General features: G+C 49.4%; 8 protein-coding genes, 2 non-coding genes and 1 pseudogene across 18 annotated transcripts; 7 read left to right on the forward strand and 4 right to left on the reverse strand.

Moving 5' to 3' along the window:
* Positions 1-351: 351 nt before the first annotated feature.
* On the reverse strand, positions 352-40299 carry COL5A3 (collagen type V alpha 3 chain). 3 transcript variants are annotated; one of them, XM_066272693.1, is made up of 67 exons: positions 40067-40299; positions 35711-35869; positions 35438-35627; positions 35202-35358; positions 34311-34415; positions 33834-33983; positions 31774-31887; positions 31550-31678; positions 30317-30364; positions 30203-30244; positions 29479-29541; positions 28899-28973; positions 28736-28819; positions 28492-28548; positions 28349-28402; positions 28097-28150; positions 26927-26980; positions 26792-26845; positions 26559-26612; positions 26149-26193; positions 25995-26048; positions 25773-25817; positions 25601-25654; positions 25421-25465; positions 23822-23875; positions 23676-23720; positions 23482-23535; positions 21777-21821; positions 21622-21675; positions 21369-21476; positions 20882-20935; positions 17972-18025; positions 16682-16726; positions 16424-16477; positions 16258-16302; positions 15844-15897; positions 15693-15746; positions 15553-15606; positions 15312-15419; positions 15054-15143; positions 14732-14785; positions 13767-13874; positions 13558-13665; positions 13422-13475; positions 12850-12903; positions 12290-12397; positions 12162-12215; positions 11909-11962; positions 11745-11798; positions 11556-11609; positions 10922-11029; positions 10167-10220; positions 9796-9849; positions 9084-9137; positions 8719-8772; positions 8419-8526; positions 8204-8257; positions 7301-7354; positions 7030-7137; positions 6747-6800; positions 6629-6664; positions 6152-6205; positions 5366-5582; positions 5174-5286; positions 3619-3687; positions 1408-1647; positions 352-1308 (listed from the first exon to the last, which is right to left on the reverse strand). In XM_066272693.1, the coding sequence occupies exons 1-67, from the start codon at positions 40152-40154 to the stop codon at positions 1162-1164; spliced, it is 5226 nt and encodes a 1741-aa protein (XP_066128790.1). In that variant the 5' UTR covers positions 40155-40299; the 3' UTR covers positions 352-1161. The 3 variants fall into 3 exon arrangements, with proteins under 3 accessions (XP_066128790.1, XP_066128781.1, XP_066128799.1); XM_066272684.1 differs by having other exon boundaries at positions 35711-35872; XM_066272702.1 differs by lacking the exons at positions 352-1308; positions 1408-1647; positions 3619-3687 and adding an exon at positions 4454-4663 and having other exon boundaries at positions 35711-35872.
* A 1978-nt stretch (positions 40300-42277) lies between these two features.
* On the forward strand, positions 42278-49457 carry RDH8 (retinol dehydrogenase 8). 2 transcript variants are annotated; one of them, XM_066253341.1, is made up of 6 exons: positions 42278-42397; positions 45627-45788; positions 46393-46572; positions 47745-47838; positions 48135-48318; positions 48685-49457. In XM_066253341.1, the coding sequence occupies exons 1-6, from the start codon at positions 42295-42297 to the stop codon at positions 48898-48900; spliced, it is 939 nt and encodes a 312-aa protein (XP_066109438.1). In that variant the 5' UTR covers positions 42278-42294; the 3' UTR covers positions 48901-49457. The 2 variants fall into 2 exon arrangements, with proteins under 2 accessions (XP_066109438.1, XP_066109439.1); XM_066253342.1 differs by lacking the exon at positions 46393-46572.
* An 8046-nt stretch (positions 49458-57503) lies between these two features.
* LOC136333493 (complement C3-like) lies at positions 57504-85004 on the forward strand. Of its 2 annotated transcripts, XM_066272713.1 has the most exons (41): positions 57504-57636; positions 57776-57983; positions 58454-58628; positions 58796-58866; positions 58962-59050; positions 59130-59212; positions 59449-59536; positions 60748-60850; positions 60948-61068; positions 61332-61447; positions 62094-62234; positions 62316-62525; positions 62731-62940; positions 63593-63754; positions 64016-64145; positions 65043-65123; positions 66692-66889; positions 67076-67187; positions 67487-67575; positions 67673-67812; positions 68213-68419; positions 69070-69121; positions 69295-69381; positions 69498-69701; positions 70467-70542; positions 70755-70923; positions 75070-75165; positions 75311-75464; positions 76308-76480; positions 76652-76810; positions 78122-78181; positions 79086-79176; positions 80524-80569; positions 81595-81682; positions 81982-82068; positions 82292-82397; positions 83145-83234; positions 83515-83598; positions 83682-83771; positions 83912-84047; positions 84455-85004. In XM_066272713.1, the coding sequence occupies exons 1-41, from the start codon at positions 57566-57568 to the stop codon at positions 84585-84587; spliced, it is 4986 nt and encodes a 1661-aa protein (XP_066128810.1). In that variant the 5' UTR covers positions 57504-57565; the 3' UTR covers positions 84588-85004. The 2 variants fall into 2 exon arrangements, 1 of the variants encoding a protein (XP_066128810.1); XR_010731046.1 differs by lacking the exons at positions 80524-80569; positions 82292-82397; positions 83145-83234; ... (2 more) ...; positions 83912-84047; positions 84455-85004.
* LOC136320173 (17S U2 SnRNP complex component HTATSF1 pseudogene) lies at positions 72227-74753 on the reverse strand (annotated as a pseudogene).
* A 17993-nt stretch (positions 85005-102997) lies between the features above and the next one.
* Positions 102998-107413, forward strand: SHFL (shiftless antiviral inhibitor of ribosomal frameshifting). Of its 3 annotated transcripts, none has more exons than XM_066272751.1 (8): positions 102998-103330; positions 103805-103928; positions 104111-104160; positions 105510-105548; positions 105730-105879; positions 106333-106436; positions 106663-106709; positions 107186-107413. In XM_066272751.1, exons 1-8 carry the CDS (start codon positions 103310-103312, stop codon positions 107407-107409), a joined length of 759 nt encoding a protein of 252 aa, XP_066128848.1. In that variant the 5' UTR covers positions 102998-103309; the 3' UTR covers positions 107410-107413. The 3 variants fall into 3 exon arrangements, with proteins under 3 accessions (XP_066128848.1, XP_066128840.1, XP_066128858.1); XM_066272743.1 differs by having other exon boundaries at positions 103000-103330; positions 106555-106709; XM_066272761.1 differs by lacking the exon at positions 102998-103330 and adding an exon at positions 105252-105340 and having other exon boundaries at positions 103844-103928; positions 106555-106709.
* Positions 107414-107690: 277 nt separating this feature from the next.
* Positions 107691-112973, reverse strand: ANGPTL6 (angiopoietin like 6). The gene is made up of 6 exons (XM_066272731.1): positions 112882-112973; positions 110298-110880; positions 109452-109626; positions 108736-108923; positions 108386-108656; positions 107691-107885 (listed from the first exon to the last, which is right to left on the reverse strand). The coding sequence occupies exons 2-6, from the start codon at positions 110871-110873 to the stop codon at positions 107695-107697; spliced, it is 1401 nt and encodes a 466-aa protein (XP_066128828.1). The 5' UTR covers positions 110874-110880; positions 112882-112973; the 3' UTR covers positions 107691-107694.
* Positions 112974-116639: 3666 nt separating this feature from the next.
* PPAN (peter pan homolog) lies at positions 116640-120261 on the forward strand. 3 transcript variants are annotated; one of them, XM_066253344.1, is made up of 12 exons: positions 116640-116726; positions 116814-116984; positions 117462-117563; positions 117751-117801; positions 117906-118076; positions 118619-118695; positions 118879-118986; positions 119093-119216; positions 119295-119373; positions 119484-119613; positions 119681-119844; positions 119924-120261. In XM_066253344.1, exons 1-12 carry the CDS (start codon positions 116709-116711, stop codon positions 120100-120102), a joined length of 1374 nt encoding a protein of 457 aa, XP_066109441.1. In that variant the 5' UTR covers positions 116640-116708; the 3' UTR covers positions 120103-120261. The 3 variants fall into 3 exon arrangements, with proteins under 3 accessions (XP_066109441.1, XP_066109442.1, XP_066109440.1); XM_066253345.1 differs by having other exon boundaries at positions 118882-118986; XM_066253343.1 differs by having other exon boundaries at positions 119093-119373.
* On the forward strand, positions 117603-117689 carry LOC136321312 (small nucleolar RNA SNORD105). The gene has a single exon (XR_010728576.1). It is a non-coding gene; the product is annotated as a small nucleolar RNA SNORD105 (small nucleolar RNA).
* On the forward strand, positions 118727-118806 carry LOC136321342 (small nucleolar RNA U105B). Its single transcript, XR_010728603.1, has one exon. It is a non-coding gene; the product is annotated as a small nucleolar RNA U105B (small nucleolar RNA).
* A 347-nt stretch (positions 120262-120608) lies between the features above and the next one.
* On the forward strand, positions 120609-122825 carry P2RY11 (purinergic receptor P2Y11). The gene is given in 10 exon segments (XM_066252654.1): positions 120609-120627; positions 121910-122140; positions 122143-122224; positions 122226-122269; positions 122272-122339; positions 122341-122465; positions 122467-122552; positions 122555-122600; positions 122602-122658; positions 122660-122825. Coding segments are annotated over 10 exon segments (924 nt in total).
* Positions 122826-123543: 718 nt separating this feature from the next.
* EIF3G (eukaryotic translation initiation factor 3 subunit G) lies at positions 123544-128070 on the reverse strand. The gene is made up of 11 exons (XM_066272777.1): positions 128007-128070; positions 127827-127873; positions 127250-127333; positions 127071-127159; positions 126610-126669; positions 125706-125810; positions 125422-125611; positions 124421-124528; positions 124157-124293; positions 123973-124079; positions 123544-123668 (listed from the first exon to the last, which is right to left on the reverse strand). The coding sequence occupies exons 1-11, from the start codon at positions 128024-128026 to the stop codon at positions 123653-123655; spliced, it is 963 nt and encodes a 320-aa protein (XP_066128874.1). The 5' UTR covers positions 128027-128070; the 3' UTR covers positions 123544-123652.
* Positions 128071-137859: the final 9789 nt, after the last annotated feature.

Genomic DNA, 137859 nt, shown 5'->3' on the forward strand with positions numbered 1-137859 from the left:
TACTAAGATATAATTGACATATATATAACTTATAAGATATGTCTAAATGTAAAATGTGTTGATTTTGATCCACTATGTATTACAAAAAGACTTGCGAACACCAGTATTACATCACATAATTATTATTTCCTTTTTGTGGTGAGAACAGTTAAGGTCTACTCTCTTAGAGATCTGGTTATTTTCAACTTTTCCTGAGTTAATAAACCGCCCATCACCTCCAGTGAGTCCCATTATAATTGGGTTCCCTCACCCTCTCAATCCACCTCCGTCAAATGACACAATTAAGATAAGTGGTGGCAATACCTCAGGTAAGAAAGATACAGCAACACCAAAATGAAGACACAGACAGGACACAGTTTACTGGTTTATTCTCAGACTTGAGAAGTCAATTATGCCCTGGGGTGGGGGGCTCATGCTAGAATCTCTTCCATCATGTCCCAGTCTTCTGTAAGGAGGAAGCAGATTAAATATACAACAGAGGGGATTTTTCCCTTTTAATACAGACCCAGGTATAAATAAGGCAGCACCATTAGGATCCTGATTTACCCCGCATCTTGGTCCCCAAACCATCTGGCATAGTGAGGTGCATGAGGGGGATATGAGTGGGCCAGTATTCAGAGCTGGGCTGAGGCAAGCCAAAGGCACACACAGCTCAGTCCAGGAAAGTCCTACCTCCCTCTGTAGTTTGACTTCAGTTCCTTCACTCCAAACCCACCTAAAAATAGGAATGAGTGAAGGGGGTCCTAGCCTAGGATCAGGAGACATCCAGTGCTTAACTATTGGGAAGGGTAGCACCAAAGGGTGTTGGGGGCATTGACTGAGGAGGGGGATGCAGGTGTGAAGGGACATTCGCCAGCTCTGAGTTAGAAGTCCATTGCATGGGGGGCCAGGGTGGGGAGTTGTGGGCTGAAAGGGCCTAGCAGGGAGAAAGAGCCAGACTACAGTCATTCCAGCAGGGGTGCGGTGGGAGGAGGCTAGACACATGCACCAGGGAAGTCCAGTCCCCAGCTCCGTGGAATGGAGAAGGAAATTGACCATGATGAGCAGACTTTCCCCTGGCTCCACAGTCTCAGGAGATGATAAATATGGTGGCTTCAAAGCCTCAGCACCAAATGTGCCCCATCTGGGGCTCCCTTATGGTCCCACCCACCCCCAAGACTCTCAGCTGCTAAAGCAGACAGGGCCCAGTTCAAACCCAAACTTCTGGTTTGTCTGGCCAAAGTCGGTGGCTGCCACGTCCCACAGGGGCAGAAACCCCACTCGGGAAGAGCTGAACTGCAAGAGGGTCTTCGCCTGTCCCTTCCGGAGCTGACCACAAAAAGACACAGATGGTAAGTTGTGGCGGGGTGGGGCGGCAGCTGAGGTTTCCCCTCCCTGCTCTGGTCAGTCCCTGACCCGCTTCCTTACCCGGCAGCCATCATAGGGGACAGTGATGGCAGCTGCTGCTGTCTGGTTGAAGGACAGCTCCTCTCCATTGGTCCCGAGGAAGCGAAGGGAACGGCCATGGTCGCCAGCAGCTTCATCCAGCCAGGCAGCCGAGTTCTGGCAGGAGTAGGTGAAGCTCTGGCGCGCTGTGGCACTCAGCAACTTCAGGAAGGTCAACTGTACCCTATTCACCGGGGACCCATCAGCATCCACATAGGAGAACTGGGGGTGGGAAAAAGCAGATGAGGGACCTCATTGGCCAAGTTCTCTTTGTGAGTCCTGAGGCATGTGTGGTACTGAGCACTTAAGGTGGTTGATGAGAGAGAGGAATCTTTTTTAAAAAACTGTATTTGTTTAATTTTCACTTTTTATTTTAATTCTTTAATTCAAATATTTAATTTAAATCATAACTCTTAGCTTTGGAACCAATTGAGTATGTGTATGTGAACCTACTTTTCCAACTATAGGTTTTATGAAATCTAAGTATAGCTCAAGCATTTTCAATAAAATTTTCAATGAATTTCCAGATTACAATGTCCTTCCTACAAATGTAATATGTGTACCAGACTCTGAAGAACTTGGATGAAAAATATGTAAAATGCCTCCATATCTTTATATTGATATGCCAATATTTTGAATATATTGAGTTAAATAAAGTATATTATTATGCTTAACCAGGTGGTGGCACAGTGGATAGAGCATCAGCCTGGAACGCTGAGAAACTAGGTTCGAAACCCCGAGGTTGCCAGTTTGAGCACAGGCTCACCAGCTTGAGCAAGGGGTCGCTGGCTTGAGCCCAAAGGTCGCTGGCTTGAGCCCAGGGTCACGCTGGCTTGAGCAAAGGGTCATTGGCTCGGCTGGAGCCCCCAGGCCAAGGAATATATGAGAAAGCAATCAACGAACAACTAAGGTGCTGCCACTATGAGTTGATGTTTCTCGTATCTCTCCCTTCCTGTCTGTCTGTTCTTATCTGTTACCCCCGCCCTCTCTTTAACTAAAAGAAAATAAAAAATAAAGCATATTATGAGCATATTACTGGTGGAGACAACGCATTCAGTCACGCATCCTTCGGCTTCCTTCTTTCCTGTCAGCTCTATATTCCCCGATTGATATTTTCTGGAATCACCTACCACATAGACTACTTGCAATTGAATCTATGTCTCAGGGTCTGTTTGGGGGAGATCCAAACCAAGAGACCCCCTTACATTATATTATAGCTTTATTTGTTTCCTTGGTCTGTTTTCCTGGTTATATTCCCAGGAGAATATCAACTTCCTAAAGTCAAAAACCATGTTTAATTTGCTGCTATGTGCCCACTGCTTAGCATACTTTACACAAGTGAATCCCAAGCTGAACCCAGGATTCCCCGCCCCTTACACCTGATCTCATTTACATATCTCAAAATCTCACCAGACACTAGTTCCCATGCCCAGAGCTTCAGCATCACACCTGTCCTCTCCCTCCCCTCCATCTCATCATTACTAGGTCCTATTAACCTGCCCTCTTTAATAACTGTTCCAAGTCATGCCTTTCTCTCTATCCCCAAAGCACCAGCTCCAGTCTGGACCCCCTCCTCACTCTCCTGAATCAACACATCTGTCCCTTACTGGTAGTCCAGCCTTCAGTCTTACAACCACCACCACCAGCCTCAGAAGCATTTTTTATTTGATGTAGGCCCCTCTCTCACTTAAACACATCCCATGGCTCCCTACTGCCCACAGGTCTTTCTGGGGAGATGGGCCTAACCTTCATCTACTTCCCCAGCCTCTTCTGTAACCACATTCTACTCATACTCTCTAAAGCAGACCAAGTGACTTTTTCTTCTTTAAATTCACCAGACCCCTTCTTGACTCTGGGCCTTAGCACATGCTGTTCCCTCTGTCTGCAACACTTTTTCTTGTCCTCCTGAACTTGCTAAGGCAACTCAGTCTTTAGGCCTCAGCTGAGGCCTGTGACTTCTACCAGGAAGCTCTCAGGTCCTTCCAGCACTGCCTCTGAATCTCCACCAAGCCCAAGGCTTCCCCATCACACACCTGATGCTGACCTGCTCACCCCTTTCCCAGCCTGCAGGTCACCAGATAGGCACAGGTAAGTCTGTCCTGTTCCTCTCATCCCTCAGATCCCCTTCCAACTCCCCACACTGGTTCCTACAACTTTTCATACCATCTGCCACTTCAGCTTTGGGCCACTCACCTTCTTCCCTCGACGGAATGTGCTATACCAGCTTCCCGGCTTCTCCCTGGACCAGGAGGCCAGTTTCACCTGGGGAAGGGAGGGTCAGTAGCAGGTGCCCAACATGCCCTTTCTGCAGTTACCTCCCATCAGTGAAGGCTGCAGGTTGGAAAGATCCGGGACTCAGGGGCTGTTGTCTGGCCATGGGTGTGAACTTGGCTGATGTACAAGCTCCCTGGGCCTGCCCTCTGAGACAGCCCTCAGCTGATGACTGACAAGGTTGGTAGAAAACATCCCAGCTTCCTCTCTGTCCAGGTGGGACAACTTCCAGGTGCTTACTCCACACTGTCCCCCAAAGCCCTCAGTGGAACTGAACCTTGGGTGCTCAGGGATGACATTTTAACAATATTAGCTGCCTCGCTCAATCCCTCTCATACCCCTCCCCGCTCCTGGTGCCTCCTGGCTCACCTCCTAAGTAAATGACTTGCCCAAAATCTAAGGGATCAGATTTTTTCAGCTTACAAATTTCCTTACTCCACTCCCCACTTCTTCCTGAGCAGGGGGAAGGTGAGCTGGTGAAAGATGGGCCTCAGATGTCAGCAACTGTTTAGAGATCAAGTCCAGCCCCTCATACATAGGGGGTTCAAATGCCCACTAAACCAGGGCTCTGAGCAATCAAAAAATAATAATACACCAGCAGAGGAACAGCATTATGCATTTTTGCAGGCCCTGTGCTGCTGTGTTTTACCTGGAGTGGAGATATTAGCACATAGTCAATGTTTAATTGTATTTCCTGCTATGTGCACTGGTACTGAGATTGAACGACCACCCTCTGGGGCAGATAACTTGCTTGAACCCCATTTTACAGATTAAAACACTGAGGTGACAGGCCCGGATTCCAATCTAGGTGGTCCAGAGCTGGTGCTGCTTGCCCACTGCCTTCCAGGGCTAAGCCTGGTTCTTGGTGTGCAAGGCTGTTGGGTTCAGGGCTCCCCTCAGGATTTCTGGGGGGCCAGGTGATCTCACCTCTCAGCCTGCAGCCTGGAGGACAGGGAGCCCATTGTGCCTATAAGACAGCAGGTCAGGAGAGGGGGTAGCTGGGTGGTTAAGGGCTGGGATCCTGGAGCCAGACTACCATAGATAATCTCATCACCTCTCTGTGCCTCAGTTTCCCTGTCTGGGGATGACACAACCAACATATCTGCTGATTAGGGCTCAGTAAGGTTAATGTACCTAAGTGGTTAGAAACAGCCCTGCACTTTCTTGTAAGCACTACTTAAAGGTTCACTACCATTCGTGATTTCTTTTTCTTTTTTTTTTTTGAACCATTCGTGATTTCTTAACTAGCTTTTCTTGCCCATCTTCCTCATAGAAGGTAAGCGCCATAAAAGCAGAGATTTTTTTATTCTCTGCTGTAGCTCCAGCACTTGGCATACACTAGATGCTCAATAAATGTTGGTTAAAGGAAGGATAAATTCCCAGACAAAGCCTGGTGCTGTTGGGGGCGGGAGGGGGAGGATAGGATGGTATCCGGAGCCACGTGCCTCCTCCCACCAACTCCCCCCAGAGCACTCACAGTCTCAAACTTTTTGTCGGGGTAGAGGCAGGTCTCTCCTCCTGCCGTGAAGTTGCAGAAAACCCTGAGAGCGTCTCGCGCGCAGCCCTGGTTAGGGTCAATCCAGTATTCCCCTGCCGCAGAGCCAGGTGGGGCGGGTGAGGGGGCGGGGCCGACGTCTCCCCGCCCCCCGGGGGAGGGGCAGGACCTTACCGTCTGGCAGGTGCGGATAGTTGCGTTGTAGTTCGCCGCACACAAGACCCGGGCGCTGGACAGTGCCGGGAGGGCGCCGCAGCTGCTCCAGCTCCAAGCTCAGCGACGTTAGAGAGGCTAGTACTTCCTCCAGGCCGCCCTCCGGGGCCTCCAGCAGCCCCGGGCCTGGGACAGAGCGTCGGCGCCGGCGCAACCCGTGCAGCTCTGCGCGGGGACCCTGAGCAGAGGTGGGGATATAGAGCGGAGACCAGGGAGGAAGAGACAGAGAGGAGAGCAGAAATGGTAGAGAGACGGGAATGGAAGAGATAAGAACGGTGAGGGAGAGATACAGATAGGAAAACGGACAGGAACGGGGAGATGGAGATAGAGACACACACAGGAAGGAGAGTGACAGAGACTCAGAGACAGGCAGAGAAAGAAGTACAGAGAATAAAACAGAAAGAACCACAAGGTTAGGCAAAAAAAAAAAAAAAGCAGAAAGAGAGTAGGAGAAGAGAAAACAAAATAGTTGAACAAGTATTTGAGACAAAGACAGAGAAAGGCCAGGAGAGACAGAGAAGTGGAGAGAGAGACAGGGAGGAAGAGACAGGGTGGGGAAGACAGAGTGCAGAGAAGACCCGGTTGGCACCCCATGGATGTCACCCTGATCTCCCCTCACACAGCCCAGATCCCTCTTGAGCTTTCAAGACACCTGCATCCCCTGAACATCTGGCATGCACCCCACTTGGTTCTGAGCACTAGGGGACCCACTGGAGACATTCTAACCCAAGTCCCTGGGGAACTTACCGGGGGCCCTGGAGGCCCTGGGGGTCCAGTGTCTCCACGAGGGCCAAGGGATCCCTGTAAGGAGAAATCACTTGGGGATGAACTCTCTGTGGAGACCCCTTCCTGCCAACACATGCCCACATGCACACACACCCAGAGCCCTGGGGGAGGGACATGCAATTTTCAGCACCAAGCATAAAGCACACATTTTCTTTCCATATTTTAACTCTGAAATCAGCATTTTAATGTCCTTGTCAAGTCATAGTCTACTTGTCAGAATTTTCCTTCATAGTAGTTTATAAAATAATGGTGCATCTTACAACTGATGGCATCTTAGATTTGATGAAATACAATGGTAGGTGTTGAATAAATATTTGTTGAATGCATGATTGAGTGACTAAATAAATGAGTGAATGCAAAGGCATGGAAGGTTCTGGTACAGAAGATGGTGGGTGGGGAGCTTAAATGTGGAAGCCCAAGGAAACAGAGAATACTCACTGGTGAGCCCTTTGAGCCCTTCTGTCCCAGGGGGCCCTATAGGGTAGAAACAGACAGAGGTAGAGTCCTAGCTGACTCACCATGGTGACCCCCACCTCATAGACACCCTCATACTCACCGCCACACCTGGGGGCCCAGGGTGGCCCATGGAGCCACTGGGACCACGGGGACCCTGGAGAAAGGCCATCAAGGTCATCATTGACAGAGTTCATCTCTATGGTCCAGAAAAGCCTCCAGTCCCCTCTAGACACAGCTTCCAGCCTTCAAGTCCCAATAGAGCCCTCATTTTCCCCAGACACAATCCCTAGTATTCCAGACCCAGGCTCCCCTAGCCCCCAGAGTCCACAAACAGGCCCTCCTTTGAACACGTTCATCCTACTTGGGGCAGGACACACACTCACAGGTTCTCCCTTGGGGCCAGCAGGGCCCTGCACGCCTGGAAACCCCTGGTCACCTTTCTCACCGGCCTCCCCAGGGGGGCCAATGAGGCCAATTAATCCAATGTGGCCCTGGAAGAGAAGAGAGGCATGTGTGGGGAAAGTAGGGGAGGTGCTGGGAGATTTTTCCCCTCGAGCCCTGGGGTAATGCATTTGGGAGCAGAGGAGACCCCAATCTCCCAACCCTCTGGCCAAGGAGGAAATGGAGAGAAATAATAGAAGGAGGTATCCTTACTTTTTCCCCCTTGAGGCCAGCATCTCCCTTCAGCCCTGGGAGGCCAGGGGGGCCCTGGAAGAAGAGGAAGAGTCCATTAGTGAGACTCAAACATAAAATTTCACGGTCCATGTGGGTAATTGAGGAGTGGTCAAATGGGGAACTTTATCAATTTCAGAGGGGATTTACCAGGGACATGATCATTCTCTTCTTTCTCTCTCTTTTCGACCCATGCAGGGATGGATGGTCAGGAGAGAGGAGGAATGACAAGGGATAATGAAGGGGTTAGCTGGAGGATGGCTGATATGAATGACCAGTGGTGAAGATGTGTGGTGGTCAGTATATATCACTGGTAGTCAACCTGGTCCCTACCGCCCACTAGGGGACGTTCCAGCTTTCATGGTGGGCTGTAGCAGAGCAACCAAAGTATAAATAAAAAGATAGATTTAACTATAGTAAGTTGTTTTATAAAGATTTATTCTGCGAAACTTAGCGAAAATCCGACATAAAGTACTTGGTAAGTAATTATTATTATATGCTTTAACTTGCTGTAACTCTGCTTTATAAATTTTATAAAGTAAAGTTACTTCCCTACTTTATAAATCACTATTACTGCGGAACTGGTGGGCAGTTAGAAAATTTTACTACTAATAGAGATACAAAAGTGGGCGGTAGGTATAAAAAGGTTGACTACCCCTGGTATAGTATAGATCATAAGATGGTCAGTTAGACTATCAAGATGGAGGGCCAGTACAGACCACCAAGATAAGTGTTCAGAATAGACAGTATACTTGGTCAGGGTAGACCTTCAGATAGTCAGTGGGGAGGTCAGCCTGACCATCAGCACCCGTGGTCCCTAGATGGTCACTGGCTACCAAGTGTAGTTCTTAGTGCCAGAGCCTCAGGGACAAAGAAGTTTCTCACCAGGGGGCCAGGAGGGCCCATCTGTCCAGGAGGTCCTAGGAGGCCTGGTTCACCCTGGGATGAAACAGAACATGGGGGGATTGCACCCTGCCAGAATCCAGTGTACATGCCCCTCCCCCTCTCAGGGTCAGCCCCCCCGCCACAATTGCAGTGCGAAATTATAAAGTGTGATTCTACATCCCCCCCTAGCCCATTCCTCTTCCAGCCCCACTCACCAGAGGGCCAGGGATCCCTCGAAGACCCTCAGGCCCAACACGCCCAGGGGGCCCTTGAGCCCCCACAGGGCCAGTCCTCCCTACAAGCCCGTCAGGACCTGGCTCTCCCTAAAATGTACAGGGACAAGGGAGAGGACAGAGAGAGTCAGGGCACACCTGCCTGACCCTCTAATCAAGAAGCTTCAGGAAAGGGGAGGAAATGGGGGCACATGTGAGGTCACAGGGCTCCTCTCCATTCTAATGGCCAGCTATTGGCTGAGGAGTCAGGGCAGGGACCCCCCCTGGGCAAAGGGCACTTACCTTAGCACCTTTCTCCCCTTCTCTGCCTTCTCGACCCATGCGGCCAGAAAGACCCTGAGAAGAAACAGTTAGAGGGGGCCCTTTGGGAATAACTGGATGTTGTATGAATGAGTGAGGGCCTAGTAGGCATAAGTGGGGCCTGAGGGGGTGAGTGGGGCCTGAAGGGGTGAGTGGGACCTTGTGGGGGGTGAGTGGGACCTTGTGGGGGTGAGTGGGGGCCTGAGGGTGTGGAGGGACCTGTGGAGTGAGGAGGGACCTATGAGGATGAGAAGGGACCCATCAGGGGCCTGTGGGGGTAAGTGGTGGCCTGTCAGGGTGAGTGGGTCAAGGTTGGAGCCAGGACAGGAGGGCAGGTCATCACTCACCCTCTTGCCCGGAGGCCCGGGGGGGCCGGGTTCCCCAGAAGCACCCGGTGGACCCTGTGGAGATTATAACAGCGCCAGGATAGAATTCACTAATGTTGGTTGACCTTGACTATGTTTCAGGATTCCTTTGACACAAACCTTCACTCAACACCAATCATCTCCTCCCTGCTCCCTCAAGCTTCTCACATTCATGGTCAGGCCCCAGAGAAGCAAAGTGTGGGAGACAGGCTGTAAACTGACAAAGTCCTTATAGCCTAAGGCTTAGTTTAAGACTAAGCTCTTCTTTACACTCTTCTAAGACTAAGATCTTCCCCACACCCTTGACTGTTGCATGGTGGGGAGGGAGGGTGCACTCTTATGAGGAATCCCATTTATGCCTCAGATGTGTGACTTTGTATCAGAGACTTCCTTATTTGCATACAGTTCTGCACTATATAATAAAGCAAAGGGGCTTTGCTTTTGCTCTTGCAAGCTAAAGGCATTGCAGAGACCTCCGGATCCCATCCTTTTTCTCTCTGAGTTTATTTCTTCATTCCACACCATTCTCACTCAGTACCTGGACAATTACTGCTACGCTGGTCCACGGCAGCAAAGCAGGCATACCTACAGGGGCCCTGGGTACCTCCTTAACCCACTCCGTTGGCAACTCCAATTCACCTCCTCATCAGACCCAACCCCCTCCCAGCACCACATTCTCTGCTTCTTCACTCACCGGTCCTCCGACATCACCAGGGTCTCCTTTCTCCCCTGAGAAACCGTCTAGACCCTGCAGGGGTAGGGGAAGAGTTGGGAGGGGTCATGGGGGCACATGAGAGTTTGGGGCTGAGGTTTGGAGGCTAATGAAGGTTATTTGTTCTAGCGACCTTGCCTAGGCCTATGGGGGTGAGGAGAGCAGGATACCAGGTCTATGAGGTGAAGGAGGACCTGTGAGTGTGAGTGGGGAACTGTAGTGTGGGAGGGCTATGGGTGTGAGTGGGGGCCTGCAGGGATAAGTAGGTTCTGTGGGGATGAGCGAGAACCTGTGGGGGTGAGAAATAGGGAATATGATATGGGCTTGGTGGGGGAAGGAGGGCTCAAACCCACCGAAACTCCAGGGTCTCCAGGGGGTCCTAGATCTCCTGGGAGCCCTGTGGGGCCCTGAAACACAAAATGATTAATAATCACATCTTGAAATTATTGCACGTTCGTTTGTTTGTTCATTCACTCATTCATTCGTTCATTCATTCATTCGACAGATAAATGATACCCAGGCAGTTCTGGTTGTTGAGGAACCATGGTGAATAAGACACAAAATTTCCACCCTGGTAGAGAGAACATTCTAATGTTTAATGTATGCAGGTGCTCAGCTGAGAGCTTTACATGCATTGTCTCATGTGGTCCTCCCAGAAGCCTCCCTGCTCAGGACTCACAGACAGAACTGATCCAGAGGGAAGCAGCAGGTGTTGAGGTAGTGAGATCCAAATGGTGTTCCCATAGACCTGAAGCTCCTCATTGCCCTGCAACCCCCAACTGAGCCCCATGGCTATGGCAGGAGGGTCTCAGCCTCTGCCTGATGGCAAACCCACATCAGTGCCAATCTCAACCTTGTCCTTCCCAACATTAGAATGATTCCTTGTGGAAGCAAGTTTCACCCCCCCACACACACACAATGACATATAACCACCATATTTTCATGTTGACTGATTGCTCATCCCATCATTCACTCATTTAACCATGTTCTGGGTTGCTCGTAGAATCAGCACAATGGAGGACAGGACAATTGACTGGAAGTTGGAAGCAGGCTGGACTAGAATGAGTGCCTCTCCCATATCTCTGCCTTCACTTCCTCCAGGACTTACCATGTTCCCTTTGGCTCCATCCTCCCCAGGGGGGCCCTTCTTGCCTGGGGGTCCTGCAGCCCCAGATGGGCCTGTGTCCCCTTTTTCACCAACTTCTCCTTTGGGCCCCTTTGCAGAAATGGAAGTCAGAAGTGCCTGGACTCTCCAGGGGTCAAGGTTAGCATACCCGGACTTAGAAATCTGGGTGGTCTGGGACTTTCCTAGGATCAGGGATCAGAGTAGTCTAAACTCCCCAAGGGTAAGGAGTCAAAGGGATCTTGGACTTATAAGAATCAGTTATCAAGATGGTCTAGTTGCCTAGGGGTCATGAGCAAGTTTGGCCTAACCCATGTGCCACCCTTAAGTGAATCAGAAAAGGAGCCCCTGTGGGCAGCTCATCCCCAAGGCAGGGATCATGTTAGATCTGAGCTCCCATCTACCCCTCCAGTCCCACACTCTTGTGTAGTGCACAACCTGGAGAACTGTATGTAGCACTGACACCTTCTAAGGTTCTGTCATCAAGATAACCCAGGACACCCAAAGATTCTGGGTCAGTGGGTGACTTAGGACTGTCCATTGATCCAGGTAGCCTAAGATGCCCAGAGGCCAGGGGTTCCCTGAGATGGGTATACGGGCACAGGACACAGTCACTCACAGGGATGCCGGGGGCTCCTGGGAGTCCTGGGTCCCCAGCCTCCCCTGGCTCACCCTGCAGGAGGCAAAGTGAGAGCAGGGAGAGGTTTGGTCCTGGCAGACAAGGAGAGGTTCCCCAGAACAGCCACCCCCAATTGAGACTGGTTGTGCCTCCACCACCCTGTGCAGGTTGTTGTCCTCTCTCTCTCACCTTCTCACCCACAGCGCCCAGTTGACCAACTCCTCCAGGCAGCCCTGGAGGGCCCTGAAGAGACAGCAAAGGAGAGAGGTGGGACTGTGGGATGCCAACCTCTCATTCTTGAGAAATATATGTCCCCACCTCTGAGGCCTTTCCCCCAACCCCAGAGTCCTCACCTCTGATCCACTAGGGCCAGGGGGACCCCGAGGACCTGGAGCTCCATGGGGACCCTGTGGAACAGTCAGAATAACATCAAGTGACCCCATGGCCCCCCAAAGGACTTCAGTACCCACAAACAGCACCCTTGATGCTTGTGACCTGCAATATTCTGAAATGACAATGTGTCTTGTGATAGCACCCCACACTGATCTAATGGTCAGCCTTGCCCCACTACTCCTCCCCCCCCCATCTTCTCCCCATTGTCCGTACCATGGACCCCACATCTCCAACTTCTCCTTTTTCTCCAGGAGGGCCTGGCAGTCCCTGTGGAACAAAGAAACAAGATTGGGGCATAGGATGGAGGAACAGAGGCTGTACCCCCAAACTCAGACACCCACCTGTGGGCCAGGAGGACCAATCACCCCCATGAAGCCTCTCACTCCATCATCTCCTTTTTGCCCAAAGAGGCCTGGGGGTCCTCGGCGTCCCTGAGCCCCATCTGCTCCCTGGGAGGAGAGGGCCAGGCGAAGTTAGGGTCCAGATCAATGGATGGAAATAGGCTCAGGGTCAAAGTTAGGATTGAGGTTGATGGTTGGAGCCAGGGCTGAGGTAAAGTTTGGAGTGGGTCAGGGGTGGGTTTAGAGTTGGGGGTGTTGGTTAAAGGCCAGAGTTTGGGAAAGAAGTCAAAGGTTGAGTCAAAGTTTGAGATGAGATTGGGTGCTGAGTCAGGTTCAGATTAAGATCAAGGTCATGAACAAGGTTCAGATGGGGTTGAGATGGGATTTAGGGTTGGGTTTGAGATTTGGATTGAGACAGATTCTGGGATCCATTCATACTGGGTGTCAGCATGGAGGAGCAGATTAGGATTGGAAGTGAGTCTGGGCCTGAGTCCAGGTATAGGACACTGTCCCATCCCAGAAGGGTTCGAGGAGATGGTCATAAAGCTGAGAGCACCTACCGGGGAACCTGGGTATCCCACAGGACCCCGTATCCCTGTTGGTCCAGGTGGGCCCTGAAGGAGGAAACAGAGTTTTTCAAACCCCTCAAGTTCAAGATTAGGGGGTGGCATAGAGCTGTCAATCACTGTCCCCTGCCCACTGCCACAATCAGGAAGCTGCAGCTGCACCCACACCCCAACCCTGTCTTCCTAACCTACAACTGATAAGATCAGGCGTAGACATCTGTCCTAAGCTTGCCCATCAGCACCCAGGGACAGATGCTGGGAGCTGTGACTGCAGTCCTGAAGGGAAGCTCAGAGCCATGCAGAGTCGCAGCCTGAGACAACGATACACCACCAAGTAAAAGGGAGAAGACAGCAGCTGCCTTAGCACCTCCGCATCCTGGGGGGCGGGGGCAGCGACTATGTTGGCCCCTTTATTTCAGGCAGTTTGAATGGCTTCTGTTACTTGCAGGTGTCAAGATTGGGCTCAGGAAGGCAGGAATCTCTGCGAGCTTTCCCTCACCTGCCCGTCCTCCACATCCCTCTGCCCTCCCTGAGGACCCACCGTCCCCCAGAGAGGCCCCCCTTACCGCATCACCCTTGCTGCCTTTGCTCCCCTTGTGACCAGGCGTGCCCACTTCCCCCTGCAGAGGAAACAGGGTGAGAGAGGGCTCCGCCCCCCCACCCTCGGCCTTCACCAGTTTCTCCCTCTCCATGAGCTCTCACCTTGTCCCCTTCCTCGCCAGAAGTCCCGACAGCTCCAGGGGGGCCCGGAGGCCCCAGGGGCCCTCGGATCCCATCTTGGCCAGTGGGGCCAGGGGAGCCGCGTTCACCCTGGTCAGAGAGTAGAAGAAGGGACATCAGAGGCTAGGGCAGGAGTGGGGTTCTGCTAGTGGAGGGTCTGGTATGTGGAATGGTGTAGGAAGAGCACCTACCGGGGACCCCTTCTCGCCTGCAGGGCCAACAGGACCTTGGCCTCCACTTTGGCCAGGAAGCCCAATGCCTCCTGCTGGGCCTATAGGACCACGTTCCCCAGGGGAGCCCTAAAAACAGGGGTGATGGGTAAAAAAGAATAGCAATAGTAGTAGTTCTCATTTCTGGAGGGTTTTCAAGCGGCCAGGCCCTGACTTTAGGTGATCACCAACAGGTATCCAATCAGTTCCCCAAACAGCATTTGAGGGCTCGGTGAACAAGCCAGGGCAAGTGCTTTCTCTAACTAGCCCTCAGGGCTCCCTCCTCACTCAAAACAAACAAAATAAAAAGTCCTCCCTCCCTGCCCTCACGTCCTCCTACTTTCACCCTCACTCACTCCCCTCCAGCCACATGATCTCCTTGCTGTTTCCTCCAGTGAGCCAGGCATGGCCCAGCCTCAGAGCCTTTGCACATGTTGTCCCTCTGCCTGCAATGCTGCTCCCACAGACATCTACCCAGTTCCTTCCTTACCTCCTCAGATCTCAACTCAAATGCCACCTTCTCAAGAGGCCTCTCCTGACCAGCCTATTTCAACTGCTTGTCCCCTGCTCCCCTCTCTACAGCACTTTGTTTGGGGACATACATCAGTGCTGACCTCCCACCTCCCCAACTACAACATAACCCCCAGACAAAAGGAGGTTTTATATGTTTTTGTCTGGGACACAAGTAAGCATGTCTCAGACAGATCATCTCATCAAGTTATATGATCAGTTATGAGATAGGCTTTGTTACAGATGAGGAAACCGAGGCTCACAGAGTGACATGAGTGCCCAGCCAGTGAGTGACAGAGTTGGATGTGACACAGGCCTGTTTGACTCTCAAAATAATGGGCTTAATAATGACAATGCTCAGCTCCCCAGACACCCCAAGATCCCTCCACTGTACTCACCCCCCCACACACGCAAATAGGGTTGTACTTTCTACTTACATTGGCCCCAATGGGGCCTGGGGGGCCCTTGTCACCCTTCAAACCAGTAGGTCCCTGAAAGAGGAGATGATTCACAGTCACGAAACCCCAACAAGTGTCCCCAGGTCCAGTCTTCACTTTGGGGAGCTCGCAGCTCCCACCACCTTCCAGGCACTAAAGTTCAAGAGTTGGTCTCCTCCAGGTCATTCCTTGTTATTCCTTTACTTTCACGGTTGGCCCCACCCAGAATATAGTCACTATGTCCCTGCTCTGAGCCCCCCATTTTCTTTTCTGCTTCACAGCCCAGCCAGGTACATACAAGAAGGCTCCAAAGGATACTCACCGGGTTGCCTGGGGCTCCTTGGGGGCCGGGGACACCCCTAGGTCCAGGTGGTCCTTCCTTCCCATGGGGTCCGAGAGGCCCCAGGTCCCCCTGAAGGAGTGCAGAGGAGGAAGGTCAGGTCCCAGGCAGGGTGGTCTCTCCCTCATCTGTGAGTCTGGGACCCTCCCTTAAGGGGCTAATTCTGAGCCTTCAGGAAGCACAGGCTCATTGAAGGACTTTGAGGCCACTCCGCCGAGATGTCCCAAGGCAGGGTCTCACCTTGGTCCCCTCTCTGCCTTCCAGTCCTGGAAGACCTTGTTCACCTGGAGGTCCAGGAGGGCCTGGGGACCCCCTCTCACCTAGCGGTCCTGCTTCTCCTGTCTTTCCCTGGAGAGGAAGGGGAACAAGGCTCACTTTGAATGGAGGTGGTCTGGGGTGGGAGGTCAATCTGAGATCCACTTCCCCTACAAATATCCCCCAATTGGTATAAAACTGGGGGAACTGTAGATTCCACTCTAACCTGAGGACCCACGACACCAGCTGGACCAGGTGGGCCTGTTTGACCTTGAAAGCCCTGGAGAGGAAAATAAAAAAGAGGTGTCACACAGGAGGGCGGGAAATAAAGAGCCAAATGGGGTTAGAGGTCAAGGGGTCACTCACCAATTCTCCTCTCTGTCCAGGATGCCCAGGTTGCCCATCTTTCCCCTGGGGGCCCTGAAGGTCAAGGCGGGAGAGAGTCAAGGCACAAATAAGGAGCCTCTTCACTCCCCAGCTCCCCTCCCACCCCCCCAATTGGGGTGAGCTCACTCACAGGGGGACCTTTTGGCCCAGAGAATCCAGGGGGCCCTTGTAGGCCTGGGAGGCCCTGAAATGCAACCAGAAGTCGTTATTCATCCCTCCTGCCTGGCGCCCACACCCCACATAATGACAAGAGCTAGCACATATTGAGCATCTTCTGCTTGTTAAGTACAGTGCCCAATACAGAAGTCATTTCAATCACCCCTGCAGCCCTTGGGATGGAGACTATGGTTATTTCCATCTGGTGGGGGGGAAACTGAGAACCAGAGAGGTTAAATGACTTGCCCAAGGTCACACAGGAGGTAAGTGCCTGAGGTAGGATTTGAACTCATGGCTTTGACTTCAGAAGCTGTGCTCTTTAAACTGCATTATAACGTCTCCCTCCCTCCTGGATTTGCCTCCTACCCAGAAACACACACACACTCACCTTTTCTCCAGGGATCCCAGGGGCCCCATCCTGGCCTACATCACCCTAGGATAGAGTGAATGAGATTCAGGTCACAGAACAAACTCAACTAGGAAGGACCAGAGGGACTTGCTGAGCTTGGGCAGAGCGCCTGCCTGGGGGGCCTGATCACCCACCCACCCCATACCTTGGGGCCTGGTTGTCCTGTGGCACCTGGTTGCCCCCTCTCTCCACGGGAGCCCTGAATAGAAAAGAAACAAAGATTAAACTGAGAGGGTGGGGGAGTCGAGGAGATGAGATCAAGTCCTCTGGGTCCCCTCCCCCCTGACTCTCCCTCTTGTCCCACCAGGGACACTGACATAACCCAAATCTTTTTCCTTGCTCCCCCCTCCTTCGATGCTGCCCCCCAGAACCCTGTGGGTGGGGAAGCTCCCCATTTTCTTACTGGTGGTCCCCGCTCTCCTTCCAGACCTGGCTGCCCTGCCTTCCCCTGGAAAATAGATCAGATGAGGGGAAATAACAGAGTTATGGTACAAACAATAACAAACACACAAAGCACCTCATCACAGACCTAGAAAGGTCTGCCCATTCATTCACAAGCCTTTTATTCACATGCACACACATATACACACAACCAGGCAAATCACAGACATGTATGCTTGCATCTAAAGCAGTGGTAGTCAACCTGGTCCCTACCGCCCACTAGGGGGCGTTCCAGCTTTCATGGTGAGCAGTAGCAGAGCAACCAAAGTATAAATAAAAAGATAGATTTAACTATAGTAAGTTGTTTTATAAAAATTTATTCTGCCAAACTTAGCAAAAATTCGACATAAAGTACTTGGTAAGTAATTATTATATACTTTAACTTGCTGTAACTCTGCTTTATAAATTTTATAAAGTAAAGTTACTTCCCCACTTTATAAATCACCGTTACTGTGGAACCAGTGGACGGTTAGAAAATTTTACTACTAACGGAGATACAAAAGTGGGCGGTAGGTATAAAAAGGTTGACTATCCCTGGTCTAGAGGTTCCACACATGCAAGCAGGTTTGCAGACGTGGACACCTGTTTATCATAGCTGCACAGTACACACATATGACAGCAGGCCATCATGACATGCACTGAGTGAGCTCCATGTGGAGCTCGTAATGCAATGTGTTCCTTGAACACATGTGCACACCAAACTCATCCCTGCATGGATTTATGTGAGGATGCAGTCCTGATAAACATAGCACATACATGCCCTCATGTACATGCAGACTCATGATCAGTTGACACGGCAACAGTGCACACAGAGCACAGTAGTGCACACACGTATACACCATCACTCAGCGTACACAGACATACACATGCATGTGAGTATCACATCTTTTCACACACATGTACATGCCCCTCAGACACATTTATGTCCATAGTCGCACAATTTATATGCAGCCTCATGCCCCATTCACCATCACAAGCTCACAGGCTGCAGCACACAGACACCCTCTAATCTGCACTGAGACACATGTGACACACATGCACACCTGTACACATAGGTACATGTGCCATAATGCCAGGCGGGGTCATAATGCTGGGGGCAATACATGTGCCTTGCATTGCACGTGGGAAGAAGTGTGTACACAAGTGCTTGCAGGCATCGACACAAACACCCAGGGGCCCACTCACCATCATGCACAGCCACAATGTGCCCCAGGTAAGCCTTCCCTTCCCCCCACCTTCCATCACAACTTACCCGCCTCCCTTTCTCTCCTAATGGTCCCACAGGACCAGCAAGGCCACTAGATCCCTGTGTAGAGAGAATCGGAGAGAAGAAACAGGGGGAGAGTGTGGGTGGTGGCCAACATAGGCTCCTCACCCCATTCAACTACCCATCCTTTCAGGCCTTTCTAGGCCACTGATTCCAGAAGCTTCTTTGGTGCCTCCAGCCCCAGCCTCCTCCAGAGCAGCCCTCTGTCCTCTTCTCCCCTCACTCTCTCCCCTTCCTCACTCCACTCCAGCCACACTGGCCTCCTGAATATTACTCAGAGGACACCAACAATCTGCTGCCCTGAGGCCTTTGCACTGGCTGCTCCCATTGCCTCAGATGCTCTCCTCCTCTCAGGCCATACAGAGCTAGCTACTCCTCATCACTGAGAGTTCATTCAGACACCTGGCTTTCTGCCACCTCCCTGACCACAACATCCTCTGAGTCACCCTCTGTCTATCACATTGTCCTATTGTGTTTTCCCCATAATATTGGTATTGAAATGACCTTATTGGCCTTGGCTGGTCAGTGGTACAGCATCAAACCAGTGTGGAAGTCCTGGGTTTGATCCCCAGTGAGAGCACACAGGAAGAGACCATCTGCTTCTCCACCCCACCCCTTCTATCTCTCTTTCTCTCCCACAGCCATGGCTCCAATGGTTTGAGAAAAGTTGGCCCTGGACACTGAGGTTGGCTCCATGGCCTCAGCCTCAGGTGCTAAAATAGCTTGGTTGCTGAGCAATGTAGCTGCGGCCCAGCCGGGCAGAGCATTGCCTGATAGGGGCTTGCCGGGTGGATCCCAGTCGAGGCGCATGCCATGTGGGAGTCTGTCTCTGCCTCCCCACCTCTCACTTAATAAAACAAAAAAGAAAGAAAGAAACAGCCTCATTTACTTGCTTACTTATTCACTATCTGTTTTCCCCCATTAGGATATAGTGCTCTGGTCTTATTCCCCACTGCCTGGCATGTAATGGGAGCTTCCTCGATGTCTGTTAACTGACCCACTCCAGGCCATCCTGTCCTGCCTACCTTGAAAGCATCCTCCCTCCACCTGGAGAAAGACATCGTGGGATCTGATAGCCCCTCCCACCCCTCACTGTTTTGAATCCAAGATCCATCACTGTGTGGTCTTGGAAAAATGGCAGCTTAACCCCTCTGAGAATCAGTATCCTTGTTTGTAGTAAGCAATATCTCTGTCACAAGGTTTTGATGAGGCTCAAATAAGGATAAAGTGCAGAAAGTGTTTTACACAATCCTTGGCACATAGTAAGTACTCAAAAGATGTTGGCTGTCGTTGTTATTCATGATTATTGCTATCTCCTCTGAACTGAATAGTTCCCCCTTCAAAATTCACATGCTGAAGCTCTAACACCCAGTGCAATGGTATTTGGAGCTGAAGCCTTTGGGAGATAATTAATTCATATCAGTGGAGCCCTCATGAATGGGATCATTGCACTTAAAATAAGAGGAGATTAGATCTCTCTCTCTCTCTCTCCCTACCCTCACCATGTGAGGATACAGAAAGATGACCTCTACAAACAAGAAAGAGCCTTCACCAGAATCTGATCTCAGACTGGCACCCTCCAGAATTGTGAGAAATAAATTTCTTGTTGTTTAAACTGCCCAGTCTAAGGTATTCCTGTTCTAGCAGCCTGAGATAAACAAGACACGGATCTCAACCTAACAGACACACCGTGCCTCCCATGATGCAGTGCTTGGTGCCCAGGACACACCAACTGGTCCTGGTCCAGTGGCTTTGCTCTAACTTCCATGAACTTCTCCCACAGACTGAGTTCTATTCTTAGCTATGGTGCCTTGAGTTTATTCCCAAACCCAATTATATCAGCTGCCTTTGCTATTGGACCCATGTGACTTCATGAAAGTTTATAAAAACTGATGCAATGTATAAAGGAAAAGAAAGATGTCTATCAAGTCTAAGTTAAGTGGGGGAAAGACTCCATATAAAGGGAAGGAAATCACTAAAAAGCAACCGCTATCAAATTAGGCATGCTCAGGATAACTGTGCCAGGCTGAGAGGAGGAAGCATAGAACTCTGGATGAATTCTGCACTAAGATTTCTTCCCAGTAGGTCTTTCAGCTTCTGCTCCACTTTAGAGAAACAAAAAACTGTAAATCATTAGTGATGTAATATGGGTGTAGTTTTGGCAAGAAGACATCTCTCATCAGTAGCCTCATCCATCAAAACACTGGCAAGCAATGTACCTTTTTATATAAGTACACTTTATTGTAACTTATTACTAATTCAAGATATGTAAGATATGCATTTTTTATGATTCTCTTCCTTACTGAATTTGTTTGAACCAATTTCAATCACACCAAATAAGAAAGGTCCTACAATTTTAACATCATAAAAATCATCATTATTATAATCAAGTGGATAAAATAGATATTACTGGTATCTCCATGGGACAACTGAAAAAATGGGCTCAAGAGACTTGCTCAGGGTCCCTTAGCAAGTAAGGGGTGACTTGCCCAAAGTTATATAGTGCCTAATGGGTGGGTATTTGGGCCTAAGTCAATCTGTTGCCAAAACTCATATCTTTTTTTTTTTAACTTTATTTATTTATTCATTTTAGAGAGGAGAGAGAGAGAGAGAGAGAGAGAGAGAGAGAGAGAGAAAGAGAGAGAGAGAGAAGGCAGGAGCAGAAAGCATCAACTCCCATATGTGCCTTGACCAGGCAAGCCCAGGGTTTTGAACCAGCGACCTCAGCGTTCCAGGTCGAAGCTCTATCCACTGCACTACCACAGGTCAGTCCAAAACTCTTATCTTATGCTGTTTATCAGTGACCCATGTGGTAGATAGCTCACCCTCCAGACCCCAGATGTTAACCAGTCTCTGAAACTTGCCTTGCCCATCTTCAGCCCCCTAGCTTCTTACCTTAGAGCCTGGACGTCCTGGGTAACCTGGGAGACCTGGCACCCCAAGTTTGCCCTGCAGAGAAATTACGGAAAGAAAGTCAGAAGTTGCAACCTGGAGACCAGAGGAGTAGGACAGGGTGGCCAAGGCATGGTAGAGGGAGCAGCAGCGTGAGACTCAGGCAAGCAGGATTTCAGGTCTTGGCTCCTGCCTGGTAAGGGCCTTGGGCAGCTCATTTAACCATTCCAAATCTCAGTTTCCTTATCTATAAAATGGGGATTAAAATGCCCATTGCATGTGGTGGTTATGGGAATAAAAATCAGACAATGTGCATGGAATTGCTCTGTAATGCTAAGCTGAGGACTTAAGGGAGATGATGAGGAGGGTAGCAGCCTCCTGAATTGGAGAGAAAAGGGCAGAGGGCAGAAGGCAAAAGGCCAGGAAACAGCGTGGCCACAGGATGGGAAGCCGGAGGGTAGACTGGGGAGGGTAAGCGAGGTCCATTCACCTTTTCCCCAGCCGAGCCTGGGGGCCCCTCCTCACCAGGCAGCCCCTCCTGCCCTTTCAGCCCTTCAGGACCATCCTCTCCTCGGGAACCTGGGGGCCCGGGGGGGCCCTGGAATAGAAAGGAGATGCCCTGATATCAGTCCCTTTGTCACTCTTGCTCTTTTCAGCCCCCTGTCTTAGCCCCAACTCACCCCCTCCCTGTCTTCCCCAAGTCCCCCAAATCCACAAGACCCCTTATCTGGGGATCACCTTACCCAATCGCCTTTAAGCCCCCCATCACCCTTGAAGCCTGGGAAGCCATCCTCTCCCTGAATAGGAGAGATTACAGAAGTCAGAGGTCAGGCTTTCAGGGAAGGGACATGAGCAGAGCCCCATTATTAGGGCCCCCCAAGAATCCTCTTCCTCTCACCTTCTCGCCTTTCTCCCCCTGAAGGCCCCGGTTGCCAGAGGTACCCTAAAAAAACAAAGAAGCTCTCAGGTCCCTCCCCTGCTTAAGAAGGGCCCCAAACTCAGGCCACTGCCCCAAAACAGCCAGGACAGTCCCAAGAGAATAGTGGACTGGAGCAGGGTCAGGGCAACCACAGAGGAAATACTCTTTTCCAAAGCCCACTAGTGTGTGCAAAAATGCCTCCCTCCCATCTGTTCTTCCTGGCAGCCTCCCAAGGTCATCTGCATGGGGATGTTCAGGGAAGGCCAAATTTCCCAGTAAATAATTCCCATCTACCAGGGACACTGTGTCCACATTTCCTTCTGGCAGGAGAAGGAGGATGAACATTCCAGGCCCCAGCCTCACTCTGAAGGCAAAGGAATGTTCCCCATTGTACTGGCTACAATGTGACTCTGTGCCTGGCAACAAAGCAAGTCTATGCTTGCCTGCAGCCAGATTGCTCAGTGCAGCCCAGATGCCGCTCAGCTTTGGCCCCAAGGAAAGCTCCACTTGGCTACAGTGTCACTGAGCTCAGAAACTCCAATGAAGTGACACTAGAATGCCATCTAACTGTGTGTTCTGACGATAGTGTGACTGCCTCGAGCCACAGGGAGGAGACACAGTGTAACTGAGCTTAGTGACTACAATAAAATTGCACTTGGATACAGCCTACTATGTGTTTTGAGGACAGCAATTCGGTGGACCGTGATGTAACTGAGCTTGGCAAGAGCGCTTCTCTGGTCCTGGCTGCAAGGTAACTAGACTTAGCTATAACAAAGGTTTCAACTAAATATAACTATGCCTGACTACAGTGTGACTCTGCATTTGGCCACCCACTGGACTCTGGCCTCCCCCCTGGTTATAGTGTAACTAAACTTCCTCCAATGCAAAAATGTAGAGAGCTGACTCTTGGCTACCACCAAACTCTGTTCTTAGACCACAGGTATGTACCTGTACTTGTCTACAATGTAACTGGACTGAGCTACCAAATAGAGACCTGTATCCCCATGTCTCTGCCCTTGGGCAATAGCGTGCCTCTATTTAGTCACGATGTGGCTCTCAGCCTGTCCCCACATTGTTATGCTTATGGTCACGTGACTCTGGGATTAAGTTTTAAAACAACCCTCTGTTTGGCCCTGGATGGGTGACTCAATGGATAGAACATCGTCTCAGTGTGTCAAGGTCACGGATTTGATTCCCAAGTCAGGGCACATAAGAGAAGCAACCAATAAGTGTACAACTAAATGGAACTGAGTGGAACGAGTTGATACTTCTCTCTCTCTCTCTCTCTCTCTCCTTTTCCTTCCTCCCCCTTCTTCTTCTTCTCTCTCTCTCTCTCAAATCAGTGGGGGAAAATTTTTTTAACCTTCTGCTTGACTACAATGTGCTGATCTGGACTTGGACATGGCATATGTGCTTACAGTGAAATAGGTTCAGCCTCAAATGGACTTAACTGTTCTCAACTACAAGCTGACACTACATTGTAATACTGTCCCTCAGCTGTTCAGCTCCAAAGTAACACACACACTTCCATACATTGCCACTCAGACCCAAACCCCACTCCTACTAGACTTTGCCTGGCAAACGGATTCTTCTCGTCACACACACAGGTGTTTCTGTTGGAGCAGGCTTCCTGAAGCCAAGGCTGACAAATCACCCCTACCTGCAAGCTCCAAGTGTCACCTACCTTGACGCCCCGAGGTCCAGGATATCCCCTAGAGCCCGCCGACCCTGGTGGACCCTGAGATGAGATAAAATTAGCGCCATCCTGTTCTTGCCCTCTCCATGTTCTCAGTGTCCTCGTCTCTCTCCTCATTAGCCTGACTGCTGGCCCTGGATACCAACCCTCAACCCCACCCAGCCTCTCTCCAGATCACTTACCTGGGCCCCTTTCTCTCCCGTGGGGCCCTCATGGCCTGGGTGACCCTGGGGGGAAATATTCTAAGTTGTCAGAGACCTACATTTACCACCCAAATTCCCAAGCCTCTCCTTTCCTCTTCCTCCTTCTTCCAGCATCTAATTCTTACCGGAGGGCCATCAGATCCTGTGAGGCCTGCAATTCCTGGGTGGCCAGGGGGACCCTGAAAGATAATGAATGGTAGGAGGAAACAGAACATCCCAGAGCCAGGGATTCCACCAGGAACAGCCCTACTCACACATGCAGCTACATCAAGGTTCCAGAATGAATAGAGTCCAGGGACCAGGAATTCTAACTTCCTGTGTGACCCTGACTGAGCCCCCTCCCCTCTCTGAGCCGCAGACATCCTCTACCTCTGGTAGGGTTAAGACAAGGGATGGAAAAACAGTGTGAGAGACATGTTGAGGTGGAAGATCCCTAGCCACACCCTTTTCTTTAGAAGTACTTCACACAGTTTCATCTGAAGAAGGATGGGCCCCTATGTCTTGCAAAAAGAGGCAGGCAACTTGGTCCAGCTAAGCCAATCAGATTCTCTCTTGAAATTCACCCAATAGAAACTGGGATCAGCTGGATTAGGGTAAAGAAACTATAGCCCCAGCTGGGTAGCTCAGTTGGTTAGAGCATCACCCCATACACCAAGGTCGTGGGTTTGATCCCCAGTGAGGTCACATACAAAGAGTCAACCAATAAATGCATTAATAAGTGGAACAACAAGTCAGTGCTTCTTTCTCTTTCTCTCTCTAAAATCAATCAATAAAAAATATTTTTAAAAAACTATAACTTCATGAGGAGCTGTGGACTGAAATGGTAACAGAGCAGCTCAAGATCATGTAGAAATGAAGGTGGATCTGACTAGGTGGTGGTGCAGTGGATAGAGCACTGGACTGGGATGCAGAGGACCCAAGTTCAAAACTCCAATGTCGCCAGCTTGAACGCAGCCTCATCCAGCTTGAGCACGGGCTCACCAGCAAGAGTGCAGTGTTGCTGGCTTGTGTGTGGGATCATAGACATGACCTCATGGTCGCTGGCTTGTGCCCAAAGGTCACTGGCTTGAGCCCAAAGGTCACTGGCTTGAGCCCAAAGGTCGTTGGTTGAAGCCTAAGGTCGCTGGCTTGAGCAAGAGGTCCCTCGCTCTGCTGTAGCCCCTTTACCCTGATCAAGGCACATATGAGCATATGAGAAAGAATCACTGAACAACTAAGGAGCCACAGTGAAGAACTGATGCTTCTCATCTCTCTCCCTTCCTGTCTGTCTGTCCCTCTCTCTGTCTTTCTCTCTGTCACCAAAAAAAGAAAAAGAAAGAAAGAAACGAAGGTGGGGTGAGAACACACTAATATACACATAGAAAGAAGCCTGTCTGTCTGGGGGAGGCAGAAACATGTGCAGAGGAACAAAGCTGACACCATAGGATCCCAGGGAAAGGGCTTTCTTGACCCATGAGTCTTGGTAAGATTTTCTATGACTGGCTTCTGAGGGTTCCCCTGTATCTTGACAATATCCCCTCATGTGATCTAACTTTGGTGGCTTTCAATTTCTCACAACCTACCCTTACTCAACAATGACACTTTAACTCTGGGCTTGTTTAAGGAATGTTGCCATTTATCATTATCCAGAACTAACAAAAGAGACCATAGTGGGAAGTTTTTCCTGCAACAGAAATGAAACAAGATATGGTTGGGGGTGGGCAGCAGATAGAGCTGTCACTCACCTTCTCCCCAGGAATGCCAATGAGCCCCTGGGGGCCAGGGAGTCCCTGGGGACATAAGGAAAAGAGAACAGATGAAGGCATGAGAAGGGGGTGGTAGGTGTTGCAGTGGGAAGGCTGGGAGGGGTCTGTGACCTTGGCTGACCACAACCACCCTATATTATTGCAAAAGATAGCTCAAACCTGGGACCCAGGATTTCCCTGCTGTCCTGGGGGGCCTGGTTCTCCTGGAGGTCCCTGGGGAGAAAGTGAGGGTTTCATGAAACTGGAAGCGATCATGGTGTCAAGGTGTCAGTGAGGTTGACATGGGGCCAGAGTGTCAGACAGCGTTAGGGTCAGGGGGTAGAACACATACCACATTTCCTTTGGCACCTGGAGCACCATCAATTCCAAATGCACCCTGGGAAAGGAGAAGCCATGAGACTGGGCAGATGCATGGCTGACACATGCGCAAGAGCCCATGCCTGAGACACGGTGAAGCGCAGTGGAAAGGTGAGTGCACAGAGAGGAAACCAGGCAACAGAAGTGGCCATGCAGAGAAGACAGGCATGGATGCGGAAGACAATGACATTCTCACCGGGCTTCCTGGGGGCCCAGGGGAGCCTCTAGGGCCAAGCAGTCCTCGGGGACCCTGCAAAGAAGTGGGAATATGATTCCCTCATCACTGTTCTGAGTCCCCATAAATCCTGACTTCTGTCCCTTGCACCAGGCAAGGGGTCCCTGATACTCACCGGCTCCCCAGCCTGGCCAGTGGGCCCCGGAGGTCCCTGTGCTCCCTGTGGGAAAGCATCACCATTTGGGAAGGGGGGAAGGTAGGACCCTCGGAGAACCACCTTCTCTTATCTGGACAGCCCCTTCCAGGGGACCCCAGAGCCAGAGCATGTGCCAGGATCCAGCTGACTGAGCACATGTGATTGGATGCAGGCTTGTGACCCCAAACCTGGATGTGCCATCCTGAGTCTCACCTCCCAACTCCATTGTCAGCCCACAACTCTCAGCCTACCTTTTTGAGCCTCACAGAGGCCTCCTGCCCCCCAGTGCAGACCCTGGTTCCTCATCATGTCCCCTGAATACTCTCCTCCTCTCTGACTCATTCTGGTTTTCCCACCCAAACCATCCCCTCGCTCTCTTTCAAACATACCTTCTTACCATCTTCTCCTGGGGGACCAGGTTGCCCCATATGACCAAAGTCACCCTGGGATGAGGAACAAAACATGGAAAGGTGGGAGTGAAGATCAGCAACCCAGGAAAAAAGACAGCACATAAAGGGTGAGGACTCAGACACAGGAATGGAGGCTCTGATGTTGGGGTAGGAAAGGGCTCGTGCATATTGAGAGAAGGTTTGGGCATGTGGGAAGCACCTTGCACACTCACCCTTTGGCCCATCTCACCAGGTAGTCCTGGAAGGCCATCAAAGCCCCTATCACCCTATACAAAAGACACCATCTGAACTTCGAATCCTTGACCCTGACATTTCCTCCAAGTTCCAGCCCTGACCTCATCACCTACCTTAGGTCCTGTGTCTCCTGGGAGGCCCCGAGCCCCATCTGCTCCAGACCGACCCTGTGAGGGAAGTGACATCATCAAGATACCTACTACCATTTATTAAGCATTTTCCTGAGACAGAATCCTATGATGGGAGCTTCTGAGTATATTAATTTAACCTTCCAAATATATATATATCAAACCCACCCATTACTCTTTATAACCATTGCCCTTTCTGGCCCTGGCCAGTTGGCTCAGTGGTAGAGCATCAGCCCAACATGTGGATATCCTGGGTTTGATTCCTGGTCAGGCACAGAGGAGAAGCAACCATCTGCTTCCCCTTTTCCCATTTCCCCTTTTCTCTCTCTCTCTTTGTCTCCCACAGCCATGGCTTGATTGGAGCAAGTTGGCCCCGGGTGCTGAGGACAGCTCCATGGCCTCTGCCTCAGGCACTAAGAAGAGCTCTGCTGCTGAGCAATGGAGCAATGTCCCAGATAGGTAAATCATCGCCCCCTAGTGGGTTTGCCAGGTGGATTCTGGTGGAGGTGCATGCGGGAGTCAGTCTCTCTCTCTGCCTTCCCTCCTCTCACTAAATAAAAATAAATAAGTAAATAAATAAAAAAAACATTGCCTCTTCTCTAGTCCAAGTCACTATCATCACAAAAATTAAGAACGTTCATCTCCAGGCTCCGACTGAATAGCTCAGTTAGTTAGAGTGTTGTCCTGATACATCAAAGTTGTGGATTCAATCCCCAGTCAGGGCACATACAAGAATCAACCAATGAATGCATAAGTGGAACAACAAATCAATGTTTCTCTCTCCCTCTTTCTCTAAAATCAATTAAAAAAAAAAAGAATGAAGAACCCTCATCTTCAGTCTTCACTAATCACCCTGCTGTGTGTCTCCCATGGGATTATCGTGTCTGCCATTTCCCTAATGTCCCAGACTTCTTTTCTGTACATGTTCCACTGGAATGCCTGGCTCCTGTCCATCCAGTTCTACCTCAGATCTCAGCTCAAGCCTCATGTCCTCGGGCAAGATCTTTGGTTACATACTCAGTGGAGCTGCTATTCTTGGTCTTCTACTCTTATCCCACCAAGGACACCAACAGAAACTGGGAGCACAAAGCTGAAGTTCATGTTGGATGTTAAGTGACAGATGAGAGATGACCTGAGGATCTAGCAGTCACTCACCATCTTGCCCTGCTGGCCAGGGGGTCCAACAGGTCCCTGAAGGCCTCGGGGACCCTAAAAGAGGAAAAAAAAGAAAAATGGAAAAAATAATAAGGAAAAAGGACTTATTTTAAATCGTTTCCTATGAAGGGCAGTAATTGCAAGAGTATCTTCAGCCCCTTTGTCATTTTCCCCAACTAGCACTTTATCCTGCGGCTCTGAAGATGCCTTCGCATCCTTCTGCATTCCTGTTCCCACCCCTACCAATCTCACCTGTGGCCCCATTTCTCCCATCTCTCCTTTCAGACCTGGATACCCAGGGAGACCCTTGGAAGAAGAAATGGAATAATGCAATTAGAGTAATTTCCCCCTCTCCACTGATGTATCTCCCTCCTCCATGCAGCTTCCATACTCACCACGGGGCCTGGGCGCCCAGTGAGCCCTACTGGGCCAGGCGGTCCTTTCATAGAGAGCTGGAAAGATAGAGGGCAACAGAGCATCAGTCACCCACAAGACTCCAACACCTTCCCCCTGCCAAAGGGATCTTAAGGAGACAAATATCTACTTGTCTCCTGACTAGCCCTTCATTAACCACATCTCTGCCATTCCCTTAATGTCCTCCCATTATCCCACACCAGCCCCCTATTGTCCTCCACACACCTGAGCCTGTTGCAGTATTGCCTGCGCCTGGGCCTGCTGGAAGGAGACTGGGGGTCCTTTGAGGGAGCCACTTGCAAACTGGAACTAGTGGGCAACTGGTAGTGAGGGGAGCCCCGAGGAAAGGCTGCACCCCCAAGGCTGTGCCACCCTATCTCCTTCTTACCGGCATCATGATCACTGTGCCTGGTAGGCCCCGGACTCCATCAATTCCAGGGATTCCTGGGAGGCCAGCAGGGCCCTAAGAAAGGGAGAGACAGAAAGAGGCAGAAGAGGACAGAGAGATAGGGGTGAGAGATAGAGATCGAGGAGGAAAGGGGTGAAGGCAGAGAGGAGAGAGAAACAGAGACAGAGAAAGATGGAGATGGGGAGAAAGAGAAAGAGTAGGCAAGAGAAAGACAGATGTAGGGAGGGGAAAGGAGTCATAAAAAGTCAGTGACAGAAACAGAGAAAGACAGACAGAAGAGAAAGAAACAGAGACATCGGGAGAGAAACAGAGATAAAAGACACTCAGAGATAGAGACAGAAAGAGGGCGTAAATAGGAGACAGGCCCCCAGAGACAGAAGAGGAGCCAGAGCAAGAGTGACAATTCACAGATGGGGAGAGAGAAGCAGGAGGGGTCAGCACCAGCTCCAGGATAGTATCCCCAGTCCCAGCTTCTGAGACTCATTTTCAGACATCCATGTGCCCAACCTCAGCTCCATAGCCTGAAACCAGAGGGATATACCCCGGGGGAGTCTCTTACCGGTAGACCAGGATCCCCAGAGAATCCTGGGGGTCCAGGAGGGCCTGAAGGGCCAACCACCCCCTGTTGAGGACAGAGGAACAGAGGTCATGAGAAGTAGAAAGTTTGAACCAGGCTGACTTGGAACCCACCCACCACTGATCCTGGCCCCATGCTGACTTTCCCACCCCATCACTGAGCCATTCCTGGTCCCCTGACACTACACTCACCCACATCAATCCCTTTAACACCCCAATCTCTATTTTGACATTCTTTGAGCCTCAACTGTTCAATAGTCTTTGAATAACCTGCCAATATTACAGTATTTCCCTATGTATAAGACGCTCCCATGTATAAGACGCACCTTAATTTGGGGGCCCGAAATTTGAAAAAAAAAAAGTGTATTACATAAAGTTATTGAACTCAAGTTTTATTCATCATAAAATTGAAACAATTCCTCATCACTGTCAAAACTCCCATCCATTAGCTTGTCTTCATCTGCGTCTGATGACGAATCACTGTCTTCATATATTGCCTCGTCCTCAGTTCCATCTATGGCATTTGAAATGCCACACTTCTACAACCACTGTATAAGATGCACCCAGTTTTTAGAACCCAAATTTTCCCCAAAAATGTGTGTCTTATACATGGAGAAATACAGTACATCCCAACTCTTCAACCCCAGGGCTAGAACACCCCAACTGGAAGAGAAAGACAGGAAAAGGGAAATGCAGCCATGACTTACTCGGGGTCCTGGAGCTCCTGGAGGTCCCTCAAACTGCTGTCCCTGAAGGAGAAATGAGTGTGACCCTCATTCTAGCCCAGATCCCACCACTTCCTCCCAGCCCACGCCCCTCACCTGTTCAACCACTGCGGGTTCTCCTTTTGCTCCCTTCTCTCCAGCGCCCTGGGACAGGGAGTGGAGAGAGAAGAGATGTGAGCCCTGGAACTCAAAGAACTCCCAGTTAACCAACCTCACACTCAACACACACGCGCGCGCACACACACACACACGTGCATGCACATGTACAGAGTCCACCTTCTGAGCTGCCTCTGCTGTCCTTTCTTCAACCAACATGTTTTGAGCAGCTCCTCTCTGGCTGCAGCCTGGCCATGCTGTGTCAAGGTGAAGTGTGTGAACTCTAGAATCTCTCAAGGGATCCTAATCCTGGGGCTCTCTCTCACTAGCTGAGAGATGTTCAGTAACTTATTCAACTTCTATGGCCTTCCCTGCAAAGTCGGTGGGCGAATGATGACTGTATATATCCCAAGAAAATATGAATAAGTTTTTAAAAATGCTTGGCACAAAAAAGGCTCTCAAGATAAGTTAGAATTATTCACCTCCACCCCTGTCCAACACCTGGTCCCCCTTCTCTGCCTGCATGATTGTCCTAGGCAGTTTCATCTCAATGCTATCTTGGCTAAAGATAGTGTCTCTCTGTTGTTCAATCCCAAGTCTTTATCTCCAGCCTAGAACATCTCTCTTGAATTCCAGAATCTTCTAACCAACCACCTACTTGACATCTCCATTTAGATGCCAAACAGGTTGCCGATAGCACATCCAAAATGAGATCCTTGACACCTTGCACCTGCTCCTCCCTCAGGCTTCCCTATCTCACTTAGTGGTCCCATCAGGAATTTATCCAGTCATCCTTACATCTCTCTTCACCTCCAGCAGCAAGGCCAAAATGGAGCATGGCCCAAATCTGTCTAGTTTTTTTTCTATCCCACCTCCACTGCCCTTCTTTAGGAAACCACCCTCTGTTGATGAAACTGTTGGTTTCCCTGCTGCCTCTCTGGCTCCCCCTATAGTCCATATGCTGTTCAGCAGCCAGAGGAGCTTTTAAAACTGAATTAGATCATGTTCCATCTCCAGCAGTTGGTTAGACTAAAAATCGAATGAATCACCCTACCCACAGAGACATCTATTAGCACAATGCCTGTCACATTAGCACAGTGTCTGTTGGTAAATATTTGTCAACTGCACTGGAATGGTGGGAGGGCATTCTAGGCAAGATAAAAAGAAGACAAGAGAGAGAATAGGTGGCCATGTGTGGCTCCCCATGTACCTAACCTAGCCACCCAGACTTACAGGAAAGATCTGGAACTGAGCCCGCAATGACTGTTGTGCTGCCCGGAAGTCAGGGCCCATAGTGGGGCCACCTCCTTCCTCAGCCTTCTGGGTCCCAAGTTCAGTTCCACCGTCAGGGTCCAATCCCCCCTGAGGACATCAGGACAAACCAAAAAACTCCTCATTATCTGCCACCACCACTTCCCTGGGGCCTTTCCTTTCAGCCTCATTCACTTCCCACTGACCTTTAGGATGGTGATGTTGTGGCCAATAGTCACAGTGGCGGCGATGACCAAAGGTGTGGGGGCCGGAGTCACAGTTACAGCTGGAGTCTCTGTCTTGGGGATGTCAGTAGAGGTCTGGAGAAGGGATGGGGAGTATCAGGTTTAGGGTCAGGCCAAATAAGAAAGAAAGGAGACAAAGGAAGAAATAGGCCCTGTTCCTCCCAGCACTCAGTCTTAGGAAGAAGACATAGGAGGATTCCCAGAAAACATAAGAGGGCTGTGGGGTAGGAGGTTGGCCATTGGAGGCAAAGGTGTGCTGACGGGACCAGAATAGCCAGCAGGGGGAGCACTCATGTATGGAGGAAGAGTAGGACTGAGCCAGGTCTGGGAAGCCTGGAAGCAGAGCTGGGCTGGCTACAGAGCCCAATGGTCAGGTTCAAGGTCCAGCACTCAGAGCCAAACTCCTGAAAGCGTATCTCACAGTCCTCTGCCAAGGCAAGCTTAGCAGTAGCCAGCCAAGCCACAGTCAGTGAGGGAGTGGCAGCTCCTCCTGGCCTGGACAGCTACAGGGGAACTGGGCCAAGAGCATGAAGAAGACAGTGGGGCTCCCTAGCCAGTGGCTCGGTAGATAAAGAAAGCATCATTCTGGTGCACTGAGGTCACGGGTTGAATCCCCGGTCAGGACCCATAAGAGAATCAATCAATGAGTGCACAACTAAATGCTACAACTAAAGTGGGACCATGAGTTGACATCTCTCTCTCTCTCTCTCTCTCTCTCTCTCTCTCTCTTTCTCTCATCAGTGGAAATTTTTAAAAGGAGACATTGGGAGCCCAGGTAAGCGCTGAGACAGAGAAAGGAGCTGGGGATAGGGGAAGAGGCAGGTTGCCTCTGGTGTCCCTGCTCTAGGCCTGAAGTAATCATTTCTTTCTCCCTGTTAATACTTAGAGAAGATGTAATAACCAGTGACCCTACCCTAATTAAGGACCCCAGCCAATGGCCTTCACCTGGGATACAGAGACCCACCAACTAATGACCCCTATCAATGACCCCTGATTGATGATCTCTACTAAGAGACTTAACCAATGATCCTCAACAAATAACCTATATAACCAGTGACCTATCAGTGGCCTGATAATTAATGACTCCCATCAATGGTTACAACCAGTTATTCTTCTATTAAGTGTCCACCCCAATCAATGACCCCAACCAGTGACAACCCTGCAATAAGCACTAAGTGACCTCCCAACTAATAAGCCCCATCAATGATCCTAATCAATTATTCCTCAACCAGTGATTCTCCAACAATGAGTATCCATAAGTGAGCCCAACTAGTGCTCCCCAAACACTAACCTCCTACTCCAAACAGTGATTTCACTAACCAATGACCCACCCAGGACTTCCCAGTAATAACCCATTGGGAACTCCCAAACTAATTATTTAATCAACGATCCCCTGAAAGTCACTCCTCCAACTAATGTCTTCTGATCAGTGATCCCCCATGGATGATCTCTTTGAGTAGTAACCCAAAGCAATGGCCCCCACCCATTATCCCTAAAGTAGTGACACTAATAACACCAACAGTAGCCTCCATCAATGTCCTCCAACAGTGATCTCAAGTAGGAGCTCAAGTAATATCTCCTTACAGAACCAGCAATCTCTATTATCAAGGAAGTCAAATAGTGTCCCCAATTTCAATTAATGACCCCCCAATCAGTAACTTTTACCAGTGGCCCCAGCCAGTCAACCCCAAGCAATGACACACTAACTAATAAAGCCATCATTCACCCCAGCTGTCCTTAAACAGTTACCCTCATCAAGAGCCCTCTAATAATAAGGTACCCATGTGGGTGTGCCCTCTCCCTCCAGTCTCCTGGAACCTGGGGGCAGAGATGGAAGAGCTTATAAGACAGGAGTAGCCCTCCTTCCCTGTCCCCATGTCATCAATCAGTTAAGACAAATAAAAGTCAGGGATTGCAGACTAGAAGCAAAGATTTTCAATGAGGTGCCAGTTGCCAGTAGAAGTCAGAGACTAGAAGTTGGGCAGTCAAAGATCAGAAGTCAGAGGTTGCAGGTCCTTTACCTGGTTCTTCAGGGAGCCAAGAAATGGAGCTAGGGTCAAGGTCTCCTTGTTCTTCTTCCTGCCCTTCCCCTTACGGCCTTTCCCTTTTTTCTTCCCCTTTCCCTTCTTCTTTCGTTGAGGGGGAGGGATTTCCGGCTCACCCTGTGGGACCTGGGAAGAGGACCCCAGTCAGGCCCAGAAGCAATCAGTGGAAACCTCATCACTCAGGTCTCCTGGGACTATGTTAGCACATGTCCCATTGATCCTGTGCTTTTAAGCCATGGCTCGCTCAGCCTTGTGATCCCAGGTAAAGGTCAATTATATGATCTGAAGCTAAGGGTCACCTAGTTATGTGACCTGAAGTCAAGATCATTCATGCCTGGGATCTGTTTGAGGGCAGGTCCACTTAGCCCCATGGATGCGGCAAAGAAGCACTCATTTCTGAGACCTGGAGGCAGGAATGACAGCCTTTGACCTCAGGACAAGCTTGTCACTCACCCCTGTGGCTGTGTGGTCCAAGTGATCACAGCCAGGAAGGTACTTCTCACAGGCTTGGAAGGCAGCCTGAGGGTCTGAGCTTATCAGCAGCTCCTGAATATCTCCCTGGGGAGAGGGTGGGAAACAGGGAAGAGGGCCACAGGCTGACTCTGACCCCCATTTCAAGCACAAAGGCTTGCTGCTTCTCCATCCAGAGCACCATAAGGATAGGGAGAGGGTGGTCCCACCATAGCCCCTGTGACCACTCTGCCCCTCACAGCTTAGAGAAGAAAAATTCTATCAGGGTCACAACAAATTACAACCACAAATCACACCCCACAACACCCACTCCATTAGAGGCACAATCGTTCCTTCACTCTCAAACACATGGTAACATCTACTACATGCCAAGTGCCCTTCAAGGTGCTGGGGAGAAGGAGGATAACAAAATGGATGAGAGTGCCAGCCTCCTAAAGGTGACACACACATCACATTACAAACAACACAGTCACCACACCAAAAACACCCCTGTCACACAGCCACACAACTGTGTGCCTTGCTGACACCCAACATTATAACCACCTTGCACACAGTCACACACCATCACAATGAGCGCCATCACATATCACAATTTCATCCTCCCACCACAAGCCAAGGACGTGCCATCACAAATTATTACCTCGTAGCACTAGAAATTCACATCTGCACAGGGCAAAGAGGTACAATGACACACGATGTTCCTTTCCCTCAGCTTCTTGACAGTGAGTGGAAGCTGGGCACGCCCTCTCCCACCTCCTCTCCAGATCAGACTGGATAAAACTTCTGCTCACCCTTTGCCTCAGTTTCCCTATCACTGACCCTTTAACCTTACTTCAAAAGTCTCTTCAGTTTTCTCTATCACTGATCCCTTACCTCAAAAGTCTCCTCCCTGAGGTCCTGGGTCCCCAGCACAGTGAGTCCAGCTGTACTGATGAAGTGAGGCCCGTGGCCCAACACAGGGGGCTGAGGTTCACAGTCAGCCACCAGGGTCACCATGCCACCATCCACACTGACTGCCACATGGTGCCACCTGCAGGGAGAAGGCTTAGTGGGGAGGGGGCTGCTTCTCACCTCACCACTCCCTGGAAAGTCACCCTCCCCATACTCACCTGCCATCCATGAGGTTGACCTGCTGGGGGAGGGGTCTAAAGGAGTCACCGAGGAGGCCCAGCGCTGGCCCCAGTGCCAGGCCCAGCTGCCGGGCACCACCCTCATCATAAATGGATAGAAGGACAGATTGGTTGGCTGGCTGGGCGCGAAGAGTGATCAGCACGGAAAAGTTCTCAGGAAAGTGTCCATCTGATGGGAGGGTCAGAGATAAAGGGATAGCTCAGATGTCCACGCTCCCAGGATAACCCCCAGCCCCTCCCACACTGACTTACCTGGAAAGAGGTCCCATGTGGGGATACTTAGCATGCTGGCCTTGCCCACCCTAAATGCCCGGTTGCCCTCTGGGACCCTCTGGGGGCAGAGGCCAGGCCCGTCATGGACCGTGGCCTGGCTCTCCCGCACACCGAGTGCCTTCAGCACATCCACAGGGTCTGCTGCAGAAAGAAGTAGGGGGAGCAGTTAAATAAGCCCAGGACTCCACATGCGTGGCTCTTATTTGGGGATTCAACACCTCCTACTGTGTTTATGTGTCAGAGCAAGAGAGCAGGTCTGGGACCCTCATCCCTCAACACCCCACAGCTGTTCCAGTCTCATTGGCCTGTTGACTCCTGTTTGGTTGTGTGTGTGTGGTTTGTTTGTTTTTTTCTCCCTTGGTTTTGGTGAGAGAAAAAAGCACTGACCTAGTTCTCGGATGAATCAAAACTTCCTGGCCTGAGCCCCAGAGCCAGACTGTCCCCCTCTCCGCACTCCCGCGCACCAGCTCCCTGGGGCTGCTTCCCAGGCCTGAAACCTCCTTTCCAGGGGAAACCCGCTTGGAGAGGAGGGGCTCCTGTGTGCTCTTTCCCCACCTCCTCCCTCTGACCTCCTCTTCTGACCATTACCTCCTGTGAACTGTTCCCTCTGACCATCACCTTTCCTGACTGCTTCCTCTGACCTCCTCCTTGACCACCATCACCCCTGGCCTCTCCCTTGTGACTACTGCCACTTCAAGTCTCCCCCCTCTGACTACTCTTTCTCTGGCCATCCCTTCTGACCTCTGCCTTCTGCCTTCTGATTCCCTCCTCTGGCCTTCTCCCTCTGACTGCACCCTGACCTCCTCCCTGTGCCTATCCCTGTTTGCCCCACCTGGCCTGGGATCTCCCCATGTTATCTCCTTTTTTGGTTTCCTTATCACCACCTCTCTGTCTCTTTCTCTGATAACCTCTTGACCTCTTCCCTCTGAGCTGCTCCCTCTGACCCCAGCAAAGGAAGGAACTGGTCTGGCCCAACCAGATCCTAACCCAAGCAGTCCTACCAGCCCCACCCACACAGCCCAGCCTCACCAGCACTAAGTGGAACCACATGGCTTGGGTAGAGGTGGGTGGGGGCTACCCCTGGGCCCAAAGCCCCTGCCTGAGCTCTCCTCCTCCTCCCCCAGCAGACATCCCACTAACCCCCTGACCCAGCCTCTTGGCAGGAGTCAGATTCTACTGAATCTGCCCATGACCTCACCCTGGGGGCGGCTAGGCTGACCTCACCATTTGGAGTCAGGGTAGGGGGCCAGATCTGGGGAGGATAAAAGCTTGGATGAGGGACCCCATCTCAGCTCTCCCTGGATCAGACTCTTCATTCTCCATGCTCTATAGAGCCTGTTTCAGCCTCAACTCCTCTTGCCCCCAACTTTTATTCTTTCTTTCCTTTCTTCTCTCTCCTGCCCCACCCTCTTCCTGTCCCACTTTCTGTCTCCGTCTTTCCAGGTCTCTCTCTGGGTTCAGCTCTGATTCAGTCTCTCTCTCTTTCTCTCTCTCTCTCTCTCTCTCTCTCTGTCACTTGGTATTTTTTGTTTGTTTGTTTGTTTGTTTTTTGTATTTTTTTCTGAAGCTGGAAACGGGGAGAGACAGTCAGACAGACTCCCGCATGCGCCCGACTGGGATCCACCCGGCACGCCCACCAGGGGCGATGCTCTGCCCACCAGGGGGCGATGCTCTGCCCCTCCGGGCCATCCTTGCTCCAATGGAGCCTTGGCTGCGGGAGGGGAAGAGAGAGACAGAGAGGAAGGAGGGGGTGGGGGTGGAGAAGCAAATGGGGGCTTCTCCTATGTGCCCTGGCCGGGAATCGGACCCGGGTCCCCCACATGCCAGGTCGACGCTCTACCGCTGAGCCAACCGGCCAGGGCTGGTATTTTATTTGTTTTATCTCTCTCTGAATGTCTCTATCTCAGTGCCTCCCTATCTCTCTGCATCTCTGCATATGGACTACTCTTCCCATCTCTCTCTCTCTCTCTCTATCTCTATCTCTATCTCTATCTCTATCTCTATCTCTATCTCCATCTGCCTACCCCCAACCCTGCCACTGTCACTAGCCCCATCTCTAATTGTCTGTTCTGTGGCTGAGCTGTCATTAAAAGATATTTGGGTTATAGACCCCTGGGGCTAAGTTCTAGGCTCCCAGGCTCTGCTAACCAGAAGAGTCACTCCCTCAAAGAATGACCATCCCAGCTGCCCTCTCTCCAGGCTGAGATCCAGGGGAGGGCTGAAATATATGGCCTCACCCACTATAGTTCTCTCAGGCTCTCCCCTTATCCAGACCCCAGTCTCTATGCAGTGGGGAAAAAAATCTCTCAACCAACTCCTCATTCATGTTGAAAAAGTCCTTCCCAACATCTAACCCAAATGTCTCTTGCTTCAATCTTGTGTCCCTGCTTAAATGACCTTTCAAAAACTGACTGCCTTTCTTTTCATGGCTGGTTTTGTGACAAGGAGACACACAAGAGGCATTGAGTCTTGCCTGTAGGGTCGGGGTGGGGGGTTTGTCAAGGACCCAGCCCACCTTTCCCCCACAGATTCTCCCCTGTGATAGCCAGGGCCATAGGGAGATGCTGGGTGGGGTCTAAGATGTGGAGGGAGGCAGGAAGACACCAGGCTGGGGCATGACTGAGATAATCTCAGAAGTGTAGAGAATATAGGTGTGAGTGTTCTTTGCAAATGTCTTTATGTGCTACTGTGCATGTGTATATTACAGTATGAACTGTGGTGTGTAAATGTGTGTGAGTATTTGGCCTATGATGGAAAGATTGGGTTCAGTCCTTTGACTTGTGGCTGTGTCCATGTGAATCCGGGTCCTGGCAGTGAGGTAATGCAGGTGAGTCTGTGACTGTAATACTTTAGACTCACAATGGGGAAATTTGGTAATATGTGAAAGTGTGGCCAAGTAAACCAGTGGGTGACTGGCTCTGGATGTTGACCGTGTTGTATGGATGCCAGTGGAAGCATATGTGAGCACTTGAAAGTGTAGGAGGGTGACAAATGCTGTGACCCTGTGGCGAGTGGCTGGTGGGGCTTTCTGGGCGTGGGCATCGGGGTTTCACATTCCTGGTGTCCCTGGGACTTATATTCTGAATTGCCTGAGATTGAACTGTGTAGATGTGTGAGCGTGGGAATGGTGTGTAATTCTAAGATTATCCACGTGAGCAGGCACCTCCTCAGACTTCAGGGAAAGTGTGTGTGTGTGTGTGTGTGTGTGTGTGTGTGTGTGTGTGTGTTGGGGGCTGAGTTTACTTTAGTGAGTGATTTCCAAGAGGGACTGGCCTAGGATCTCTCAGACCAGGGAAGCTTTCTCGATCACCACTTGGGTACTATAATCTTCCCAAATCCCTGGTGCCCCGCATCCTGAACCCTGCGGGGCAGGCGCGGCACTCAGCCAGATGCGCGCAGCTGGGCGTGCGTCAGAGCTGACTCACCCATCCGGAGGCCCTTGGGACCCTTGGTGGGGGGGGCTCCTGAGAAATTCCTCGGGAAAAACACTCCAGGCTCGCTCAGCCGTGAGGGGAGGGGGGACAACTTCCAATCCTGCCCCCGCCGTGCTCCGCCCCGCCCCGCGCCGCGCCCCGCGCCGCGCCCCGCCTAGCCCCTCACCGCGGCCCTCCCGAGGCCCTGTCCATGGTGCTGATCCCAGCTCTGGGGAGCGCGGGAAGGGGGGAGGGGCAGGGGGTTAGGGGAAGAGGTGGGCGCTCGCCAATTATGGGCACAGGAGGAAGAGGGAGAGTAGGATGAAGCCGTTTGGGGAGATGCAAAGGGAAGTCTGGATCTCCGATTCCCTCTCCCACACTCTCCCCACTCACCATCACCTTCAGAACCATTCACTCATGTTTTCATGGGCAATCATTTATACCCATGAAAATCACCACCGCACCCCTCATAAAGTCACCCAGAGACACACAATCATAAGGCATAACACATACGATTATTCTCAAAACCCGCCCCCTCCCACACACACAGACATATTTGCACATGCACAACTGACAGTCACATACTCGCCCGGGAATCAGCCTGTCACCCATAACCAGACATCATCAACTCCCACACTGAAGCACACACACAATTTCACTCCAACTGGCCAAATACACATTGTTACACACACACACACACACACACACACACACACACCTTTAATTGCATTCATTCCTATGCACCCAGCAGTAAAACATGGTCACACGTTCCCCAGCTGTCACACCCACAAATCGCCGGAGCCAGACACTCGCACACGGTAGCCACGCGCAACGCCCACGCCTCCCTTTCCGACTCCACCCGGTCTTTAGGGGCCTCACTGGATCCTGCATTCCAGGCCTTATGTCCTCCCTTACGGCTCACCCGCCTGTGTCCAGGGCAGAAGTTGCAGAGAGGCCAGGAGCAGGCAAAGGCCCGCCTGAAGCTGGCCTAAGCCCCAGCGGCTCCCCATCCCTGCGGGGCCCACACTCAAGGTGGGGTCCAGCGGGCAGCTTCGGGAAGTGGCGACTGCACGGACTCGGTGCACGCACTCGCGGCGGCCAGCTCCACTCGGGATCCACAGGAGTCTGTCCTAGACCCCGCCCTGGCCTCGCCCTGCGCTCCAGTGTCTGCCGGGCCGGACTCTCAGGAAGGGGGGGCTGGCTGACAGCTGGTGGGGGGAGTTAAAAAAGTTTGTGCTGAGCGCTGATTGGCCAGCTAGGGGTGGAGCTGTGGGCCGGCGCCGGGCCCTTCTTGCCCCACCCCACCCTAGAGGAGGAGGGTCACTCTCACTCAGTCTTAGAATTCAGGGTCCCAGGCTTATCCCAAAACCTTTCCTCCTAACAGGGCCCCTCACAGGCGATCTTAACCTCATTCAAACTTTAGCCTCTGACCAGGCCCTGGTATTGAGGGTGCAACTTTATAACAAATTCTTTCTGTGTCACTAAGGGCCCCTAAATGGTACCTTAGCTTCACACCAAACCCTAGCCCCCTTGCTTACCCCAATCACTTAACCCCAGAGAAGAAGTACTGCCTCATCCTCACACCTTCTTCTCAGGTCCCTAAATAACGGATCCTCTCCCCACCTCAAATCTCACTCTAGATTACAAAATAAAGTTCCAGACTTGTCCCAAACCTTCATCTACCCACCCAAATTCCAGAACTGGATGTCCCAACCCCATCCCCAATCCTCACCACAGATTCCTAAGCACTGGTCTTGATTTCCTCCAAACTTTTCATCTTCAAGTAAAGGGTCTCACCTCCATCCCTAGCTCTTCTCTTCCCCACTCAGGTCTCCAAATGAGTGTCCTAGCCTCAATCCCAAATCTTCACACATACCCCCATTAAATGGGGGTGTCTGGCTCTACCCCTAACCAGGTCATTGCCACAGAAAGGAGTAGTTTCCTGCTGTTTCTGGGGTGAGGCAGAGCCCCCTCGCCCTACTGGGACCCCCCAGTGTGAAGAGGCCCCAGGGGGTCAGATGGGGCTGTCTGTGCAATTGAACAAGAGCAGACATATGGGATCTGATGACGCTTCCGCACAGAAGAACCCGAGGGGCGTATCCTGGGCCCTGAACTCCCCCCTCACCACCAAGACAGAGAAGTCAGCAGTGCCTCCTTCCCAGCCTCTGACTCTTCACACAAAGAGCCTCTGTATCCCTGGAGAGGAGGGGGTGGGGCCCCATCTGGCCTGAGGGGGAGATGGAGGCTCCCAGGATGGGAGCTGCTCATCCTCCCTCCCCAGGGACATCTAAAGCTAAAAGACTCTTATAAAGTTTCTGTCCTGCCTTGCCTTGCTGGAAAGTTCCTGATATATCTAACCCTATCTTCTGACATTCTTGTGCACGTTTGGAAGAACTCTTTGGGACCACACTCTCTGTCACCTTCTATCTCTCTTTCCCTCCAATCAGAGATTCTGTGCCCAGAATAGAGACAGCAAGGGAATCACCCTGCTAATTCTCTCGACTCCCTGAAACTCCCCCAACCCTAAATACTTCACATTCATAATAAAAAGCTCTCAGTGCCTGACCAGGCAGTGGTGCAGTGGATAGAGCATCAGACTGGGATGCAGAGGACCCAGGTTCAAGACCCCGAGGTCTCCAGCTTGAGCTCAGGCTCATCTGGTTTGAGCAAAAAGCCCACTAGCTTGAACCCAAGGTCCCTGGCTCCAGCAAGGGGTTACTCAGTCTGCTGAAGGCCCACGGTCAAGGTACATATGAGAAAGCAATCAATGAACAACTAAGGTGTTGCAACGTGCAATGAAAAACTAATGATTGATGCTTCTCATCTCTCTCTGTTCCTGTCTGTCTGTCCCTGTCTATCCCTCTCTCTGACTCACTCTCTGTCTCTGTAAAAAATAAATAAATAAAATTTTTAAAAAAAGCTCTCAGTTATGAGTGTAGCAGAGAGGATAAGACATTTCTGACAAATAAAGGAATAGGGATTTATTGGGCCTAAGGAATTCCCTAGCTTCCTGGCCTAGATTGGTTCAAAATCAGGGGCTCAGGAGGTCCCTTCACCCTGCAGAGGATCAGTTTTGAGGATGTGTAGGAAGATGGGTAGCAATAGCCAGGTGCTGGCCAGCAGAGGTCATACCTCCAGGGAGGGATCAACATGGCCGACCTTCCCCGGACAGTACTGATCTCAGGCTGTTCGTCTGGAATTGGCCTGGAGCTTGCCGTTCAGCTGGCTCGTGACTCCAGGCAGCGCTACCAGGGTAAGGGGCTCAGGGCAGGGCTGGGAGGGGTAGGGGTGGGCATGGCTTCCAGGACCCTCTGCTCCCACCACACTATTGCCACTAGCATTTCCCTCCAGTGCATTGTGGGCTTGGAGAGGACCCAGGACAAGTGGAGACCTTTTCCCACCTCTCCTTGTGAATCCTCCCCTCATCTAGTGAATATTTCATGAGCACCTACTGGGTGCCAGACTCTGTTCTAGGTGCTGTGAACAAAACAGACCCAAATCTCTGTCCTGATTAATAGTATAATAAGGGAGGGCAAGGAGGACAGACAATGAACAGATTTAAATTTTTATCATATGTCTAGTGCTAATAAGTGCTAAGAAGCAAAATAAAGCAAAGGGAACATGGAAGGATGGGCAATAGTGTTAGAAGGGCTGGTCTGCTTCTGACCAGGTAGCTCAGTGGATAAAGCACCATGCCAGCACATCGTGGTTGCCAGTTCCATCCTTGCTCAGGGTGGTCAGGGCACATATGAGAAGCAAACAATAAGTATGCAACTAAATGGAACAACTAAGTAGAACAAGAGTTGATGCTTCTCTCTTCCTCCTTTCCATTTTCTCTATCTCTTTCTCCCCCTCTCCCCCCTTCTCCTCTCTCTCTCTCTAAAAATCTGTCTCTCTCTCTCTCTCTCTCTCTTAATCAATGGGGGGGGGAAAATGTTTTAGAAGGATGGTCTGGGAGGTTTCATTCAGGCATTCCCTAGGACTCCCCTCCTCCACCCCTCCTCGGATTACTGCTCCAAGATAAGCCTCTTAAGTGAATCTGACCTTGGGGTTCAAGTGGTATTCTAGGCCTGGGGACTTGGCTTCCTGCAATTCTGGAGCAATCCCTAATCTTCACCCCACTCATGGAGACTTCTGACCCAGAGCAGGCTGCAGTCAAAGTGGCCAAAGGGCTGTTACTTAAGAGGAGGCTTCAGGGAGTGAGGTCATTGTCCTAGTTGGAAGAGCTGCTTCTTCCAGCCCTCTACCCTCTGTCTTAGACATCACAGCTTTGGGTGTGAGAGTCTGAATGCCAGTGTGAAAGAAAGTCACTGTGCTCTATGTGTCCCTGTGGCAGGCAGATGAGTATATAAAGCTGCTAAAGGATGATGTTTATTGAGTGCTTACACTGTGCCAGGCTAAGTGTTTTTCATATACAGTAGCTATTTCATCCTTATATCACACCTAGGAGATGGCTGCTATCATTTGCTTTGCCTGAGAAATGAGGGAACGGAGGCACAGACTGCCAAAGATTCTTGCCCAAGGTTTCCCAGCTGGAAAGTGGCAGAGCCAGGATCTGAACCCCGACAGCCTAGACCTTGTGTTCACCCTTGTCACTATGTTGTGTACAGATGCTGTGGCCCCATTCATCTGTGCAGCACCCATGAATCACATAGGCCCACAATCAATATGCACTTGTCCCCTAGGAGTATGTATGGGTGATTGTGGGTACACGCATGGAGGGAGTGGTACTAACATATACACAGGCGTGTGAGATCAGCATTCTGATCAATTTTGGTTCAAATCTCAGTTCTAACACTAGCTAAGTAGGGGTGGGACAGAGAGGGAATGTCATTTTGTTGAACTTTAGTTTGTTCATCTGCATTATGGAGAGAACTACTTACCTGTTCTGGTTACCATTGTTAAACAACAAATCACCCTCAAAATTTATGTTGTAAAAAACTATAATCATTTATCTCACAGTTCACAAAGGCCATGAATCCAGAAGGGCTCAGCTGGGTGGTTCTGATTCAGTATCAAAGGCTACAATAAGCATAGAAGAGGCTGAAACATGTCAGGTTTTGGACAAGCATCTCTCCCTTTCGGTAATCTCAGGGCTCCTCTACTTAGTCTCTTTACCTGGGCTAACTTGAGTTTCCTCCCAACATGGTGGCCTCAGGATAGCTGGGCTGTTATGGGGTGGCTGAAAGCATCAAGAGTGAGTATTCAACCTGACCTGTGGTGGCGCAGTGGGATAAAGCATCGACCTGGAACACTGAGGTTGCCAGTTCGAAACCCTGGGCTTGCCTGGTCAAGGCACATATGGGAGTTGATGCTTCCTGCTCCTCCCCCTTCTCTCTCTCTCTGTCTAAAAATCAATAAATAAAATATTTTTAAAAAATATTAAGAAAAAAAGAGTGAGTATTCAGCCTGACCAGGTGATGTGCAGTGGATAGAGCACTGACCTGGGATGCTGAGGTCCCAGATTCAAAACTCCAACGTCTCCAGCTTGAGCACAGGCTCACCAGCTTGAGCACGGTGTCACCAGCTTGAGTGTGGGATCATGATCCCATGGTTGCTGGCTTGAACCCAAGGTTTCTGGCTTGAGCAAGGGTCACTGGCTTGGTTGGAGCTTCTAGTCAAGGCACGTGTGAGAAGCAATCAGTGAACAACTCCAGTGCTGCAACTATGAGTTGAAGCTTCCCATCTCTCCCTTTCTCTCTGGAAAAAAAAAAAAAAAGAGTGAGTTTTTAGCAAACAAGGCAGAAACTGCAGCACCTTTTCTGGCCCAGTTTTAGAAGTCACACAACATCATTTTCACCATATTTTATTGGTTCAGAGCCAATCACAAGATTCAAGGAGATGGGAAAGAGACTCATATCTTAATGGGGGAGTAGCAAGGTTCTAGAAGAGCGTATGCAATGAAAGATATGGCCATCTTTGGAAAATAAGTCATAGACTCAATATAAGGTTCTTGTGAGGATTAGAGATAGTGCTTACAACAGTGTTTAGCACAGTGTCTGGCACATGGTAGGTGTTCAAAAGTTGGAACTTATGTTGATGATGTATTGTGTCTATTCATACTTGTATGTGTATGTAGCACATATATTGACCCAAGGTATATATGCATTTCTTTTTATATTTATTTTATTGTCTGACCTAATAGACTATAAATTTCATGAAAGCACAGATTTTATCCTATTTAATGCAATAGCCTCAGCACCTAGAATAGGACATGGTATGTAGTACATGCTCAACAAACACATTGCATGGATGGATGGATGGATGAATGGATGGATGGATGGATGGATGGATGGATGGATGGATAAACATGTAAAGATATATATACAAGTGTGCATTTGTGTATATGTGGTGAATGGAGGTACGTAAACCTGTGGGTTTCTGTACCTCTGCGACTGCTTACGCAAGATCACAGAAAAGTACAAGTCCATACATATGGGAAAGGAGTCAGTGGCTGCTCCAACTCTGTTCTCTGTCCCCAGTGGTGGCCACCATGAGAGATCTTGGAAAGAAGGGGACATTGGAGGCAGCTGCTGGGGACACTCTGGGTCAGACCCTTACTGTGGCTCAGCTGGACGTATGCAGTGATGACTCAGTGGCCCAGTGTCTCAGCTGCATCCAGGGAGGAGAAGTGGACGTGCTGGGTGAGACTGGGAAGCCCCTGGGGTCACTCGGCCTAAGCACAAATCCTCATCACAGTAAGGCCCCAGTGTCTGGGCACCAGCATTCTTGTTTCACTAGCATCCTCTCACCCCGAACAGAAGGTGTATACCAGTTGGCTAAGAGCCAAGGTGCCAATTAGTTTACTAGGGATACAAGAAATAAATTGAAGCCTGAAGTCAGGGAAATCTTACTGAAGAAAATTCCTCACATATGGAGAAAATCATATGTGGTTGAGAAAATTACTTTGATGAGTCATTTGGGGAAGGGAAAATGATGAAGAAGCAACCCATGGTTTCTTAACAACTTTCTAAGGAGGGTGGGTGTGGCTGTTTTGATGCAATTTGGGGTCAGAGCTGAATTGCTCATGCATTGTTCCTGGCAGCCTTCCCTCTTCCCAGGGTTCAGAGTCTCCGATAACAAATGTTGAATTATATGTAAAGATCATCAAGGCTCCACATTTGTCCATCCAATAAAACCTGAACTGGCCCTGGATTTGGGGGGGGGGGGGTTTAGAGAATGTCCCTGGAAGAGTGACACTAAAAGGGTTGGGGGGACTTCAAAGTAACCTCAGCACCTCCACCTTAGTGAATAATGCTGGAGTGGGCCTGGTGGGGCCTCTGGAGGGGTTCAGCCTAACTACCATGCAGAGTGTCTTTGATACCAACTTTTTCGGAGCTGTCCGTCTGGTCAAAGCTGTGCTTCCTGGCATGAAGAGAAGGCGACAGGGCCACATTGTGGTGGTCAGCAGTGTCATGGGGCTACAGGGTAAGCTCTGGGGACCCCTCCCTTGGGAATTCCCCCAATGTCTGACCCTCTCCCAATGTCCATCTCCAGCTAGAAGGATGGCAAATAGGTTTTAGCTCATATTCCAAATGACCTGTGTTGAGAAGGATTTTGAAACTCAAAAGGAAAATTCTGGGGTAGATGAACTATGTCTGCCATGGTGCAGGAATAGACTGTGGTGATAAAGATGCTGCCAGTGGCCATTCACATCCCAGCATCAACCCCACTTCTGAACAAGTCCAAAAATCTCTCTCATCAATGCCCTCCCCCCAAAATCAGAACTCCTTCTTCTGAGATTTCTCCTTGATAAACACTTGCCACCAGCCATCAAAAATGTCTAGATTTGGGATTCTGAAATTCCTTAGCAAAGAGAGCAGTGATGGACTAGTGGTGTCTGCTATGGGCCTACTGTGGAAGTCACCTACTTGCTATCCATGCTCTTGGTTCTGTCCTCCTTGAACCCCTCTAGACTTGCTTCCTCCCTCTGGCCATTTCCTCAGATCTGTCGCCTTCCCCAGCTGCCCCCTAAGTAATCCACCTTATTTATTATCTTGCAACAGGGAAATTGTGTTTACTTAGCTCATCCCTTTGGTCCCTTATCCAGCCACATTTATTGCTCAACAAGACTGACAAGGGCCTGACCTGTGCTGGCGCAGTGGATAAAGCATTGACCTGGAATGCTGAGGTTGCCCGTTTGAAACCTGCACTTGTCTGGTCAAGGCACATATGGGAGTTGATGCTTCCAGCTCCTCCCCCCCTTTCTCTCTCTCTCTCTCTCCTCTCTAAAATGAATAAAAAAAAAAAAAAGACTGACAAGGACCCCGCTACACAGGACTTGCCCTCAGGGCCCTGGGGATCCCAGGCCCAAGTGGCCCAGGGGTTTAGAGAATGGAGAAAAGTAGGGGAATTTCCTGGGCTGAGGGGAGATGGAACACTGCTGGGAAGAAGTGGCACCTGGACCTCAAGACAACTTCATCCTGAGCCTATAGGCTCCCATCACACTAAACCATACACCCATCACGTTGGTCCCAGATAGCTCCTCATTTCCATCCTCCAACCCTCTTTGCTCTGTCTGCTAAAGACCACCTCCCTCTGGACCCACAAAACCCATTATGCAGATCCCCAAGGGGTCAACCTTTCTTTAATCCTCTCAGGTGTCATGTTCAACGATGTCTATGCAGCCTCCAAGTTTGCCCTGGAAGGATTCTTCGAGAGTCTGGCTATTCAGTTGCTGCAGTTTAACATCTTGTGAGGGGGGCACTGGGGCAGTGAGGGGGCTATGGAGGCAGGGAGGGGGAGTGGAGGTGGTGATGGGGCAGACAAGTAAATGGGGACAATGGAGAAGATGGGGGTACAGGAAAGAATGAAATAATGATGGGAGAAATGGGGGTGAACAGGAAAGAGGGACAGTAATGACCAAAATGGGGCCGTGAGTTTGTTGGCATGCTAGTGTCCTCTCACCCTGAACAGAAGCGATATACCAGCTGGCTAAGAGCCCAAGGTGCCAGTTTTTTAGAGATACATGCCCAGGTCCTTGTTCCCAGTGTCTCCCTGGTAGAACCGGGCCCAGTGGCCACCGACTTCGAAGGAAAGCTCCTGGAGCAAGTTTCCATGGCCGAGTTCCCAGGCACTGACCCTGACACCCTGCACTACTTCCGGGACCTCTATCTCCCAGCTTCCAGGGAACTCTTTCACTCTGTGGGGCAGAGTCCACAGGATGTGGCCCAGGTGAGTGGGGGGACCCAGAGCCCCAGGACATGGCTTAGATCAGGGGTCGGGAACCTATGGCTCGTGAGCCGGATGTGGCTCTTTTGATGGCTGCATCTGGCTCGCAGACAAATCTTTAATAAAAATAATAATAACATTAAGAAATATAAAACATTCTCATGTATTACAATCCATTCATTTTCTACCTCTCATGTTCAGGGTAGGTACACAGGTCATTGTATGGCTCTCACAGAATTACATTTTAAAATATGTGGGGTTCATGGCTCTCTCAGCCAAAAAGGTTCCCGACCCCTGGCTTAGATCTACGGGGAGTCCCTCCTACAGAACTCTAGTCGCTGGGTCCCAGCTCAGGACTCCAACCCACAGGTTATTGTCAAGGTCATCAGCTCGGCCAGACCACCACTGCGCCGACAGACCAACGCCCGCTACTCCGCGCTGACGGCGCTCAAAACCACGGACCCCTCCGGCAGCCTGTACGTGCGGACTGCCCACAGCCTGCTCTTCCGCTGGCCACGCCTCCTCAGCCTCGGTCTCCGCTGTTTGGCCTGCGGCTGCTTCCGCTCTCGGGTATCGCCCCGGTGAGCCTCGCCCAGCACAATCCACTCCTGAGCAGCCATACTTCTTCCCGGCCACACCCAGATCAGAGGACATACAGGCCATTCATTCATTCATTCATTGGGGGCAAATTCTGCCTTACCCGCCCTGTACCTGGCCGTGGCTCAACCTCAAGGCACAGACCCCTCTGTGATCAGGCCTGGGGTAGTGAGAAGGGAACTATGGCCCTGGGCTGAGGAGTCCAGAGCAGGGAGCTGGTGCTGTCTGGGAAGGCAAGAGAGGCTTCCGGGAGGAAGGGGCATTGTCCATGGATATTGAAGGGTCAAACAGACTGTCTCTCAGGACTTCTTTATTTTGGGCCTGGGAATACAGAAATGATCCAAACACCGCCATCACCCTCCCCATACACACACATGCATAGAGCAGAGTTGACTAGGAAGTCTCCAGACTTTTCTAGTTACACACTCCATTAGCAAAATGTGTTTGTGCACACATAGCAATGTACATATATTTTCCACAAAATATAGATTTGTAACCACTAACAGTTGCTATATTAAGTATTTAATAAAGCTCAATTTCTTATATCTAAATAAAAAAATTTTAAAGCAATAGTGTCCACCTCACACCCATTACAATGGCTACTATCAACAACAACAACAAAAAACAGAAAATAACAAGTGTTGGCAAAGATGTAGAGAAATTGGAACCCTCGTGTATTGTTGGTGAGAATGTAGTGTCACCTCTATGGAAAACAGTACGGCAGTTCCTTGAAAAATTAAGCAGAATTCTGATACAACCCAGCAATTTCATTTCTGGATATTATCCAAAAGAATTGCAAACGGGGTCTCGGAGGGATATTTGCACATCCATGTTCATAGCAGCATGATTCAAAACAGCAACTCAAGTGTCCATCAATGGATGAATGGATAAACAAAACGTGGCCCATCCATGCAATGAAATGTTATTTAAACTTAAAAAGAAAGGAAATTCTGACATATAGTATGCCATGGATGAACTTGAGAACATTATGCTGAATGAAATAAGCCATACACAAAAAAGCAAATACTGTATGATTCTATTTATTTGAGGTTCCTAGAGTAGACAAATTCATAGAGACATAAGTAGATGGTGGATGCCGGGGGGGGGGGGATACTAAAGGGAGGGGGGATGGTGAGTTAATATTTAATAGGGAAAGAATTTTAATTTTGCAAGATGAAGAGTTCTGGAGATGAATGCTGGTGACACACACTAATCTGAATGTACTGAACACTAATGAGCTGTACACTTACAAATGTTAAGATGGTAAATTTTGTGTCATGTATATGTTACCACAATTAAAATTATTTTATTTTATTTTTTTTGTTTTTAATTTTTATTTTTTTTATTTTTTTATTTATATTCATTTTAGAGAGGAGAGAAAGAGGAGAGAGGGAGACAGGGGAGAGGAGCTGGAAGCATCAACTCCCATATGTGCCTTGACCAGGCAAGCTCAGGTTTTGAACCGGCAACCTCAGCATTTTGAGGTCGACGCTTTATCCACTGCGCCACCACAGGTCAGGCCAATTAAAATTATTTTAAAAGTAACAGAGGGCCTGACCAGGTGGTGGCACAGTGGCTAGAGCATCAGACTGGGACTCAGAAGACCCAGGTTCGAAACCCCGAGGTCACCGGCTTGAACGCAGGTTCATCCATCTTGAGGAGGGGCTCACCAGCTTGAGCGCAGGGTGGCTGGCTTGCGCATGGGATCATAGACATGACCCTGTGATCACTGGCTTGAGCCCAAAGGTCACTGGCTTGAAACTCAAGGACACTGGCTTGAGCCCAAGGTCACCAGCTTGAGCAAAGGGTCACTCGCTCTGCTGGAGCCTCCCGTCAAAGTACATATGAGAAAGCAATCAATGAACAACTAAGGAGCCACAACAAAGAATTGATGCTTCTCATCTCTCTCCCTTTCTGCCTGTCTGTCCCTATCTGTCCCTCTCTCTGTCTGTCACAAAAAATAACAGAGGTCCCACCTGAGCCCCCAAAACATTGTCCCCAAGTTTTTCAGCCCTCCTCTGGAGAATTCGGAAGCAAATGGACTCTGGGTATAAATACTGCCTCTATCTCTTTTTCACTGGATGACTGGGCAGGTGATTTCCCTGGTCTCGCCTTCTATAAAACAGGGTTAGGAACAGCAGTGCTGAAACAACAGGAAAAGTGCCCTGCACAGTTACACTTCAGTCGGAGTTTTTGTTGTGGTTCAAGTTCAACCACTACCCTGGAATGCCAGTCTCCCAGGCAAAGTGGTTTTTTTATTCATGTTTGCTCTGCAGCCTCAGAAAGTGGACACACTCGGAACCTTTCCAGTCATAAATGCAGAAATCAAGGTTGTAAGGAGCAGAGGGGAGGGCTAGGAGTTGAGTCTAGGGCCGTCCAACTCAGTTTACACTGGTCTTCAGTGGTCTCTAGTGGCCTAAGAAAGGGGAGATTGAATCTGGGGCCCTCGTAAGAGATTTCTCTCTGAAAGATAATGAGGGCTATTTAGTATGTTTTGTCAAATTAAGTCCTCCCCTCCCCTCCTCTTAGTGGATTTTAAAAACAATGTTGGAATACCAGCAAAAGAATAGATGAAATTAGATAATGGTTATGGTTGTGCAAACTTGTGAATATACCAAAACCCACTGAATTATGCATTTTAAAATGGCAAATTTTATGGTATGTGAATTATACCTCAATTCAGAAATTAAATTAGTTTTTTAAAAGAATACATGAAGTGCATTGTTGGGCAGATAAAATGTATTATGCTCACTTTGTTAAAAATGGCGCTGCCCATGTGAGGCCGTAGCCCAGGTGATATTAATGTGTGTTGAGAATCCTTGTAGCCTGGGGCTTGGTTTTGGGATTAAGCCTTTCCTACCCTTTTTGATGTGGGGTGGCACAATCCAATCATGCCTCAGAGAAGTGACTTTGTATTAGAGACTTCCCTATTTTGTATACTGAATTAGAGGTTGTGAAGCTACAGTATAAAATGGGGGCAGAACGAAAGTTTGCTCTCTTGGTTCCTGAGATTATCATTAGAGGAGAGAGCAGAGCAGAGAGCAGAAAGAGGCCATGTGGCCAGGAGAAGCAGCCAAGATGGCGGAGTATTGAGTGAGAGGCCAGTTTGTGCAGTTTGACGCTGGAGAAGGAAGGAGATGGGGAACAGAGGAGAATAAGGCTGGTGAGCTAGAAACCTTTGATTCTAGGAAACTCGAATAAGTCAGTAGCTTTGTGAGCACTGAATGTGAGTGGGTTTCGGAGCCCAGTGTGTGTTTTTACTTGCCCACCGGGTGCAAGCTAGAATTAAAGACTATGGCCCACCAGTTTGTGGCTCCGTTGTTTCTTTACTGACTGTCTGAATCCAATGCGAACCTGCATGGGCCGGGCTGCTGTGATGGTGGCCCTGGCCACTGGCTTTACATGCATATATGCAGGAAGTCTTTGGATTTCCCCAGGAGGCTCACCCCAGGATTACATCAACCAATTTCTTCCACCTTGGGCTTCCGGTTATGTTGGGTTCTGCCAATGGGAGGTTTCAGTGGAAAATTGGAAGTGGGATGAGAAAGACCAGAGTATTTATTCCCCAAGCGCCCTCCATTCAGGGTTTCTGTGGATTCATAGAATTTCCACATCTAAGGCTCAGCTCCAGTTTCTGAGAACCACTCTCTTCTCCCTTTGCCCCTGGCTAAAGATGGTGATGAGATCCCACGGTTGCCTTCAAGATGGCACTGCTCTTCCTCCATAGGACTCCCTACCACTGCCCTTTCTTCACAATTGTCCCTGTCTTCATCCCTCCCCTATTTGCCCACTTGAGGGTGCTATCTCTTCCCATCCAAGATCCTGACTGATGTAATATATGTATATTAGATCGCAGAAGAGCAAAGGGCACTCAGTACAGCAGCACCTGACTCCACCAATAGACCATTATCAATATTTGCTGTCTGCCTTACCCAAAAGGTCTCTGACTCTCCCACATTTTATGTTTAACATTTCCTTGCTTTCCAAAACATTCCTTTAACTAAATTATGTTGAAAGACAAGTTGCTCTCTTTGTCAAGAAGGAAAAGCCATCATAATCATCATAAGTGAAGCCACACTTGATATTTATTTGTGGGTGAGGCATACAGTATTCCAAACCCCATTCTCATAGGCTTTCTCTGTGCAAAAAAAATACTAGACCTTCTCTCCCAGCTTCCCTTGCAGCTAGAGGGTGAGCATATGACCCCGATTCTACTCAGCAGATTTAGAATTTTTCTCAGCACAGGATTTAGAATTGAGAGCTGGCCACCCAGAGAATGCAGGATCAGCAAGGGCACGTGGCAGAAGGGGAAAGAGCATTGCATTGCCAGGCGTGGCAGCAAAAGCTGGAACTGCTGGCTGGTTTCAGGGGGATGATTTAAGCTGTGGCCTTAGCCGCTGCCTGCACCCCTACTTTGTTCCTTCTCATTTTCCAAGGCTGGTGATTGCATGAGCCCCCAGGATCCACCCAATAAATTCCTTTGCAACTTAAATCACCCTGAGTCAGTTTCTGATGCATTTAAGGAAGAATCATCACCAATCCAGATGGCAACTATAAAAATAAATGCAGTGGAGGGGGGTTCTTATTAAATCTAGCTGGATGCTATTGCTATTTTATTGTTTACCATGGAAACCAACAGAAACTGGCATTAAAAAGGTGTTATGGTCATGCTTACCTTTGCCTCTTTCTTTCAACACTCAAGCCCAAATCCCCTCACTTCCTCGTCTTAACAAAGACAAGTTCATCCCACGAGGGGCTCAGCCATGTCCGCAGAAATTACAATAGTATGTGGCACATGATAGACACCCAAATACCTAACAAATGAATGAATGGGTAGGTAAACTAATGCATTAAAATGAGACTCTCCTTGACCTAATAAGAAGGATTTAGAGATCTTTTCCTACCCTCTAAACCAGCATGCTCCACCTTTCTCCCAGGTCTTTGCACAGGCTGTTCCCTCCCCTAGAAACAAAACTGTCTTTTTCCTCCCACCTCTAACCCTTCACCTGGTCACTTTTACTTCACTAAAACTTTCAGGTCTCAGCCAAAATACTACTTCCTTTGGGAAGCCCTCCTTGATTCCCCAGCCTCATTGGGTTAGGAGGTTCCTCTGGGCCTTCCCAACTGCTTATTTATAGGTGGCTCTCCTTGATTGGGCTGTGAGCTCAGTGGGGGCAGATACCATTGTAACACCAGGGTGCTTTCTCAGACCCAGTAATCAACCCTGAATGTGACTGCTGAATTTTTTTTTCTCCCCAGTTTAGCAACCAACTTCTTGGGAAAATTTTCACTGCCAGCCAAGCCCTCCTTACCTCAGGGAGGAATGCAATGCCTTTAGGGTTCAGGGAGCAAGGCCATATCCTGAAGCCTTGGGGAAAACAAGAGGTGATCAGAAGGCCTCGGGAACAAAGAAATGTCCTAGGAGCCTGAGCTGGGACTGGAAGTGACTAAGCTGGGCACCTCCTGGCCCACCATCCAACCCAAGCAGCTCTTTATACCTTCTACCTGAGCAAGAAAGAGCACTTCTCTGGGCCTGTTTCCTCATCTGTAAAATAGAGGCGTTGCTGGAAAGTCCCTACTAAGTGCCAGAACTTAGTAGCTGTTTCAGAAATGACAACCACATTCTTTGCCTCCTGGGTCCAGCCCGCCCTTTCCCGGGAAGCCTCTGCTGGAAGCCCTGGAGGCGGAGGAGGAGGGAAAAACAGAGGCCACACATCCCTGCAAGGACGTTCCTCCCGCCCGGCCTCTTCGCTGCAAACTGGGGTTCCAGGGAAAAGAAGGCTGGCCGAATCTCAGCCTCAGCGGCAGCTTCGGGCAAGCGGCCAACGTCCCCACTCTCCACCACCCGCATTCCAGCGGGAGGGGGCGAAGCAGTTGCTCGGCGTCGGACCGGAGGCTAGCTGGCGCCCTCTCGTGGCCAAGCGACAGACTGGATTTGAGCTTTAACGACTGGAGCGGACAAGGTGGAGCCCATAGCTACTTTCCCACTTCTTACCCTCTTTTCGCTCCCTCTTTTTAATTAAGCCCGGGTTCAAGAGCTCAGTTCCATCATTTAACGACTGTGTGACCCTGGAAAAGTCATTTAACCCCTGTGCCTCAGTTTCCTAGCTGCACAAATTGAGGTAAGACACCTCACCTTCCAGTGCCTTGTTTTTTTCATCAGCAAAATGGGTCCATTTAAGTTGCTGAAAGGATTAAAAGAAACAGTCCCAGTGAAGGCAGCTACAGTAAATATCACTCCACAAAGGCCAGGGGTTTTGTCCTGTTTACTACTGTGTTCCCAGAGCCTACAACAAGGCCACGTACACAGTAGGAGCCCAATGCACAGTCACTGAGCTTATTCTTCTTTTGGGGGACCTGAGGTTGGGTGGAGTAGAGGAGATAGATGTGTGAGGTGGAAGTTTCTGCTATCACTCATTCATTTGTTCATTGGATGGCAAGGACCCATCCCTGAGGGACACCTCCATTCACCCACCCCATCTCCATTTGCTTTCAAAGTGTTTCCTGTCTCATCTGCTATTCATCAGCACCCAAGGGCAGTTTTTCCCTTCCTGGGACCAACCCCAAGTCAAACAGAAACTCAGGAAGCCACAGGTTTGAGCATGCTTCATGAAGGCTCAGATGTGCCCACCAGACAAGGATTCCCACTCGGAAGACATAGAGGGAGCCCACCCTCTATGTGGAGAAAGAGGTGGGAGGGACTGAGGACCAAACCTCTGCACCACTGGCCTTTGGACAACACCCTCTCCTGGACACTTGGGAGCCCCTGCGACAGAAGAGGGGCGACAAGGACACCTCATGTGAGACAAGGATGTGAAGGGGATAGCTCATCACAACCAAGGTATAGCTGAATGAATCAATGAAGATTCCCTGAGAGTGGTAGAACATGCAACTCTAAATGAACACCAAAGTTGTAGAACAGTGGTTCTCAACCTTTCTAATGCTGTGACCCCGCAATACAGTTCCTCATGTTGCGGTGACCCCAAACCAAAAAATAATTTTGGTGGCTACTTCATAACTGTAATTTTGCTACAGTTATGATTCGGAATGTAAATACCTGATATGCATTATGTATTTTCCGATGGCTTTAGGCGACCCCGCTGGGGTCGCGACCCACAGGTTGAGAACCGCTGTTCTAGAACCTTCTAAATTACCTGCTTCACCAATCCAGGGCTTAATTTGATTCTGTTGATTCTTTGCTACATAAGAAATTGTTTACCTAGACTTAAGTGTATTACCCAACCTCCTGGCTCATCTGCATGCCACAGGGCAAGCAGCTCGCCCTCTTGGAGCCTCCATTTCTTCCTCTTTACCATGGGTGCTAACTCTTACTTCAGCGTGGCTGTGAGACTTCTGTGATTGTACACAGAACATGTGAAACAGAGTCTGGCACATAGTAGGTGCTCAATAAATGCCCGAGGAATAAATGACTAGATTCTACATGTGCCCCTTGTTTCTGGCACACTTGGATTTCCAGTGCTCTACAAAGATAGTCTGGGAAATCAGCATAACACTGTACCTAATTCATGCAAGGCTTGAGGTTTAAGAAGAAAGTGCACTTGAGGTCTTCAGTAAGTTCTCAGTCACAATGCTTTCCACACGGGTAGAGATTTTGTCTGTGGTGGTCACTGCTATATCCCTAGCCTGCGAAAGAGGGCTGGGCTTCTAGTAAATAATTAATGAATTTTTGTTGGATAAATATATATTATCATTGTTTGGGGAGATCTGAGGCCCTCCAATAGGCAAGACCCCACTCCCCAAGCTAGCAGTATTGACTTCACAGAAGAAGAAAAAACCAGACAAACTTGTCTGCAATCCTGCCTACTTCAGACACCATGAAGTGGGCTCAGCATCTTTAATGGGCACATTAACAGCCAGAGAGAATTATTTCAGAACAGAGAACGCTTTCTTCCAGGAATGCTTCAAGCATGATGTGGTTTCGCCCCTGGCTGATTATGTATAATTGCCTTTGGAAAAGGAGCCCAGAGAGTTGGACATGATTTAGGCACAATGGACAATGGCTACAGTTTACAGTTTACTCCTGCAAGAAAGGAGAAACCAATGCAGTGCATGCTAAGCGCAGAAGGATCAGAAGCAAAAGGCTCTGACCCATGCATTCCTCAGAAGGTTCTGTTATGGTGGATCCTGGGGCCAGACAGCTAAATGCCATATGACTGCTCAGGCCTGTGATTGCGAAATGAATATGTTGTGCCTGCTCTGCTTCCATAAGCTCTCAACAATTTCACTAGGGCAGAGGTGTGGACAATCCTGTGTCCTCCTGCCCCTTCCAGCCAATCTTCACCAAGCCCTGAGTCCAGTGCTCTGATTCACATGGCCTAGGCTTCTTGCTGGATGAAGGGAGGGCTTCGGGATAAGACTCCATGGCTCATGGAAAGGATAAGCCCCCTGCCACTCTGGCCCCCAAGTGGGGAGCTGAAACAATTCTCAATACAACGTCCCCAGCCCCCCAATGGAAGCTTGGCTGTGAAGGGAGGAGCAGCACGCTCTGCTCCCATTGGGCTTATGGGGATTCTTCCCTATGTCTGTTTAGATATTAACTCAGTCAGACAAGCCAAGGCAAACAGACCAGAGCCAGGGTGAACAAGAGGACAAGCATCCGTGGCCAGCGGCCCCACATCACCTTCCTACTGCAATGGACGTGCCCTGGTCCCTGGGGTGGATTCTGCTCCTCTTGGGGATCCCCCTCACCCATGCTGAGCCACTGTAAGTCTGAGAAACTGAGGGGAATCTGCTGAGAGCTTACACATCTGTCGCCTTCATGACTCCCTGCCTAGACCCCACCTGTCTCTGTTGTCGCCTCCCCCCTGGAGTTTCCTTGTGCCCTGTGTTTGTCTACTGGTAGGTATATCTTGGTGACCCCTCGAGTTCTGCGGGTTGGCAGTCCTGAGAACATCCATGTACAGGCTCACTCGAACTCCAGGCAGCCCCTTACTGAGACCCTCGAGGTGACCCTCAACGTGTGGGACTTCCCCATGAAGAAGATAATTGTGGCTGACAGCCGGCTCATTCTTTCACCGGAAAACCACTTTATGAGCCAGGCATCTGTGATGGTAGGTGACAGGCCAAGATGGGTGGCCAAAAAGGGAGGCTCTCAGCCAGCAGCAAGGGTGCAGAGGGGCAGACTCTGGAGGGACTTCCCACAAAAGACACTAGGGAATAGAGTCAGGGTTTGTATATACTTAGTGCTTCTCTTATGTTCTGTCCATTTTAAAATCCAAAATCACCCAAAATCTGGGCTTCAAGAAGGGCCATGATTAACCTAAATGATGCTTCTCTGTGAATTAATAAAAGATGCCCTCTGCTGGTAGCTCAGAAATCTGAGCCTTTACTGGATCACATCTCCACTTGGCTGAATGTCCTTGTGCAGGAGCGAACTGCATAGCAACACAAGGCGACCCTGCTCCCAAAGGCAGAGCCAGAGGGCTCCATTCAATTGCTTCTCCCAAGATCTGGCCCAGGGCTTTGCTCCCAGGGATAGAGACCTCAGCAGGGTCTGAGGAGTGTGGCCATCTCTCCCCAGATTCCCGAGAGCCTGGTATACCCCCCACAACCAGGGCAGCAGTATGTTACCATCCGGGTAAGCTGGTCATCCACTTCCAGTTCCTCATTCATGGAGAAGATTGTGCTGGTGGCTCCCCATGCTGGCTACATCTTCATTCAGACGGACAAGACCATCTACACCCCTGACCACTTGGGTACAGCCTCTGGGCACTTGGCCTTGGGCAGGTGTTGACTGTCACTCTCGGCCTCTTCCAATGCCCAATATATTCCACCTGCCAAGGCCTCCCCACTGCCCAAGATCATAATAATTGCATCCCTTCTTCAAACTCTATCCAACATTCAGTCTTCCCTCCTTCTCCAGTTCAATACCGGGTGTTCACTGTGAACCACAAGATGGATCCTGTAGGCAGGACATTCACTCTGGACATCAAGGTGGCCTCTTTTATTGAGAGGGTGGATCCCAGACACAGGTTATATCATGTGCTCAAGGCCTGGGAACATGAACCACCTTCCCCTTGTCATCACAGAACCCGGAAGGAATCACTGTGATCAGACAGGATCTGTTGGCCAAGGACGGTTTCTTCGCGAGCTCCTTCCACCTCCCAGAGCTCATCAGGTGCCCTGCTGGGAGCCCTAGAGACGGAGCGAAGGAGGGTATTCTCAGTCTCCATCTCTCCTAACTTTCTTTGCCTCAGTCTTGGGACCTGGAGCATCGAAGCCAGTTACCAAAGTGCGGCCAAGCAGAAGTTCAAAGCAGCATTTGATGTGAAGGAGTATGGTGAGCAGGGTGTGAGGGGGAGGGAGAGGTGAGGCATGCCAGAAACAGGGCTGGAGATGCAAAGGAGGCCTTGTGGCACACCTACTGTGTGCCAGGGCCTGAGCTCGGTGCTGGAGCACAGGACCGCATGTTCTAGTCCTTGGGGGTTGCCAGTCACCAGGGAAAGAGCAGGACAGGGAGAGGGTGAGGGTAGATGGTCACTTGCTGAGGGTACCCACTGCCTTTACTCCACCCAGTGCTCCCATCTTTTCAAGTCCAGCTGATCCCAGACAAGACGTTTTTCTACCTCCATGATGAAGCTCTGGGTGTGAACATCCAGGCCCGGTGAGTCCCCCTGTGCTTAGCCTGGCCAGAGGACCAAAAACACCAAGAAACCGAAGGGTAGAGAGAGGCAAGCCACTTCTATAACACTTCAGATATATAAAGGCACTCTCTGAAACCCATGAGATATATATATATATATATATATATATATATATATATATATATATTTTTTTTTTTTTTTTTTTTTTTTTTTTTACAGGGACAGAGAGAGAGAGGGATAGATAGGGACAGACAGACAGGAATGGAGAGAGATGAGAAGCATCAATCGTCAGTTTTTCCTTGCAACACCTTAGTTGTTTATTGATTGCTTTCTCATATGTGCCTTGACCGCGGGCCTTCAGCAGACCAAGTAACCCCTTGCTCGAGCCAGCGACCTTGGGTCCAAGCTGGTGAGCCTTGCTCAAACCAGATGAACTTGCGCTCAAGCTGGCAACCTCAGGGTCTCGAACCTGGGTCCTCCACATCCCAGTCTGATGCTCTATCTCAGGGGTAGTCAACCTTTTTATACCTACCGCCCACTTTTGTATCTCTATTAGTAGTAAAATTTTCTAACTGCCCACCAGTTCCACAGTAATGGTGATTTATAAAGTAGGGAAGTAACTTTATAAAATTTATAAAGCAGAGTTTCAGCAAGTTAAAGCATATAATAATAATTACTTACCAAGTACTTTATGTCAAATTTTCGCTGTTTGGCAGAATAAATCTTTATAAAACAACTTACTACAGTTAAATCTATCTTTTTATTTATACTTTGGTTGCTCTGGTACCGCCCACCATGAAAGCTGGAATGCCCCCTAGTGGGCAGTAGGGGCCAGGTTGACTACCACTGCTCTATCCACTGTGCCACCACTTGATCAGGCTGTACAGATCATTCTTGAAGCTTATCGTGCTGCACAGGCCACCTCTGCCATCCCATGGGTTGTTCAGACTTCTGTTTGGCTTCGTATGGCTGTATGAGCTACCTCTACCATCTCATGAGGTTGCACAAGCCACATTTACAACCCAACAAGGCTTTATGTGACATATTTGTCACCTTACAGGATTTGGGGGGGTCTGCAATGAAACCATCTAAGTTTCTAGAGGCCACCTCTGCCCCTCCCAAAGTTCCACAGCCATCGTTACAGCCCTGTGAGATCGTACAGGTCATCTCTGCAGCCACATGAGGCTGTGTGGGCACTTCAGAGCCAGTGGAGCAGTGCTTTCTCTCCCAGGTATATATTCAACAAGCCGGTAGATGGACACGCCCTGGCCATCTTCGGAGTGCAGCAGGATTCTCGTCGGATCTCTATTCAAAGCTCCCTGCAGAGGGTGGAGGTGACCAAGTCTGGACCCTTCCCCAGGCTCCTCTCACCCAACCCTCGTTCACTCCTCCAAGAAACCATCTCCTCTCCTCTCTCCTGCCCAAAAGCAGATCTCTAACGGCCAAGGTCAGGTCTCCCTCCAGAAAAACACACTGATGGCTGCAATCCAAGGCACAGAAGAAGACTTCCTAGGGGCCTCAATCTTTGTCAACGTCACCGTGTTCTCCTCAGGTGCCACCCTCACCCAAGCCCATGGCTGAGGTCAGGACACTGCTCTTTCTCAACCCAGACATTCCACCCACGTGACCTCAGTCTCCCTCTTGCCTAAGTTCCTTCATCAGAGAAATGGGGAAATGTCAGAAGGGCTGGAAAGAGCTGAAATTGTTACTGTTTTTCCTTGTCATCACAAAGATGACCCTCTTATACCAACCACTCTGTCACTCCCCCAAGAAATTAACCTCCTCCACAGGCCTCATGGCCCCTTGTCTCTGCAGGGGGAGAGATGGTCCAGGCTGAGACCTCAGGGGTGAAGATCGTCCGGATCCCGTACAACATCAAGTTCATCAGGACACCCCAGTATTTCAAACCGGGGATGCCCTTCCATTTTAGGGTCAGGGTCTAGGTTTACCCCACCCAAAGACTCAGGGGCCCCACCCTCAAACAGCCTTCCCCCCAGGAAATAAAAACCCTCATTGGACTCACATACCCTGACAACTCATCTTTCTGAGAGTTGAGTCCATCATGTTCCCCAGATCAATTCCAAGATTTCCTCAAGTCTTAACCCAGGTCTTCCCAAAGCACAGTGATGTTCCAGAATTACTCTGGGCGTTTAGGAGTCACAGTTAGGCTGGAACATGGTGCTTAGGGATTTATCTTGGGTCTACGTTTGCACGGTAAGCATACTGTTTTCTCATACATTCATTTGGGGTGACTTTGAGATGTCTGATGAGCATTACTTGACTATGAATCCTACTCTGAGTTTTGCCCAAGCCCTCCATGTCTCCTCCTACATTCTCCACCCGATTCTACCTTACCCCTACTGCATGGGCACACCAACGCCCAGGGCCACCTCAGACGGTTGTGTACTGCAGTACACTAGGGGGCGCCATTCATGAATGGTATCCCTGGTGTTGTTCAGTGCTCAGCTTGCACAACTGTACGAGGCAGTCTTATCCAGATTGCATTCCCAGTTACTACCCTCTCACTCCAGGCCACTCTCAGGCCTGTCCTTTATCTCACCCCACATTCCACCCTAGGTCTTCGTCTCAAATCCTGATGGGTCCCCAGCTTCCAGAGTCTTCATTCGCTACCAAAACCAGAAAGTGTTCACCTCACCCAATGGGGTGGCCACTCTGACCATCAACACAGATGCAGACCTGGAGCAGCTCCCTATCCTGGTACCAATCCTATGGGGCAGAAAGAGTGGGGTTGTATAAGCCGAAAGGCTTGAGAAGTTAGTTGCCCATCAATCTCCCCAGGTGAGAACTGATGAAGATCTTCGGCCAGAAGATCAGGCATCAGTCAATATGACAGCTTGGCCTTACTCAACTCAAGATGGGTCAGGGAACTTCCTACACATTGAGGTCAAGATGTTAGACACAGAAGTTGGCAGCAACATCCAGCTGAGCCTCAACACAAGACATCGAAATCCTGCAACCAAGGAGCAGATCACTCACTTCACTATCCTGGTGAGAGACTGACACCAGGACTTGAGCCAAGGAGTTCTTCTACTGGGACAATCTTGGCTAGATGAGTTGGAGGAACTGTGAACCATGGTGTGAAGGTGGGGACCATCTGGGGTGGGCTCAGGCCAAGGAACTGAAGCCAAGAGACTGAGGACCTCCCTGGTGGGTTGGTCCTACTCTCCTCATCTTTGGCCTCCCTTGTTCCAAGGTCCTGAGTAAGGGTCAGATCGTGTTTGCCAAGAATCAGTTAAAAAGTCTTGGGAGTGTCTACACATCAACCATTATTGATGTGACTTCAGAGATGCTGCCCTCCTTCCGCATCCTGGCCTTCTATTTACTGCCCAGAGGCATTGGCCAGGACCCTGAACTGGTAGCTGATTCCATATGGATCGATGTAAATGACAGATGCATGGGAACGGTGAGCCAAACTCCTTGAAATTGTACACTGGGCCCTGGACAGTTAGCTCAGTGGTAGAATGTCATCCTGGCATGTGGATGTCCCAAGGTCAACTCCTGGCCAGGGCACACAGGAGAAGCGACCACCTGCTTCTTCACCATATCCTCCTTCCTTTCTCTCTATCTCTCTCTTCCCCTCTCACAGCCATGGCTCGGTTGGAGCAAATTGGTATCAGCTGCTAAAATAATAGCTCGGTTATGGAGCAACAAGGCAACAGCCCCAGATGGGCAGAGCATCACCCCATAAGGGGCTTGTCAGGTGGATCCCAATCAGGACACATGTGGGAGTCTGTCTCTCTGCCTCCCTACTTCTCACTCAAGAAAAATTTAAAAAAAAAAGAAAGAAAGAAATTGTACATTGCATTATAAAGTTCAGGAGAAGGTCTGTCCAAGCCTAGGGGCAGGTGAGTGTAAGAGGAAGCGACGCAGCTTTAAAAGCTCAACTTAAGGAGTAGAGACAATGCGAATAAATGTGTGGAGTTGGGATTGGTCTGGTGGAGTTCCCTAATGCTCTGTCAGAGCTGTAGGGAGCATGAACCTGAAAGTGGACTTGGGGAAGCCCCTTGGTAACCTCTGAGCCTCCTTTTCTGACATATTTCTTTTTCCTGGCTCAGCTGAAGGTTGGCTTAAAAAATGAAGAACTCTCGGATTCTTTGGAGCCCCACAGCCAGGTGGAAATAAAGGTGACAGGTGATGCCAAGGCCACAGTGGGTCTTATGGCCGTGGACAAGGCTGTCTATGTCTTGAACAGCAAACACAAGCTCACACAGAAGAAGGTGAGAACATGTGGATTTGGGGTCAAAAGGTTGCCTGGACATTCTAGTGGGACCTTCATCTTTTCAACTGTAAAATTGGCTACATCGACGGTTACAAGGATTCAAGTAGCTAGCGCACAGCAGAGATCGGCAGGTGGTAAGGTCTCAATAAAGGGAAGATAGTGTGAGCATTATTACCTGAGCCAGCAATTACAGTGCACCATTGCACCTCCCCTGGAGGGTCACACAGGCTCCAACTCCAGGTTCCTCTCTTGACCCCAGGTCTGGAATGTGGTGGAGGAGCACGACATTGGCTGCACAGCAGGCAGTGGGAAAGACAGACTTGCTGTGTTCAAGGATGCTGGATTGGACCTGAAGATAAGCACAGGGATGGAAACCCTGGCAAGCTCAGGTACAGGTAGTGGGACAGGAAGGGGAAAGCCGGGAGCAGGGGCGGAGGCAGTGCGTCTAGTGGTTAAGCACATGATGCTTGGCATCAAACAGATGAGCTAATATTCAGGATCTTGACATTTACCATGGGGCAGTCATATTTCTTCTCTGAGTCTCAGTTTCTCTGTCCATAAAAATAGGGATAATAATACAAGCAGCTCACTCTGTGTTAGTTAAGATATAGGTTTGACCATGTGTATCAGAGATAAAATTAACAGTAGCTTAAATAAGATAGCAGTTTGTTTCTCACTCAGTAACAATGCAGAGATCATTCTGGGACTGAGGCTCTTTCTAGCTTGCTGTTCTGCCATATTCCAAGATGGCACCTCATCAGGACCTCATTCCAGGCAGCTGGATGAAGGGAAGAAGAAAGGAGAGGACACTTCTCTCACATCTTCTTGACCAGACCTCGGTCACATGGCCCTGCCTAGGTGCAAGGGAAGCTGAGAAATGTACTCTTCACTCTGAGTGATATATAAAGATGGAGGTTTGGTTGCCACAGATGAGGGGAGGAAAATGAATATTGGGGACAGCTAGGAATGTATTTTTTCAGCTATAAATAGTGATATTAATAACAATTTCTATTTACTGCAAGCTAGATCCAGTGTTAAATACTTTCATATGTGTGATCCCACTGATAGAACTGTGATTATACTCATTTTACATAGCTGGTGAGTGTAACACCCAGAGAGGCTGTGACTTGGTGCAGACCACATAGATTTAAGTGCTGAATCTTGAATATGAAGTACCCATAGAATAAAATGAGGTGATGCACATAAGCCCCGGGCAGACAGTAAGCACCCAATAAATGTCATCCAGGGCATTGAGAATGATCTTGACAATTGTCCTCATTCTCCAGATTGGCACTGCCCCCAGAGCTCACCTCCCAGCCAGCGCCGCCGCCGCTCCCTGAAAAGCCTGGAGACCAAGAGGAATGCAGGTCAGAGCTAAAGCTGGATGCACCTCTCCTTCCTCCCTACTATATTCATCAAAGCTTAAAACAGAAAACCAGGATCATTCTAGGTGCTTCCAGCAGGGAGGGAGGGATTGAATCATAGGAGTTTGGGGCTTTCAAAATTACTTGACGGGCTCTAGTAGTGGAAGTCTGAAGGTTGCTTCTTGGGACTCAGAATCATCCCCACTGCAGTTCTCGCAATGCATGAAATCTCAGGAAACTTCTGCCAAGAATTTCTCATGAGGCTGGTGGATAGATAGTGGAACATGGAGTTTTTCTCACTAAAAAAACAACACAGAGCCTGACCAGGTGGAGGCGCAGTGGGTAAAGCATCAACCTGGGACACTGAGAACCCAGGTTCTAAACCCCCAAGGTCGTGGGCTTGAGCGAGGACTCATCCAGCTTGAGCATCAGATCATAGACATGACCCCATGTTCACTGGCTTGAGCCCAAAGGTCGCTGGCTTAAGAAGGGGGTTGTTGGCTCAGCTGGAGCCCCCCTCCCTCGTCAAGGCATGTATGAGAAAGCAATCAATGAACAACTAAGGTGCCACAACTATGAGTTGGTGCTTCTCATCTTTCTCCCACCAGGGAAATGATCTCTGCTTCTCTTTCATAAGGCATGTGGCAGAACTAGCACTCCAGCACCAAGAACATCTGGGAAATGTTTTTCGATGTGAGGCTTCTGTGATGTAGGAGGGAATGTAGACAAAGGTAGAAATAGGGTACTGAATGCCAATGAATAATATATAGCTCTGAGCCTGGAGTTCAAGGAAGATGGGAAGCACCACTGGTTGGTGTTAGAAACATGCATTTTATGAATATTAGATTTTTCATTTTCTTTGACAATGCTGAGGACTTGATGAATCCAAATAAAGGGAAGTAAGTAAAATCTAATAAAAATCGAGGTAAAACAGTAACTCTAATTTCAATATAAAAAATCATGCTAACCATTTGAAGAAAGTTTATAATATGAATGATTGTTTTATTTATGATGATGATCAGATATATTATTTAACTATAAATATTCTAATCATGTTATATGGTGGGTAATAAGATTTCTTAATTGCTATAATTTTATCTTTAGGTGCATTCCTTCGGTTTGTTAATTTAGAAGCATACAATTTGACATCATGCTTTACAGCAAGCTTTATGTTTTCAAAAATACATGATAAAAACTGGGAGTCAAAGTCTCATTTTTCATAAACAAACATGGCATTACCAATCTGTGTCAAAAAATAAGAAAGACAAGGAGGAGGAGGGAGGGGAAGGGATGCAATAGTAACATGGATTCTAGTCCCAGTTGTGTCACTTGTGAGCTATGTGACCCTAGGCCAGTGACTTGACCTCTCTGTCACTCAGCTTCTGATCAGAACTCACCATATGGGTTCAATGTGAAGTTGTAGGAGGAAAACACAGGCAAAATGTTAGGACCAGCATCTGCCAGAGTTACGGGTAAATAGAGGCCAAGTATACACGACATTGAGATGGATGGCTCCCAGCTCCCTCAGATCCTGCTCAGTCCCTCCTCATCCCTCTAAATCTGGCCCACAGTGAGCAAGTTCAAGACAGAGCTGGAGCGAAAGTGCTGCGCAGCTGGCCTCCGGGAGAACCCAGTGGGGCTGTCGTGTGAAGAGAGGACCCGCCATGTCCGTCATGGGCCAGCTTGTGTCACCGCTTTCTTGAACTGCTGCCACCTGTCTGAGGCCCTGACTCGGGAGGCCCAGGAGGATCAGCTGCTTCTGGGGACAAGTGAGGGGGTCACAACAAGAAGCATAGCGTTGGGAACCTCCACCAAAGGGCAGGGAGTGCCATGGGACAGGTCAAGGAGAGATCTGGGCCCTGGGGAAATGGGGTGGGAAGGCCTTTTGAAGAGCCTGTTCTGCTGACCAAGGGAGAGATGCAAAGGAGATCTCAACCCACATCTGCTCCCCACAGCGGATGATGATGAGGACTTTGAAGACATCTTCCTGGAAGACCTGCCTGTCCGGACCTTGTTTCCTGAAAGTTGGCTCTGGAGGAAAATTACTCTGCCAAAAAGTGAACTGGGGTAAGAACACCACTCCCCACACCAGCATCTGGTCCCTGGCCCTTCCATGAATCAGTAGATATCCATTATGGCCAATACCACCAGTGGTGACATTGAGTTCTCAGCATAGTCCCATGATAGGAACCTCCCTGGGTAGGAATACAGATCCCAGTGGTTCCCCTGAAATGATGACTCTCTAACAATGATGTCTTTTGTGGGACAACCCACTGACCCCCTCCTTAGTGATCATAACCCCTGGACAGAGGCACTGTCCAGGCAGCACCAACTCACTGATGCCCCCACCACCCTGCCACTTCCAGGACCATCTCCCACTTCGACATTCTTGTGAACATGCCAGATTCCATGACCACTTGGCAGTTTGTGGCCATCAGCCTCAAGGCTGGACAAGGTGACCCCCCACAAGCCCAATGCTGAGAGAACAGAAAGACATCCAGCCCCAGGAGAGTGGGCTTCTGCTCAGCTTCAACATGATCTCCTGGCTCTAGGTCTCTGCATCTCAAAACCCTTTGAGCTGACAATTAGGAAACCATTCTTTGTGGACCTTAAGCTGCCCTTCTCCGTGGTCAGGAATGAGCAAGTCCAGATCCAGGCTGTGCTGTACAATTTCAGGACCCGCCCGGCCAAGGTGAAGCCTCCAGCCCTCCCCTTCCTGCCAAATACCTGATGGTGTGTTTTATAAAGGGGTGGAGTGTGTCATTATTTGAAAGGGCCAGCAAAGTGGTGGCCTTTTTCAAAAACTTCTAAGGTACTTTCTTATTTAAACCTTGCAATAACCCCAGCAGATGGGTGACACTATTATTCTTTAGAGATGAAGATCTGAGGCACAGAGAGGTTAAAGGGTTTTCTGAGATCACACAGCACAGACATGGCAGCAGGGGTGTGAAGCCAGCAGGGTCTTTGTTAGTAATCACCATGCTGTGCTGTCACCTACTCAAGATTTTCAGGGCAACGACAAGGGGGGGCTGTGACTACAGGTTCCTGGGCTACCCGTACATCAGGACCCCCAACTATCTACCCTGCCCCAGGTTCGTGTGGAGTTCCCCCACAAGGAGCCACTGTGCAGCGCATCAAAGCCAGGAGCCCCATCCCGTCAGGTGGTGGTCCTGCCCCCCACCTCCACCAAGATGGTGCCTTTTATACTTCTCCCACTTGAGATAGGCAAAGTGGATGTGGAGGTCAAGGTTGTGGGCTTTGGGGTTCAAGACCACGTGAAGAAGACACTCGTGGTCCAGGTAATAGATGCCTTGCCTTGCTGTCCAGTAAATAGTGGCACTTCCCCTGTGTGATCTTGGGAGGTTGGGTGGGCCCAGGATCAATAAAAAGGCCTCCCAGATGAGAGTAAAATGAGAATTGATTTCAAAATTCAATCAAAGAACCCTCACTTCACAACTTTGGAGTCAGACCTGGGTTTAAATCTTGTCTCTGCTGTGTGACCTTGGGCAACTCACTTAAATTCTCTGAGCCACCATTTTCTCTTTGACAGAATGTAGATAATTATCATATCCACAAATAATCAGAGCTGTGAAAATTACACATGACCCATGTGTGACTCATCAATAACACTCTATTTTCTTAACAAACATATGTTTAGCTCTTACAGTATAGTGTATTAAGAAAATTAGCTCATTGAATCTTCAGAACAACCCTAGGAGGTAGAAAATATTATTTTCCCCCTTTTATGGATGAGAAAATTGAGGCAGAGAGAGGTTAAGTAATTTGACCAAGATCACACAGCTAGAAAGCAGAAGAGATGGGATTTGAACCCAGATATTAGGGCTCCAGAGTCTGTGCTCTCACTAGCTAAGCAATGCCTCCTCTTGTTGTTATTGTGATTGTCACTATTGCTATTGTTTTTAACTTGCTTCCTCATTGCCTCCCATAGGCAGGGGGAAAAATAGAAAAAATATCCCATAGCATTGTCCTGAACCCTCAAGGTATGTGGGGTCTGCAGGGGGCATGTGGGGTCCTAAGGACATGCCAGGGAAGAGGGAGGGGTTAAAATGAGGGGCTCAGGGCAAATTGGCAGCCCAAGATCCTTCTGGGCTCTGTGCCTTCTGACACCCCCAACCCCAGTACCAGCTTGTTATAGAAGGTTGTGTCTGCTCAGGTCAGACCCAGATGGAGCTGGTTCCAAGAACAGAACTCTTGAACAAGGTGCCCAACACAGAGGCAGAAGTGTTTGTCAGTGTCCAAGGTGCTTAGGGTACAGCTGGCTCCTGGGGGCAGGGGGGAGGGGTAACTGGCTCCTCCAGGGCACAGCAGCAGGAGGGGTTAGTAGTGACCCCTATGGTGACCCTGCCCACCTGACAGGTGACATCCTTGGTGAAACGATCCTGGGCAGCCTGACTTCCAAAGAAACACATGAGCTGCTGAGGCTCCCGACGGGCTGCCCCGAGCAGACACTGAGCCGCTTGACACCTGCGATCATCCTGACCCGCTATTTGGATGCCACGGGCCAGTGGGGCAAGGTCGGGGTGGAACACAGGGCCCAAGTGATGAAGAACATTGTCAGTGGTGAGAGCAGGTCCTCTCCTATGCCCTCGATGATGGGATTTTCCAGGAAAGCGTGGCCTCCTTCCCAGTTACACCTGAGAGCTGACATTTTCCCAGGGGACATCCAAACCTCCACCTAACAACCAGAGATGAATGCTTCTAATTTGGACACTGGCTCCCTCCTCCCAGTTACTCTCAGACACCAGTGCTCCATTCAGGTGCTCCCAACAGCATTCCCCAGGTAACACCCAGACACTGTCACTCCAGATGTTACATTCAAACAGTAAGCCCTCAGGGAACCTTCAGATAACACCCAAATAGTAATGCTCAGAATACACCTGAGAGGTGTCCCCAAAGACTACACCTAGGAGTGACCTCCCTCATGCTACACAGACATGCTGACACCCTTTGTTTGCAGCAAAAAAAAAAAAACCCAAGAAAATGCCCAGATAGTGGTCCCTCAGGGTGACCCCTTTCCTGGGTTTCACCTCCCATAATCTGTCTGAGCAGCGATTTCCGGTCTCACCCTTCCCCTGAAGGGTGGTTTCCCAGGGTTCTCCTGGATAAAGCTGCCATGCTCCTGCCTGGCTGTGACCTGCATTTCCATCCAGGCCCTGCAGCTCTCACTGTATACAGATTGAACAGTCCCTCCTCCAGGTTGTATCTGAGTGGAATGCATTCCCAACTCACACCCACACCTTCCCCCTCCGGAGTATGGCTAATAACTTCCCAGCCACACTCCAACATCAACTCTCCCCACAAGACTTCCCCGACTTGTTTCCTCAGGATACACCCGGATGCTGACCCACAGGAGCGCAGATGGCACCTACCACATCCATAAGGGGAAATCAGGAAGCACCTGGTAAGAACTGCCCTGGAGGAAGCTCATGGGGCCAACCTGGGACTTGATGACCCCAGGAGTATCCACGTTGTGGGGTCTTGGGCCAGGCAGCCTGCAGTCAGTCTGAAGCAGTGTGGTCCATGTAGATTCTTGCATAGTGTAGGTGCCCCTGTCTTAGATCCCCTTTGGGTGCTGTTCCCAGTAATAACACACACCCCTCGCCCTCCTGACAGGCTCACAAGCTACGTGTTCCGAGTTTTCACCCTGGCCTACTCCATCATGACCAGCGGTGTGATTGACCTGCACTCTCTCTGTGACATTGCCAAGTGGATCATCACCCAGAGGCAGGCAGAGGACGGGCAGTTCTTGGAGAAGGGCCCCATAGTCATGGCATCTATGCAGGTGCTCACCCTCCCCCCCTGAGTTTTTTAAACAAAAGCCAGGGCTCTGCCACAGCAAAAGGGAAGTTCAGGCCCCCAGCCTGGTAGAATGAGAACAGGAAACAGCCAAGGCCCAGCCCCTAGCATCATCTCCCCTTGCTCTGGACCACACTGAACTTGTTTATGATGTGACGGAGGCTGGGTACATCTGGGACCCCTTCTCTCCCTCATCCTCACTTCAAGCAGTCAGTCATCCATCCTGGCCCTCCACCCACTGGGCCTGAGTCCTCCCTCTGCTCCAGCCAACACACCCAACCCTACAAAGTGTCCCTCCACAAACAGTTTTCAAGCAGACTGGGAGGTCTTTCCTGCTCAAACACCTTCCATGGCTCAAGTTGCCCACAACAGTATCTCTCTACTGAGACATCCATCTCTTCTGTATCTCTTCCCAAGCCTCCTCCTTCCTACTCCCAGCTTCCAGGTCCCTCTAATTCAGAGTCTTTGCTTATGCTACCTTCTCTGCATGGAATACCCACACCTCATCCCTTTCTTCTTCTTCACCCAGACAAATTGTTTTCTGATTAGATTTAGCTCAGGCATTACCTCCTCCAGGAAGTCTCCCCTAAATACCAGTATTGTGCTTGTCTCCATCATTGCATCTATCACATTATTCATTTGTCTGCTCAACAATTTAACAAACATGGGCAGAGCATCGTAGAGGGCTTGCCGGGTGGATCTTGGTGGGGGTGCATGTGGGAATCTATCTCTCTGCCTTCCCCCTTCACATAATAAAAGAAAAGAAAAGAACACTAGTCCAAAGAAAATAAAAAGAATACAATAAAGAAAAAGAACCCTTGTCATTAGGTATAAGGCCCACCCTGATTCAGTATGACCTCTTCTTAACTAATTGTGCCTGCAAAGACTATTTCTAAATAAGATCACATTTGGAAGTTCTGGGTGGACATGAATCTTGTAGGAGCACCATTTAACTTGATACAGGGGTTGAAGGTAGAAGTTAGGAAACTAAAGAGGATAAACTCTAAGTCAGTCATTTACTGACAATGAGGAGTGACCCTTAGTTTTCTTATCAGTAAAATGGAACTGCTTCAAGAATGCTGTGAGATAGGGTCATGAACTTGGCACAGCACTATCTATGGCTGTTGGTTCTTTTTTTTCTGCATATATATTTTTATTTTGAGTATCACAAACTTCAATTAGAATATTTTTAAAATGTTCTGCATGCATGTAACAAATCTGACAAAAAACGAGTATCCAGTTTACTTACATTATACTATGAAGTTTTAACTGAATAGCCAATTAACATATTGAAAATATTAAGTACAGTAACAACAAAAATGTCAATGCATTAATCTGAGTGTCCTACCACTATGCACGTGATCATGTAACACTACTAATAATTACCCTGGAACATAGGCAAAACGTAGACAGGAATTTCCCTCAAAAATAAGTTTGAAGGATTAAATATCATCATCATCACCATCATCACTACTAAAGATGAAGCTGCTGCCTGTGGACAGGCCTCCTTCTTCCTGAACATTCCCCAAACCACCCACAGTCCCTTTCTCATTAGAATCATCCAACAACTTCTCACAGGATTCTTCATCAAATACCTTCTCATTGGAATCCTCCTCTTCGAACACGTTTTCATCTATACCTTCTTTATCCTCTTTTGCATCTACTTCTTTTTCATCTGAATATTCAAACACCTTTTCATCTGCATCATCTTCGTCCTCCCTTTCGTCATCTTCAAGTCCCTTTTCATCTGCATCTTCGTTCTCTTTTTCGTCAGACTCATCGTCAAAAGCTTTTTCATATGTATCTACCTCTCTTTCCTTTCCATCTGTTTCATCGTTAAACTCTCTCTCAGAGCCTTCCTTGTCAAAGGCTCTTTCAGAGCTGTCATCTTCAAATTCTGATTTTTCAGAGTCATTTTCTTCTAACTCTTTTCTGAGATTGTTTTTCCTTAAACTCCCTGTCAGAGCCATTCTCATCAAACTCTTTTTTCAGGCCATTTCCTTCAAATTCTTTTTCCAACCCCTCTTCAAATAGCTTTGCAGAGCAGTCTTCTTCAGATTCTCTTTCCGACTTAGCTTCAGGCTCCTTTTGGGGGCCGTTCTCTCCTCCAGACTCCTTGGGGGCCACCTTCTCCAGACTTCTGTTCAAGGCCATTCTCTTCAAAATCAGTTTTGAGTCGCCTCTTTTTGGATTCTCTTCCCGGGCCCTTCACTTTAGACTCTGTTTTAGGACTACCCTCTTCAAACTCTTCTTTGGGACTGCCTTCCCCTGACTCTCTTGCAAGGTGCTTTTCATGCTCTCTTTTGAGCCAGCTTTCCTCAGACTTTCTTTCAAGGCAGCCTTCTTTAGCCTCTTTTTTGGAGCCACTTACTTTAGCATCTTCTTCAAATCCTCCCCCATCTTCCGTTTTCTCAAACTTCATTTCATCTATAGGTTCTTCAAACATCATTTCCGTTGCGGCTTCTTGAGCATTCGTTTTAGATGTGCTGGGGTGCTCTGAAAAATGCCTTACTCTGGAGGGCCCTGCCCTTTCTGAAGCACAGAGAGACTGTGAATGCTGAAGACCTTTGCTGGCCTCAGGAGCATTGAGGAAAGCCTCCCATCCTTTCAGCCTTTCCTCCCTTTCTCTTGTGGTCTCCTCCACCTGGTAATCTGTAGTTCCATCCCACACTTGGGCAGTGATCTGTCGGCCACCAAACCACCGTCCATCAAGGGTCTGAATACAATAACCAGCTTCCTCTGGATCCCGGAAGGACACAGAGGCCACACCATCGGGGTGTCTATCAAAGAGAAGAAGCTTCTTAATTTGTCCGAACTTGGAACACTCTACTCGAAGATCTTCTCTGATCTCATTCAGCACCAACAGATCATCCTCAAAATCCATAGGATGAAACATATTTTTGATGATGACAACTCTCTCGTGGCGCATGCAAGATGGTTCATCCCTTCTCTCAGGTCTCCAATCCAACTGCTTTTGTTGCAGAGACAGCTTTTTCTTGTAGTCCTTGCACTTCTTCTTCCTAGAGGCATCATATGTCCCCTTCAGTTGAAACTTTGCTACCTCCACATGTAATCTGTAGCCTCTAATTTCATCTTCATCCAAAAGTTTTAATGCAAGGGCCACAGATTCCCTCTTCAAGTAACAGCAAAGCCCATCTCCTTTAAGATTTCCTTGATTATCATTGTAAAGCTTGACCTCAAATTCTTCTGTTTGAGGATCTCTCATAATAATGCCAAACTTGGACATGAGCTGTATAAATTCATCCACTGTGATGTTTGGAGGCAAACCAGACACATATACATTTGTATTTCGGTCTTCATCCACATGAAGCCATCCTGCTTCAGGCTTTCTTTTTTCTCCCCTCTCTTTGGAATCAGTGGGTTTCGGGGGGGGGGGTTCTTTGTGGAGATTCCTCATCAGGTCTAGCATTAACATCTTGTACATCGGTGGTAGAGCTGGATGCACCATCATTAGAAAAGCCATAATTGGCCTGATATGTAGCAATAAAATCTTCAGTGATCTTGGGGAACCAAGACTTCTTGTCCAGGTCCCACTCATAGGGGGTGTCATCTGGCTGCTGCCCAAAAGAATCGGTTTCTTTACCGGGATCTTTCTGGGTGTCTCCGTCCTTGGTGTCTCCGAACAATTCTGGCATTCGCAACTGCTCATCAAAGTCCTCGTTCGCATCCAAGCTGTTGCCGCTCATGGTGCCGGCTCAGCCGCGGGGACCGTCCAGGAGAGCCGGGAGGCCGAGACTAGGCTGACTCGCTCCGCCGGGCCTTGGCGCCTCGGCGGAATCCAGGGCGCGGTGTAAGCGCGCGCGAGCCACCGCCACCTCCTACGGGGTCTGAGGCGACTGTAGCTCCCAAGGCAACGCCAGGAAGTCTGTTGGTTCTTGTTAGTAAGCAAATCCCACCCACACAGGCAAATTTCAAGATGGTTTCTCCCTCTTCCTCTCTCTCTCTCCCTCTCCCTCTCTCTCTATGTCTTTCTCTCTCCCTCCATCCTGCTTTCAGCATCATCCAGCCTAGAGCTGAGCACCTGGGAGCTTTTTAAGGTCAGGCAGGAGGGGTTGGGGAAGGTGCCTCCAAGGTGCTAATGGGGCCGTGGTGTGTGGTTCTGCATCCACAGGGTGGCTACCGAGGCTCTGAGGCAGATGTATCCCTCACAGCTCTTGTTCTGATCTCTCTTGATGAGGGGAAGGAGTTGTGCAGCCAGGAGATACCGGTAGGACCCAAAGAGGAGGGCTGGATCTTCAGGGTGCCATATCCCCCACACCCAGGGATCTCCGCTATCCTCATAGCCCTCTTCTAACTCCAAGACCCCTTTCCTTTGATCGCCTCCCTTTAGCTTCCTCTCTCTGACTCTCTAGAATTTGATTGCCAGCATGGAGAGAGCTCGTGGCTTCCTGGAGAGACGCCTCCCTGACATTCAGACAACCTTCGCTATAGCCATAGCCTCCTATGCTCTGGCCCGCACCAAGAGCCCCCATGCCAATGACCACCTGGACAGCTTTGCCAGCCGTAGTGAGTATGGGGTCACTTCTTCAGCAGTTGTGTACTCACCACAGTCGTGGGGGTGGGGAGAGGGAGATTGTGTGATCTCAAATCCAGCAATGTGTGATTCATCATTTAGCATTCACTGAACACCTATAGTGTGCCAGTTCCTGAGCTCAGACCCTGAGCAACCAAGGTGAACAAGACAGATAGGGTCACTGCCCTCACATTTCCCACCATCCTTGGGGGAGTAAGGCAGAAGACAAACAAGTAGAGAATTACAAATTGAGATAAGTGCTGATATGAGACATACAAAGTGGATGGGAGAAATGAGAAGGGGAGATTGTGGGGGCTGGGGTGGCCTCTGTGAAAAGGGGACCCCTTTGGCTGGCATGAAAGATGGAAAAACATACCTCTGTGAAAGGCCGATAGCATTACAAATTAAGGGAGTGGCATGTGCAAATGCCCTGAAGTGGGAAAGTGTTTGGCATGGTCAAAGATGGAAAGTTTATTAAATGTAGGAAATTCAAAGAGGTCTGCCTCCCATGACCTGTTCTCTCTTATCTGCAAGGGTCCTTATCCCATCCTCTCCCATTCCTCAGTTCCAGAGGAGTGGAGTTAGGAGAACTCCCTTTCAGTGGAACTAGAAAGACCGGGGAAAGCTTCTTTGAAACTCAGTTTTCCCATTTCTAAATAGTCTATCTCCTAAAGTTGTTCTGAAAGCACAATGTCTATATGCCTCCTCAAAGAGTGTCATGTAAAGTGCTCAATAAAATAGCAGATGAGAAAAGCTGGGCCAGATGACATCAGGAGAAGGCAGGTTTAGATAGGTGGGCCCAGATCTTGGTGACAAGGTGGGCATGCATCTTCTAGACAAAAACTACTGGCCAGTGAAGGACAAAGACTGGAAATCCCTGTACACCACTGAGGCCACGGCCTATGCGCTGATGCAGAAGCTGGAGCTGGGTCTGCATAATGAGACGCACGCCATCGCCAAGTGGCTGCTGGAGAAGCGGGAGCAGGGAGGTGGCTTCAAGTCCACCCAGGTGACCCGGGCCTCAGAATGGTGGGAGCTGGACTGGAGGTGAGGGTGGACGCTAGCCAAGATGCTGCCGCTGACGGCCCACCGAAAGCTGTCCGCGGTGCTGACTCGACGCCCCCGGTTCTCCTGGGGCGCTGTCTGTGGTGCTGATCCGAGACCCCATCTCAACTCCCAGACCACGGTTGTGGCCATCGAGGCCCTCACCCGCTTTCGCGAAGCTGTCCCCTTCGAGGATGTCCGGGATCTCCGCGTCCAAATCAGCGCTCCCCAGAAATCCTTGGATGTGGAATGGGTCATCAATCAGAACAATGCTTACCAGCCCCGATCAGCAAAAGTAAGACACTCAGGGGCAGATGGGAAGTCCACACAGAGGCGACATTGGGAATGAGGCCAAGAATCATATCCCTGCCAATTTCCTTCTCCAAAACTATCTCACACAATTGGATGGATGGATATATATATATATATCCTACAAACATTTTCTAAGCACCTACTGTGTGCCAAGCATTCTCCTGAGCACCTGAGCATTGGGGATACACTATGAAAGATCTGTGGTCCCTGCTTTCATGGAACTTACAGTCTAGAAAGAAAGTAAGGCAACACATATATTTTATTTTAAGCTTTTCTAAAAACAGGAGAAAGAAATAAGTGTGTAAAAGAAAAAATAACCTGGTGTTAGGCAATATTTACCTTCAATCATTTGACACATATTTTTAAAAGATTTTATTTATTAATTTTACAAATAGAGGAAGGGAGTAGTGGGGTAACAAGCAACATCAACTCATAGTTGCTTCACTGTAGTTGTTCATTGATTGCTTGTTGTATGTGCCTTGACTGGGCAATCCCAGGGTTTCAAATTGGTGACTCACTGTTCCAGTTTGATGCTCTATCTACTGTGCCACCATGGGACAGGCTGTTACATTTTTACTGAGCACTTCCTGTGTGCCAGGCATTGTTTAAAGTGCTGGAAATATGACCATGAATAAGACAAAAAAAATTACTGTCCCTGTAGGATTTTATATTTTGATGAAGAAGACAGATTATAAAGAGATGTGAATAAGTAAAATATGTCATGTCTTAAATGGTGACAAGAGCTATTGGGGGGAAATTAAGAAGGAAGGGGGATGAAGACATCAAAGAGTTGACATTTTAGACAAGATGGTCAGGAAAGGTGTCTCCAAGAAGATGAGATTTGAGCAAAGACCTTAAGGAAAGAATGGAGTGAGCCTTGTGGGTATCTAGACAGAGGATACAGTAAGTGCAAGGGCCACGAGGCATGAGTGTTCTAAGAATAGCAATGAGGTTTAAGCAGGGGTGTGATTGAATGTGAATTTGTAAAATTTTGCTCTGGCTCATGAGTGAAGAATATATGAGGGAAACAAGAGTGGATGCAGAGATGCCAGAAAGAAGGGTGTTGGGTCTTCATGCGTGGGACCTTCAGAGACACTGCAAAGAGGATAGATTGGAGAGATGTACATTAGGACACAGCCTGAGTCAGCAGTTGTAATTGATTTATGACACAATAGACACCACAAATGCTCTATCAAGAAGGAAAAGTAAAACCATCTTTCCTCCCCCTTCATTGCATTTAAGCCATGTTTTGCTGCTTCCTTTGCCCTCAAATCTTCCTCTCCTTTCTTTTCAGTTTTCTGCTCAAGACAACCTAGAGATCAAAGCCAGTGGCAGTGGGAAAGGCACCATCTCGGTAGGTCAGGGGTCCCATCCTTGGGATCCTTAGATGGAGCTCAAAGTGCCCCTACTTGATGGAAACAGAGGCAAGTCTAAACTCCAAGACAAGATCAAAATCAGCCAAAAAAATTAGCTACTACTTAAGGCACTACTATTTGCTATGAACCAAGCTAAAGATACTTCAAAACATTCCTGGGAAAGTTGGTAAAAATATGGACTCTGTGAAACAAGTGGGGAAATGGAAAGGTTTTTCACTTGCTGAGTCAAGAGTCAAAGAAGGTAGAAGTCAGAGGTTACTGGACCCCTCTGCCCCTTCTGTGCTGAGTCTCTGAAGGGGTGTCTCCTTCCTTTGCCCCACCCAGAGAAGATTCTCCCACCAGGGTACCTCCCAATCCCTGGTGGCTAACTCCTGTCTTCTCTCCATTGCCTGAGCCAACAGCTCCACTACATCTTCCGGCCCCATATCCTGGGCCAGGAGCACAGTCCTCTTGTGTACTAAATTTAAGGCAGCCAGTTCTCCTGTTTCTGGCAATGGGGTCATGGTTAAATTTTTGCCATTGTGTGACTTTGGGCATGTCACACTTCTCTTTGAATCTCAATTATATTTAATTGTATTAAAATTAAATACAATTTAATATTCAGTCACACTAGCCACATTTCAATACTCAATAGCCACATGCAGCTAGTGGTTACCATATGGACAGGACAGAGAGAGAACATTGCCATCATTGCAGAAGATTCTATTATACAGAGCTGGGTTAGACTCTATAGGGTTTTTTGGCTGCTGCACTCAGGGGTTGAGGGGCACAGGCTTGGCTGTGAATTCCCCATGGAGGTAGAGAGTGGGACAGGCAAGGACTGGACCGAGGAGGGAAGGGAATGGGTGCGGATGAGCTCTGATATCTTCCCTGCCCTGGCAGATCCTGACCATGTACCACAGGTCCCCAGAGTCCTGGGAGGACACATGCAACCAATACCAGTTGAATGCTACTCTTCACAGTGCCCCTAAAGGTAAGCCTGAACCTGAGCATGCCCAGCCCTTTATATTTTTTATTTTTTATTTTATCTATGGTTCAATAAACACATTTATTGCTTTAGTCAGCCATTTGACAAATATTTATTGAGCATATACTATGTGTCATGCCTTGTTTTCTGATCCTGGGAACATAGGCATAAACAAGAAAAATATCCTTTTTCCTGGAACCATAGGAAGAGACAACTAATGATACAACAATAAAAATATATCATTCTCCTACTATTATTTATTCTGTGATATAAATAAATCTACATTATAAAAATAAATATATAACTCCTCACAAAAATTAGGGGATATTTTATAATATCACTTCACATTCATTTTGAAATACCCCCTAATTTTTGTGAGCAGTATATATAGTAAAATAACTGTTTATGATAAGTACCACACAAAATAAAGCACAAAAATTCACACAGACTTGGAGGAGGTCTAAGAGAAGCTCTCAGAGGAGGTAGCATTTGAGCTGAGACTATAAGAAGTTTGAGAGAGAGCCATGAAGGATTTTCAGAAAAAATGTTCCAGGCAGGCAGAACAGCAGGTGCAAAGGCCTTGAAACAAGAATGAGCTCACCTGGTTTGAGAAACAGTGAGGAGATCAGTGTGGCTACAGAGAAGCAAGGGGTAGAGTTTCGTAGAAAATGTTGGACTGGTGTTGGAGGCAGGTGGTGCAGAGACTTGTGGGCCACTGGGAGGACTTCATTTTTGGTCAGAGTGTATGGGACCCATAGAGACTTCTGAGCAGAGGAGGGAGGTACCCCAGCACGGGTTTATGTGGGCTCCCTCTGATGGCTGTGGGCGAAATAGACTGTAGAGAGCAAGGGTGGAGACTAAGGAGGAGGTGACTGCACTGGTCCAACAGTAGATGATGGGGCTAGATCAGGGTGGAGGCAGTGGGTATGGACAAAATTTAGAGTTCCCAGTGTGGGGGACCAAGAAGGAGACAAGAGAAACACTGCCATTGGGAGCTCACTGTAGGAACAGGAGGACAAGTCTCATCAGGCCAACTTTTAGGGACTAAAAGTGACCAAGGTTTCGTTTGGACCCCATTTCTTGAAATAATAATAATAATAATTGTACCATAAATGTAATAATAATAAAGCACTGATCAGATACTATGTGAAGTGCTTTACTTGTATGAATTCATTTAATCCTTACAACAACCCAGTCAGGTTGGGAATATTAGGATCCCATTTATAGAAACCAAAGCACAGAAAGGTTAAGCCACTTGCCTTAAGTCACACAGCAGAGTCAGGTTTTGAACCCAGAAAGCTAGCTTTAAGGGCTATGTTATTCAATCTCTAAATTTCTGCCTTGTCTCTGCAGAAAATAAAAAGGGGGAAGAGACCTTCCAACTCCGGATGGAAACAAGGTCAGGGCACCAGGATCTTGGATGGGGCAGGAGGAAAGCCTCACATCCTGGTATCCAGATTCCTTAGCAGCTCTTTGTGTACTGAGTGGAGGGTGGGAACCAGCTAAGCCGAACTTTCCATGCCTGCCCCTCATCTCACCCCCCATCCTGCCCTTCCCTGTCTGTCCCTCACTCTGCCCCCTACCCTGGCCTCTCATGTTTGTCTATCACCAAGCCCCCATCTTGCTACATCCTAGGATAGTAGGTTCTACCACAGTGAACAGGCCCCAGATGCCCAGAGCTGGCTCCAAGCCCCATGGTTCTTCCTCATCTTCATCCTTCATCATCTCTAGACACCCCAGCCCTCAACCAGTCCTTCTCTGTCTCCCAAATGCCCTCTCTCAAGTCTACCCCAGAAAAAAAGAAAAGGTGCATTAAGCACCTACTGGGTGTCAGGCTTTGTTCTAGGAGCTGGAGGGCACAGATGTGTGCAAGGTTGCTCCTTCCTGCCTGGTGAAACTCCCAGCTTATCAGGGGAGACAAACAACCAAATAATCACTCAGAATTAATGTAAAGTGACAACTGTGATGAAATGTGGCAAAGGAAAGCTCCAAGAAGCTACAGGAGAGCAAATGAGAGAATGCTCTGATGTGTGGACCAGAAAAGGCTTACCAGAGGGAATGATGCATCAGCTAAGATTGCAAAGATGAAAGGATATTTTTGGGGAAAGAGGAAGAAGAAGCAAGGATTCCAGGCTGAAAGACAAGCATGTGCAAAGGTCCAGTGACAAGAAAGAGATGGACATTTAAGCTCTGGGGTGTGAGAAGGTGAAATGGGAGGGCAAGACAAGGCATTTGGTAAAGGTTGTTAAGCAAGGAGGTGACATATCAGATTCCTATATGTTAAAGTTGTGTGTTTTTGAGGGCAGAGGAGTGAGAGGGACACCACGGAGGAGCCTTCTGCACTGCTGCAGGCTAAAGATAATGGCAGTGGGAGCATGGGGGGAGAGGCAGGAGAAAGAGAAATTGGAGTTGTGAAATTCCCAGGTTCCAGGGTGATCGAGAGGCCACAATGACCATCATAGAGGTGTCCTTGCTCACTGGCTTCTACCCCAACCATGATGACCTCAAACAGGTAATGTAGGCCCCACCTGCACACTGCTGAGCAGGATGGGGTGCCCTGGCAATACTCCGTACTCCCAGTGTGAGCACAGGGCAGAATCTACCCCTTGTCAGTGTCCCGTGGTCACTACTGGTTGTCTCCCTGCCTAAAATAGCCAAATCTTTGCCCTGATTGTGCCTTAGTTTCCCCAACACTGAAGTTAATTGGACAAAGACTGGGAATTTTGAGAAGTACTCCACACTGGCTGGAGCTCCTAGGGCTGTGGGCCTTGGGGATCTCTGCCAACTTGCAATCCTCACCCTCTGCCCCAGCTCACGAGCGACGTGGAGATGTATGCTTTCCAATATGAAACTAAGACAAAATCCAGCGACAGCACCATTGTCCTCTACCTGGAGAAGGTAAGGCCAGGTGTTCACCAGAGACTTGTGGGCAGCCCACTGGGCAGAGAACTCGTGGTTAGCAATATTTTCCTGGGTGGTGTTGCCAGAGAGCCATGCCATCTGAGGTCAGCACCTCAGTAGTCAAAGCCACGTGTATTGTCAGTGGTTATGACCAGGGTCCTGTGGTCAGTGCCCCGTGGTCAGCGGCCCTGGTCAGCTCAGACAGGACTTCCTCCTTTAGCTCTCCCACAAGGAAAACACGGTGCTGGGCTTCCGGGTGCACAGGATGCTGCAGGCGGAGTTCCTACAGGCCGCCCAGGTCACAGTCTATGACTACTATGAGCCTTGTAAGCAGGGGCATCTGGGGATGGAGGCATGTCTTGCGAGGGGAAGAGGACTGAGAAGGACAGGGTCAAGAGGGAAGGTCGAGCCTGACCAGGCGGTGGCGCAGTTGATAGAGCCGCCCGACGCGGAGGACCCAGGTTCGAGACCCCAAGGTCACCAGCTTGAGCGCGGGCTCATCGGGTTTGAGCAAGGCTCACCAGTTTGAGCTCAAGGTCACTGGCTCGAGCAAGGGGTTACTCGGTCTGCTGTAGCTCCCCAGTCAAGGCACATATGAAAAAGCAATCAATGAACAACTAAGGAACTGCAACGAAGAATTGATGTTTCTCATCTCTCTCCGTTCCTGTCTGTCTGTCCCTCTCTCTGACTCTCTCAGTCTCTGCCACACACACACAAAAAAAAAAAAAAGAGAGAGAGAGGGAGAGTGAGGAGCGGGGCAAGGAACGGGGAACTAGGGTGTGGTTGAGAGAGGCCTGGACATTGGTCGTGGAGAGCAAGAAGGATCATGGAAGAAACCTAAGGGTGTGGTGGCAGAAGGCATGGCCTTCCTGGATGGTCAGATTGGTGGGGGGCCTGGAAGGTGTTTGGGCGGAGCCTGGAAGGGACTGGGTGTGGCCTGCTAGGAATGGGGTGGTTGGGTTCTGCCCTGCGGAAACTGAGGGAGACGAATGTGCTGGGGGTGGAACCGGCGGGCGCCCCTAGCCCAGGAACTCAGACCCAAGCCAAACCCAGGCTCGCGCCCCTTCTCGCAGCCCGGAGGTGCAGCTCCTTCTACAACTTGCCCACAGAGCGATCTGACCTGCGGAAGATCTGCCACAAAGATGTCTGCAGATGTGCCGAGGGTGAGGTTGTGAGGACGCGCGGGCCGGGGCTGCCAGACTAAGGTCTGGGAGCCCTTTGTCACCTCCTGAGTGCTGGCTGGGCTGAGTGTAGGCAGAGAGGGAGAGACAGCGAGTTAAGGAAAATAGAGACAAAAAGAGACAGAAAAGAAGACCCAGAGACAGAGACTGACACACATAAACTAGAAAGGCCAGACCCAGGGACCTGGGGCCGATGGGGGTCTGATGGAAGGAAGCCCCCTCCCCCAGTGCAGCCAGAGCAGCTGTCCCCCTCACCCTCCAGAACGGTGCCCCACACTGAAGGACAGCAGCCGGCTGAGGCAGGAGGAGCTCCAGCTGGCGGCCTGTGAGGCAGGCGTGGACTTCGGTGAGTTTGGAGTATGGCGGGAGACAGGGAGGCCTACCTGCCGGCCAGATGCCAACACAAGTCCTCCTGCCCCCATTCCCCAGTTTACAAGGCCAGGTTGGAGTCTGTGGAGGCCTCTGCCTCCAACCCCTACATCTACTACAACATGCAGCTCCAAGCCATCATCAAGAGGGGTATGTCCCAGGAGGCAGTGGAGAAGGTGTGGGTCCCTGATCTGTGGCAGAGGAGGTGGTGTGGGCCCCTACTCTGGGTTCCCATTGTTGGGGAGGGCCTGGACTGTGCACACTCATACACTGGGCCTCCTCTCCTCCAGGCACGGACGCTGCCATACAGCTCACCATGAAGAAATTCATCACTCACACCACCTGCCACAACTCCCTGGAGCTGCAAGAAAAAGAGACATACCTCATCATGGGCCAGGCATCAGACCTGTGGAGAGTCACATCTGAGTGCGTGGGGACCTCCTGCTGCCCTGGGGACTCGGTTTTGGGACCCCTTCCCTACCACAGCCCAGTTCCTGGTGTCACAGTCTCTACTGCACCTGCCAGCGAGAGTCTTGGGTTTCAGAGCTGCCTATATGGAGGAGCAGGCTATGCGCTGCACCACTCTAAGGAGCACCATTCACACAGACGCTGTAGATGCAGATGTAGATTCAGTTTCCCAACGGGGTAGTAAAGAGTCAGCCTTTTTCAATCCCCAGGTGAATGAACTAAAGGCTTAGATGGCCCTGAGGAGTGAACCTTAAAGGCTGAGGCTCTGGGAGGCGCCAAGCAGGGCAGAGGTGCAAAGCAAGGAGGTCTCCGTGCCTCTGGAGGCTCCAGGCTCTTCTCACCCTCTTGCTGTCTCTCACCAACAGTTACGTCTACGTCCTGGGCAAGGAGACGTTCCTCATGCATTGGCCGGCGAGTGGGGACGTGGAAAAGAAGGAATTGCTGGGCCAGCTGGAGGGATTTTCAGAATACGTGAGCACCCATGGCTGCAAGTCCTGAGACCCGGAGGCCCAAATAGGCCTGGGCTGCTGGGCTTAACTCCAGATCACGAGCAGGAAATATCATATCCAAGCTCCAGACATTTGTTCCTGCTCAGCGGGGGCCCTGCACAGCCTGCCCAGCACTGCCTGCGCCTGCCTCCTCCCTCTCTCCTCCTCCATTCTAATTACACTGGCCTCCTTCAGGTCTTTTCAACGCCCAGTTAGACTCCCACCTCAAGACCTTTGCATTCACTGTCCTCTCTACCCTTCCTCCAGGTGTCTGCATGGCTTGAACCCTTCCCTTATTTGGAGGAGGTGTTAAATGTCACCTTCTCAAGGATACTTGCTTTAACAACATATCTAAAATAGAATTGACCAGTGTCACCTTGATAAATTTAATTTAAAAGTCATAAATAAATAAAAGTAAAGTACAATAGACCTTCTCCCATCACTCTCTCTTCCTTTACCCTGCTTTATTCCCTCAAGAGCAGGTATAGATATATTGTATATGATATCTATTGGTTTGGTTGTTAAATGAGCATTTCCCCTTCCCAACAATGCCAGCTCCTTAAGAACAGAGCTGTATCTGTCTTGCTCACTGTGATATTCCCAGTTCCTACAGCAGGGTCTGATATACATTAGGTGCTCCAGAAATTATTGTGAATGAATGCATGAATAAATTGATGAATACATTTGGTACCCACCCTGCACCTGGTCCTGATGGAAGCTTGTCGAGAACCCGGGAGCAGGAAAGGATGAATGAGTTTTATCAAGCTGGACTGGGGTGGGAGTGGGGGATCTGCCAAGCCAAGGCAGTGGCTCGTGTGGATCCAAGGACACACAGCCAGGGGTGCTGGAGGGGCTGCGAGACATCCAGGATGGCTTGACTTGGGGTGTAAAGGAGGGACTGAGGTAAAGAGGAGGAAGAGAAAGATGGGGCCAGGGAGGCTACTAGGCAGGCTGACTTCATAAAAAGCTTTGAATACCAGGCTAAAAGGCTTGGTCATTATCAGAAGAAGTGGGGAGCCATGAAAGGTGTTTGATCAGCAAAGGAACTGACCAGTCCTGAGGTAGAAGGACCAGCTGGTGGGTGGGTGGAAACTGAGTTGAGGGCAGAAAACCAGAGGAGGAGGCTCGAGCTGTGGGGCTCACCTCTCTGTGCTTTGGTTTCTTCATCTCTAACCTTATTTCCTTCAGAGCCTTGTGAGTGCCCAGCGTACAGTAAGTGTTCAATAAACATGCACTAGCCTGATTATCAATAAGCTGGACAAAAGGCCATGGGGAGGGAGTGGAGTTGCTAGAATGCACACAACAGCCAGAAGAAAATCAGGTCACAACAACCCCTGTTTAGAACCTTCTTAGCCTCCTGTTGCTCTAATACTCCAGCCCTCAAGGCCCTGCACTGTGGCCCTGTCACCTCCCTGCCCCATGTTCCCCCACTCACCACTTCACTCCACTCCACTCCAGCCACACTGGCCTTCTCCATGGTCCCAAGAATCTCCAAACTGTTTTTTGCCTCTAGGCCTTTGCACAAGCTGTTCTCTCCACACCCAGAACACTTTTCCCATAACTGCTTTCTCTTATCCTTCAAATCTCTGCTCAGAGAGACCTTCATGGAGCCATCCTGGCTGGATGAAATAAGACCCTTCCCTGAAGTGATCTCTGCCTGCAACCCGCTTTTTTCCTTCAGGACAAATGTTACAGTGCATGATGATACGATAGGTTCTTTGCCTACCTTTGCAGGCCAGAAGGGGTGGCAAGAAATATTCAACCAAAATTACTCTATAAAATCTGTCATTTCGAATTGAAGAGAGATGAAGATCTTTCCAGACAAGAAAAAGCCAAAGGAGTTCATCACCACCAAAACAGAAAACCAGGGAAGCTGTCTGCCTTTGTTACAAATATAATTGCAGCAGCTCATTCAGGGCCTGGCACATAGTATGTGCTCATTTTACTGAATGAGTGATTGAATAAATAAAAGTGTGAAAGAGAAATTGAGAAATAAGGAAGGGAAAAGGGATAAAAAGAGGGAGAGAGAAAAAAAAGAAAGAGAAATGGAGGGAAGAAAGAAAGGAGGGAGGGAGGGAGGTTCATGACCTGTTTTCATACAGCCCTCAGTCAAAAAATGCTTTTTACATTTTTTAAAGAAGAAAGCAAGAAAATGTGAAACAAAGACTGTATGCGACCTGAAAATGTAAAACATTTATTATCTGGTTCTTTATGGGGGGAAAATGCCTTCCTCAGAGTTACTGCATAGTTATCTATTGCTATAAAACAAATTACCCTAAAACAGGTTTAAAGCAATAATATTCATTTTGTTATTGTTCACAGTTTCTATGAGTTATGAATCCACAAGAGCAGCTTAGCTGCATAATTTGTGCTCAAGGAATCTCTCATGAGGTAATGATCAAAATGTCAGCTGGGGCTGTTGTCATCTGAAGACATAACTGGGGCTACAGGGGCCACCTTCATAGGAGCCCACTCACGTGGCTGGCAGGTTGGTGGTGGTTGTTAGGGTGAAGACTCAGTTCCTTGCCATGAGGGCCTCTCCACAGGGCTGCTTGAGTGTCCTCACAATATGGCACCTGGCTGTCCCCAGAGTAAGTGATCCAAGATTACTAGCTTCACAAATCACATATCATCTCCTCAAAACTATTGGTCACATGAGCCAGCTTTATTCAGTAGGCAAGGACTACAGAGAGCATGACTACCAGGAGTCAGGGATCACTGGGGCCATCTAGGAGGTTGCCAACCACAAATAATGACAGAGCTTGAGATATGAACCCAAGTCATCTGGCCCTTCAGTCTATGCACTTACCACCATATGCAGATGTCCCTCATTGGCAAAGAAGAAGGACACACTTTTTTTAAAGATTTTATTTACTGATTTTACAGAAGGGGGGGTGGAGCAAAAAGTATCAACTCATAGTTGCTTTACTTTAGTTGTTCACTGATTGCTTATCATATGTGCCTTGACATATGTGCAAGCCCAGGGTTTTGAACCAGTGACTTCAGCATTCCAGGTCGACAATCCTGCCACTATTCCACCACAGGTCAGACTATTGTTCTTTTTTTATATTTTATTTTCTTCTTCTTTTTTTTGTGAGAGAAGAGGAGAGATAGTGAGACAGACTCCCACATGCACCCTGACTGGGATCCACCTAGAAACCCCATCTGGGGCCAATGCTCGAATCAACCAAACTACCCTCAGCACCCGGGGATGACATTTGAACCAATTGAGCCACTGGCTGCAAGTGGGGAAGAGGGAGAGAAGAAGGAGCAGGAGGGGGAGAGAAGCAGATAGTCACTTCTCTTGTGTGCCCTGACCGGGAATCAAACCCAGGACTTCCCAACGCAGGGCCAACACTTTATCCACTGAGCCAACTAGCCAGGGCCTTTTCTCCTTCTTTTTAAAGACCCTTTAACATTTTATGTAATACTGGTTTGATGGTGATGAACTCCTTTAGCTTTTTTTTGTCTGAGAAACTCTCTATACATCCTTCGATTCTAAATCATTACTTTGCTGGGTAGAGTAATCTTGGTTGTAGGTGCTTGCTTTTCATCACTTTGAATATTTCTTTCCACTTCCTATTGGCCTAAAAATTTTCCGTTATGAAATCAGTTGACAGTCCTTTTTTTTTTTTTTTTACAGGGACAGAGAGAGAGTCAGAGAGAGGGTTGGATAGGGACAGACAGACAGGAACGGAGAGAAATGAGAAGCTCAATCATTAGTTTTTTGTTGTGACACCTTAATTGTTCATTGACTGCTTTCTCATATGTGCCTTGACCACAGGCCTTCAGCAGACCGAGTAACCCCTTGCTCAAGCCAGCGACCTTGGGTCCAAGCTGGTGAGCATTTTGCTCAAGCCAGATGAGCCCACGCTCAAGCTGGCGACCTCGGGGTCTTGAACCTGGGTCCTCCGCATCCCAGTCCGACGCTCTATCCACTCTGCCACCGCCTGGTCAGACTCAGTTGACAGTCTTATGGGAGCTCCCTTGTAGGTAACTAAATGCTTTTCTATTGCTACTTTTAAGATTCTCTCTTTGTGTTTAATCTTTTGCATTTTAATTATGATGTGTCTTGGTGTGGGTTTCCTTGGGTTCATCTTGTTTGGCACTCTGTGCTTCCTGGACTTGTATGCCTATTTCCTTCACTGGTTAGGAAAGTTTTGTCATTACAGGGGGTCCTCAGGTTACGACAGTCCTGACATATCGAGTTTACACACTCACTTCCATAAAAACTTTAAAAACTTGAGATGTGCCTGACCTGTGGTGGCGCAGTGGATAACGCATTGACCTGGAAATGCTGAGGTCGCTGGTTCGAAACCCTGGGCTTGCCTGGTCAAGACACATATGGGAGTTGATGCTTCCAGCTCCTCCCCCCTTCTCTCTCTCTCTCTCCCTCCTCTCTAAAAACGAATAAAGAAAAAAAGATTAAAAAAAAAAAACTTGAGATGTGAGTGTTTCAGCTTATGCTGTTAGCATTGTACAGCAATGACAGATTTGGTAAAGTCTACAGAGCTGTCATGGATGCCTTGCAATGCTATAAGCAGATTTTGGAAGAGAAGTCATCAACCTTCCAGACTAGCCTGGCACAATTTTTTAAGAAAGTAGAGAGGCCTGAAACAGATCCTGTACCCTCTACACTAGCTGAGAACTCTCCTAAATGACAAAAGACACAAGCCTACAGATTCAAGAAATTCAGTAAATTTTAAGCAGAGTAAATCCAAAGAAATCTATACCTGCTCAGTGATAGAGCATTGGCCCAGTGTGTGGAAGTCCCAGGTTCAATTCCTGGTCAGGGCACACAGGAGAAGCTACCATCTGCTTCTACACCCCTCCTTTCTCTCTCTCTCTTCCCCTTCCATAGCCATGGCTTGAATGTCAAGCAAATTGGCCCTGGGTGCTGAGGATGGCTCTATGGCCTGCCTCAGGTGCTGAAATAGCTCAGTTGCTGAGCAACGAAGCAGCAGCCTCAGATGGGCAGGGCATAGCCCTGTAGGGGGCTTGCCGGGTGGATCCTGGTCGGGGTGCATGCAGGAGTCTGTCTCTCTGCCTCCCTGCCTCCCCACCTCTCACTTAATAAAAGAACTCCATGCCTGTGCACCTCATAATCAAACTGCTGAAGCTTCTCTCCCCACTCCCCAGAGCCGCTCAGGCTGCATCATGCTCCCTCCCAGCTCCAGGTTCCTCCTAAGCCAGGGCCATTGTCATTCCTTCCAGCCACCATGATGAGATGTTCTCTGTCATCTACAAGATCCAGGAGATCACAGACAGGTGCCTGAAGGTAGAGGAGAATATGGTCAGTAGGACAGAGAGTAACACTGATGACTCACTCATTAGTGGAAATGCCTCCACCCTGAGGGTGAAGATACCAAATGCACAATAATCACTTGTGTTGATATTGTCATGAACCATCATCGACAGAAAACCAGCTTCACCAAAGAAGCCTACAGAGAGTACTTCAATGATTACATGAAATCAGCCTGAGTGGTGGTGGTGCAGTGGATTGAGCACTGACCTGGGAGGCTGAGAACCCAGATTTGAAACCCCGAGGTCACCAACTTGAACACTGGTTCATCCAGCTTGAGTGCGGGCTCACCAGCTTGAGCCCGAGGTTGCTGGCTTTAGCAAGGGATCACTGGCTTGGCTGGAGCTCCCAGATCAAGGCATATATGGGAAGCAATCAATAAACAACTAAAGTAAAGCAACTAAGAGTTGATGCTTTTCATCTCTGTCCTCCACTTCTCTCTCTCCCTTATTGTCTCTCTCTATCTTAAAAAAGAAAAAATAATAAAAGCAAAGGAGATAAGCCAAAAATAAATAATAAAATAGTGGACCTAAATTCAACTGTACCAGTCAAGCCTTGAGATGATAGCAGTCCTCGCTGACACTTTGCTAAGCTGTGCACAGATTTTTCTGGTCTACAGGAACCACAAGAAAATAAAAGCTTGTTGCTTTCAGCTGCTAAATTTTGGGATAATTTGTTACTCAGCAGTAGATAATACAGAGGCCACCTTTGGAAAATACAGTCTGCCATCATCCAGCACCTCTGTGTTGTTTGAGATCTCTCAGGGAGCCTGTATCAGTCTTTACTCTCATCGGAGACCTGATTTCTCTGCCTATCTCAAGCATGGCAAAATTACACCAGTCAGCAAATGGCCCGTAGGGAGTAAAAGGGAGGATTTAATCCTAAGACTGACTCACTCCAGGTCTTGGATGTTTGATCATATTGACATGCACCTTGCTTCTCAAAAAGGAGATATGTGTTAAGAATGACAGCCAGACCTGACCAGGTGGTAGCGCAGTGGAGTGTCGGACTGGGATACCGAGGACCCAGGTTCGAGACCCCGAGGTTGCCAGTTTGAGCGTGGGCTCATCTGGTTTGACAAAGCTTACCAGCTTGAACCCAAGGTCGCTGGCTTGAGCAAGGGGTTACTCGGTCTGCTGAAGGCTCACTGTCAAGGCACATATGAGAAAGCAATCAATGAACAACTAAGGTGTCACAATGAAAAACTGATGATTGATGCTTCTCATGTCTCTCCGTTCCTGTCTGTCTGTCCCTATTTATCCCTCTCTCTGACTCTCTCTCTGTCTCTGTAAAAAAAAAAAAAAAAAAAAAAAAGAATGACAGCCAGGCAGTGGTAGTCAACCTGGTCCCTACCGCCCACAAGTGGGCATTCCAGCTTTCATGGTGGGCGGTAGCAGAGCAACCAAAGTAAAAATAAAAAGATAGATTTAACTATAATAAGTTGTTTTATAAAGATTTATTCTGCCAAACTTAGTGAAAATCCAACATAAAGTACTTGAATTTTATGTAATAATAATTACATAAAGTAATTATTATTATATGCTTTAACTTGCTGTAACTCTGCTTTATAAATTTTATAAAGTAAAGTTACTTCCGTACTTTATAAATCACCATTACTGTGGAACTGGTGGACGGTTAGAAAATTTTACTACTAACAGATACAAAAGTGGGCAGTAGGTATAAAAAGGTTGACTACCCCTGGGTTAGAGCATTGTTCCCATACGTCAAGGTTGCAGATTCAATCCCAAGTCATGGTACATGCAAGAATCAACCAATGAGTGCATTAATAAGTAGAACAACAAATCAGTCTCTCCCCCGCCCATGTCTATCTCTCTAAGTAATTTTTTAAAAGAATGATAACTATTCTTTCTTTGTATGCTGTTTACACATCTGCCACTGCCCCTACTGTCTCACAGCCAGTCTCAATAAATCTTCACATTACTCTCTCCTCCACTAGAATGTCAGCTACGTGATGGAAGGGATTTTTGTCTGTTTTCCTCACTATGAGAGTAATTATGAAGGAAAGAATGTTTCATGTTGTGACCACTGACCACTGCCAAACCTTCATCTAGATTCAGTATAGAGATTGCTTCACGTGAATCCCCTCGGAAACTGTCTGACCCCTCCCCTTGGCCCCAGACACACTGGACCCTGAAACAGACCCTGGCCCTGCCCTGGGAAAGTATGTAAAGCATTTTCTTTTTATATTTTCCCCTTATCTGGTACAAGTCATGCTCTAGGACCAATATCCATCCTGCCCTTTCCTATAGAATTCCTTAGCACTGGCCACATGACATGGAGGGTACCACACTTCTCTCATGGAGGTTCCCTTAATAATCTCTCGATGTAATGATAAAGTTGTTGGCCTTTCTTTGGCCTCTCAACCCTGGGAAATTTCATGTAACAGTAATGCCTGGAACTCAATATTTATTGAATAGATAAGACCCTGTGTCATGCTGGAGACAAGTAGCTTCTCACTGCCTCAGTATCTCCAGTAGGTGTGGGTGGGCTCTGGAAATTTGTCTTTAACAAGCTCCCAGTGAGGTCCTGATGCTCTGAAAGTTTGAGAATGCCTAGTTCAGCCCTTCCTCCTTCTCCCACCCCAGCTCCAGGCCCATAGATTCTTGCATCTCACATACCTCCTCCTCCTGGAAGATTGCCCAGATGCTCACTCCTCCCTCAAGGAGGACATACTGTAATTTTTTATTGATGCTCCTGCGATACCTTGCAGGCAGAGTGGTGTGTCTCCTGTATGTTTCATTCATTTAACCCTACAGTAGGCACAAGTGCTATGCTCCCATTTTATGGATGAGCAAACAAAGTGCTTCTGTGGGCTCAGCCATGGGCTCAGGGTCTTAGGTGTCAGAGAGGCATCTTGGACACTGATCTGAACAAACATTTATTGAGCACCTATGAAATGTAGACTCTGGTCCAGGCACTTCACACACATTAATACCCTTTCTCCCCCCAGCAACTGCTCAAGGTGGGGGGCGGCTGTTCTTCCCGTTTCACAAATGAGAAGCCAGAGGCACTGAAAGAGTATCTCTGGAGTGCTCAGCAACGAAGTTCCTCTTTTGATCCCAAACCTGTTTGTTCAAAAATCTGGATGTATTTTAAATCTATTGTTTTTCTTTCTTGTTTTAATTTTTAAAGATTTTTATTTATTCATTTTTATTTAGAGAGGAGAGAGAAAGAGAATTTGGGGAGGAACAGGAAGCATCAACTCCCATATATGCCTTGACCAGGCAAGCCCAGGGTTTCAAACTGGCGACCTCATTGTTCCAGGTTGACACTTGATGCACTGTGCCACCACAGGTCAGGTTAAAGCTATTATTTTTCTTTGGATAGCATTATCATGAAATCAGATAAAAAAAATAAGTAGTTCAAAGGAAAATTCTAGAAGAATATACATCAAATTTAATGACATTATCCCAGGGGCAAAGGCAATGAGGAGATACCCCTCTTCTATATTATTATTATTATTATTATTATTAATTATTTAAGAATAGATGAAAAAATTCTAACAAGATTCCCCAAAAGGGAGACACACAGAAAAGAGAATGTGATGTTTTTCACTGTAATCCCCCAAAACTTTTTTCCTTCTCCAGGAGCCAGAGCTACACAATTTTCTTAAATATCTTCCGTCCCCTCGCCTCCACATTTGTGGACACTCCAATGATCACAACCAAAACAATAACCTAAGGTTTTCTTCACCTGTGTATACAGACTTCCTCTTTCTTAATGTTTAACTACGTATTTTTTTTTTTAGAACAAGCATGCTTTACTTTTACAATCAGAAAAATAAAGGCAGCCTGGCTGGTGGTGGCACAGCGGATGAAGTGCAGACCCAGAATACTGAAGTTGCAGGTTCGAAATCCCAAAGTCGCTGGTCTGAGCGCAGGTTCATCAGTATGGGCTCGCTGGCTTAAGTAGCGGATCATAGACATAATCCTGAAGCTCACCAGCTTGAGCCCAAAAATGTCTCTGGCAAGAAAAGTCCAAGGTTGCTGGTTTGAGCAAAGGGACATTGGAACGACCCAGTCAAGACACATGGGAGAAGCTCAATGTATGACTAAAGTGAGCAACTACGAGTCAGTGGTGAGATTCATATAATTTAACAACCAGTTCTCTGCCCTAGTGACCATTTTAAGTATAAAAAATGATAGACCAAAAGGTATTTTATTATTTCATGCATTTAATACTTAAATAAGAACAAAAGCCTAACCAGGTGGTAACGCAGTAGACAGAGTGTCGAACTGGGACACAGAAGACCCAGGTTCAAAGCCATGAAGTCATCGGCTTGAGCACAGGCTCACAAGCTTGAGTGCGGGGTCACTGGCTTGAGCGTGGGATCATAGACATGACTCCATGGTCGCTAGCTTGAGCCCAAAGGTAGCTGGCTTGAAGCTCAAGGCCACTGGCTTGAGCAAGGGGTCACTCACTCTGCTGTAACCCCTGGTCAAGGCACATATGAGAAAGTAATCAGTGAACAACTAAGATGCCACAATGAAGAAGTGATGCTTCTTATCTCTCTCCCTTCCTGTGTCTCTGCCCTATCTGTTCCTTTTCTGTCTCTCTAGCAAGAAAAAGAAAAGAAGAAAAAGAGGTACACAAAACTAGATTGTGTTATAAGAAAGAATTTGGGGGGAGGCGGGGAGAGACAGAGAGAGTCAGAGAGAGGGACAGATAGGGACAGACAGATAGGAATGGAGAGAGATGAGAAGCATCAATTCTTTGTGGCAGTTCCTTAGTTGTTCATTGATTGATTTCTCATATGTGCCTTGACCAGGGGGCTATAGCAGACTGAGTGACCCCTTGCTCGAGTCAGCGACCTTGGGCTCAAGCTGGTGAACTTTGCTCAAACCAGATGAGCTCGCGCTCAAGCTGACGACCTCGGGGTCTTGAACCTGAGTCCTTCACATCCCAGTCCAATGCTCTATCCACTGCGCCACTGCCTGGTCAGGCAAGAAAAAATTTTAAAATATTAAATAATACCTGACAAAAAACAATAAAGCTGTTATTTAAGATATTTCCATATTGCTTCTTGATTGGCATCCTCACTTGCAATATTTTTCATCTATGGACAGAATGAACATTATGATGGGTGCTCAGAATATGCTGTTACGCAGATGAGCATTAAAAAAGAGTAAGGAATGGGTTCTGGCTGGTTGGCTCAGCGGTAGAGCGTCGGCCTGGCGTGTGGAAGTCCCGGGTTTGATTCCTGGTCAGGGCACACAGGAGAAGCGCCCATCTGCTTCTCCACCCTTCCCCTTCTCCTTTCTCTCTGTCTCCCTCTTCCCCTCCCACAGCCAGGGCTCCACTGGAGCAGGGTTGGCCCGGGCGCTGAGGATGGCTCCATGGTCTCTGCCTCAGGACCTAGAAGGGCTTCTTCTGCAAGGGAGCAACACCCCAGATGGGCAGAACATCACCCCCTGGTGGGCATGCCTGGTGGATCCTGGTCAGGCGTATGCGGGAGTCTGACTGCCTCCCACTTCTAACTTCAGAAAAATACAAAAAAAAGGAGTAAGGAATGTAAATTTGTGATTTCCACATTAAGCAGCTGCCCAGGCACCCACCTTAGAGAGAACCCTGATTACAAGTGCCATTTTAACAACAGGTTCACTGAACTCAACAAAAAATTAGGTGTCGGTTGTGCTAAACCGGAGCAAACCAGCTGAATCCCACCACTGCTACAAGTTGATGCTTCTCACTCTCTCCCTTCTCTCTCACTCTCTCTCTCAATATAAAATAAAATAAAGTTTTATTGTTTTGTTTTGTTTTTTTGTGGAGGAGTTACCCACAAATTTGAAATTTCAAAATTGAAATGTAAAGAGAGAAAATCTCCTGGCTATTCCAGCTCCCAGAGCCAAGGGTTTGGGACCGGGACCTCATGCACCTGCCTAGTGCTTTCCCTGTGAGCTTTTAGGAACTTGGATCAGTGATTAACTGTGGATGTTTCTGCTGCCAGGAGCAGAGACAGGGCCTCCAGGCTCAGGGCTGAAGCAGAGGACTGTTTCCAACAAGCCACACCTCAGAAGAAGCAAAGTAGTGTAGCAATTAAAATTGCTACATGCTTTTTGAAGTTATTATTTCCTTGGTATCCTCTAAGTCAGCAAAATCCCATAAAAAATATAATGCAAGCTGCATATATAATTTTAAATCTTATCTTTGTCACATTAAAAAGGTAAAAAGAGGCCTGACCTGTGGTGGCGCAGTGGATAAAGCGTCAACCTGGAAATGCTGAGGTAGCCGGTTCGAAACCCTGGGCTTGCCTGGTCAAGGCACATATGGGAGTTGATGCTTCCAGCTCCTCCCCCCTTCTTTCTCTCTGTTTCTCTCTCTCCCTCTTTCTCTCCTCTCTAAAAATGAATAAATAAATAAATAATTTTAAAAAAACGTAAAAAGATACTGGTGAAGTTCATTATAATAATTGTATTTAGCCCAATATATCCAAAATATTATCATTTCAATATGTAATCAATATAAAAAGTCATTGAGCCTGCCTAACCAGGTGGTGGCACAGTGGATAGAGCGTCGACCTGGGATACTGAGGACCCAGGTTTCAACCCTGAGCTTGCCAGCTTGAGCGCAGGGCCCCCAGCTAGAGAGTGGGATCATAGATATGATCCCATGGTTGTTGGCAAGAAGCCCAAGGTTGCTGGCTTGAGTCCAAGGTCACTGGCTTGAGCCCAAGGTCGCAGGCTTGAGCAAGGGATCAGTGGCTTGGCTGGAGCCCCCAGGTCAAGGCACATATGAGAAAGCAATCAATGAACAACTAAGGTGCCACAACTTCCAGTTGATGCTTATTTCTCTTCTTTCCCATCTGTCTCTGTCTGTCTCTCTCTCTCTCCCTTAAAAAAAATAGTAACTGATGTGTTATTTTACATGTCTTCCAAACCCACCGTACGTATGACACTGGTAGCACATCTGGAGTAGGGCCTGCCATGTTTCAAGGGCTCAAATGCCAGTGGCTATCCTGTTGGACAGCACAGATCTAAATGGTTTATCTATATTAACTCATGGAACCTCACAACAACTCTATTCCCATTTCAGACTGGCAAAACTGAGGTCCAGAGAAGTTAAGAAATTGGTCAAAGAGTTAGAAATTGACTCAAATCCAGACTGTCTGGTTCCAAAGTGCACCCCTTAATCTCTATATTTCTCATCCTTAATTCCAGCTTGAAGGAACATTGCAGTCAGCTAGCCTGCGTTCAAGTTCTGGCTATGCCACACAAGCCTGGTGTCCTACATGTTTTGCTTAATCGCTCTGAAACTCAGATTCCTCATTTGTAAAAGGGCCTGTGCACAGAAGAAGAAAAAAAGGCTTAGGAATGGTTTGATAGGCTCAAGCCGAAAGGACACTGCACAGAGAACCCGGCACCCAGCAAGCCGTGGATACACTCAGGACATTTTTGCCAATGTGATTTCTACACTCACTGAACTCATCTGAGCAGAGCCCCAGACGAGTTACCCAACTTCTACACATAATACATTCCTGCACATAACGCATTCCTGGAAACGTGTTTGAAGCTGATTTCGCAAAACTCAAACAACAGATTTCTGTGTTGTAAAGGACATTCTACTTACTGAGAACTACACAAATTATGAAATCCCAAATTACTTCCTACCAGTTATGTGTCATTTAAATTATATATTTCCAGGGTTTCATACATGCTGTTTTGAAAAATAATTGGATTTATCTTACTGTGTATATTTTGGTTCTGATTACAAAAGTGATGGAAGTTTGTTGCCAAAAAACAATTAATTGTTAGAGAAATACGCACTGTGGATAGTAAAGGTAGTGTGGCAATCCAAACACAGAAATGGTTTATGTATGCTCAGGGAGAGGCAGTGCCCCCAGGGTCAGCAAGTTTCCAGATGTCAAAGCATCAGAATACAGGACCTGATCTGTGGTGGTGCAGTGCATAAATCATCAACCTGGAACACTGAAGTCACTGGTTTGAAACCCTGGGCTTGCCTGGTCAAGGCACATATGGGAATTAATGCTTTCTGCTCCTCCCCCTTTCTCTCTCTCTCTCTCTCTCTCTCTCTTCTCTCTCTAAAATGAATAAATAAAATCTTTAAAAGTTTTGTCAAAGCATTAGAATATAGAAAGTGAAAGAATTGCTTAATTCAGTATGCTTAATGTTTTAATAGGTTTGTCAAGTTGCCCTCTGACAAGGGACACCCTTTCCAAGTTTGGAGATTTCCCATTTCCCCACACCTCCAACTCCAGGCATTCCTTAGTTTCTTCATTTGGCTAAATTGATGGAAAATTTAACTAGATTGCAAAAAGTACACACATGCTCCAGTTGTATCCACTCCCTCCATAGTTAAACACATGGTCACCAGCTTAAACCACAAATTGTTCAGCTAAAGGTCAAGATTTGCTGCTTTGAACATAAGCTTCACCTCCGTCCACTTGTCCCTATCCTCACTAAGCCCCAGCTTTTAGTTTCCTGCAATGAACTAAGCCCCTCCCACCTCAGGACCTTTGCACATGCTGCTCCCTCTGCCCTGAACCTCTTCACCTAGATAACGCCTATTCACCCCTTGAGCAGATTTTTGCAAACAGGGGTAGGGGGGACTGTTTTTTCACTCATAATAATACCAACAGCTTCATAGAGTTACTATGAAGATCAAATGAGATACTTAGTTTAAAACACTTGGCATAGTGTTTCAGAAAGTGTTAGGATTCAGCTCAAGAGGCACCTCCCCAATGAAGCCCTCCTTGACCACCCTACTCAGGTCACGTTCCCATGTGTCATCCTTTCTCATAAATCTCTCCATTTGGGAAAAACATGTGGGTCTATACTATAACTATAATTAAATGATTGCTTGTAATATCATCTGCCTCATGTATCTCTTTCCCATTAAGACCATGACCCTGAAAGGGCAGAAATAGTGCTCCTGATACATGTCTGTCAAATTAATGAATGAATGTATCAAATAAGCTCCATCTTTGATTCATTTATACTAAATTGTCAGAAATTACAAGCAAGAGAGAGGGAGACAGAGACAGAGAGAGACAGAAAGGAAGGGAGGTAGATGAGAAGCATCAACTTGTAGTTGCAGCACTTGAGTTGTTCACTGATTGCTTTCTCATGCATGCCTTGACTGGGAGGGGGTCACTCCAAGCCAGTGACCCCTTGCTCAAGCCAGCAACCTTGGGCTTCAAGCCAGTGACCATGGGGTCATGTCCATTATCCCATGCTCAAGCCAGTGACCCTGCAGTCAAGCTGGTGAGCCCATGCTCAAGCAAACCAAATGAACCCGTGCTGAAGCTGGTGACATCAGGGTTCAAACCTGAGTCCTCAGTGTCCTAGATTGACCCTCTATCCACTGCACCACTGCACCACTGCCTGTTCAGACGAGGCTACACTTCTTATCACTATTATCAGCTCATCCAGTTTCTCTCTTTTTCACACCTTTTTATAAAGGCAAAGAATAGCCTGACCAGTGGTGACACAGTGACTAGAGCATTGACCCAGAACATTGAGGTTATTGACTGAAAACTTGAGGTTCCTAACCTAAGCATGGGTTTGCCAGCTTGAGCACAGGGTCACTGGCTTGAGTGTAGGGTCCCTGGTTTGATCATGGGATCATCAACAGGATCCAAAGGTCACTGGCTTGAAGTCTAAAGTCGCTGGCTTGAGCTCAGTGACATCAATTTGAGCAAAAGGTCACTGGCTCAGCTTGAGTGCTCACTGGTTTGATCCCCGGTCAAGGCATATACAAGAAGCAATGCACAAATAAAGTGATATAATGATGAGTTGATGCTTCTCTCACACACTTTTTCCCTCCCTCTCTTCCTCTCTCTCTCTCTTTGTCTCTCTCAAAAAAAGAGACAAAGACAAAGGATAAAATGCAGTAATGCTCACACCACTGCACAAACAAGGTACATCCATCCAGCCAGGACAAGATGGCCCCAAATCTCAAACAGAACTGTTAGTGGGAAGGCAGCGCCCCCATGTAATCGCTAGGAATGTTTGCTTTTCTGTTTGTGTACAATGCTAACATTCAGTACTCTGGTTAGATATTCTGTTTGTTCCTCCAGATCAGTTCTCACCCTTCTCCCCACAGCTCTGTGCCTTGAAGCTGACAGCATGACCAGCTTTCTTGTCCTTGTTTTCTGGTGCAGTCAATGCGAGGCTCCAGCAGGAGGTGGGAGGGTAGAGGAGAGTGAGAACAGGGTTTTAATTCCCTTCCCTGATCATGGACTAGATTTAGTGGCTCAATTTTAAAGTTCAGAAAGTGGCAACATAAGATCTCCTAGGCTAGGTCATAAAGAGATACAACTTCCACCTGGCTTTCCTTCTCTTGAATCACTTGCTCTACAGAGGCCAGCTGCCAAGATGGAAGCATACTCAAGCATCTCTAGTAGGGAAAAATAAGGTATTCCACCAACACCCACGGGCCAGCCATGTGAGTGAGCCACTTGGGAAGCAGATCATCCAGCCCCAGTCAGACCTTCAGGTGACTGCAGTACCCACAAACACCTTGATTGCAACTCTATGACAGACCCTATTGTAGAAAAGCCTGGCAAAGCCAATCCTGAATTCATAACCCACACAAAAACTATGTATATAAAATAATAAGTTTGAGGATAATTTGTTATGCAGCAATAGAGAACTACTACCACTGCTAACAATAGGCTCATGTTCCCACCTCAGGACCTTTACACTTGCTGTTGGCTCTGTCTGGAACTCTTTTTCCCCACCTCCTTCAAGTCTCCCCTCAGATGTTACTTCCCACTGCCTTCTCTGATGCCCCCTTTCTCCACCCCCCTTCCACAGCTCATGTTTCACCCCAGTACTTATTTCTTGTCCTATTATATGTTTGTTTCTTGTGTATCACCCCCACTAAAATATCAGCTTTTCAAGGGCAGGGATTTTTGTTTTGTTCGATGCTCTGTCCATAGTACCTGCAACAGTGCCTGGCACAGAGTAAGCGCTCAATATGGTGGCCATTATTATGAGAATCTAACAGTCCTGATTCTTGTCATAGCTAGATCAGTCTCCCATCTATTTCCTGCTGACTTGGTGCCAGCCACACCAGGGAATAGGACATAGCTGTAACCTCCCCTTCCAATGGGTAGTAGTAATTGGCAACTATAATGGTAAAGCCCCTCCACATCTCCCCACTTTCCTCAGGACAAAATCCCAGGTCTTCTGGGAAAACTATAGGTTCCATCCCTGCCTGAAATTCCACCATTCAGCACAAAAAACCATGAACTGCTTATATTCACTAATAGAGTAGTCTCCACACCCACAAACAAAGCTTTGGGGATCAAGCAGAAAACATTAGAACATCTATTTTTTCTTGGGATGCTAAATAATATCTTTATTTAATAAACATTATTATAAAATTATCTACAGGCCCTGGCCAGGTAGCTCAGTTGGTTAAGTGTTGTCCTGATACACCAAGGTTGTGGGCTCCATTCCCAGTCAGGACACATACAGGAATTAACCAATAAATGTATAAATAGGTTGAACAACAAATTGATATTTCTCTCTTTCTCTCTCTCTCTCAAATCAATTTAAATTTTTTTAATTAAAAAATAATCTACCAGCCTGACCTGTGGTGGCACAATGGATACATCGTGGACCTGGAACACTGAGATCACCAGTTCGAAACCTTGGGTTTGCCTGGTCAAGGCACATACAGGAAGCAACAATGAGTTGATGCTTCCCGCTCCTCTCCACCCCTTTCTCTCTCTCTCTCCTCTCTCTAAAATCAATAAATAAAATCTTTTAAAAAATAATTTACCTCCTGACCAGACGGTGGCGCAGTGGATAGAGCGTCGGACTGGGATACAGAGGACCCAGGTTTGAGACCCCGAGGTCGCCAGCTTGAACACGAGCTCATCTGGTTTGAGCAAAGCTCACCAGCTTGAACCCAAGGTCGCTGGCTCCAGCAAGGGGTTACTCGGTCTGCTGAAGGCCTGTGGTCAAGGCACATATGAGAAAGCAATCAATGAACAACTAAGGGTCACAACAAAAAACTGATGATTGATGCTTCTCATCTCTCTCCATTCCTGTCTGTCTGTCCCTGTCTATTCCTCTCTCTGACTCTCTCTCTGTCCCTGTAAAAAATAATAATAATTTACTGAATCTATTGGTATAACTGTATTTGTATATCATTTATAAATAAATATACATCTGAGGGGGGAGCTTCAACATTTTAATAATAGCAGTGCACAATTGGAAAAAAATTTATCCTAATGCAATTTTGCGCCCTAGAAGACACCTGGCAATGTCTGGAGACTTTTCCAGTTGTCAACCACTGGGGGAGGGGTGTCACTAGCACCTTGAAGATGGAGCCCAGGGCCACTGCTCAACATTCTACAGTGCACAAGACAGACCCCAAAGCACAAAAACTCTCCAGCCCAAAATGTCAGCAATGAGGAGGTTGAGAAGCTCTGGTCTAAAGCACTAGACTCTCTGGTTTCTAGGGACTTTGCACCAGCTGCTTCCTTCTCCCCACTCTATTCCTCACCTATCTAAAACCTCAAACTCTAGCCGTCCTCTCCTCCAAGAAGCCATCTCTGCCGCCGATATGCTGGGCCAGAGCCCTCCTAAGGGCTCTTCCAGCCCTCTCTGCTGAATGAGTTAGAATAATCTTGGACCTAGAGATTCTCAACCTTCAGATTTACAATGCAGATTTCCTGGAACCGCAGAAAGCTGCTTTCTGCGGACTGCTGGGACTAGGAACCTGTATTTTTACAAGCACTTCCCCCATACCCCAATGTCTGTCCCTTTGGACCGACAGCATAGGAGTCCCTGTGACTAGTTTGCCTACTAGTTTGCGTTTCAGGTGCATACTAAGCGTTCTACCCAGGGTATCGAAAAAGCGCGCGCACACTGGATGTAGTCAGTCTTATCCCCATTTTACAGGGGAGTACACTGAGGTTCAGAGAGGGGATCTGGCCAGGTAAGAGACTCAGAGAGGTAGGGGCCCAAGTCCTAATTAGCGCCTGATTCTTGGGGGACGGAGGAGAGAGAGGAACGAGGGGCACGTGAGCTCGGAGGGGCTGGGGCTCGGAGACCGACCGGGGCCTTTCGATGCGGCCCCGCCCCCACGAGGGACGTGAAGACGCGGACCCCGCGCAGCGTGTGGACATGTGACCGACTGCAGAGGCCTCGCCGCCTCCGCTACCGGAGGTCTGTGCGCACCGCCGCGCCGCAAGGTGCAGACCCCAGGTTCCTTTTTGGGTTTGGGGCGCAAGAGCAGAGGCGGAGCTAGGACCGAGCCAGCGCACCGCCCCCAACACCCTTCGAAAGCGAAAGAGGGGACCGGGGAGAAAGGGCGGAGCCTGCCGGAGGCCCCGCCCCCTTCCCTGCGCGCTGCTGGACCGCCGGGCGCGCCCAAGTACCCGGGGCGCTGAGCGCGCAGTGCGGACCCTTGCGGTTAACTACGCTGTCGCCACCATGTCTCAGGAAGGTGTGGAGGTAGGAGATGACTAAGGTTGGGTCGGGGGCTCTCGAGAAATGCCGGGGAGGGGTCAGGGCCGGGGCCGCGGAGGGGGCTTCGTAGTTCCTGGGGACTCCATCCGAAGCCCAGACCTTTCTCAGGCTGGAGCTTGTCCCCCCAGGGACAAGAAGGAAGAAGAGTGACTGCCATCTCCCCCAGAGCGAAATGCGGCCTCCTCGACGAAAAGCGGGGGCTGCAGTATCAAGGGTCAGAGGCCAGGGGTTACCTGGCTAGCGTCCTCCTGAGTCTGGGACGCTAGCCCCAGTCCGCACCCTCCCCCAATGCCCGGTGGGGACTTTGGCTTTTTCCAGGAAATGCCAGGAAGGGATGGGGGTGGGGGATGCGAAGGCCAAAATCAAGGCTCAAGTTCAGGCCGGAAGAAGGATGCCTAGAAATGGGGGAGGGGCAATCTCTCTTCTTCCCCCATCGGACCCCCCCTGTGCCCACCCCAGCTGGAGAAGAGTGTCAGGCGCCTCCGCGAGAAGTTTCATGGGAAGGTGTCCTCCAAGAAGGCGGGGACTCTGATGAGGAAATTTGGCAGCGACCATACCGGAGTGGGCCGCTCCATCGTGTACGGTGAGAGGGCTGGCTAGGGTCCCGGGCCTAGTAGGGATTCTACGTTATGGGGCGCGTGGTCTCTGAGTTAGGTAGGAAGAGGTGTTGAGATCCTCTGTTGGGCAGGGTACTGGGGTTCTGGGGACCTGAAAGTTCCACAAATCCTTCAAGGGCTCTTCGCTTACTCTTACTCTCCCCACCAGGCGTGAAGCAGAAAGACGGACAGGAACTGAGTAATGACCTGGATGCCCAGGTAAATGCCACTGGCTCCTCAAAGGACAGGGTAACTGGGAAGGGAGAACAGGGAAACCGGCCCATCCATGGTGAGCCCCCTCAGTGCACTGCCAGTCCCCAACTCATGGTCCAACCACATTATTTACTTCTTAGGTGTGTGTCAGCCAGGGAGCCTGAAAACAGTAGGTGTTCATTACATGCTGATGATGATATTAAATGGGGGAGAGAAACATGAAACTAGTCAGTGATACAAACCAGGAGAAATGGCATTATAGAGAAGCCCCAGAGGTCAGGGAAAGCTTCCTGGAGGATATGTTGCCAATTCTTCAAGGCTAGAGAAGATTAATCCCTGGGAATGGAGGGGTCAGAAAGGGTCTTCCTGAAAGAAGGAATGGCGTGAGCAAAGGAACACAAGCTGGGATGAGCAGGAGATGGGGGGAGGAAAGACGGTCAGGGCAGCTCATGTGTTGAATGAACAAATGAATGAATGAATGAAAGGCTTTTAGGCACAGAAACATCATGACCACTTAACTCTTTGGATGGCTTTGGTGGTTGATGCACAGTGGATTTTGCCTCCTTGAAAGGCCCTTTTCATTTTTACATTTACATTTATACCATATAAAGAGTATGATAAAAATAATTGCAAAGAGTAGCATTGATTGAGCAATTCCCTTGCAGCAGGACTTACCTGTTGACTCATTTCATTGCCATAGTGGACTCATGAGACAGGTCCTATTATTTATTGCCTCTTTTTACGGATGAGGAAATGGAAACAAAGAGTGATAAAGTTACTAGCCAGAATTATACAGCATTCAGGTGGCAGCTGGATTCCAACCCCAGCCACCCAGAGTTAGAGCCTGAGCTCTGAGATGCCCCTCAGAGGGATCTAGGGTGGGTGGCTTAGCCACATTCCCACAGCTGGAAGTCATGGAGCATGCAGGTCAAACCTGCTTCTATCTGAACTCGGAGCTGAAACACTTAGCCTGAAGCAACATGGCCTCAAAGAGGCCAACTGTCCCAGTGCCAACAAGCATTTGGCATTTGCAGGCAGGATGGGAGCATGGGGTCTAAGCATGCTTCATTACACTCACTCAGGGTGATCTCCCCCAGCTCTAGGCCTCAGTTTCCCCATCTGAGCAATGGGGATAAAAAGTATGCCCACCTGCTGTAAGGATAACAGGTCATGCAGCTGGCTCTCAGTAAGTAAACACTGCTCAGTCAGCTCCTTGCAAGTTGGGAACACTCTACTCTTAAATGGGGCTGGAACCCTCCCCACCACCTCTTATCCAGGAGCCCTGCCCCCAACAAATAAGGTAGAAAGAGGCCTGAGCTCAGTCCCCAGCCTCTGCCTCTGATGTCTCCATCCAGGACCCACCAGAGGACATGAAGCAGGACCAGGACATCGAGGTGAGTCCAGGATATGGGAATGAGAGAGGTGGAGCAGGGAAGACATCCATGAGGGGGAGAGAGTTACATCATAGGGTCATGAGGGGGACCCACCTGTCAGGAGAGTAGAGTTGACGTAATGTTTATGTTGGTAGAAGAGGGGTGACCACCCTCTAAATGCCCGCCCACCCCCATTACACAGGCAGTGGCAACCTCCCTCCTACCGCTGACCGAAGCCAACCTACGCATGTTCCAACGTGCCCAGGAAGACCTCATCCCTGCCGTAGACCGGCAGTTCGCCTGCTCCTCCTGTGACCATGTCTGGTGGCGCCGTGTGCCTCAGCGGAAGGAGGTGATAAACCATTCCCTGACCTTGATTCCTTGGCTGTGTTTTAAACTCTACTCCTAACCCCCATCCTCAGTGTCTGAAACTCTGACTTAAGAACATCAGCCTCTGAGAACTCGACCTCGATCTCAGACCCCAACTCCCAACCTTGAGCTGGACTTCTGATCTTCACCTTGAGCTCAACCCTTATCCCAGAACTTGACCTCTGACTCCACAGTTTGACAGCTACCACAGAAATCAAACCTGACCCTGAGACCACAACCCCAAATCTGGCTTCTGAACCCCCTGACCAGTGGTGTACTCCTGGTAAATGCTTAAGAACCAGCTCTTGCAGGCATGGGAGGGACCCCACATTTGTAATGTTTACCAATTTCCATGGTATAAATATTCCCACTGTAGCCAAGGTCAAGCTGCCGGAGCTCCCCTCTGACAGCAAGCCTGCTTTCTCCACACCTGCAGGTGTCCCGGTGCAGGAAGTGCCGGAAGCGCTATGAGCCAGTACCCTGTGACAAGATGTGGGGCGTGGCTGAGTTCCACTGCCCGAAGTGCCGGCACAACTTCCGGTGAGGGTGCTGACCCCTACTCCACCCCTCAGCCCTGCCCCCCCCCCAGCCTTACCCTCCCCACCCTGGCCCTAGCTCAACCTCACCCTCAAACCCTCGTGGCCCTGCCTGCCCCCAGGGGCTGGGCACAGATGGGGTCCCCGTCCCCTTGCTATGGGTGTGGCTTTCCCGTGTATCCGACACGGATCCTCCCTCCGCGCTGGGACCGGGACACGGACCACCGCAGCACCCACACCCATTCCTGCTCAGCTGCTGACTGCTACAACCGGCGAGGTAAGGGCCTGTGGTATCCCCCCTGGCCTCTCTACTCTGGGCGGAGTACTTGGCCTTGACTCCTAGAGCATCAACCTCTGGGGCCTTAAGTACCTAGTTCTCAGTCCTTGTGCTTTCTTCCCATGGTATCGGCCCATCCTCCCATGTCTTCTGTGGCCTCCAACACTACCTTTCATGGCATCAGCCACATTCCATGGTCTTGCCCATGGGGCTCTGTAATTTTCCTCCAGTGGCCCACACCTCAGTGTCCCGTGCCTTCTGCCCCTGTGGTCTCTGTATTTTTGGCTCCTGTTTTATCTCCTGGAGTCTCAGGTGATGCCTGTGTCCATGGGTCTTCTGTGGCTTTGACACCCATGACTTTCACCTCTGAATTTCCTGTAGCTCTGAGCCTATGGCCCTAGCTCCTCCTCTCCCCAGAGCCCCCAGAGTCTCATGTGACCTCAAGCCCTGGGGCCTCAAAACCTCTCCCTTCCCAGAGCCCCACGTGCCTGGAACATCCTGTGCACACCCCAAGAGCCGGAAGCAGAACCACCTGCCCAAAGTCCTGCACCCCAGCAATCCCCACATCAGCAGTGGCTCCACTGTGGCCACCTGCCTGAGCCAAGGGGGCCTCCTGGAACACCTGGACAACCTCATCCTGGAAGACCTGAAGGAAGAAGAGGAGGAAGAGGAAGAGGAGGAGGACAGGCAAGGGGAGTGACCCCTGCCAGGTGCAGATGCAAACCAGACACAGTCTGTGGATATTTTGTGTTGTTATAAAATATGAGCTCAAACTGAGATCTCAGTGCCCTTAGGGAGCCACCTGGGTTGGAGGTGTTGGTGAGGGGATTCCTGGGTCCTGTTTTCAGGGTCCTGGGGAGCAGATCCACAATGGGAGGGTATGTGGGGCATGGCTCATACTGAACTGTGAAGGAGGTGTGGCCAGGACAACTTGGGCTTCTACTGACAAATGTCGTCTGAGACTTGGGGACAGATGGACAGATGGTCACAGCCTCAGGGGCCGGATCAGCATGGCAACCTTCTTGAGAGAGTAAGCTCCACCACGAAACTCAGCCCAGTAGACGCCATCCTGGTAGCGATTGCGGTAGTGGCCACCACGGTGCCACACACCATTGAGGTTGGAGTGGGCACAGGCATGGTACCACCAGCCTCCCCGATGGTACAGGGCACAGTTACCTGAGGGGAAAGAAAAAGATTCCATGTACTCTTAACCAGAATAAAAACCTCTACCAGTACCTCACTAGTGAAAGACTTTAGCCAGGCATCCCCTGGCCCTTACTTTCTTCAGAGTGATGATTTCAATTCCTTCCCTCTCTCCTTACCAAAGTATAAGTCACACCTTTCCCACCCTTTCTGCAAACTAGGATCTCTACCTCTTATTCCCATGGAAAAAAATCTCTACTTCTCTAGAATAAGAGTCCTAGTTCTCACACATTCCTCCATTCTCCCCACATGCATGCCCTGCCTTTCGCCAGAACAAGAGCCTCTTTTTATTGCCTCATCAGAGAATGAATCTGAGCTTCCCAGTCCCTCACCAGAATAAAAGTCCTGTCCTCTGTTCTCTTGCATAACCTGACCCTTACCAGAGAGAAATCTTACCCACCCCTTATTCTCTCACTAGAAGTCCCACCTCCCCTATACCATCTCACACCACCACTAGAATAAGAACTCCTTACCAGAATAGGAGTCTCGGTCTCTATCCACGGTGCTGAAAGGTTTGTCATTATGCCAGGAAAGCGAGTCTCCAGCATCTCCATGGTACTGGCCAAGCCGTAGGCGGTAGTGATCACTCTCAGGCTCCAAGGAGAAACCATCATAACGGGCACGTGCACCACGACCCCCCCAGTCCTCTAGGAGCACCAGTAGCTCATAATCCCCACGGCTGGTCAGCTGATGCACAGGTTCAAGGCCCAGCCAGTATTCCCCATCAGGCTGCCCAAAGCCCACCTGGTGGGGCAGGAAAGTCAGAAAGTTAGGAGCAGGTCTCCTGCCCAGCCCTGCCCTACCTCTACCTACCTGCACCTACCTTGTAGTGCTGCCAGGTAGTGAAGAAGTTGATTGAGCCATCCTGTCGCCTCTGGATCACAGTCCAGCCTCCACCTTCCAGCTGCTGCTCACACCATGCTGACACCACATGCCGGCCCAGTCGCAGCTCAAACACTCCACTATGCCCATGGCCTGCTCGGTGCGCCTCTTCACAATCTTGCCATGGGCCTGTGGGCCCAGAGATATGGGGTTAGTAGAGCCTGGACCAACCAACCCTTTATTGGAGTAAGAGTCCTAATTCTCACTGGTCCCCTCAACAGAATAACAGTCCTGCATCTCCCATTCTCTCATCAGAATAAGTGCCCCAGTACCAATTCCCTTACCTGAATAAAACTAAGTCATTCTTTCACTACAGCACATGTGGATTCTGGTTCTACAGTCCCATCAGAATAAAACAGCATGGCACTCTAAACCAGCTCAAACTCTCACCAAAGTAGCAATCTTACATTCCCTGACCCCTCATCAAAATAAAAGTGCCTCCTCTCCTATTTCATAATCATAGTAAGAATTTTGGTCTTTTTCAGTAAGAGTCATACATAGCCCCTTGTTCCATCAACAGATTAAAAGTATTTCCTCCAGCCCTCTCACCACAAGAGGAATATGCCATAAAAATCTTGATTCCTATTTCCCTCTACTCTTGCTGCACTGGAAGTTTCCTGCCTCCTCATACCCCCAACTGCCCTGCCCTCATCTTACCCGCTGGCTTGGTGGGGACAGCAGAGTTCCCTGCAGACATGAGAGAGGCCAAGGGCCCCTGCTGTCTCAAGGTCTGGTCGCTCTGGGACTCTGGGGCTGGGTCTAACCTGCTGGTGTCACTGGTGCTACCCACTAGACTGACCGGAACCACAGGCACCAGGGGTGGTGGTAGGACCTAGGTGACCAAGAGAATCAGATGTGATTGCATTCTGTGACTCTCAGCTCAGGCCACTCTGGGTTCCTAAATCTCTCAGCAACCAGATGGGCTGGAGGTCAGGCAGGGGCATGGATTTATCCTCCTCAGAAGCCCAACTCTAGCTGTCAAGAGCAGACGGAGCTGAGCTTAAATTCCTGCTTTGGTGTGCACAACCTAATCAGTCTGTACCTCCAACTCCTTTTCTTTAAAGCAGAAATAACGAGTGCTTCCAACATTGAGTGTTAACCTACTGAATGCTCCCAACAACCCTGTAAGATAGGAACTGTCCCACAACAACAATCTCTTACTCAAAACCTAGGGCCAGACACGTCCCAGAATTCAGAATGATATGGCAGGAGTTCGAAACAGTAATACAGGATCTATATTGTATATCACGTAACACCTCCATAACATGGGTCTTTGGTCTTTATCCACATAATATGCTTGATTACAGGAATTTAAAAATATTCATATGAAGCGGATAAAAAAAACTGGCAGTTGCATTTTGACCCAAATGAATTATCGGAGAGGTAGGAATCTGGGTTTTGAAACTTTCGAACTGAAGATACAAGACTGGGGGGTTGCAGGAGGACCATCTTACAGACAATGCGCACAGAAAGTGGCTGCGATTCTGGTGATACCAAGATTACCTGCTGCTGCCCGCCCACGCCCCCAGGACACAGGCGCTCCAGGCGGGCAATGAGGCTACTCTGCTGGCTGACCAGTTGCGCTAGCTCGCGGAACTTGACGTCTAGCTGGTGAAAGCGAACGGCTGCGCGCTGCGCCTCGGCGGATGCGTTGAGCACGCGCTCTCCGAGCAGCGCCAGCGCGGCAGCTGGCTCCGCCCTCGGGCCGGGCCCAGTCTCCGAGCCCGCCTCGTGCTGCAGCTGCGTGCGCAGCTGGCCGAGGCGCGTGTTCAGGCCGCGGTTCTCCTTGCGCAGCGCGCGCACCTCGCCGGCCATAACGCCGTCGGTCGTCGCCAGCCGCTGAAGTTCTCGCAGCAACTCCTCGTGGCGGCCCACACGAACGCGCAGCGCCGCCACCTCGCTGGCGTTCACGGCCTCCGGTGCCCCGCGCACGGCCGCCGGCCCGCTCCAACACACGGCGCCCGTGAACTTCTGCTGGGGTAGCACGAAGGTGTAGGTGCAGCGCGGGGCACCCGCTCGCGCCCAGGACGCGCCAAGCACAAGCAGCAGCTGCAGCGTGCGCAGCCCAGGTGCCCACATCGCTGATCTACAGGCAGAAATGGGAAGGAAAAGGGGGCCTGGCAACCCAGACTCGACCCCTGACTCTCAGGCCCAGCCAAACCCAGCTGCTCCCAATGAGCGTGTTTACACCTGTGTGGCTCCGGGTGCACACATGCCCCCCTCTATACCTCCGTCCCCCATCCCAAAGGCTGGAGAAGACCCATGGGATCCCGCCGAGGCCTCTCCACTGAGTTCCACCCACTCTGCGGGACAGCATTCATTCAACAAGCATTCAGTGAGTGTCTACTGTGTGCCGGCCTCAGTTCTAGGCACTGGGAATACAGTCGGAAACAAAACAAAATCCCTGCCCTGGTGGGCAAGGAACAAAATAAAGTATGAGATTTAATAAAGTGTTTTAGATGGCGCTAAAAACGGAAAGACGGGAGCTATGCAGGGGCAATTTGAGAGAAGGAAAGATCTGAAGGAAGTGACCGTTTTGAACAAAGACTTGAAGGGGGCAGGGACCATGAGAATGTCTAGGGGAGAAGAGCAGCCCTGGCAGGGGGAACAGCATGTACAAAGCCCCTGAGACTAGATCATGCCTTATGTATTAAAGGAACCTTTGGAGGCTGAAGCAGAGGAAGCATGGGTGGGAGGGGGTGAGGCGGGGTAAGGGGCAAGTCTCACCAACTAAGTCTAGTAGTAGACACTCCATCTCCCACATCCTCAGATCAAAACAGTGCCCACATGCCCCAGGTTGGCTGTGTCCCCGTGGTGTTCCCTGACTCACATAGGTGACTTCCTACAAGTGTCCTCACTTAAGGATGTATACTTGTGGCCACCTACTCCCCTGTTGGGTCCATACACGGGCCCCCACTGCCTTCATTCCTGGAGTTCACAGCCTCTCAGATAGGGACACACATGCCTCATGTGTGTACCTGCCGACACTCAAGACACATCTCACGTGTCCACATATCACCCCTATCTGTACCAAGTTCCACTATGTTCTAACTCACAGATCCTGGGGCCACACAGGTACATGTCCCATGGTCTTTATCATCATATACATTGCCTCACTCACACATTTAACAAACACTCTTTGAGTGCCTATGGTGTGCTAGTAACTGTTCCAAGTGAGGGGGACACAGCCATGACCAACCCAAAAACTTCTGCCCTTATAGAGTGGACATCCTGGTTGGGAAAATGGGTGGTGGATAGGTCAGAAGGTGATGAGTGCTTACGAGAAACCTCAAGCAGGGGAGAGGCGGGGAGTCCTGGGCTGGCTGGGATATTTTATTTTGTTTGGTTTTGTTTTTTGTTTATAGAGAGAGGGGAAGGGAGCAAGAGAGAGAAAGACGTTGATTTCCTGTTCCACTTATTTATGCATTCATTGGTTGATTCTTATATGTGCCCTGACTGGGAATCAAACCCACAACCTTGACATATTAGGACGACGTTCTAACCAACTTAGCCACCTGGCCAGGGTTTGCGGGTCAAGCCTCTATTTAAAGAGAAGATGACATTTGAGTGAAGACATGAAGAAAGAGAAGGGGGAGAGCATTTAGGCAGAGGGAACAGCAAGTGCAAAACCCCTGTGGTGGGAGCTTACCTGATGTGCCCAAGAAATAGCAGGAAGGCCTGTGAGGCTGGAACAGTGAGCACAGGGAAGAGTGGAAGGAGGTAGGGGTAGGGAGGTGAGGGAACAAAGTGTGCTGGGCCCTGAGAGCCTCAAGGAGAACTTTGGTTTTACTCTAACATGGGAGCCAAGAGGGATTCTGAGCTGGGAAAAGCTACCTTCACAACTGAACTCACACACAAAGCAGGAGATCCAAAGGACAGAACAGGGTCCTCTCCCTGCTCCCCCCACCACCAAAGACACCAAGCTCCTCACAACATAAATGGACCACATCTCTTGGAGTTAGAGTGTGTAACACCCATTGCCTACCAAAATCTCAGCCTGGAGTAAGGAGGAGGCCTGGGAGCCCCCCAGCCAAGCAGAGGCCCATGTCTCCCAATAGACAGAATCAGCCTCCACCTGCCCTCTCACCTCTCACAGCCAAGATCCTGAATCCAGTGAGGAAGCCTGTAGCAGGCACAGAAGTCAAAGGAGGAGTCAAGGGTCCAGTCCAGCAGGGCCTCTGAGCTGGGTAAGAGAAGAGGCTGGTGGGAAAGCAGGAGGGAGGAGACTTGGTAAACAACCCCACCCTGCCAGCCCCCCAGAGCCTGGGACTAGAGCTGTGGTGCTGAGCCCAGGAGCTCCAACTGTAAATATTTAGCATTTCCCTTATGAGAACTGAGGCCGAATTGCCAGACCCCCATGCCCAGGCCACCAGAGCCTGATAACACAGGTCAGTGTCCTGGACATTCCCCCCATAGCAAAGCACAGAGCGTGGGAGGCTGCAGGCCCCAGGAAGCTGGGAAGATCCAGTGTCAGACACAGACACATGCACACATACGGAAAAGGACAACAGCCACCATCAGCAATGGCACCTGCTCTGTGTCAGGCATGACTCGAAATCCTTTACACCTTTTATCTCATTTAATCCTTGCAACCTGAATGGGCTTCTATGTGTAGCCTCATTTCTTTTTTAAAAGATTTTATTTATCACCTGACCAGGTGGTAGCGCAGTGGATAGAGCGTCAGACTGGGATGTGGAGGACCCAGGTTTGAGACCCCTAGGTCTCCAGCTTGAATGCGGGCTCATCTGGTTTGAGCAAGGCTCACCAGCTTGAGCCCAAGGTCGCTGACTCGAGCAAGGGGTCACTCGATCTGCTGTAGCCCCCCAGCCAAGTCACATATGAGAAATCAATCAATGAACAACTAAGAAACCGCAACAAAGAATTGATGTTTCTCATCTCTCTCCCTTCCTGTCTGTCTGTCCCTATCTGTCCCTCTCTCTGACTCTCTCTGTCTCTACCACACACACACACAAAAAAAAAAAAAAAAAAAAAAAAAAAATTTTATTTATCGGGCCTGGCCGGTTGGCTCACTGGTTGAGTGTCGGCCAGCATGTGGATGTCCCAGGTTCAATTCCCAGTCAGGGCACACAAGAGAAGTGCCCATCTGCTTCTCCACTCCTCCTCCTCTTGCTTCTCTCCCTCTCTCCCTCTTCTCTTCTCTTCTCTTCTCTTCTCTTCTCTCCTCTCTCTCTCTCTCTCTTCTCCTCCTGCAGCCATGGCTCAATTGGAGTGAGTTGGCCCCGGGCACTGATGTTGGCCCCATGGCCTCCGCCTCAGGCACTAAGAAGAGCTCAGTTGCTAAAAAATGGAGCAACACCCCAGATGGGTAAAGCATCCCCCCTAGTGGGCTTGCCGGGTGGATCCCAGTCAGAGCGCATGTGGGAGTCGTCTCTCTGCCTCCTCTCCTCTCACTGAATTTTTTTTTAAAGATTTTATTGATTTTAGAAAAAGGAGAGAGAGTGGGAGAATAGCAGCTATATATATACCTTGACCAGGCAAGCCTAGGATTTTAAACTGGTGACCTCACCATTCCAGGTCAACACTTTATACGCTGTACCACCACAGGTCAGGATATAGCCTCATTTTACAGCAGGGAAAACTGAGCCTTAGAGAGGGTGAGTGACTTACTCCATGGTCCCACAACCTGAAAGGGTCTTCAATGGGATTTGGACCAGGTAGCTTGGCTCTAAAATTTGCACATGTATACTGTGACAATCACACACACTTGTATGCACATAACAGTGTAGCACAAAGACATACAGACACCCAATGAAATATGCAAACCGTAGCCCAAAGCAGCAAAGATAGACAGATGGAATATCTATGTGCATGTATGTGTGGGTATTTGCCTGGCATGTGTTGCCAAGGACACAACTGGAAACAACACAGATTCAAGCAGCAGTTGTGTGTTCAAAATATGGCCAGACACACACACACATCAACATCACTACTTAAAAGAAAGTATCCTGTGGGTTGAGTGTGTACCTGTGTGTCAGACATACACACTCAGGTACAAGGGGTCACACACTAACAAACAAAGAGATGCAGATCAGGTACACAGCAAGACCCTGATACCCACCCCCACCATGGAGTGCATGTCTTCATTTGTATCCCACCCACACTGTCGCATCCTCACACTGGGCAAGTCATGCAAGGACAGAAACCGGCAGAAGTAACCATACAGCCATTTCTCAGGGTTACAAAGAGATTCACCCAGAGCCCCCAGAGCACAGGTCTGTGATTTTTTTTTTAAATTTTTTTTTATTAAACTTGTCTATTTATTTATTTATTTATTCATTTTTTTAGAGAGGAGGGGGGAGGGAGGAGCAGGAAGCATCAACTCCCATATGTGCCGTGACCAGACAAGTGCAGGGTTTTGAACCAGCAACCTCAGTGTTCCCAGGTCGATGCTTTATCCACTGCACCACCAGAGGTCAGGCTGGTCTGTGATTTCTAACCTGTGCAAAGTCCTCAGCAACCAGCCACCTTCTTCTGCAGTTCCTACCGTCCTGAACTCATAACCCAAGTGGACTCGGGCTGAAAGAGGAAATGACCCTCCCAGATCCGAGAGAGGCTGCCAGGCTGAGCTCAGGCCTAAACTGAGCCCCCCTTCCCGGGGCCCCTTGGCCCCCCATCCACAGCCCCCTCCGACTTCCCCCATTGGCAGCAGAGAGAGAAAACGTCCTAAGTCAGAGAGGCTGACAGAAGAGAGAGTCTGAGACAGAGAAGGAGAGAGACATGGGGGAATGGAGAGAGCATATGAGAGAAATGAAGATAGGGACAGAGAGAGGATTAATATTAAAACTTAGAAGTGATAAAGGAGACATTGATGGCAGAAACAAAGTCAGGGTAGAGTGAGACAGACAGGGAGGAGGGATGGGGAGGAGGAAACACAGTGAAGGAAGAACTGGGGAGGGGGAGACAGGAAGAGGGAAGGCAGATAGGGGAAGCAGAGGCAGATGGAGGAGGAGAAGCAAATGGGACAGGGGGAGAGATGTTGGGAGCGTCCCTTTCCCCCACCCCAAGGTTCTGGGGAAGAAGCCAGAGGCCTAAGGCCAAGACTGGGGCTTTGAGCGGAAACCTGGAGGGGATGAATTTTTCATCAAGCGCCTGCATTGCCCTGAGTTTCCAGAAGGTGATGTGAAGTTTCCATCCTCAGCCCATCCGCAGACAGGGCCTTCTGGGGAGGACAGCTGGCCCTCAGGAGCTGAGGGTCCAAACAAGTAACCAGCCATGGTGCTACCCCCTTATCTAGTTTCTCCCCAAGTATCTGATGCCAGTGTGAAAAGCACTGTGAGCACATTATCTCTCTTAATTCATGGGTCAAGAGTTAAGTGATTATAATACTCACTTTAGGATACTCTAGGAGCCTCGAGGTGCTAAACTGGCTCTCAAAATATCACTGCTGGCAGGCCTGACCTGTGGTGGCGCAGTGGGATAAAGCGTACACCTGGAACACTGAGGTTGCTGGTTCAAAACCTGGGCTTGCCTGGTCAAGGCACATATGGGAGTTGATGCTTCCTGCTCCTCCCTCTTCTCTCTCTCTCTCTTTCTCTCTATCCCCTCTCTCTAAAAATCAATAAATAAAATATTTTTTTAAAAAAAGTAAAAATATATATATATCACCGCTGGCAGAATTGACAGAGGCGGGATTCGAACCCGCGTTTCATTTCTCAGCGCTCTCTCAAGCTCCTTGACCCAAGCGGCCCCGCCCAGGTTTCCATAGAAACAGGTTTCTGGAGTCTCCATAGCAATACATCCAGTGATTCCCTCCCCTTCGCTCTTCGGAGCGTACGCCCACCTGGTGACGCCACAGCGCAGCGACGCAGTACGTGGTTATCTCTCCTGTGCCGGAAGTGAGCGTCACGGCGTCTAAAGCCGCCGGCAGTAGGACCTCGTGGAGGAGAAGCCAGCATGGGGCAGTCGGGGCGAGTGAGTTTCAGCGGGCGGGGACGCGGGAGGCGCAGGCCGAGGTCCCGCGGAGGCTGCAAGGCTCACGCTTGCTTCTCTCTCCGGTAGTCTCGGCACCAGAAGCGTGCGCGCGCCCAAGCTCAGCAGCGCAACCTCGAGGCCTATGCCGCGCAGCCACACTCGTTCGTGTTCGCTCGGGGTCGCGCGGGTCGCGGCGTCCGGCAGCTCAGCCTGGACTTACGACGGGTCATGGAGCCCCTCACCGCCACCCGCCTGCAGGTCTGCACCCACCAGCCCGCCTCCACCTGCCCTGGGCCCCGTCTATGCGGAGCCTCATTCTTCTTGGCTCTGAGGGCCGTCGTTCCTGCCTGTCAGAGCTTTGCGGGGCAGCAGCGGGGGCGCGCGTATGGATGAATGCTCTCAGCTTGGGGCTTGGCTGGGTGCCTGAGACTGGTAATTAAGAGAGGGGTCTCTGGAATCAGCAAAGCTAGTTTGGAAACTTGACTTCTCTCAAACGCCTGGAGCAAATTAGGTAACCTCACTGTGCTTCCTTTGGCTCATCTGCAGAGTGGGGCAGTGTACAGTAAGGAAGGGACAAAGGAGGTCTGATTGGCTTTAGAGGCCAACAGTATTCCACGTCGCTTTTATTCCCCTTCTCTGAAGGTTTAGATGTCAAAAAAGGTATGGCAGTTTAAGTTCTTTGCTTTAAAAAGGTGTGTCTTTTATCATTTCTCTCTTTTTTTCCTTAATATGCAGATACAAAAGAAAAATTCTCTGAAGGATTGTGTGGCAGTGGCTGGGCCTCTTGGGGTCACACATTTCCTAATTTTGAGCAAAACGGAGACCAATATCTACTTTGTGAGTGGATGTCCACACCTATCTCTCCCACACCCTCCTTCCCCAACTCTTTTGATGAACCCACGTGCCTCTGAACTGCCATGATTCTGGCATCAAAGTAAACGCTCTGAAGAGATGAAGCAAAGTTTCCCACTTCCCCTGCTCCCTATCTGGACACCTCAATCCTCATTGATCCTTTCTTCTGTAGAAGCTGATGCGCCTCCCAGGAGGCCCCACCTTGACCTTCCAAATCAACAAGGTAAGGCTCAGGTAATATGCGGACCACATGGGGTAGGAGCTGGGTTTGGGGATGGCGCTAACCATGTGTGGTTGGCAACCATCCTCCCCCACCTTGCCCTGCAGTACACGTTGATGCGTGATGTGATCTCCTCACTGCGCCGCCACCGCATGCACGAGCAGCAGTTCACCCACCCTCCCCTCCTGGTGCTCAACAGCTTCGGGCCCCACGGCATTCATGTGAAGCTCATGGCCACTATGTTCCAGAATCTCTTCCCGTCCATCAACGTGCACAAGGTTGGCTGGGCCTGGTGTGGTGGCAGGTGTGGGTGGATAAGGCAGGTAGCAGGTACCACACTAGCCCTAGAGTTGATTGATTGCTCAGTTCTTATCTCCCAGCACTGAGGCTGAGAGCTCAACTCCCAAGGTCAAATCATGTGTCACAGGGCAAGAGACTCCCGATGGGTTGCCTTCTCATCTGGCAAGTGGAAAATGCCAGCAGTGCTTTACTGAGTGCTGATTTAAGCAGTTTAACTTGTGTTGTCATGGTCCTGTCTTAGGGAGGGTAAGAGGTGAAGTTGTTAGTCTGAGATTATATATAAGGCAGCAGCTCCTAATTCCTGCCATTAGCAGGTCTTGTTCTGTTTGTTAGATGCAATCATTGGGGAGTCTGGAGTGGGTGACCTCACTGGAGAGGTCAGTGAGTGCTGGAACCAGGATTTCTAGCCAGTACCTTGGCCACCCCATCAGTCCCTGCGGGGCCTGGCATGTGCTCCAGTATGCAGTGAGACCTGAAGGCAGCTGACATGGTGCCATGTCCTCATCCTCTTTTTTTCCAGGTGAACCTGAATACCATTAAGCGCTGCCTTCTCATCAACTACAACTCTGACTCCCAGGATCTGGATTTCCGCCACTAGTGAGTACGGTGGTTGTGGAGGGGGGCTGATATGTGTGCAGCTGATGACAGTGCTGCTGCTGAGACTCCGTGATTGCTCAGTCTCAAAGTAAACGCCCTGATGCACCATGAAAAGGGGAGAGAGTGGGGCTGGCCTCTGACCCTGCCACCCCCGGACCCCCTCACTCACTCTGGCCTCTGCAGTAGCATCAAAGTCGTTCCTGTGGGTGCAAGTCGTGGGATGAAGAAGCTTCTCCAAGAGAAGTTCCCCAACATGAGCCGCCTGCAGGACATCAGCGAGCTGTTGGCCACGTGAGGAAGGGGTGGGGCGGGGTGGGAGGCTGTCACAGTCCAGGGGAGACCAGAATAATCCCAGGACCCTAGGATCCACTGTTGAGCCATGTATCCCCTGGCACAGGGCCGCAGGGCTGTCAGAGAGTGAGGCAGAGCCCGATGGCGAGCACAACATTACAGAGCTGCCCCAGGCTGTTGCGGGGCGCGGCAACATGCGAGCCCAGCAGAGCGCTGTGAGGCTTACCGAGGTGAGGCCATTGGCTGAGGTGACTTCCTCTGGCAGCCCCCCAGCCCTGAGAAAGGGTTACACTTCCATGTCTCTCCAGATTGGGCCTCGGATGACACTACAGCTTATCAAGATCCAGGAGGGCGTCGGGGACGGAAACGTGCTCTTCCATAGTTTCGGTGAGGACAGGGCTGGCAGGCACGGGGCCTGGGGTTTGAGGCTCTCTAAGGTGGGTTTTTAGGTGCAGTGTGCACACCTGGCTCTAAGTAAACCATTGTTCCCTTCTAAGTACACAAGACAGAGGAGGAGTTGCAGGCCATACTGGCAGCCAAGGAGGAGAAGTTGCGGCTCAAGGCCCAGAGGCAGGCCCAGCAGGCCCAGAATGTCCAGCGTAAGCAGGAACAGCGAGAGGCCCACAGGTGTGTGGTCAGCGGATAAGGTGGGTCCTTGGTGTAGACTGGCACAATGATGAACATCCCTGTCCAGGAAGAAGAGCCTAGCAGGCATGAAGCGCACACAGGCAGAGGCCAGTGGGGATAGTGATGCTGAGGACCCTGGGGCGCCCCCAGAGGCAGAGAGGGCCAGCCAGCAGGAGGAGGAGGATGAAGCTGAGTACTTCCGCCATGCTGTGGGCAAGGAGCCTGATGAAGGTGTGTACAGGGATCAGTGCAGCCAGGTACTGCGAAGCTGTATCTGTGCCCTGGTGACCCTGACAGTTTCTGCTCACAGGCATGTTCCTGACGGCCCCGCGGAGACGGCCCACGGGGCCTCTGAGCAAGAAACGACGGGTAAAGCAGCGGAGACCAGACCGTGGCAGTGACCAGAGGCCTCCAAAGGGCAAGCGCAGGCCCTGGGGGGCCCAGGCCAAGCTGGTGTCCCGAGCACAGCCACATAAGAAAATGGCCTGAGGCCAAGCCCAAGCAACAGACAGAATGCCCCAGATTGGGGCTTAAGAAATGCTGCCCTGGGCTCCTGCCTGGGCAACCAGGTGCAGCCCTTAGTTTTCTTTCATAAAGGAGCTGTTTCCCCAACCTCTACTCTAATAAACACTGATTTCTTGTGAGTCAGAGGCTGTATTTAGAATCGGGTATCAGGGGCTGATGGCCCAAAGAAGCCAGTAGCTCCTGGGAGTTGGCCTGGAAGCGCAGAGTCTGAGGGCAGAGCTCAGATTTGATCCTGTTCTTTGGTGCCACTGGGATCCTTCCCCAACCGCTCCGAGTAAGGGCTCCTGCAAGCCGAGGCCAGACCTGGAGAGTGCTGCGAGGAAGGAAATAAGCAGAAAGGTGGCTGGCACCGGTCTGCTTTTCCAGCTGTAGGGGGAGCTGCTAGGGAAGAAGTGGCCAGAGTGCTGCTGATCACTTGGGGAGGAACTGGGACACATTTTGGTCAGCAGAGGCAAAGGCAGAATGAGACCATGGCAGCCACCACCTCAGGTGAGGAGCGAGCACAGCTAGATCCTGAACTGGGCACATCCAGACCCTGGCCCCTGTGTAGGCCAGACAAGGGCTCTGTGGAGGAGGGGAGATAGTGTAAGATCATGTCTGAAAGGTAGTAGCATCCTCCATGAGCCCTGGGGCCATGGGACAGGGAGGCAGAAGTGAGCAAGGCAGCAGTTTGTGGCAAGGGAGGGTCTGTGCACCTAGCACAATGGCCAGCCTGCTGGGTCCACTAGGAACAAGCCATTCATCAGCTGAGGTTGATTGGGTGTGAGAATTAACTGCAGAGCTTTACTATCCCCACACTACAACGTCCCAGGTACTGTTCTGGGGCATGAGGATCCCCAAGCTGGCACTCCCTGCCTTCAGAAGAGACTCCTGGGGCTTTTGTTTAAACAGCAATCAGATGGAGATGAAACCTGTTTTGAGGGGGGGGGGGGGACGGAAGGGGGCACAGGGGTCCAGAAGCAATGAGAAGATGGCCAGAGGTGAAGGAAACAGCCTTCAGAATATCTATAGCCTATGATTCAGGTAAAAAGAACAGCCAGTGCAAAGGCTCAGAGGCAGGATATGCCTAAGAAACAGCCAGGAAGTGGACTGCAGGAGCTGCAAGAGCAGAAGAGGGAAGCCGGTGGGTGGCAGTGAGCTCCCCTCAGGGCTTTGTGAGATGAGGGAAGCCCTGGCTTTTCCCCTCTGAGGAGGAAACCCTGGAGTAGGCTGTGAGCAGTGCTATGCAACCTGACTGAGGCACCCTCTGGAGGCTCTGTGAAGAAGGGTGAGGAGGGGAGCTGGGAAACCAGGACCTAGGCGACTGCTGGTCCAGGTAGATGTGGGCTGGACACCAGTGGTGCTAAGGGGGTGACAGATTTTGCAGGTGGGGACTTGCTTATGGATTTGACTTTGAAGATTGCAGTGGGGTCTTACTGATGCTCCCCAGTTGTCACTGCCAGGTTAGGTGGGCCCTGTGAGGGCAGCTGTCTCCTTTGGTTCTTGAGGGTGCAGGACCCCAAAAGAGCCAAGTGAACTCTAGACTTCTGACTTTTCTGGGCCTGATTCCCTCTGTAAAAAAGGAGCTAAGGTTGGTGTCCCTCCTGGGAGTGGACAGGACTCAGCAAAAGCCCACATACAAGGGGGTCATGCAGGCCCAGCGTGCACAGTGAGTGCTCAGGACTGGTGCTGCATGGTACAACTCTGAAAGCTGGAGCCACGAGGGATAGGGCTCACTCAGCAGTAATACCCTTAGTCCACGGGTGCCCCACCTGCCTGGCCTACATCTCAGCAGCTGCTGACCGAGTTTTCAGTAGCTTCCAGGAAGGCTTCCTGTGGCCCATGCTGGTGACCAAATTCCCGGTGGCCGTGGTCACCAGCAGCCTAGCCCTCTACTGCTTCGGTACATGGGAACAGCACCCATGGCACCCAGCTGTGGTCTCGGCACAGCTGGCTGTCAGTGACCTGCTTTGTGCCCTGGCTGCCCACCTGTACCCACCCAGACCCTGGTGCTATGGGGAGGCCATTGCCACCTGGAGCATCTCCTCTTCACTTGCAACCTACTGGGCAGCTTCAGTTACCTGGGTCTCATCCACCCCTTCTTCACCCAGTCATTTGTGGCCCAAACCCGTCTGGGCTGTCAGTGCTGCTGGCTGCCCCCATGCTGTTTCTCCCACTTTACACCACCACAGCAGGAAGGAAATTGCACCTTGGCCAGGTCTTGAGGCCTGCATCAAGTGCTTGGGGATAGCAGGTGACAGACAGCTGAAGGTCTACACAGCCTGTAGCCTGGTGGTGGTGGTAGCGGCGGTGGCACTGGACTGTGACCTGCCGCTGCTGCTCACCCTCTAACAGGCCGTGCATGGGGCTGGCAGTGCTGGTAGCCAGTGGTATGGCACTCTACGCCAGCTTCTACGTGTCCTACTACGTCACACAAGCAACATGTTCACCTGGCAGCACTGGAGAGCCCACTGTCCAGCCTTTGGATATGGCTCAGGCTGTGGAGGCACTGGATCTGGGGTCCTATGTAAGCCAAGTAACAGGTCCTCATGCCTCTAGCCATCTGCATCCACCCTCTGCTCTCTATGACTGTAGCACCCAGTATAGGCTGCAGACCTCAGAGAATGCTGAGGTTCACTCAAGCCCTGCCCCTCAGTATCACAGCCACCAAAACCTTGGGAACCCAGCTTCCTGAGTTGAGTCCATGACTGAGGTCTACTATGAGCCTTTTCCCCCACCACAGGGCCCTAGGACCCAGCAGCAGAACAGCACTTGGGAGCACAACAGGCCCCAAACTGCTTCCCCAAAGAAAGGCCTGTCACCATAGTGAGCAGCCAGAGCAGCATGAATTTCTGACCCTGGCCAGTGGCTCAGTGGATAGAGCATCAGGCCGGCATATGGACATCACAAGTTCGATTCCTGGTCAGGGTACACAGACTACCATCTGCTTCTCTCTCTTCCTCTCCCCCTTTTCTTCCTCTTCCCCTCCCTCAGCCAGTGCCTCAATTGGTTCAAGCGTGGCTCCAGGTGCTGAGAAGAGGTTGGTTGGACCAAGTATGGGTGTGTCAGCCTCAGGTGCTAAAAATAGCTCAGTACTCAAACACTGACCCCAGATGAAGTTGCCGAGTAAACCTCAGCTGGGGCACATGTGAATCTATCTCCCCTCCCACCTCACTTAAAAAAGGATTTCTGGCCTGACCTGTGGTGGTGCAGTGGATGTGTCAACCTGGAAACACTGAAGTTGCCGGTTCAAAACCCTGGCTTCCCTGGTCAAGGCACATATGGGAGTTGATGCTTCCTGCTCCTCCCCCCTTCTCTCTCACAGCACTGACTCAAGAAGGGCTGGAGAGCAACCCCACATGGGGAGAGGAAGGGCTAATCCACCTGCCACAAAGTGGGTGACATTCATAGGAACAGGACACACAGAACGTTTGGAGCCTTTTTATTGCCCTTGGAGTCCCCTGCTTTTGGAGGCTGCCTTCTGTTGCCACAGGGTCCTTGGGCCAGGAGCTGAACAGCGGCAGCAACAGCTGGCTTAGTTGGTGGATGGCCTAGAAAAGCATACAGGAGTGATGAGAAGGGCAAGTGTGGGGGCTTCAGACCCAAGGCTACCCTAAGACACCCCACCCAACACACACAAATGGGGCCTCAGTGGGGGTGGGGCACAAGGCAGGACATGTGGAGCTACATGAGCAGTGTCAGCCTGGCCCTGGACACCAGTGGCCCCTCAAGAAGAAAAGGACAATAAATGACTTGGAACTCAGAACACGCTTGGTGATTATCAAACTAGTGTGGGGACGCAGTCAGCTTGAGTGTGAGCTGTGACACACTGACTGGGCAGGGAAGGGGTCTTACTTGGCCCACTCGACATTGAGGATAAGGTGGTCGTAGCCGAAGCCAGACACCCCAGCAATGGCACGGGCAGCGTCTTCGCGGCGGTGGAAGCTAATAAAGGCAAAGCCCTGGGGAAGGGGAGAAAAAGGGGTATTCAAGGCACAGCCAGACACATGACCCCTCCCCTCCACAGCCACCAGCCCACCTTGGACTGTCCAGTGGTCTTGTCCTTCGCCAAATAGATGCGGGAGATGGAGCCGAAGGGCCTGAAAAGCTCTTGCAGATCAGTCTCACGGGTGTCCTCTGACAGGTTGGTAACACGGATGGTGGCATTGTCATCAGCTGGGCACCAGGCAAGGAGAAGCAGCTGTGAGGGACTGGGCTAGTTGGGCTCCACCCATAGGATAATCACGGGCTGCTATGAAGTGCCTGCCCACAGGCCAGCGTCAGGGTGCCCTCACTGCCTCACCTCTGCGGTTGGGCTGCATGGACTCCCCACGGCGGCTGGCCCCATCCCGCAGGCTTGGTGGCACATACTTCCCTGTTTTGCTCTGGGCTGCCTGCACAGGCTCCAGCTCTGTAGACCAAAAGCAGAGTCGGGTCAGGCCCCATTCTAGCACAGCAGAGGGGGAAGACTCACCCAGATGCCAGCAATTCCAGCCCTGACTCAGCTAGGCACTGTCAAAGCCACAGGCATCTGGTTGGTCCCTCAGAAACCTGGTGGTCAGGATTACATAAAGGTCACATCCAGGAAGCCAGCAGCACACAAAAAAGCCATAGGCACTGATACAGTCCGAGGTGCCCACAGGCCTGAAAGTTCAAGGAATACCCTGCCTGGCCAACAAAGGAACACAAGCACACGGGGCAGGGACAGTCCCCAGGGCCCATACACAGCAGTTAACAAGAATGCCACACAAAAAGTCAGATATAGTTATCTATGTATCTATAGCCACATTGGGCCCTGGTAGGTCAAACTCAAACTCACCATCAGCAAATCACACTAAAGGACATGGACTGTGGACAGTCACATGTGTTGAGTCTACTCATAGGTGTGTGCATGCACAGAAACACTGGGTGGCAAGCGTGGCAGTGGCAGACAGACACAGCATACTCCAATCAGGACCATCACAAAATCAGCAGCAGAATCACAGTGGGCAAGTCACCCAGCAGGTGCACATACAGGGGTCCATCGCCTCCCAACCATGCACAGTGTAGTTATACACACAAGTGGTTCATAAAGCCGCCAACAAGAAGAGGCAGGTAACATCACCAGCAGTCACAGCACCCACCTGGCCAATCTCACACACACACAACATGGACCGTGGCCACAGCCTTTGCAGTGCTGATAATAACTGTGATGGAGACAGCCCATTCACACAAAGCAAGTGACAACCTAAGACTCTTAGGGTGCACACAGCATCCCCCGCCCTCTCTATGACCTGCTGGCCACACCCCCCAGGCACTGGGCACCTCCAGGCAGTTTCTCCTTCTCGCCAGTGGACAGGCCCAGCTGCTCAGCCAGCTCCTTCTGCATGGGCCCCAGCGTGTCCTTGTAGGGACAGCGGGTGGTCCAGTGGTCACCCTTGCAGATGCGGCAGGACACAATCTTCTGGCCCTTGAGCTTGTTCATTGGGTCTTCCTCCTCCTGGCAGTTCAGATCCTGGCAGGGCAGGTGGAAGCAGCTCAGAGTGGGGTTGCTGCACCCCACCACCACCACCTTGGCCACTACTACCCCACCCTATTGCCCCACTTACCTCCTTGCTGGTGATAAAAGTCATGGACACATCATCACTGACTGTGGTAGTGGCCACGTTGGGCCCTGGTGGGTCAAACTCTGAGTTCCCAAATTTCTTCCAGTTCTAGGCTCAGGGCAGGGTGAGAGACAGGTCAAGATAGGGAGGAGGCCCTCCCCTCTGCACCCCAGACCTACAGTAGCTATCTTGGTCTTAAATCCCATTTCCCACCTTCTCTAAATCTCACCCCCATAGCAGTGACAATGAGTTCCTATTTCCTGAGCACATGCCAGGCCCTAGTTTCATGCCAGCTTCTGCAGGCTGGGGCAGCTCTCAGTTCTATGTTCTAAATGAGAGAACAGAGGATCAGGTGGAAACAACTGCACAGCCTGTGGGGGCCATGCAGGTGGTACACCAGCTCCCACCAGTGAGTGATGCTCAGTGGTATGCAGTGGTTACCCAGATCTCGAGAAGAGGGGAGAGGAGAAGAAGAGAGGCCTTGGGCTAGATAGATCACTTGAGCCTCAGCTTTCTCCCCTATAAAGTGGGGACCACCAATACTCCCCGCCTCCCTGCGTTGCCATAGGAATCAAATTAAAGAACTCCTACAAAGCATACAGCATGAGTTCTGGCACAAAGCAGATAACTGTACCAGATCTACCTATTTTGATCATATCTCCTGCTATGATCACTTCAGGGGAGTGCTTGGCTCTATTCCTCCTGGTAGACAAGCCAAGAAGAGTAAGAAACAACTTCACCCACCCTGGACTTTTTGGTACAGAGTACAAACACCCCTAGGCCTCAATTCTCCTCCAATAAAACAGGTATACCAGTTAAATCCCACTTCTAAAAATAAAGGCTCTGGGAAAAAGAATTCCTAATTCCTCTGGGTCAATTCCCACAGACCAGGGGAACAGGGTCTTACCTTCCTCCTTGCAACAGCCTTTGAGGCCTTCCGGGTCTCAATTCTGAAGGTGCGGACAATCTGGATGGGAGAGAACAGGAGAGGCCAGGAGAAGATGGAGAGAACAAAAGAGGAGAAGAGGAGAGGAGGAGAGGAGGAGAGGAGGGAGAAGAGGAGAAGGGGAAGAATGGAAGAGGGGAAGGGAGAAGAGAAGGGGAGGAGGGGTGGTAGGGTGAAGGGGAGGAGGGGTGGAGGAGGAAAGGAGGGGAGAGGAGGGAAGAGGAGGAGAGAGGAGGCAAGGAGGAAGAGAGGAGGAGGAGAAGAGTAGGTGGGGAGGAGAAGAGTAGGTGGGGAGGAGAGGAAGAGGTTTGAGCTTCCTGTGTCTCAATATTATGAGGGCCAGAAGATCTTCCTTACCAACCCACCCAACATATTCCAACCCCTCCTGGTCCAAGTGCCCCTCTCTCCTCACCCAATCTCACCTTAAACTTCTTGCCATCCTCATCTATCTTATACTCAGTCACTGTCTTGACGTTTCCATTTATGACCTCCTTGGGAGGCGGAAGTGGAGCTGGGAGAGGGAAATACGTAATGGGGACAAGAAGATAATGCAATTAGGGAAGAGAGGCAGCCTAGGGATGGAGTGAAGGTCCTCACTCACCTCCTGGCAGTAGCTCAGGATCTGGGCTGGTGTCACCACTGGCCAAAGGGATCCCCTTGAGGAGCTCGCTGGTGACACATTTGTCTGTGAGAAGGAGTGTGGGGGAGAGGAGTGAGGTGGAGAGGCAGGAGTTCCCAAGCTGAAATGAAGGGAACCTTTGGGATGATTCCCATACTAGAAACTGAGAAACACAGAACCAAAAGGCCAGAAAGTGCCCTGGGAGAGCCCTGCAGTGACACCAGAGCTGGCTGTAATAACTCGAACAATGGCAAGAACAGGGTATCGTTGGCATGAAGGCAGGGGCAGGTCACCAACGCATCCTGGCACTGACACAAAGGCAAGAGGAAGACTATTAAAACTTTTCCCCAGTAGTGGGGGAGCGGCTGTGAGGACTTGGCCGGTGGCATGGGAGGAAATGGGGCTGGCTAGTGAACATGTGGAATTGGCGATAGCCTGGCCAAGATGAGGACGGCACGAGACAGAGACTGGCCATGGTGCCAAGGTCGGGGCTGGAGCAGACGGCAGTGACCGGGCTGGGAGCTGACCGCGGTGACGCGGGACGACCAGGCGTACTCACCGTCCTCTCCCTCTTCCTCCACCTGGTCCGCCCAGCTGGGCTTCGAACTGCGGGGGACAAGTTTGTGGAGAAAAAGGGTTGATCCAGCGATGCCCGCTCCTGCAGCCTTTGGAGCACCGAGGTCCCATAGGACACCCCCAAAATAGCCTCCCGGGACCCTCTTCCCGACCCTTGACTCACTCAAAGTCCCCAGTAGGCATCGCAAAACTCCACGCAGACCAAGTCTGAGCCAGAGACCGGAAGTAAGAGGTGAACGAGACTTCCGGTTCCGTAGCCTACACCATCCCGCGAGGGCGCTACAGCGCCCCCTGCCCTCGGAGGTGTCCGCTGTGTGAACAGCTGGGTGATGCTACTCAGGCCCCGTAGGTAGCAGAGGCGCATCTCAGGGTTTACCCCATTACATTAAAAAAAAAATTTAACCCTAGATAAGAAAAAACTAAGATTTATCATCACCGAACCAGTATTAGAAAAAATGTTAAAAGGCCTTCTTTAGGAAGAAGGGAAAAAAAGATAAAAATATAGATAATAAAACAGTATTAATAAACATACCTATTAATAACTACTTTAAATGTCAATGGATTAATGATCCAGTCAAAATGCATAGGGTGGTTGCCTGGATAAGAAAACAAGACCCTTAAAAATGGTGTCTACGCCTGACCAGGCGGTGGCGCAGTGGATAGAGCATCGGACTGGGATGTGGAAGGACCCAGGTTTCAAGACCCCGAGGTCGCCAGCTTGAGTGCGGGCTCATCTGGTTTGAGCAAGGCTCACCAGCTTGGACCCAAAGTCGCGGGCTTCAGCAAGGGGTTGCTCAGTCTGCTGAAGGCCCGCGGTCAAGGCACATGTGAGAAAGCTATCAATGAACAACTATGGTGTTGCAAGCGCAATGAAAAACTAATGTTTGATGCTTCTCATCTCTCTCCGTTCCTGCCTGTCTGTCCCTGTCTATCCCTCTCTCTGACTCATTCTCTGTCTCTGTAAAAATAAATAAATAAAAATTTTAAAAATTAAAAAAAAAAAAAGGTGTCTACAAGAGACCCAATTCAGATTGTAAGGCACTCAGACTGAAAGAGGGATGAGAAAACATATTTCATACAAATGGGGGGGGGGGGAGCTGGGGTAGCAGTACTTCAATACTTATATCATACAAAATAGACTTTTAAGTAAAGGTATAACAAGAGACAAGAAGGGACACAGAAATTTCACTTCTAGGTATTTATCTGGAAAAACTCAAAGCACTACTTAGAAAAGACATGTACCCCTGCTTGACTAGGCAGTGGTGCAATGAATAGAGCGCCAACTTGGGATGCTGAGAACCCAGGTTTGAAACCCCAGGGTCGCTCACTTGAGCATGGGCTTACTGGCTTGAGCGTGGGGTCACTGGCTTGAGCTTGGGATCATATACATGACATCATGGTTGCAGCCTTGAGCCCAAAGGTTGCTGGCTGGAAGCCCAAGGTCACTGGCTTGAGCCCAAGGTCGCTGGTTTGAGCAAGGTGTCATTGGCTCAGCTGGAGCCCCCAGTCAAGGCACATATGAGAAAACAATCAATGAACATCTAAAATGTCTCAAATACTAGTTGATGTTTCTCATCTCTCCCTGCGTGTTTGTCCCTATCTATCCCTCACTTTGACTCTCTCTCTGTCTCTGTCAAAAATAAAAATAAATAAACATTTTTTAAAAAGAAAGAAAAAAGAAAAAAAACAAAGCTGGTCTTTCTGGTCTAGGAAGAGCTTTTCTGGTTCAGATGCTCAAGATGTCAAGTGACACCCTCAACCACTCTCCCTTCTTTCCTTTGTAACATTCTTGATTCTGATATAATTTTTTTCATTTATTTGTTTATCACTTAGCTCTCCCTTTAGAGCATGCATTCTCATTGTGAGTGATATGGCTTCTGAGGGGGCCAAAATTAATTCTTCTGATGCAAAAAAAACCCTCAAATATTACTATGGCTGGTGGCCTTCCAAAGCCAACCCTCCCAAGTAAAATCTTATTACTAAGTATTTAATTTCCATAATTAGCCTTACCAGGCGGTGGCACAGTGGATAGAGCGTCAGACTGGGATGTGGAAGACCCAGGTTCGAGACCCCAAGGTCGCCAGCTTGAGCGCAGGCTCATCTGGTTTGAGCAAAAGCTCACCAGCTTGAGCCCAAGGTCACTGGCTCGAGCAAGGGATTACTCAGTCTACTGAAGGCCCACGGTCAAGGCACATATGAGAAAGCAATCAATGAACAACTAAGGTGTTGCAATGCGCAATGAAAAACTAATGATTGATGCTTCTCATTTCTCCATTCCTATCTGTCTGTCCCTGTCTATCCCACTCTCTGAATCTCTCTCTCTCTCTGTCTCTGTAAAAAAAAAAAAAAAAAAAAAAATCCATAATTAAGGAGAAATCGAATGTAATTGGATTGAAATTGATTCATCTAAATTAAAGGTAGTTCCATTTTTTCATTTAGAGGGGTGATAATGAAAAACTGTTTGAGGCCCTGGCCAGTTACTCAGTAGGTTAAGAGCATTATCCTGAGCCTGACTAGGTGGTGGCACAGAGTACAGAGCGTTGGACTAAGATGCAGAGGACCCAGGTTCAAAACCCCAACATCACCAGCTTGAGCAAGGAGTCGCTGGCTTGAGCGTGGGATCATAGACATGACCCCATGGTCACTGGGTTGAGCCCAAAGGTAACTGGCTTGAAGCCCAAAGTCACAGTCTTGAGCCCAAGGTAGCTGGCTTGAGCAAGGGGTCACTTGCTCTACTGTAACCCCCTGGTCAAGGCACATATGAGCAAGCAATCAATGAACAAGCAATCAACAACTAAGATGCCACAACGAAGAATTGATGCATCATTCTTTCTCCCTTCCTGTCTGTCTGTCTCATCTGTCCTTCTCTCTGACTCTCTCTGTCTGTCAAAAAAAAAAAAAAAAAAAAGCATTGTCCTGAAACAACAAGGTTGTGGGTTTGATCCCTGTTTAGGGCACACACAGGAGGCAACCAAAAAGTGCCCAACTGAGTGGAACAACAAATGCTTCTCTTCCCTCTCCCTCTCTCTCCCTTCCTCTTTTTGTCTCTAAAAATCAATAAAGCCTGCCTGACCTGTGGTGGCGCAGTGGATAAAGCGTCGACCTGGAAATGCTGAGGTTGCCGGTTCGAAACCCTGGGCTTGCCTGGTCAAGACACATATGGGAGTTGATGCTTCCAGCTCCTCCCCCCTTCTCTCTCTCTGTTTCTGTCTCTCTCTCGCCCTCTCTCTCTCCTTTCTAAAAAAAAAATGAATAAATAAAGATAAAATACTTAGATACCATCTTAAAAAAAAAATCAATAAAGCCTGACCAGGCGGTGGCATAGTGGATAGAGCATTGGACTGGGATGCCGAGGACCCAGGTTCGAGACCCCGAGGTCACCAGCTTGAGCACAGGCTTATCTGGTTTGAGCAAAGCTTACCAGCTTGGATCTAAGATTGCTGGCTCAAGCAAGGGGTTACTCAGTCTGCTGAAGGCCCGTGGTCAAGGCACATATGAGAAAGCAATCAATGAACAACTAAGATGTCGCAATGCACAATGAAAAACCGATAACTGATGCTTCCCATCTCTTCGTTCATGTCTGTCCCTGTCTATCCCTCTCTCTGACTCTCTCTCTGTCTCTGTAAAAATAAATAAATAAATAAATAAATAAATAAATAAATAAATAAAATAAAAATCAATAAAAATTAAGCCCTGCCAGATAGCTTCATTGGTTGGAGTGTCTTCTTAGAGTGCAGAGGTTGCCTGGTTCAATTCCCCATCAGAGCACATACAGGAACAGCTTAATGTTCCTCTCTCTCTCTCTCTCTCTCTCTCTCTCTCTCTCTTTCTCTGCCTCTCTCAAAAAAAGAAACAAAAAGTTTGGGAAAAACTGCTCTAGAATGGCAGCTGCAGAAAGCAGACATTTGCCTGCTTTGTTCACCAGTGGCTCCCCAGCATCCCCAGGGTACCTGCATGTAGTAAATGCTTAGTTAATGGGCATTTGGGGCAGGTGGGAACCAGATTACAAAGGACTTTCCAAACCGGACTAAAGAGTATAGGTTATTGATCCTGTAAGCTGTAGGTATGAGTGAGGTCACTGACATGTGTTGAGTGGTAACCCACTGTGAAAAGATTTTATTTTTTTGTGACAGAGACAGAGAGAGAGAGAGACAGAGAGAGGGATAGATAGGGACAGACAGGCAGGAAGGAAGAGAAAGGAGAAGCATCAATTTTTTGTTGTGGCTCCTTAGTCTTCTTAATTGTTCATTGATTGCTTTCTCATATGTGCCTTGACCCGAGGGGCTACAGCAGACTGAGTGACTCCTTGCTTAAGCCAGCGACCTTGGGCTCAAGCTAGTGACCTTGGGCTTCAAGCCAGTGACCTTGGGCTCAAGTCAGCAACTATGTCTATGATCCCACGCTCAAGCCAGCAACCCCGCACTCCAGCTCATGAACCCCCGCTCAAGCCTGATGAGCCCACATTCAAGCCGGCAACTTTGAGGTTTTGAACCTTGGTCCTCCTCATCCCAGTCCGATGCTCTATCCACTGCACCACCACCTGGTCAGGCCAGACTTTCTTGTGAGACATATTGTTGGTCAAATAAATTTGTAAATATGATATATATGTTTGTTCACTTATAGTTTGCATTGGGTTTTGGGGAGAGGCTGCAAGCAGGCACGGTTGTTATAGCCTAAGGCTTAGTTTTAAGACTAAGCCTTTCCCACCCTAAGTGACTTTGTATCAGAGACTTCCTTGTTTGTATATTGGATTAAAGGTTTTTGATTTCTACACTATAAGATGGGGCAGTCCGGGAGCTTGCTCTCTCTCAGTTCCTGAGATTAGCATTAGAGAGGAGAGTAGAGAAAGACCACGTGGAGGGGAGGAGAAGCAGCCAAGATAGCAGAATGCTGAAGGAGAAGCCAGTTTGTGCAGAGAGTGTTGTAAAGTACCCAATCCTCAATTCCATGGGTTTTCGTGGAGACACCAAATCCAGATAAAATTTGAAAAGTTCTATTAAAGGAGGAAATTTATTAAATATGCCAGCCACATATATCTTACACGGGGCAGCAGTCCCAAATCGTGTGTCTGATTAATATTCTAGGGGCTGGTTATATACCCTTAATTATACATGGGTGGGGAAAATGCCTGACATCACAGCACAAGCTTATAACCTTTGTTTTTCACCTACACAGGTGGGAAAAGGATGAAGGAGGGATGGGACACAATTCATTAGCAAGCTTATAACATTCATCTATAGGATTCATAAAAAACGTTTCTACAGCCTGACCAGGCGGTGGCATAGTGCATAGAGCGTCGAACTGGGATGCCGAGGACCCAGGTTCGAGACCCCAAGGTCGCCAGCCTTGAGCACAGGCTCATCTGGTTTGAGCAAAAGCTCACTAGCTTGGGTCAAAGGTCGCTGGCTCGAGCAAGAGGTTACTCAGTCTGCTAAAGGCCCGCGGTCAAGGCACATATGAGAAAGCAATCAATGAACAACTAAGGTGTCACAATGTGCAACAAAAAACTAATGATTGATGCTTCTCATCTCTCCGTTCCTGTCTGTCTGTTCCTGTCTATCCCTTTCTCTGACTCTCTCTCTGTCTCTGTAAAAAAAAAAAACCCACACACGTTTCTATACATTAAAACTTACAAGGTAACACAATAGTAAAAATGTTACTCTACAATTAAAAGATATTCCTATATTTTCTAGTGTTCACCTGCCATTCCTTTATTCAGAGATATATACATTAATACACGCTTTCAAGAGGGGAGGGGTAGTTTCCATGGGGACAAATGCCCATAAATGGCCCATCAATATAAGAAAAGGTTTAATTTAATCTTTCTCTTCCTGCACCTGGCTAGCTATTTACTCACTTCCTTATAGGTGTGGAGGAAGGTCAGAGAATCCAACTCTCCTTTCTCTCTGCATTTACAATACAATGCTATTGGCCATTCTGGTTTTGTTTTTGTATTTTTTTTTCCTGAAGTTGGAAATGGGGAGGCAGTCAGACTCCTGCATGCGCCCGACCGGGATCCACCTGGCATGACCACCAGGGGGCGATGCTCTGCCCATCTGGGGCATTGCTCTGTTGCAACCAGAGCCATTCTAGCACCTGAGGCAGAGGCCATAGAGCCATCCTCAGCGCCCAGCCATCCTCAGCGCCCCTCGGCTCCAGGAGGGGAAGAGAGAGACAGAGAGGAAGGAGAGGAGGAGGGGTGGAGAAGCAGATGGGCACCTCTCCTGTGTGCCCTGGCCGGGAATCGAACCCAGGACTCCTGCATGCCAGGCCGATGCTCTACCACTGAGCCAACAGGCCAGGGCCATTCTGGGTTTTTTTTTATTATTATTCATTTTTAAAGAGGAGAGAGAGAGAGAGAGAGAAAGGGGGGAGGAGCAGGAAGCATCAACTCCCATATGTGCCTTGACCAGACAAGTGCAGGTTTTGAACCGGCGACCCCAGCATCTCCAGGTCTACGCTTTATCCACTGCGCCACCACAGGTCAGGCCCATTCTGGTTTTGATGCTAACTAATCACAGAAGTACAAAAATCATTTTCACAAAATCTCTCTTCACGCCTAGCCCAAATTAATAAAATGTTCTTTAAGCTTCCTAAAATATTAATATTAATTCTGTAGCTTTTGGTACCTTACAACAAGAGAAGGAGATGGGGAACAGAGGTGAATAAGGCTGGTGAGGTAGGAACCTTTGATTCTAGGAAACTCGGATAAGTCAGTGGCTTTGGGAGCCCTGAATGGAAAGGGAAGTGTTTTCCCACTGTGTATTTCTTGCCTGCCGGGTGAGAGCTAGGATTAAAGGTAATGGCTCTGCCTGACCTGTGGTGGTGCAGTGGATAAAGTGTTGACCTGGAAATGCTGAGGTCACTGGTTCAAAACCCTGGGCTTGCCTGGTCAAGGCACATATGGGAGTTGATGCTTCCAGCTCCTCCCCCCCTTCTCTCTCTCTGTCTCTCTCTCCTCTCTCTCTCTCCTCTCTAAAATGAATAAATAAAATAAAAAAAAGGTAATGGCCCACCAGTTTTTTTTTTTTTTTTATTGATTTTTTAATTGATTTTTAGAGAGAGGGGAGAGAGAGAGAAGGGGGAGGAGCAGGAAGCATCAACTCCCATATGTGCCTTGACCAGGCAAGCCCAGGGTTTTGAACCGGCAACCTCAGTGTTCCAGGTCGACGCTTTATCCCACTGCGCCACCACAGGTCAGGCGGCCCACCAGTTCTTGCCTCCGTTGTTTCATTACCATTTGTCCGAATCAAATGTGAACCTGCACAGGCCAGGCGGCTGTGATGGTGGCCGCGCCTACTGGCTTTACACATATTATTCTGAAAACCTGAAGAGGGTAGAGTGAAAAGGAATAAATTATCAAGAGACCAGGAAGGAGACTGGGAAAATGAGTGAAAGAAAGAGGGTGGTCTGGAAAAAAGGATGAAAATACAAAGTTTGTACAAAAGACCAATAAACATTTGTGCACTTACTCAAATTTACTCCAGAGAAGGCAAAATCCAAACAACATAACAGATGAGCAAAACTTTAAAAATGTGATATTACCCAATGGTAGCAAAGATGTAGAGAAACAGACATGGCCCTAGCCGGTTTGTTCAGTGATAGAGCGTTGGCTTGGCACGTGGATGTCCCAAGATCAATTCCCAGTTAGGGCACAAAGGAGAAGTGACCATCTGCTTCTCCACCCCTCCCCTTCCCCCTTCTCTCTCTCTCTTCTCCTGCCGAAGCCGTGGCTCAAGTGGTCCGAGTGCATCAGTCCTGGGTGCTGAGGATGACTCTGTGGAGCCACCTCCTCGGGTGCTAAAAATAGCTCAGTTGCAAGCATGGCCCCAGATGGGCAGAGCATTAGCCCCAGACTGGGTGGATCCTGGTCAGGGGTGCAGGCAGAGTCTGTCTCTCTATCTCCTCTCCTCTCACTTGGAAAAAAAAAAGAAAGAAACAGACACTAACACACATTGTTAAGTGCGTGAAATTATATAAACCTTTTGGATTGAAATTTGACATCTGATGAAACTTAAAATGCGCAGATGTATTTTTCTTTGAGCCAGCTAGTAATTCAACAGGTGATAATGAGGAAAAAGACCCCCCTTTAAATTAGAGGCTTCAAGGATATTTTATAAATTAGGCCAAGCGTTCAGGGAGAGTTTGTAACTATGATTTTTTTTGTGTAATTTACAAAATCTCAAGATGGCCAATTATATTCCTGCTTAAGAAGGACTGTTATAATGTAAATAAAGAGGTTTTCATACTTAAAAGGTTTTGAATAGAAGGAAGAAGGAGGCTTGGACCCCCTTCCTTCTATTCACTTGGGTGAAAGAAGGTAAAACAGCCAGGAATATAGGGGAGAAGGGAGAATTGAGTAGCCCTTTCCTTTTCCCCTTTCTTTCTCCTTAATGGGCGATTTACAAATGCTTATCCTCTGGCATCCTGTAATCCCCCTCCCATCCTGAAATCATGTAATTAATTGCAAAGGAATCACGTGACTCATGAATGTGAACTTATGTTCTATAGTGGGTATACAAGATGTAAGAAATCTAATTTTGGGGAGCACGTGTCTTTGGAGCTATGTCCCACATGTTCTGCTGGCTTAATAAAATTCTCTTTTTCCTCTTATAAGTTATCTGAGTGTCAATCCTCCGAGGTTTTGCTCTCCTGCAACAGATTTTGGTGTGTTGGCCGGGAAGTGTGGAGGAAAAGACCCCTGCATTTGGCGGACTTCGGGTACCCCACTGGGGACTCCCAAACTGTCCTGGAGGTGCAACCACTGAGTACGCACCGGGCATTTTCCCCATATGGACACCTCACAGGGCGGAGAAAAGAGTTCCCATCTGTCGGTCCCAGCAACAGTCAGATAACAGAGGAATGAGAACGGGGACGCATCTAAAGCACGGTAAGGTATGCCGGGCAAGGGAAGCTAGCTGAGGCCCTGCCCCACCGGGCAGAAGGCAGGCCTGATCACCCTCCAAAGAGACACTAATCGCCCTCCATAGGTTAGAAGCGGCAACTGTGTACTCTTTACAGGTGTGGAGAAGGATCTCCACGTGTTAAGAGCGGTGACTTGTTGCCCTGTACTGGTGTGTGGGAGGTTGTGTGGAAGAGGGTGAGCGTGGAGTGAACGAGTCAGACACCAGGAGAGGGTTCCGACTCTCTCCCACAGGGCCGAAGCAAGTGTTGGGTCCTGAACCGCAGTTTCATAGGGTATCTCATACAGCTAGGAGGCAGAATTGCGTGCTGATGGTTTATATCAGCCTGCCATAAGCCAAGAGGACCCGCTGTTCCTGCGAGGGGAGCGGCCAGTGACAGACTGAAACGAGTGGCGTCCCCTCCAAATTTCCCCTACCCTTTCCCATATCCTTCGTGTGGTGTGATTGTTGTCTGTCATGGGAGGCATGGGAGGTTCTCAGGGGATTATGAAGTTACTATGTCCCTATGAAAATTGAGAAACTTTTGGCCTGACCTGTGGTGGTGCAGTGTATAAAGCGTCGACCTGGAAATGCTGAGGTCGCCGGTTCGAAACCCTGGGCTTGCCTGGTCAAGGCACATATGGGAGTTGATGCTTCCTGCTCCTCCCCCTTCTCTCTCTCTGTCTCTCTCTTCTCTCCCTCTCTCTCTCCTTTCTAAAATGAATAAATAAAAAAAAAAAAAATTGAGAAACTTTTGTGAAGTAGAATGCCAGCTTTTGGGGTAGGTTGGCTGGCAGAAGGAAGCTTGGATAGGTCTGTTGTACAGAAGGTGTGGCAGGTCGTCACTGGAGACCCAGGCCGCCCTGATCAGTTTCCCTATATAGACACTGGCTTACGTTGGTTCCGCACCCACCCACTTGACTTAGAGGTCAGGTTTCGACAGTACTGGTAGCTAACTAAGGCAGGAAAGCGTTCCACCAGACCCAGAGAGCCGCTGCAGCCGCTGGTGCCAGAAATTTTAACCTCTAGCGAGCCAGAAGAAGCAGAAGCTCTGGCTCCCCCACCTCACATGCCCGCAAGGTTTTATCCTTCCATACCGGACTCTCTGTCCAC

The sequence above is a fragment of the Saccopteryx bilineata genome, chromosome 1 (assembly GCF_036850765.1).
Source record: "Saccopteryx bilineata isolate mSacBil1 chromosome 1, mSacBil1_pri_phased_curated, whole genome shotgun sequence".
In the NCBI taxonomy this organism is placed as follows: domain Eukaryota; kingdom Metazoa; phylum Chordata; class Mammalia; order Chiroptera; family Emballonuridae; genus Saccopteryx; species Saccopteryx bilineata.

Bases quoted from the DNA above. Each gene is read 5' to 3' on its own strand.
- COL5A3 (XM_066272684.1), bottom strand. From the start codon at position 40,154: ATGGGGAGCCGCTGGGGCTTAGGCCAGCTTCAGGCGGGCCTTTGCCTG. The intron at 28,151-28,348 runs GTGAGATTGGTA...TTCCTCTTTTAG, and splicing joins TGGGAGAAATGGGGCCACAG to GGTCCCCGAGGCCTTCAGGG. The intron at 15,607-15,692 runs GTGAGTGACCCC...TTTCCTCTCCAG, and splicing joins CTGGACAGAGAGGAGAATTG to GGCTTTCAAGGTCAAACAGG.
- RDH8 (XM_066253341.1), top strand. From the start codon at position 42,295: ATGGCCGACCTTCCCCGGACAGTACTGATCTCAGGCTGTTCGTCTGGA. The intron at 42,398-45,626 runs GTAAGGGGCTCA...CTCTGTCCCCAG, and splicing joins CTCCAGGCAGCGCTACCAGG to TGGTGGCCACCATGAGAGAT. The intron at 45,789-46,392 runs GTGAGACTGGGA...CCTCCACCTTAG, and splicing joins AGGAGAAGTGGACGTGCTGG to TGAATAATGCTGGAGTGGGC.
- LOC136333493 (XM_066272713.1), top strand. From the start codon at position 57,566: ATGGACGTGCCCTGGTCCCTGGGGTGGATTCTGCTCCTCTTGGGGATC. The intron at 79,177-80,523 runs GTAAGCCTGAAC...TTGTCTCTGCAG, and splicing joins TCTTCACAGTGCCCCTAAAG to AAAATAAAAAGGGGGAAGAG. The intron at 84,048-84,454 runs GTGCGTGGGGAC...TCTCACCAACAG, and splicing joins CTGTGGAGAGTCACATCTGA to TTACGTCTACGTCCTGGGCA.
- SHFL (XM_066272743.1), top strand. From the start codon at position 103,310: ATGTCTCAGGAAGGTGTGGAG. The intron at 103,929-104,110 runs GTGAGAGGGCTG...TCTCCCCACCAG, and splicing joins GGGCCGCTCCATCGTGTACG to GCGTGAAGCAGAAAGACGGA. The intron at 105,880-106,332 runs GTGATAAACCAT...CCACACCTGCAG, and splicing joins GTGTGCCTCAGCGGAAGGAG to GTGTCCCGGTGCAGGAAGTG.
- ANGPTL6 (XM_066272731.1), bottom strand. From the start codon at position 110,873: ATGTGGGCACCTGGGCTGCGCACGCTGCAGCTGCTGCTTGTGCTTGGC. The intron at 109,627-110,297 runs GTAATCTTGGTA...TTGGTCACCTAG, and splicing joins GCGTGGGCGGGCAGCAGCAG to GTCCTACCACCACCCCTGGT. The intron at 107,886-108,385 runs GTAAGGAGTTCT...CTTTCCCCTCAG, and splicing joins AGACCGAGACTCCTATTCTG to GTAACTGTGCCCTGTACCAT.
- PPAN (XM_066253343.1), top strand. The intron at 119,374-119,483 runs GTGAGGACAGGG...TTCCCTTCTAAG, and splicing joins CGTGCTCTTCCATAGTTTCG to TACACAAGACAGAGGAGGAG. The intron at 119,614-119,680 runs GTGTGTGGTCAG...ATCCCTGTCCAG, and splicing joins GAACAGCGAGAGGCCCACAG to GAAGAAGAGCCTAGCAGGCA.
- EIF3G (XM_066272777.1), bottom strand. From the start codon at position 128,026: ATGCCTACTGGGGACTTTGA. The intron at 125,811-126,609 runs GTAAGACCCTGT...CCCTGAGCCTAG, and splicing joins AGGCTGTTGCAAGGAGGAAG to AACTGGAAGAAATTTGGGAA. The intron at 124,294-124,420 runs GTGAGGCAGTGA...CCTGGTGCCCAG, and splicing joins CATGCAGCCCAACCGCAGAG to CTGATGACAATGCCACCATC.